Below are 144,179 nucleotides of genomic sequence, written 5' to 3'. Positions count from 1 at the left end.
CGATGGGCAACCATTTGAAAATTAATTTATTGTCTTTAATTTTACTGATTGTAAAATGGCATAATTATTTTAACAACAAAATTCTCATTATTTTATCACCGTTATATTTTGGTTAAGAAATAAGAACCACTTATCTATAAAGTGTAAATAAATTATAATAATATAAAATATATTATGATATAATATATTATTATGGATATTTGGATATTATAATGTAGCTTCTCCCTAACCAAGTCTTTGAAGTCGTCCCTGTGGATAGCGTTCTTTCCTGTAGTATGATTGATTTTGTTTTCATCAAATTCATATTGATGTTTATATTTAATCAGTTATCATAAGTCAGTTAAATTATTATAAAGTTATAAATATATATAATGTTTCTATTATTTTAATATTAACAATACTATACCGCATCAAATGCAACACTTAACTATTTGTCTCCATCGATTAACCTCGCATTATTAAATATTGTCTAAGAACCAGTACACCTACTACTTATGTAGGAATTTGTATTTTTACATTCCTATCTATCTAAGGATATGGACCGAATCAAATGAGTTATAAATAATAAGATCCCGTTTGCTCAAAAATGACCTTTCGTTTTTCGCCTACGTCTCTTTTCGTCCGAATATTTTAAAACTACTTTCATTTTTCGCCCAAAAATAGTATAGCACTTTTTAACCACATTTTTATTGTACATACTTAAGTATACACTTACTTAAAATTATTTATAATAATTATATTTTTACATTAATTGTTTTTTTTTTTTTTGAATTTATAATATTCTTGACACAAATCCATTTTTTTATTCTTAACACATGTTGTAATAAATGACAAATTTTTACTTATGTAAAAATACACAATACATTTTTGGGAAGTAATAAAAGCTGCCTCCTTGCAGTACTCTCTGGATAATGCTAAAAGGCTTTATAAAACTAAATAATAAAGTGTTTCTCAAAGTGTGTATTAAAAACGTCATCAACAAGTGGTATAATATTCTTGGGCCCCCTCCCCTCTAGATTACAGCCAATTCTTACGTTGGATGCTAGCTAACTAATTTTTCTTAGCTTTCTTCTTTTTATCTTTACCGATGCCCCTAAACTTCTTTCTAACATACATTTTAAAGTTTGCTCTACACTACCCAAAATTCTTCTTCTTTTTACATATCCTCTCATAATCTCACACTACTTCTTATGGACACAACCAGATGCTTTGTATCATTGACACAACTTTCTAATTATTAAGCTATAAGTAATATTTTGTCTCGTTTAATAATATACCTACCTAAATGTTATTGTAATCTTTTTATCGTTATACGTTTTAATTACTTTTAATTTATATTGTACCTAACTATTTTCAAACACTATATTTAGCTGCTTTAGTGTATCATTTAAATATAATAATAATGATTACTTTAACATATAGTTTGTTATTTGTTTATAAGCAGTAAGCACGCATTTAAATAAACAAATATTGTATTTTCATTAATTTATTATACATACTTGAGTTTTTTTGTTGACTTTGGCTAGGAATTTAAAAACCAATCCATCATCGGCCATCGCATAAATACATCTAGGTAATGAATAAAGAGATCCAAACAAAGTAGTAGTCATTCCACACAATGCTCCTACTGATACCAAATACTTAATCCAGTTTAAGTCTAATCCAGCAAATGCCGCTGGAAACGCTGCATCGGGTACGATTGCCCAGTATGGGACCAAGAATGTTAATGCTCCACTCACCAATACGTAACCTATAAATAAATCAATAAAAACATTAATAACCACGAATAGTTATAAGTTATATTCTCTAGAAGTAAAATATTAAATAGGACCTTAGCATTAAAAAAAAAGATTCATCAAAGATAATATCATATCATAAATATTGTTCTAACAGCTATAATGTTAGAACATCTATATGAATAAAACAGTGACGTAGACAAAAATTTCCATTGGGAGGGGGGGGATATATAAACACCAAAAACTAGAAAATATTTGTATGAAAAAAATTATTTTATGTTTTTTACAAAATGTGTTAATCTACAATATAATGTCTATTTTCTTAGATTTATGTAAAATAATATTAAGAATTTTTATTTTTTTTTCATTTTCGGTATTTTATATAGAGTATATATATATATCTATATATTTAAAAAGTCTATGGGGGGATCCATCCCTCTCATGTCTACGCCCATGGAATAAAAGGGAATTAGTATGTGTTTCGTGTGTCCGAATCTGGTACATAAGTGATACTATACCCAAAATGGACTTATGCGGGGATTTGTTCGTTCGCAAAAACAAATATTTTTTAATTTGTTTATGGCTGCCATTGGTGTGAGAAAATAATTTTGAACATGTATTTGAAATTTATTCAAAGCCACTTACTTTAAATAACCATAAAAAAGAAATATGTAGTTTACATTTTATGGTGTTTAAGAAGATCTGCGGACATATAATTCGTGGCGCGGGCAACTCCGTGCAGGATCAGTTAGTACCTATATAGTATTATACATCAAGCATGTCAAACACGCGGCCTTCAGCTCATTTTTTATGGCCGCGGCTACCAATATTAATGGACAAAAAAAAAAATAATGATAAAATATTAACGTGTCAGAACTATCTTGGATTCTTAGAGAATGGTTTATTTGGTATACATTATTATACTGTCTTATCTTCTGATAAGCTAACCTTTTTTTTAATTTAATTGTATCTGCTGTTGTGTTCGTAAATGTATAAAGAATAAAATTATAAAAATTGTATAAAATATTTATTCTTTTTGTTAAATTTTTATGTGCGGCTCGCGCAGTAAACTATTCAATATATTTGGCCCACTTGATACTTTGAGTTTGACATGCCTGCCGCCTGGTACACATAAATATATTATAGTAGGTATTGAAATTCGGAAATCGTCATCCGATCCCGGCCTCGTTAGTCAATAATTTTATCGAAAATGTACGCGCGTTTAGGTTTGGTTTTTAAATTATTATTGTTTAAAAATCAAACACAGCTACTGCTTAACCTGCACACACGTTAATTATTGTCATAATATAACGTTCACACGATGTATTGTAATGTACAACACGCGCGCGCTTACGCACGTGCGTGTACAACAGTAGCGGCTCGTGTGTAGGTGTGCAAGTGTGCGCATACCACATAAATTATTACAGATAAAAAAGTGAAAATGGATTTTCAATTTTTTACACAATTTTTATAAAATTTAAGTTTAACTATAATAATTAATTGTATAGAATTGTATTAATTAAAAAAAAAAAACATTTATGTTCGCTTATATACCTGAAAATATTACTCCTACAATTCATTGAAGTTATATAATAAATACACATCATTTGGTCTGCAGCTTAGTCAGAACACCGTTTATCCGTGTGAATTTGTTAGACCATTGAGTCTGCTGAACACGCGGTTGCCTCAGCGTTCCATATCGGTTATTATTTTATGGAAAAAATACTCAAATCCATGTATAAAAATGTTTACATTTTTTTTTATTAATTAATATTATTAGGTATTATATTCGTAGGTATATAAATTATTTTTTAAAACTTTGTATAAATATTTCAATACATATCGCACTATAAGAATACTTTAGATAAAGACTTATTTTTTTTTTCTAATAAACTTTTGCAAAAATTACACACTACCCACTTTTAACACCATGAGCCGCCACTGCGATATAACGCGACATGACGTCGTGTCTGCGTAAACATGAGCAGCAAATCGCGAGCATACGCATTCAAATGCAATACTATGCTGCTGCTAATCATAAAATATAAATATTATGAATATTATAACGAACCTGTGCACACTACGCTCATCGCAATTATCGTGGCGACGGGAATCGAGTACGCCGGGTCCTTGGCTTCCTCGCCCGAGGTGGCGATGCTGTCGAAGCCGACGTACGCATAGAAGCAAGTGGCCGCGCCTGTGATAATACCAGTCGTGCCGAAAGGAATGAAGCCACCGTCGCTGGACCAATTGTCGCTGTTTCCGTAATAGAATCCAGCCGCAACGATTACGGTCATCACGCCAAGGTTGACCAACGTCAAGAAGCTGTTCATGTATGACGAAGTTTTCACGCCAACCCCTGCGACCAAAATTACGGTCCGATGTTACAGCGGCGATTTACGCCTGTACAAAGTGCATAAAAGTCCTGCCCGGATCGGAGGGGGGGGGGGGGGGGGGGGGGGGCTCGCGTCACCCGACGTCGCCCGCCCCTCGACCATATCAACATTTAGGTATTAGTCTCGAGACGAAAATTATTGTTTTTCGTTCGTGTATCGTTATTATTACGGGACTTAATAATTATTTTTGTAGACAACGCAATAATTATTATATTTTATAATACTTGTATCGGTGTTATACCTACTGTAAACAAAATATGTACCTTTAATAACAATTATGTACATTATGATTATGATACTAAAGGTATATTATTATATTTACGCAATTGTGATATTAACAACGAATGGTATTTATTATTTTTTTTTCAACCAAATTCATCGTTTTAAAACTTGAATATTTTAACGTTGCTCTGACATAGACATGCCTAAAAAAATATGTAAGTACTGATATTACCTATAGGTGTTGTAAACATATATCGAAGAATTATTAGAAATCATTAATCATAATATATTTTATACGAAGTGGTCTATTTAATGTAAGACATTCGTTATTTCAGAAAACATTAATGTTTTAGAAAATATTTCTTTTCCGTAATTTAAAGTCGTTAAAAACATTTTTACTATTTATTATCAGTTATCACTATTATTTTTATTCTTAAACAGAATATTATTAAGAATATTTCCATCTAATGGAAAAAAAATTTTGGACAAGTAGTCATAGGTACGTATATGTATTATTTAAAGTCTAGATGAGCGGAGAAGTGGACCAACGTTTTACACAGGTAGTCGTACTACTCCACTCCCTTCATCTAAGATACATTGAAGTACTACAAATAAATTCTACTTTGGTTTGAGCCGTTTGAGGTATTAAAACTGCATATTGTCGTTAAAAAAATTAAACAATAAAAAATATCATTATTTTTAGAAAAATATTTTTCAAGCCTTTAAATTATTTAAAAGAAAAGTATTTTCAAAAATGTCTTACATTAAATGTATCATCCGGTATAAAAATAAATAATCAGTGGAACCAGTGAAATAAGCCTTATTTCATCCTGAATGTTTTCCTATTTGTGCGCCACTGTTCAACTCTATAATTATTGTTCTACCTATTCAACAGTAAAATTAATGAAAAAAATGCGTCCTAATAGTCATATCGTTATATGATGTGCATGTATGTAATAATTCAACATAAAAAATAACTGAAATGATCGCCTAGTGTTATATTATTAAATTTAATAACTAATAAGCATTAATTATATGATTTATGATTTTAATCGTCTTTACATTTTATCTACAAAATGAAATAGAGATAAATAAATCCGATATAAGTATATGTTCCGCGAAGAACATTATTATCTATATACGGAATAATGTAAAAACATATGTATATATTTATATATATGGATATTCCATTGCTTAAAATTTACATGGCAATCAATACATTTTGGTAAGTATATCTCGATTTATTTAACAGCACATTAATGCGCCTTAGTGTAGAGAACAAATTTACCAAGAGGCTCGATTATTAATCATTACGATCAAAATGCATTAAATGTATTCGCAGATTACACACGAAAGTAAAAATTAAAAAAATGTCAAAATTAGTCGGACAAAACGAAAAAATCTTAAATAAGTCTGCAAAATTGTGCGCTAAAAGCTTTTAATTTTGAATTCCTCGAAGTGATAAATGGACACTATGCATATTAACGTATTATTATATTCTTGTAAAAAAACGCATGACGTATTATAAGACGCATATATAACACGCATCAAATAAAACAACTATATAAATAGGAATGATTCAAATGCTTTATGTATACGTCTCGAGTACATAAATTCTGCCTTTTTCTCATCACTGAGACAAGTCATCGAAGGCAATCCTCTTTTAGTTTCACTTACCCAGAATACATGCGTGCAGCAAGCACACTACAAATGCAAACACATCCGGATACTTTCCAAACAGCGTTTCGTGAAGTTCGCCCAACACGGATATCGTTGTGTTTCTTATAACATTGTCAAACATTGAATCGAAAAACCCGCTCCATGCCCTAGCTACGGATGCTGCACCTGGTAAACAAATACGTATAATAACAAATTAAATATTTATATTTTATACATTTACATGCTGACGCTTTTCAGTTTATTATTCACTGGGTAATTCATCAATCATGCTCATGCCCTCGTTTATTCATATTTTAATAATGAATTTATTAAAATTTGGATTTTATCAGTGTCCACCTATATACATATTAGGACCATATTTTATAATTTTGTAATTTCTTTTTATTTAAGGAGTGTCTTAAAACTATTCCAAAATTTTTTCTCAAATAAGATTTTTTTTTTAAATTATTTATCAGATGATATTTTTAAAAAAGTTGATGCTTTTAAATTGATTTAATGAATTAAATAATGAATTGTTTACAAATAACAGTAAGTCCATGATAATTTGTTTAGAAGATTGGATGCTTTGATAAATTAAAAATTTTTGTAATTAATATTAATCTATCAATATTTTATATTTCTTACAAAGTCATACAAATTACATCTCACTATATTACTATATTTTATATTTTTGCTTTACCATTTTTAAGGATTATAATTATCCTTATTATATATTGGTGAGAATTATTACTCTGAGTTTTAAACAGAAATTACTCGGTTTGGATTTTTATTTAAATTTATCAACATTTGCAAATAGCCATCTGCTTCACAGTTTACAGTAAAAAACTTGATTCTCATTTGAATAAATAAATTTCATATCATTATGTGGTACTTTTAAATGATATACAAAATCTAAATAACTAAAAATGTAGTCCTTATTTATACACAAAAATTTCAAAAATCCAATTTTGATTAAATTGATTAGGTATATTAAAAGACAAAATAGGAATAAGCAGGCTTTGTAAATCACTCTGTATATGGTCATCATATATGTACAATATAATAAATATAAATATATATACTATATATATAGATGATTAATCTCAGCCGAGTTCAAAGATCATAGTACTCTAAGTAAATAAAAGTAAAATTGTGATTGTACACGTGATTGTATCGTGTATAAGTTTATATTTTGTTAATACGTATTAATCTAGTATAAGTATACTCTTCGGAAAACCTGCAGCACTTTGCAGTCTGTAATATAGGTAAGACTAGTCTAAACAAGAAAAAAAATCTGAAAATGTATATTGCATCTTAACAGTAAACAGATTTTACTATTAAACAATACAAATTTAATAAAATAATTTACATAGTATTATGGTTTCAGTTCATAATTTAATACCAAATCGCTTTATTTAGTCCCGATGAAAAATATCTTAGACTTTTTACTGATAATTATGTACTATTAAATTTATTCCTTTTCAATACATATGATAAAAAGGTATTATTATTACTATGACTTTTATAATTCCTTTTGATGAATTGAAGTATAAATTATTAAAGCGACATGTACTTAGCTTAATATAAATCATAATAATGAGTATAAGGTACTTAAAATGTGAGTATGAAACTATATTAAGACGAATTGTAATGGCGCACATGGATATCAAAGTTGAGTGTTATTTTTATTTTATATAGAACTTCACGCTTTATGATACGTGTCAAATATCCTATACCTACAGCAGTTTAAGACTTTAGGTATCAATTAACCTCAGATATATGTCATATATTTACACTATCTAAAAATGTTTTTCACTGATGTTACTTATTTATAAATAAATAACCAAGAGAATAAAACACAAAAACATTCCATTCTCGACTATATATATATATCGATTTTACTAAACAGTTTAAAAAAAATATAATCAACACAGCACATATTGCAAGACAAGTACAAAAAAATAAAGATCAATACACACATGTGTATTTAATGAGAATAAACATAACACATTTACATATTTCAATTTTTACAGGTTACAGAGTGAAGAGAAAAAAAAATCAAGAAACCTGAACTAAAAAGATAACAGTTTTAACCACTCCTAGAGATAACAAATAAACAGAAACAACAAATCAAATTTAAAACAAAATTAAAATTAAATGCAAAAACTCTTGCAAAAATAAATCTAAACTAATTTAAATGAAAAATACAATACACGAATGGAAAATCTCAAGTCAAAAAGAAAAGAATAAATAAATAATACGGAATAGACTGTATAAATCAGAAGTACAAAAATAACACGAGATTTCCACTAGGTCTAGGAAAAAGAAGAAAATTCACTAATGTATGAAATCTGAGGAATGCCCCTTAACGGTTAAAATTCCAATTTAACTCAGAATTTGGATGCGATGCGAATAAACACCAAAAATTAATTTTATTCTTTAAGAAAACATAAATTTTCGACAAAAAAAAAATGTGTTCAATATAAATGTAAAAAAAAAATAAACGATTAGCCTATGAATATAAATTCGAATTTGATAAGAATAAAAAAAATTATTATTATAATGTTGTAATCTGATAAATGATAAAATAAAATAATAATAATAATTTCAGTAGTTAAAAAAATCAACATTTAATACCAACTTATTAGTTATTAATAAAAAGATCTACATTCCTTTACTACATAAAAAACTCATATCATTTAGGTTTTAAATTAGTTATCTCAAATTATATTATAACCTACTATTAATACTAAATTTACATTAAAAATAATTATAATAATAAGTTAACTACTGATTTTCATAATTCACAAATGCATTTCACCTATACCTATGAGTTATGACCTATCGATTATAGGTACCACACTTCCATACAAATAAATCTCAACATTCGAATAAATCGTTTGCATAAATAATTGCTTTTAATGGAAAACCTATTATTAACCTAACATAATAATTATTAATAAGTAATAACAAATGATTACTTTATCAATGACAATAATTTCAAAATGTCATACTATTATTATTTAAATAAATGAATAATTTATAAATTATTATAAATAAATGAAATGATTAATAATAGCTGACGGAAAATAATTAAAAAATAGCTTAGGAGTTAGGAATATTGATGAGTGAAAGCTTTACTTACAGTAATGTTTGTAAAGTTTGTAGGTATGTATGAAGTATGATTGAATAACTATTACCCTAAAATGCAATATGACAATATTGAATAATAAGTATAAGTGTACATAGGTCATAGAAAATATATAGAATTATTATTAAGGTTAAACATTAATATTATAAAATATTATAAACATATTATGTATTAGGTATAAATATAAGAAAATTGTATAGGTACTTTACATGTAAATAGTGATTAATTAAATCATGTTAAAGTTTTTTGAGCCTTTGAAATGTAGGTAATAATATCACTTCGATGTTTGAATTGACTGAAGTTAATATTATATAGATAAATGCTGAAAATCATAATTTAATTTTAACTTAACTCTATCTATTTTTATACCTGATTCGTGTTACTCAGAGCAGTTTGTTTTATCACGTTTTGTTATTTAGGTACCTAGCACTGTAGATATAGTTGATAGATATCACAAGCAGATGAAAAATATGAATATAAATAACAGAAAATTATTTATATAACTAAAAATATTTTTCTAGATGTTTTTTTTTTGTTTTAATAAAAAACACCATTTTGAAAAATAAAAAACACACGTATTACGAATAACACCATTCTTCAATACTTACTTAGCAGTAGGCGATGTTTTCAACTGAATCATTTGCATCTACCTAATTTTTACTACTCATAACTTTTACTATTGGTTATAATTTATGATTTTTAGTGTAAAACTATCAAATTAATAAAATAAAATAACGTTAATTCGTAAACACAGATATTTATCAATAGTAACTAAATCACATATATTTGTAAAGGGATCCCACTAATCCGGTATGGTCTAGTGGCTAGGATACCTGGCTTTCACCCAGGAGGCTCGGGTTCGATTCCCGGTACCGGAATCATTTTTTTCTTATTTTTTTATTTATAAAACTATAAATTAATAAATAATCACAGTATTTTACTTTATGTCTATAAAGTTATTAAAAACTCAACATTTTTTCATAAGTTTCAAAAATTATGATTCGTGGTAGGCAGAAAATTAATTATATTCTAAAAATATTTTGTTATAAGAATTAAATATTAATAAAATAAAAAAATAATAATTTACTAACTTAAAATTGTATATGAAAAAACGATTAAAAACAAAAACTGTTGACTCATATCACTAAGTATATTTCGTAATATATGTTTTTAAATAGCTATTAAAGTCATTTATTTTACTTTTAGTATTAAGGTAGGTCGATATAATTTTTTCCGAAAATTTTGCATTTTTTATATTACAGTAGTCACTCGATAATTCGAAATTCAGGGGACCAAGTTAAAAATTCGATTTATAGAGGTTTTCGATTTACCGAGTGTTTGAATAATTGAGGGAAAATAATTAATTTGAATTAAAGAGAGGTGAAAAATTATTGTATGTACAATGTACATATTACATTTATTTTGACATCTATTTATTATACAAAATATACATACATACATATTATTATATTTTATAATTATTAATTGATATTTATTTATTTTATTATTATATTTTACATATTAAAGAAATCTGTTTTTTTTTTTTTTTTTTTGTGTGATAAATTGCAGGCTAGTGGCCACAATTTGGTCCATAGCGTTGTCTAACTTATTGATAGCATTGAAAATTGTATCGCATCTTTTTTTGTTCATTTCAGATTACTCAAAAAATTGACGTAATCCTGACAAAAGTTTAGATTAGGTAGGTAAGGTACGATAACGTTTATCAACTACGATAATATTAAACCACCAACGTTATAACTTATAAGTTTCAATATGATTATGTCAAATAGATTGTACGTTATCTTCATATGTATGTACATTGAACATTATATGCATATGAACTTACATATAATCGCGTTTAAGGAAATTCGAATTATAGAGGTTTATGGAATAAAAATTCAAATTGTAGAGTGTGTCCTACCGTCAGACATTTCGAATTATCGAGGGGACCGGAATACATGCATTTTCTTCTAATTATAGAGGTTTTCTCAGGGGACTTAGCGTTTAGTTCGATTTATGGAGTTTTTCGAATTATTGAGGTTCGAATTAACGAGTGACGACTTTATTAGTTTTTGATTATTATGTAATATTATCTATTTTACAATTTATATAACTCGAAACTTAATAATATATTTCTGTAAATAACGTAAAACTATATATATTCATATCATTTTATCTCCCCTAAGTACTAAATAGCTCTAATTTTTTATCAGAAATCAACCTAAAAATTGAAATTCGAAGTACTTGTACTGCTTCAGAAGGTGATAACAGACAAAAAAATAGTAATAAAAAATACATCGTTGTTAAGTCAATAAATTCATCACTCCTCTTGGAATTTAAAACTATAATATACATTTTTATCAATGTAATTTATTGAGTTAAGCCAACATTGTTTGTTCCCTTATTTATAAAATATATGGTCACACTACAATACAATCACAGTGACCAAGGTACTTAACAACGAGATCGGTATACTTCAAACCTACCATATCTAAAGAATATCTGTTATTATTGCCCAGAAACTAGTTATCCGGTTGTTATTAGGTATTATAACATATATAATTTGCTTTTAGTTCTGAGCAACTATGCAAAAAATAAAATAAAAATATATAATAACAAATGTCAAACAAGTCTTTTGAATTATATTAATTAATGATAATTTCTATAGGTACGTATAATTTATTTTGAAGAATTTCTCGTCAATTAGAATAATTTAATCGTTCGTATTGGTCAATAATATTCAATGTTTGTTCTAAATAAAAATATTTGGCAGACGTACAAAAAATTAAAAACTATAAAAACTAGTCAATTAATACATATTTATAGTTGGTTGGTTATAAACACAGTAAGTGTGCACGTAAATTTATGAGTAGGGATATTTAGGTACTATGTTTTTTCTCCAATAAGAAATCTCGAATACTAAAGCCTTGAAACGTTTCAAGAGAGTGGATTGATTCGAGTATAATATTATGACAGCCGTCTCTGTTTTACTTCTACACACAAGCTGTTATTTCGTACATTAAGCACCACTTTCCAACCAAATTTTATATATTTTAAAGATTGGGATATTAATATGTTGAAATTAAATGTCCATGTGTTGTTTTACCTTTTACAAAATTGTATAAAAATTAACGTTAAACTTGTTTACACAGAAGATTTCTTAATATTTACATTTTCAATAATTAGCATATAGTTCACTTACTACATCATAAATCATAATATACATAAGAATATGTCCTACACGTGAATGTGGCGTGCAAGTAATACAAATTATCTTTTTTTAGGAGGAATTGTTTCAAAAAGCATGTATATGTCGTAGGCATATAGTCAAATCAGGCATTTTATTAAATGCCTAGGCATATAGTCAAAGAATTTAATGTTTATGCAATTTCACTATCCGCCTAGACATTTAGTCAAATGCCTAGTCATTTAATTAAATGACTAGACATTTAACTAAATGCCTATTTCATGCCAGGCAAATAATAAAAAATCATTTTGTATTATTTTAAAAATTTAAATATATTTTCTATCAGTTATTTATTGCTATTTTATATATAAAAAAAGCTGTGTATTATTTATTAATATGAAAAACACGTATAGATAACTCGTATATGAAATAACATGTTTAATTTTGTGTCATTGTGTCAACTATAACTATTGTTTTAAAAAATGAAATAATAAAAAATAAATAAAAAAGTTATATTATAATTACAAGTTTTTGTTACCTATTACTTGTTGTCACATGTTGTAATTTGGTGGCATTTGCTGGAACATTTAAGATTTTTCTTAAAACACAAGCACCTATTGGTTTGACATTGCCGCTTTCCTGATTGGCATTGACATTTAACAAAACCTTGACCGTTGAAAATTGATAAGTTTGCTACTGCTTCACATATGGACACGAATTTGTCTTTTTGTATTTTGCTGTCTTCTAAACCATTATTTGACACTAGTTGAAGTTCTTCTCTCGAACACCAATTTTTTATTATACCAACTTCTGTGCCAATTTGGTAAACGCCGTTCCGAATGTCTATCACTAACCCATTTATATTTTGACTATCGAGAGGTCCTCGGTCTACTTTTGGAACACTTAATACTATTTGATCACCAACCTCTAGTTCTTTAAATAGTTTTTCACTATTTTCTGCCATTTTTTTTAGCTGCTATAGTTTGTCGTTTGTAAGATTCAATGTGGTTAACTTTTATCTGTTTTTCATTATTACATAGCAGACAAATATTTTCAATATCGTTACTATTATTTATAGAATAGCTGCAATTATCAGAATGAATATTTCTTTTACATATAGTACATTGGAGTTCACTACCTGATTTTTCACAAACACTGCAGATATTATTTTTGTCACAATATTTTTTTTTCTTTGAAGGTATATTGTCAAAATTATGTTCCGAATTGTCTTGTAAAATATTTTCAAAATCTTCTTCACTTGATAATTTTTGAATAATTTCGGCAGGTAAGTTTGTAGAACTAAGACCTACCTTCGGTTCAGTGCCAAACAAGGCTCGATATGGCGAACGACCTAAAATTCGATGATGTGAAATGTTTTTTTGCCATTGTACAAAATAAACTCCGATTGACCACTTGGTACTTTTATTGTCTACGACCCAAGCTCGTAACATGTTTTCAACATCTTGATTTGATCTTTCTACAGATCCTTGACTCTGAGGATGCCGCGGCCGCCCATGTACTATTTTACATTCAGGCCACAATTCTGCTAATTCTTCAATTATTTTCGCTGTAAATTCTCGCCCATTATCAGACTAAAGTATTTGAGGTGCTCCTTGTTCCAAAAAAATTTTTAAAAGTTCGTGTGCAACTTCGGTGGCTCGTTTTGAAGTAAGTGGTCGAAGATATAAATATTTGGTTGCGTGATCCTGATAGTTCATAACCCATTTAAAATTTCCATCGGGTGTTGATTGGAAATCAATAAGATCAATTTGCCCTCTTGAATTAAAATCTGCCGATAATATTGGTTTTATAACGACGCCTTTACAAGGTTTTGATTTTTTTTTTGTTACAAGTTGTACACAAATTTATAAATATTTGGATTGCTATTCGAGGAATATTGTATTTATTTTTTAAACTCTGCTCAACTTTATCCCTTCCACCATGACCAGTCGCTTTATGACTTTCTTCGATTTTTTCAAAATAGTTTTCATATGGTACAACATAAATAATATTTTCGGTTTTTGGTTTTAAAATAATATGTTTAACATTTCCTATTTCAATCAGATCATATTTACGACATAAATAATATTGGTTTTGAGTTTTAGTTTTACCTGGATTCAATTTCGCATCATTGATTTCATTTAGTGCTTTGTCGTAGTCTTCCTGACTCCATGGCTTTTTTTTATCTTGGTTGTCGTAAATTGATTTTAATTTTTCATAAAACAATACACTGTGTGACATTATATTATATTTTAAAATACAAATAAAAATAATCAAAATTTTAAATATACAAAAAAATGTCAATAGGTATACCTATGTTACAATATTACATGCAATCACGATCACACTACATACGATTTACGTAAACGTAATAGACGTACTAAACTAAATTATTGTACAATTCAATCGCATGTTCTGTATCTTTTTCCGTAATGTCATATTTTTATCGTTATAATCGATAAGATTATAATTTGTCCCACAGTACTCAATACCTATAGATAAGGTTCTCATACAGTCTAGTACCTACGTTAATTTTCCAAGGTAAAAACCAATGGAACTTTTATTTTTATTTAATAAGAATATTTAGTACTCACTACTCGTACTATAGACTATATTGACTATATATGCTATACAATATACTCGTACCATCATTTAAGTCTATCACATCTAATTAGTTATTACCTGAATATATTTATGATAATACACAGCTTTTTTTATATATAAAATAGCAATAAATAACTAATAGAAAATATATTTAAATTTTTAAAATAATACAAAATGATTTTTTATTATTTGCCTGGCATGAAATAGGCATTTAGTTAAATGTCTAGTCATTTAATTAAATGACTAGGCATTTGACTAAATGTCTAGGCGGATAGTGAAATTGCATAAACATTAAATTCTTTGACTATATGCCTAGGCATTTAATAAAATGCCTGATTTGACTATATGCCTACGACATATATACAATATACGAATAAGATAACGTAATTATTATTGGGTGGTGCTAAATCAAAATGCATTACAAAATAATATGTTTGAAAAAAAATGATCATACAAATCTACTATTTTTAGGTTTTTGCTTTACCTGCAGTTGACAACAAATAATTTTTATATTATACTTTAAACCAAACTATTTTTCTGAGGGATTTATATTTATGTATATAATATAATATAATTACAAACGAGTAGTTAATTAGTTTTAATTTATATAAGTATGAGTATTTAAATTTTTACTTACACACACAATATTATTTTACATTAGAGTTTATTATTATTATTATTATGGTACGGTAGTAACAACAGACAGTTTACTAAACAATTGACAAAATATAGAAACAAGTGTAACTTTTTATGCTGTGGTTTATAAGACTATAACGATTTAATATTATGACATTAAAGTAAGTATAAAAAATTCTATTTTCCAGCACATTATTAATAATAGCATCATTCTGTTCTGTTTTAAACTACTGCAGAACATATTTGCATGAAGTATTTGAATTCTCACTCATACATACACTTTAAAATACTATCAAAAATTGTTTTCAATTACAGGCGAAAATTTTTAATGAAGCTAGATTATTCGAAACTCCGTAATCTCCTAAATACATAATATATTCCTATCAAATAAAATTTAATATGACTAGTATGATGATTTTTTTAAATAAGTATCTATTTTTATAATTTGCAGTCATTACAGAGGTAAAATGTTATTTGTTATCACATTTTATTTTTATTTAAAGAATAATAATTTTATATTTTTCGAATAGATATACATTTAAATAATAATATTAAAAATATTTGAATAAAAAAATAGCAACAACGGCACAGTCATGTGTTTCGAAGCGGCAATTCATTCTCAAATACTAACTACGGTTGGTTAACTTCAGTAATCATATATATTAAACAATAGCATTATATTAATGCTCAATCGGATCTAATAGTCAATCTTGTGTAAATTTCTGATCATTTATAGGCATACTGTTTCAATAGTTAAACAATCCGAAAACACGTGCATTAATAATATTTTTATTTTTTATTGGTTTACAATACCATTATTGGCAATGAATGATTGAGACCACAATTGATGAATGACCTACTAGACACATGCAAATAACTATTAACTAATATTAAGACAATAAATTATTGAACTTTTATAATTTCTAGATAATTTTTCGGCAGTGTGTGTTGGTAGTCAGGTAGATAGTAGTAGGCTTAAAACAAAAGTAAACAAATTTAATATAGGTACCTAATGTAATTTATGACCTTCATATTATCAAGACTAAAATTATCAGTAGGTAGCTAAACTATAACACGCCACACAATTATGATGAACTACTTTTGAAAACAAATATTTAATTTGTACAAAAAAAATTACAAATAATATAAGTTATGTGTTATAAAAATAGATAATAGATATTGTCAATGCCTTGCGTATACATTGTCTGTTTGGTACCTACAACCAACGCCACCAAGGGCTGCTAGAATATTTTTCTAAATGTAGGATCAACGCTAAATGTCAAAATTCTTAAAAATATCTAATTTTTAACTATTTTATTATTTTGTTTGTTCTTGATTTTTATTATCAAAATAGATTCTATTTTATATTTGTTAACTAAAAAAATTTCCAGTAAATTCATATAATAATAATTGAGAAAAATGAAAAGAATAAAGAGAAAATGTATGCATAAAATCTATGTAATTATTAATTAATAAATTAATTTTTGATCAAGTATAGATTTTATTAGAATTGTAAAAATTACGGATTATAGATACTTGAAAATTTCACTTTATTATTTTATACTATAATCAGTCTAGGGCCCGGATTTAAATGCACTTAAAACCATACAAATATGCTCTAAAAAATAACCAAAAATGCCCTTAAAAAATGCATTTTTCTACAAAAATGACCTTAAAAATGAAAATATGACTTTAAAAATGACATATATTTTTTATACTATTTGTAATTTATAAATAAGATTTAATTATTTTTTATTATTTTATTAAAAAAAAACTGAACATTTGATTGATGTTGACTCGCATGTACGATTTTGGTCGTATTTTGGTCGTTCTGGAGAAATATTATTCATTCTAAACATACCAAAATACGTATATATTAAAAATTAAATTCTAAGTAAGCCTATTGTACTTACTAAATTTTGAGCATTGCATTGAACAATAAGATAAAAACTGAATCGAATAATTTATTTTTAGATAATATTTTGAATTGGCTAAATTTGTATAGTATATTAAACACATATGCATTAAAAACCAACAAAATGACCCAAAAATGCTAAAAATGCTCTAAAAATGAAAAAACGTCGAAATATGCAAAATATAAGATTTGTTGCTATGAAACCCTCGTTACATGAAACGGATTATGTACTTGGAACGCATTATGTAAGATCAACCAAAAAAATATGCATTTTGCATTGAAATCCGGGCCCTAATAATCACTTTCAATAATATTATATAATTTTGTATTTTTTTGAGTTGTAAGTAGATATTTAACCAAATATCTAGGTCTCGTAAAACTGACTTGGACAGCATAATATGTCAAAAATAAACACAAACTCCTGCCTATATCTTCTCAAACCCCTGTTATGCTTAAAAATTAATATTTAAAACATAACATTAATCTATTAATCGTTACTCAAACCATTACGGACCTACACGGTATCCAATTATGAGAAGCCACAAAACCACTAAATACAGCAAACTCTGCAATTCTTTCAACAATATGTCTTCGATTATCTCCTCAGCTGCTTGGTACGTTACTTATAGTAACCAACACAAAGACCTCAAAATAGAACCCTTAAATCGAACTGCAAAATCATTCTATATTAAATAGTAAATACCATAATGAATTTCTTTTGAATAAAAATCTTCTCATATCCAAACTGTTATCTAACACATTACCAAACAATCCACCTCGTAGGTTAAGAAAATAATGAAATTCAAGAAATTGGATACCTACCAATTTAATTAGGTACATAAACCTACATTTAAATTTTTTCTAATTGAAACCATAACTTTATAATATATTATTTTAATTGTAAATCTAGTATTATTCAACTTCTTAAAAGTTTACTAGTGTATAATTATATATTGATTTTTTTTTTTAATGTTCATAATAGCCTATTAATAGATATATCTTCGACATTAATGTAACTATGTAAGTACGAATATACTTTTTTTGCTGATGGCGAGGAGGGCGGGGCGGAAAAAAATGTTTGTTTCACAGTGTCATTGACTCTTAATCCTCGGTTCAGTAAATTCTTAAAAGCATTGAACCTAATCTAGTAATGTCTAACAATAATAAATATACTTATAGATCTAAAATAATATTTGCTATGGTAAAATTACCTATTGATAATAGGTAGGTACTAGATACACCAGTCACTATTTACTAAGTGCCTGATTATTTTCCAAAGAGTTATCGACGACGATGACAATTTTATTGAATTCACCATTCATAATTTCATTTATGGATTAGATAAAGACTTAATAAGGAAGGTATACTCATAAAAAAAAGTAGGTTTACTATCTAATTTATTTATTTTACATTAAAAGATAAAATAACGAAGTAAAATAATTGTATACATTAACGTACAATCTTACCTAAATATAGTTAACTTGTCAAACAATTATATCTAATCCGGTATGGTCTAGTGGCTAGGATACCTGGCTTTCACCCAGGAGGCTCGGGTTCGATTCCCGGTACCGGAATAATTTTTACATTATTAATTACCAAAATCCACTGTATTTATACTAGATTTTTGAAAATTTTAACAGATTAATAAATGTTTTTTTATATATATATATATAATCGGGTAAAAACCCTTTAAAATTATAATACCTACAGTAATTGTTTGAAATAAATTAAAAAAATAATTTTAATAAATTTATAAGTTATTGACATCAGAACTTAATGTTACATAAACATTATGTTTAAAACATGGCACGACATAAAAAAAGAAACCAACCTGATAAATAATATTATTAATTTTCAGTGAAAATGATGCGGAACTATACATAGCAGCTACTGTTATTATAAAATGGAACAAAGAACACATTATTGACCTTATACCATGATAAATAAAACTTGAACAGACTGTTACGTACCGTGTTATTTTACACATATATATTATACGGAGAGGTGATGTGTATACCGATGAAATAACATATTCAAACAGTGTAGTATCGAATGGCTATGGCGATCACCTGCACATCGTGATATTTAATATAATGAATAAGACATGATCACACGTCCTGGACTTCTCAGAAATGATGAGTAAACGATAGTGTTAACATTGTACTATTTAATATGACAATCAAGACTTGATCACACGTCTTGTAATTCTTAGAACCGATGAAATCGCAGGAAAGGCACCCAACTGAATAATACATTTAATTTAGAGAGCTCCTTTAGGTCATCGGAAGTCACCACCTCCTCAGTCACCACTCTTGACGGTTAACCATATATAAGGGAGACCAGGGCAAGAGCTCAGCAGACGGTTAGGGATATTCGAGACGCTCAGAGGCAGGTCGTAACACCACTCACGCCATCTTGTGCTTATAAAATTGTATTCTTGTACGAGTTAATTGTATTAAATAAAGACTTAATCTTTTAACTTGCAAACATTAGTATTTCTATTTCTACGTTGATATATGTATCGACGTTGACATAACGGACGCAACAAGACTATAGAAAATAACTCAAAGGAATCTATTTAGTAAATTGAATAAAAACATCATCGACAAATAATAATAAATCTACTAAAGAATGAAGATTAATGAAAAATCTAAAATAATGGTTAGATTATTAATAAATAAAAGAGAACACAAGAGAAAACCTTGAGGTACACCAGAACTCAATTATTACAATAGTTGAAAATAAAATAAGATAATTATTCAAGTGCGACAAGTAAGAAATAATTTAATCCAATTTAAAAATTGTCCACTGAAACTAAAAGTAGTTAACTTCAAAAAAAATGATTTGTGATTAACCTTATTATACGCTCTTTCGAAGTCTATGTAAAATTAAACTGCGATTTGTGTTTTTTTTCGCACATTTTATATGATGAATAGTTGAAAAAAATGTTTAGATTTTCAAAATTAAGAGTAATTTCTGATAGCAAATGTTTTCTAGTTTGTACTTCAAAGAGGTTAAAGTTCAAAATTTATAAAATCCTTCAAAATAACCGTGAAAAACAAAAAAGAAATTTAGAAAACTATAAGTTTTTACTCAAAAACCTAGTGAATTTACTAAATATTTTGCTTTTTTTTAGGCTATTTGAAAATTTAAATAATAATTTAAAAAATTAAAAGGTTCCTCATAACTCATAAATTATTTACTAACAAAAAAATACCAAAGACACATAGTTGCAATATTTGTTTTATAAATGTTAAAATTAAAAAATTAAAAACATTGAAAGTTTTCAAATTATTTTGTAGTTAGAAATTCATATCCCGAAAATTATAGTTACACTAATTTAGTTCAATTTTTTAGTATATTGGATATTCATTTGTAAAATTACTGTTTTATATTTTATTTTGTTTTTATCGATTATATATAGGTATATATATCAAATATAATTTAATATATACCATAATTGCATATTTATATTAAATTTTTTTTTGCATATTTGCATCGAATTTAACATTTTTTAAACGCACATAGTTCCCGGCTCTACTATAAATGCTTATTGTCTATTAAAATTCAAATGAGCAGAATATTGTATTCCTTAAAATATTGGTCCACTATACACTTAACTAAATACTTTGAATAATAAATAAATACAATACTATGACAAGTATTAAGTACATAGTCCTACTGCAAGCACGGCACCAACTGGGGCAAGGTGGAGCTCTAACCCCCCAGAAAATAATTCAGCCCTTTCGCCAGCCCCCTTACTAAAAAATATGTACGATATAATAAAGTCATAAAACATTATTTAAAAAAAAGCTACATCAGAGAATTTATGAAATATACTTTTTAAAAATTAGTAATATTATGTAAATACTTTCGTATTTTTGAAGATGTGTGTTTTAAGTTTTTGCTGTTATAAAAACCGATTTAATAATATTAATATTTTATACACAAAAATCGAAGAATATTATTAACTTAATTTAATGTTTGTTGTATACATAAATATGTAAAAATATGTTTAGTTTATTTATTATTTTTAATATGTTTAATTAATACACTAATATTGTGTAAGAAGTTAATTAATAGTTAATAAAAAGAAAGGATTTTTTAAGTATCTACGTTTTAATTATATCCATGAACTATTTTAACCTCCAAAATTCAACAAAAAAATACAAAGTAAATTCTCTAATAAATAATATACTATGCAAATATCAATTTAAAAATGTATTAAACTAAAAACTTGAAATTTACTAGGTAATTAAATATTAGGTAGGTAATCACAAATTTTTATTGAAAAAAATATTATTCCTACTGGTATTAATGCAATTTTATACAGTTGTATTAACTATTTTAACGTTTTAAGATTTTCAATCATTTAGTGTTTGGTGAATAAACAGATATTGTGTAAAATATCAATATTTAGTTTATTTAATATATTTATCACTACTAAATAAATTGAATTTAGTATAGATTATAATAATTTAATTAATGAAGTTTGAACAAATAACATCTTCAGTCTTTTTACGGTGGATTAACCTACTAGTATTATCTAATAAGGACTATAATTTTAATAAAATATGGTTTGAAATTTGTAAAATAAGAAAAAAATCTTTTATTTATTTATTATTACCTACCTTTATTGAGTACCAATCACTGGATGAAAATAAACTAACAAAAGTATCTCAAATCATTGCATTAAAAGTTGAGTAAAACAAATTCATCTGTTCATAACTAAACACAATTACTTTAATTTATATTTATGAATTGTAAGTAAAAGAAAAATAATTATTCATTCACAAAGGTATGTAATAAATAAATTATCATTTTTGTACATCATTATTAATATAGTTGTTGAAGGTCTGTGATCTAACATTTTCATACATAAGGAACATAAAAAAAATTTATATTTTATTTAAATAACCTCAGTATTTGTTGAAAAAACATTAGCCCATGTAAAAAAAATATTTTCCCCGCTCTGCCTCCCCTAAAAAAAAATTCTAGTGCCGTGCTTGTCCTACTGTAAACTCGATAATCGATTTCCACGCACAAAAATTAAAAAAAATATATTCTGCTTAGAAGTTTTAAATTTAGAATGTATATCGATTATTCAAAACAAGTATAAAATCAAACAATTAAAATACTAGAAAATGAGATTTTATATTGACTTAAAATCATGTGAAAAACTTGTTTATATTTTTTGATAAAATGTGTGTGTTGATGTGAATAGGTATAGAGGTGTCGCATTATTTATCACCTAAGCGGTATCTATAATCGAAGTGGTCAAATTTACACTTGCAATACAGATCATAAAATAATTGTTGTGCTATATTAGACGATGATATGATGACTTTAAAACGAGGTAGTTGGTTTAGACCACTGGCCTAACATTAGACATAATAATATTCTCATTTTTCATAAGCAGAAAATAATGGTATTTGTATTTGGTTCATTATACAGTCTGTATGTAATTTAGATTAATATACTTCTATAATATTATATTATTGTATGGTTTTTAAAAATAATATGATATTATTTTTTCAAATACATATTTTTCACGCATGTTTTATAATTTTTCTTTTTGAATCTCATTTTTTATGGCCCTACCTTAAAACTGTTGGCCTCACATTGGCGCACTACCTAGAAAAAAATCATGGCGTCGCCACTGTTTGAATAACAACTATATAGACACGTAGTTACTTATTTTCAACCGTTTCTTTTCAACGGTGTACGCAGTTAAAACGTCGTAATTCAGAAGGAATCTAAGTTTGTTAATCAAAACGTCTTTTGACGTACAAAACTAACGAACACGTGCGTGATGTAAGTATATAATACGAAGAATTTAAAAATGTTTGAATCTTCATATTGGATTTTTGTAACGAGAGATTGTAATAATAATATTATGATACTCGTGTAAAACTCACTCACACACACACAAACACCAACCAAAACACAAACATAAACACCAACCAAAACAAAAAACGACCTAACGCGCACGCACCCGCACGCGCACACACAAACAACACCTGTATGCTCGCGCGCGCACACACACACACAAAACACACGCTTACACACACACACACACAAAACACACGCTTACATACACACACACACACACACACATACACAAACACGCACACACACATACGCACTAAGCACGCTCACGCTCAAACGCGCACACGCACGCGCGCAAAACTCTAGCTATAAGCATTACCAATCATGTGCTCGAGTATGATGTTCCATCCAATAACGAATGCCCAAAACTCGCCGACGCTCACGTACGTGTAAACATACGCGGAACCGGCTTTTGGTATGCGGGTCCCAAACTCGGCGTAGCACAATGCGGCTAACATGGACGCAGCGCCGGCCAACATAAACGATAGGATGATCGCTGGACCAGCCATTTCCTTGGCGACTGTGCCGATCAACACGTATATCCCGGCACCTACCATGTGACCGATTCCTGTGCAACAGTAAAAAAAAATAATAATTATGACTAGTAGGTAACAGAAAAAGGGAAAAAAGTCCGCGCCGCAGCGGTCCGATGTTACAGCTTGCGTACTTATACATATAAAATACATATAATATACACCTAATGATGAATATTTAACGTGTTATTAAAAAAAAAAAAAAAAACACGATATTACATTACCGTGTAATAGGTATATGGTTTGGAGAAAAACGATTTTTCCGTTTAAACTACTATCTATATAGATTATGGTTATTTTAGTCCTTCGGATAAGTAGTGGTGCTGTTACACGTCAATTTGATACTTATATTAGCTATGGCTTATGATATTTAGTAACTATATAATTTGTAGTGTATGTAATATTTATAAGTGATGTATCTGTATAGGTACATAGTATATATCGGTAAGATACATACCTGATGGAGAGTTTAATAACCCATTCCCCCCTTCGCCTCTGCTCGACGCACAATTGCTCCTCAGCACCATTGCTCCTATCGCTCTGTCTTGTAAACGCCACCATCACATGTTCCCCCGCACTCACTGCCGTCAACGACTATACTATCTCCTTCCTCGCATCCACTCCCAGTTATCACCACCGCAGCAACCACCGGTCATCACCACCATCTGATAACATTACTGTCATCGAACGTGCAACCTTATTGCCACCATCCCCTGATGCCGCCACGGATGCCACCGACAATCTTATTACTACAATCAATTATCACCTGTTATTGCACTTATTTTCTTATCAGATAATATACTTTTGATAATAACATATTACCGTTTATATTTGATTAAATTCCTCCACTATTATTATATTTAAGTCTTACGTTAAAACGTACACTATACAAAATATACATTATATTATATTATTATAACATAATATTTTTTGAATCTCTGTTACACATTTAAAAACAACATACAAGTAAAATTGTTTGTAGTCATGAACTGTCATTAACAACCATGTCATCTACCTATAGCATATGCAAACATTCAATAACATGTTCTAACAAACCTTAAAAGTCCTATCTATGAATCCTTGCCATAATACATACTTTGTAAGGGGTTTAAAATGCAAAATAAGACTCCTTCAGCCGAACATCAGGGAGTAGAACGAACTTACAATTATTTCACAACTTCATATTACATGTGGAAAGGCATTTTAGTAGAATATCTTCGAAAATTTATAGCAAGACATCAATCAAACTGGAATACCTATATTCCCTTTGCTATGTTCGTTTATAATTCTAGGAGACTTTCATATTAATAGGATATTAATTAAATAAATTAGTCAATGGAAGACAATTGAGTTTTCCGTCAATGATTTCGAATCTAATATGATAATATAATATAATTAGGTATAACAATTATCAATATGAATTATAAAAAGAAAGACGCGAGAAACTCACGAAATCGCAAAAGATCGCTTAATTAACCTTAAAAATGAATCCAAAGAACATTATAACAGTAACTTTCAATAAAATTCATTAATGGTGATTGATAAAGTATACTTTGAATCAAAAGCCATCCCAAATAAACTTACACCAAAATGACAAGGGTCTTTTGAAATCCTAGAAATCCTAACCAACGGAGTAAATATAGCAATAATAAAAAAAAAAAAACGGTTGGCGAAAAATACTTTACAAAAACCAATTTAAACGACATTGTTCATAACTTGCAGACTAAAAGGAGTAACAGAAGATCTTAGATTGAAACTAATAGAAACTTTCAAAATTATAAAACTTCAACAACATAAAGGACTTTATTATTAAACTCGAGGAACTGTAGACACTTCACATCTTGAAAGAACTTAGTGACTTAGGTAGATCTTCAAGCGTAACTATAAAATACGAAACGCTAATGCGACATTACAATAAAATCGCACACATTTTTCGACAAAAAAAAAGAAATTCGAAAACACAGTCATTCCTCGAATCTGTCAACATTTCATATAAACAACGTTGCCGTATTTATATGAAATCGATTCGAACTAATATAACATAATTACATTATTGGTTATTAATTATAAATTATAACACAAATCTAACAAACAAAGTTCTTCGTGGACTTGGAAAAACTTCTGGTCGTTTTGCCAACGTACTGTATGGAATTTTTTCAAACTTCGACATCGAATTTATATTCCAAACAATATTTAATCAATACAAATACTTTTACAAAAAATCAATGGGAAGCATGTAATAATCTGAAAACCCATAAACCCTTTTAAGGTCAAATCGAATAAATGGGAATTCACGTCTCTAGTGAACTTGCAGATTTCTCCGAAAACTTGTCGTTTTAAATTAATATCATCAGATATTTCTATTTGGTATTGTTTAACAAACTTAACGTTACATATCCGAAAGAACTTCATGATCAACATAATGGCTTTTCTTTCCTGCCACAAAACAGTATTCTACCTAGATCAAAAGTTAAATAACTCTTACGGAAAATTTAGAATAATAGAAAAATTTCATCTTACATTAACCAATAACCTATAATCTATAGCAAGCTATACTATACCTACTTTTTTAAACTTTTCAATATTGTAACCATGAAATCGATCAGGAAATATTTATGTACGAAACTGCAGTTCACGGTAGATTGAGTTTTAAATATTTAGCAATAACGCATTATTTATGCACTGAAGTATGTATCTAAAGTATAGATATTGATAAAAAATATAGTGTTTGTTATTGATTAAGTAATAACTGTACTCTTCTATCTATACGACAAATATATATTTATCCACACTTTTCAGAATATTTACATTAATAAAACAATTAACAATAACATATTATTTAATGTTAGTATTCGTTTATTTATTTAAAAATAAATTATTACAACACAAATATTAAAACGGTTAACGCCGATAACATAATAAATATACCTATTTATAATTAGGTATCTGGAATAATATGTTAGTAATATTGCTGATCGATAATAATTATATACACATTTATAAGTAATATGATTTACCTATATAGATTATGTTATGTAGATACTTTTTTCATATATTATTACATCTCATATCTAGATAATTTTTAAAAGATTCATCCATTATCTTATCTTGATAATAAAACCTGAAATCCTTTAAATTATATAGATAATTCTTTACAGCATTGTTTTTAAATATTTCATTATTTCTGACATAATTTATAATCTCATAGCTTCAATAATAATATTGAAAACTGTAATGAGTTTTTTGAAAGTAATAAACTAAATCTTTTTAAAAATCATATTAGGTATATTGATATTAACAGCAATTTCAACATACCGATAAAAGTACCAATAATTTTAGACTTAAAAAAAATAAAAATATTCTATAACTAATGCCGGGTTGCATGGACGTATTGATTAATTTAATGGTTCAATCAAATTTAATAGACCAATCACGGCCCACTTAATTATGTCCGAGGGACCATTCTATAGTTCGCTATTGATTCAATAAATGTTTAATCATTGTTCATGAAACTCAGCATAGATGTATTAAATTAATATCTAATAGTTAGATAAATATTTCTAAAACGTAATACAATTCTATACTCTCCTCATTCCCAGTTGAATAATAATTTAATACAGTAAAATTATAACGTCCTGAAGAAATCGCCTACACAATGACACATTTGACAAAACATTGTATGCATAAGTTCGACATAATAGAAATAAAGCATTTATGACTTAATTGAATTTTATTGCTGATATGATGATTTATGATATTTATATTAAATATTATTATACTATATTTTACTATTATTTATTTAAATGCGATTTTCTATTTTATAAGTATACCAGCTGTAAGTGTACTTGTAAGTTGTATTATCATTTTAAATTTTGTATTGCATCTACTTAAATAATATTGTATAAATAATTAATAAAATATGAAATATCAACGCAAACATTATTTAATTTTTCAATATCTATCATTAATTTTGTATAATTAGCAATAGTTATTGCATGAATAATTTAAATATTATCAAAATATTATTCTATGATTTTATTTATTCATATCATCAAAATGATTCTATTAAAAAAATATATTATTTTATCAATACACAAATATTTAATTTTCTTCGCCTAGCACTGTTAAATAATACGTGTTTACTGATTGCATTCGACAACTTATCAGTTATCATAATTCATAGACCAATAATAAAAAATCAGGCATACACACGTTAAAGTGAATGATCGAAATCTGAAAATATCGATAGTCTACATAACTACCTGTTTAGATATTATAAATACCAAAATTTGTCGTATAAAATTTTGCTAAAATTAAAATTATGTTACTATAAACCGATAACTGTATATATTCACAAATAAAGGTTAAACCCCATATCATAAATTATTTGTTAAATTTTATAGAGCGCGAACACTACTTGAAACGCGATGTATAATATGAAGACGTTAACGTAATGTTAATCTAGTATAACTACGCTATTGGTTAGAATTATTCAAATATTATATTGATAACACTGTGCATGAATGCATTCCAAAAGTGGTCCTTAAGCCAAGGTTATCAAGTTTGCTATAGGAAAAATAATGTACCCAGTAATAATATATGTGTAAAAAATGGAGGATACTTAGCAACTAATTTCTAAATTCATAGTACCTACTTATTTCATTGTGTTAAATAAAAATATACGTTAGTGACTGTCGAATGTCAATATTCTCCAATTTCAATCACTCAATTAAACTATGTCTACTTGTTTATTTATCGGTTCATGATAAGTGGGCAAATGCAACTAGTAAATATTTTATTATATTTTTCTATATCATTAAGTTGTTGTGTTATATTATTATCAATAATACATTTTTTATAATAAAATTTATACGCTATTAAGTATTAGGTAAATCATATTGTCATATTATTTATATCCATGAATATAATTATTATCAACGACTTAAAACTAAAAAAATATCAGATCACAATAAAATCTCATAATACATAATATCTTGTATTCTTACTATAAATACGTTTTCTGAGATATTGTAAATATATTTATTGTTATTATCATCATTAACCATTTTACTATTTGTGTTATTAGAATTTATTTTGTAATTAATTTAATAAATAATTACAAACATTGAACAATGTTATTTTCAACTATTTTATAGATATAAAATATGTTTTGAAAAGTGTAAATAAATACTTCTGTATCTAGATAAAAACCATTACTTAATCAATAACAAACACTATTTATTTTTGTTTAATATAGTATGGGTACAAAAGTACAAAATAAAATATTATTGTTAAATGTTTAAAACTCAATCTACAATAAACAGCATTAGAAAGATTTAAAATAAGATACGTCATACATTTATAGGTAATTTCATCTATTATTTTTTGTTTAAATAGGTATATTATTGTAAAAATGTCGCAGTAATTAAAACCATATTGTATAATTTATAAACGAATATATACTATTTTCATTTATTCATATACAGCTTCAGACATTAAAATTATTAACTTAGAAAAATAGGTATTATTTTTGTAACAGAAATGTAATTAGGTACTGGGGCCAATTATGGATGTTAATGATTTTTTCATTTTTTTTGAAACATCGTGAACAATGTTTTTCTAGTTTAAAATATGTTTTAATAACATAGGTATATAAATGTACATAACTATTTTTTTTTCTTAGGTCGTTTCTGCAACTTTTTAGGCAATTTATTGCAGTTATATGGCAAATTTACTAATTAAATAATAATAAAAAAAATAATTTAACTTGTAAAAATGAATTGTATTAAATATTGTATGTTTTTTTTTTTTTTTTTTTTTTTTTTATTAGCTTTTAGTATGTAACTATAATAGCTCAACAATTATTAAGTAAAACAAGTAATAGCTATGACAAAAATATAGTAAAACACAAATTAAGGTAGTTAAAAGAAAGAAGTAACAAATTATAATATCTAATTAAATAATAATGTGCGTAGATACCACCTTAAATTACAAAGCCAGCTTCCAATAAAAAATGTATTATTAATATTGTATGTTATTGTCACTAATTACAAATTCAATACAAAATAGGTAGATTTTGTCAAGATATTAACATTAAAATATAGAAATACTTGGGTATACCTAAAAGAGTGATGTCAAATGTTGTCAAACATCGTTTTAGTGGTGTTTCGATGGCTTGTGTGCCGATGTCCAATACTTTTGTACGGCCCATCTTTTCGGAAAAGCCACTGAACACATGGCTTAATATTTTGTGCCTTGATCCCGGCATGATGAATAAGTTTATTTAACTCTGAAAAATAAAACAAATTTTTTAAAATACTTGTCATAAATATTTTTAGACTATTAAATAACTATCGAAAATCAGACTTAAAAATTAATATCAACTTATTAAAATGAGTTAATTTATTAGCTATATCTATACCTAATTATAATTTTTAAATTAAATAAATTTCAATTTTTTCTTTTTGAAAAAGAATAAAATAAAAATAATGTTTTCATAATATACCAATAATTCAATCTATAGATTCAAAAACTTAATTATAATAAATAAATATATGAATATATATGTATGACATAATTATTAATTGCCTAATTTTTGTATTGTATAATACAAAAAAAAAAAATATATTAAAATGTTTATATCTTATTTGAATTGTGAACCTGTGTGAAAGTATTACATATTATAAATGTCAGACCTCTGCAATAACTGGGTGTATCTGTATGTAGGGGAGTTAGATAATTCAGTCTCAGATTTAAAATCATACTTATTTTTTTGGAGTGTAGTACAACAAATACTTAATTCTGGATTTTCTTATTTTTATCTGTTTTTAACGGCATTTATTACTAACTATAGAAAATAAGTATAACGCATTACGAAGACGATATGACTATATTTTCATATAAACATTTTGGAATTGGATTTAAAAATATCTCAATACTTATATGTACATGAATTGTATAATCAGTTAGACATTAGGTTAGAAATTAATAGGTATAATTATAAAGCGGTAACGAGATAAAATCCTGCCTTAATAGGATGATAATATATAATATTAAGTTTGTATGGTGCCATGGTGGTACCTACAAGCTGAGCATGGCTGCACTTTTTTTACGTAGTTTTAGGTACTAAATTTTTAAAACTGGTATTTAGTAATGGCCAAGTGCTGGAAGTTCAGTACTAACAATCTGTTAATTATCCTAGATATATGACGGTGTTGATGCTAACGCTGGCTGTCAGTGCTAGCGCAGTATTACTCCCACTGTGAATTTCCGATGGAGAATGACAAATAAAGATTTAATTGCAATAAAATTATACTAATTTTTGATATTCTTAGTTTCTAACTTTAATTTTTTAACATATTGTGTCCAAAAAATTTATCACTGATGATAGTTTTAAATTTGTATTTCCGATCAAAGGCTAAAGGTTTGGATTTAAAATATAATAAATTAACATTTAATGCACATAAAAACGTAAACCAAACAACAGTATTTTTATTTAGTTAAAATTATAATTAGAACAGTAATTGATCACTGAACTATTGGGTTTTTAAATGTCACATGATTTTAAATAATACATCATAAGAATATTTTTATAATAACTAATACGCTTATGTTTTATATTTTATATATTTGTTTATCGTTCATCACCAAACATTTTTGTTCGATCCGTTTGTCCATTGTACCCACTTCACGTTGCCCCGGGTCTTGGACATATGATCCACGACCGCGCTCGGTCACTCCTAATGTTGGACACTGTTGCGCCCGCCGCCCTGGTCCGGGTAATGATGCGGACGCCGCCGCCAACGGCTCTTTGTTCGTTCTGCTCCGTCGTCCGTTATTCTCACGTGCTCTCGTCTTTTTGCAAATCGCATATTTTGCATATAGCTGCTCTTGGCTATTGGTTTCTTTTGAAATATAAAGGTGATTACACGCTCCAATTTCACCGTTCGCTCGTGCTCAGCCATTCTTTAACCTTGTATACGTCGGTGGGTGCTTCGTATCCGCGTGATAGCAGTTCAGCGTGCTCTGAATCCACGTGGTCGTTTCCAGCTCCGGAGGTTTTCCACAGCTCAAGAACGAAAAGCAGATCAGCTTCCTTTCGTTGAAGTTCATCATCGAGGTCCAGCTCTCTTCAGGGTGGTGCTCCCCATTTCCCTCATATACATATATATATATACGTTGTTAATGGTGCTCTCCTTATATTATTTTTTGTAATACATATATATTCCGTTTAATTATTATTATTTGTTCATTCAATTAATTACATCATAAGCTCCCCCCATCACTTCCAAGGTTCCGGAGGACCGTGTGTTCAGTGACAACCTCGATAGGTGTTAGAGAGGCTCACTGACGCAACATTTTATAGACTAAATTAATTAAATCAAATATATTGTATTACATCAATGAATAATGTGCAGTATGAAATTATAGTTATTATTTTAATTAAGATAAATTTATCGTGAACGACGGTGTTTTTTAAAATCAATAACAAAAAAATACTTAACCTAAATTGTTATTAAGCTTTTAAAAATTAAAATAAACATTAGGTTCATTAATTATGTATTTATTATAGCAGCTATCTGGTCGTTTTTACTCGTTTTCTATACAAATAATGAAGCATTAGAAAAATTAGAATACAAGTTCTAATCGAATATAGTTCCTTAAGGATTAATAATATCTTATCATTGCCAAACCTTTTACTTTTGTACATAATACTTGTTACTTATTAAACTATTGGTTCTTATTGCATCAATTAATTTTTTTAATTAAAATAGTATAGTACATATTATACGTTCCACGCAGCTATAGAATGATTAACAGTAAAATAATATAATATGAATATTGGATAATGTTTAAAACCTTAATACCTATCTAACATTGATTACTCGGGAGTAAAATTAATAGTATTTCGGAATTCTGTGTATCAATAAAAACGATTACCTATAATGTATCCGGTATATAATCGCGATTTAGTATTAAAAAATTAAATTAAATATATTATGTACAATATACATATACATCATAGTTGATATAGATAATAATGATTAATGATTTATACCATGTTTATATGTAGTTCAGATATAAGGTTAAGTTATAGATATATCTAATCTTGTAGATAATACTAATTGTTATTTATTTCACTCATTTTGAATTAACGCACCTATTTTATAATAAGTGGTAATACATATAAGTATATTTAAGCTCAATTAATGTCATACTACCTTTATACTATTAATATTATATCAATACATATATAAATACATTTAATAGCTAAATAAAGTATGTACCTATAGGTATATGTAACTGATGAAATGTTTAGACGTTGTATACGTACAAATTCAATTTAAAATAATATAAATATATTATACTATTACATTCATATTGCATTTAGGTAAGTTAGTATTAGCTTTGAGAGAAATACAGTAGCTATACTTTGGTTAATAAAATTTAATCAGAATCAACCAGCCTAATCTACGTTAATAGATGGTTTTTTTTTTGAGAAAATTGTACTTGTTTATTCTTTGTTTATTTGTATTATGCTTAGGTGTTTAATCATATATTAATAATAATTATATTATAGTTGTAATGTATATTTTATATTAAATATTAAAAACCATAATTAAATGTACGCATTTAGAATATTTAGATGCAGCTTGAAAAACTAAGTCTCCCCTCTAAAAAAAAAAAAAAAAAAAAATTAGAGATGAGAGTCTTCTGCACTTAATTGTTACTATTTAGTGCAGGTATAATATGCTTTCAGTAAATTATAAAGAGAGTTTATTACTGATTGCTTGATTATTTTTTAAGATAATTTAATTTATATAACTTGTAAGTATACTCATTTTTAATTTTTTATACAATAGACATATTGATTACACTCAAGGAATTTAATGAATAAATATTAAAAATGTTTGGCAAGACCTGCGGAATAGTTTTGAACACAATTATGCTTGTTTCTTAAATCACAATAAGCTATTGAAATATTTTAAACGATAAATTATAATACCTAATAATTTATTAAATCGCAATAAAAAAAAAAAATGTAGAAATGTTTAGATTGTAAATGAATTAGGTATATTATAATTTGTTGATAGTAACATAGAAGTAATTGTATTTCAAACATATAGTTAAAATTATAATATAATAGCAAAGTAACATATTTTACATACGAAAGATTCTAAATAGGTACATTAACTGTCTAATTCTCTTATTTTTACACATACGACACACTTTTTTTAGACAGTTGTGCAAATGCCGTATCTAAATCTAATTAAGCACTATTGTTAATTAAAAAGAAATACAAATAGGGTGCTCTATTTGTAGATTTTTATAGTTTTTCTTTAATTTTAGTAATATTTCTATTACTAAAAATAATTTATCATTGATATTAAGTTAATAATTTAATAACATAAAATTTTTTTACTCAAAACAATAGCATAGCCGCATAGATAGTAACTGTTTTCTGGAAATAGCAATGATTTTATTATATTTTTAATTAAATATGATTAAAAACGCATTTAAAAAATAAAAAAAACACAAATTAATTTTAATTTATGCAAACAAAGTTTTATTCTTTTTAAATTATCATAATTATCTTATGTTATATTATTTACTACATGGAATATATTTGTATGCCTATAAAATTCTACTCTTGGTACATAATTGTATAGTTTATTTTGATATTATCAACAAATATAAAATAAAAACTTATAAGTACATAATTTAATTTAAATTAATTAGAAAAAAAAAATGCATCTCATATCACGATAAACAAGTATGTAGTATTCATAAAAAAAAACCTTGTCAAAAAATACTTCAAACCTATTTTTATTTATTTATGTATATATGTAAAATATACATAACCTTTTAATATCAAAAAAAAAAAAAATTCTTTACGTTAACGTAATAATGTAATATATTATAATATTTATATTATTTATATATACATTTAAAAGAGTTAAAATAAATATTCCATAACTAAGAATTTTCGAATTTCTAAATGATTTTTATATAAACGCCTAAGAAAAACTACTGTACATTTTCTGTCAAACAGCTTTTAAATGATAACTAAACCAAATAAACATTAAATGCATTATCTTTGTATATTATTTTGTATTATATATATATATTATATATAAATACGTTTTTCTTAAATATAATGATAATTTATTATCGTTATTTTCATTAACTTAAATATTCAAGTTTTGATTAAAAATATTATATTTGACAAAAATAAGAAAATACTTTTACATTTTTTACATGTTTTAAAAAGTTCCCTCAATAAAAATGATAATTTATTATTGTTATTTTCGTTAACTTAAATATTCAAGTTATTGATTAAAAATATTATATTTGACAAAAATAAGGAAATACTTTTACATTTTTTACATATTTTAAAAAGTTCCCTCAATAAGGAAGATTTATATTACAAATCTTAATTTAAATAGCCCTTATTTTTATAATAGATGTATTAAATAATAACAAATGTATAAACTACTTTATTGGGCAATTAATATGACGCGTTATCGTCTTTAAGCAATACAACTATAAGTCAATCATCGGGCTAAAAATGTGTGAATATAAATAAGTTTTAAAAAACATTTCTTTCAAACAAATACGTTTTTGTAACCATGAAACCATAAAATATAATAGCAACTAAATACCTAAGTGTTTCCATAGCAATAATATACATAAAACATACTATTAAACATGTTTAATGTTTAAGCACAAAGAAAGATTATAGTTTAATATAACCATTGACGTTTTACTGAGCAATGCATGAAATCGTAGTTTTAAAAATATTATTATATTATATTAGTAATTATCAACCTATCAAACCTAACCAAACTTCTAAAGAGTTTTTTTTATAATTTATCTAAATTTTTTAATCAAAAGGGATTATATCAAGATATAACGAACGCACATCTGAATAGTTGAGTAAACGCATATATTAGTGCACATTATTTCTTCGTACGTTATATTAAATATTAGGGAATTAAATGTTCTTGATTTATATATAATTATATACATTAATTTATATCAATTTATATTGTCGTATTGACTATATGCTATTATAATTAATTTAATCTCTGCCATCTGACGAGTACTTTTATTTATTAAATAATAGGTAATACTGATACAATCGTATTTATTAGTTTCTGTTAAACATTAAATACAGTAGAAAATAGCAAAAATCAATTAATATAAAATCAACGTTTTCAAAATATAATTTTTCAACATTAAATATTATTTTATTAAATTGAATTATGTAGAATTAATATTAAATAAATGCCATTTATTTATTTTTTTTACCGTAACCTCGAGTTAAGAAATCGCTAGTTATAAAATAAATCGTCTATATTATCAAAATTGTTGTAAGACGTGTTTTTCGGAAAAACTACAAACCATCGGTCAGAAAAATATCGCAACGTATTCACATGACTTCTTCAAAAACGTCTACACGTGAAATAGCCGAAAAGATACCGTTAAATCCAAGAAGGTATAGCTAAACTTCGCCCAAATGTACACATATCCGTCACTTAAGAACACGCATAGCCAGACACAAAGTATTGTCCCGACCTTACCCCGGCGTAACTCACAGCTGTACTATTCATATTCAAAACGGCAATCAAAAATTATTATGCTTAAAATTATTCAAAAACCGGCATGCGGAACGGGTTTTATTCACGAGCGTGAAGAGAACATATTATAAAAAAAAAAAAAAACTTAAAACGACGGGGAAAAATCGAGTATATTAGTGCGGTTTATAACACGCAATATGTTATAGGTAATTTTTATCGATAATATGTGCACGCGCATACAGAGTGTATCCGCCGGAGTTCCGACAAGACGTTTTTGAACACAAGTCCCCCGGATGCACCCTGTATGCGTAAGTACCTACTGTACGTGTCGATATTAAACGGATGGGTGTGCATATTGCAGCGACTAATTCCTAACGTTGCTGCGACGATTTAATAACCATATTTCAATTTCATGCGACGCGTCGGCGGATAAACGCATACCTATACGGCGACTATGTAGAAAAGGGCTTGAACTAGGTAGGTACTTACCAAACAACACTGCGGTATAGTAATATGCGTTAAATCGCGCGGTCAGCACAAATCGGCGGCGTACATGTTTTCGGATTTGTGTTAAGTTTTTATTTTATTTTCGTTTTTCGTCCTCACGACAGCGGGCGCGTTTTCCGCCACCGACCGCACCGCGTTCGATTGTGCGCAGTTGCGTAGGTGTACAATATTATGATTAATCCGACATGTTATATTTTACATATTATATATATATACATATATCACACACACACAGAACGTCGACGGACGGTTTTTCAATAATTGTGGGATTTTCGCAGTTGTTTTCTTTTGTTTTTAAACGACGACTACCAGACGGCGGCACGGACGCACTGGGTGACGTACTGGTCTGCGGACACGGAAAAATCGATTTGCGAACGCGGTCCGGGGGTCGCGCTCGTCAGTCGTACCGTTCATGCGCGGGCAAATCGCCGACCACGTACGGCGGCAATATTACCCGTAGTAGTCGTAGTACTGTGCAGAGGTTCATAGATATCGTTTAAGCGCGATGGGTCGACAGCTGCGACCGATGCCAACACTACAAATCACAATAGTGGTGACAGGATTTTTTTCTAAGGGAGGGCAAACTTGGGTCTCATCTAACCGTTGGTATGGCCGAACGAAAACGTTTTGACATAGCCGTGGGAAGTATTTTGCCCACGCCGCCATACGGACACGGCGTGTATATACTACATACCCATTACCCACCTTTGAGCAGGTACACACGATTTCGTTATATTATTATTATTATTATTATTATTATGTTATAATGTACTACGTGCGACACAGAAAAAAGGTAGATAAATGCGTAAAAGAGATGTTGTAATATTTCTAGCTGTTGCAGCGTTGTTATTACAAGGCGGTCGCCTTGCCGTGACGTTCTCCAGCGTCTGTTTTAACGAAAATAATTAATTAAAATCCCGATTCGTTAACGAACTCTTGGACGCGCACAAACGCACGATAATTATAATGCGATTAAAATACCTACATCGACGGTGCGTATGCGGGGGGGGGGGGTGTAATAATCGTTATAATGTCTACATAGTACATTGGTAAGAGGACATTTTGTACGGTCAATTGTTTGATCTGAGTAGTACCGCGGACACTTTGTACGGTAAAAATAAACCGGGAAACACAATTATTGAGATTAAATTGTTCAAAATTTTATCCGAAAAAATGTTCACGGACCTTGTACGCAGCAAGGAGAGAATAAAATAAAAACCAAAACACAATTATTTGAAATAATTTGCCACACGTTTAACTCTTAAGCGTATACCGTATACCTACATGCGACTTTCAATTGTCGACAGTGAACGTTTCGAAAATGCACAAAGCATGCACATAGCGTGTAAATAAAACTGTATAATATAATCAATTGAATTTTTATGCTTATATTATAATAATATATAGTTCATGGTTATTCACTAGGTAGTTATTTAATAGTATGATGTGTATTATGACATTAATGATTATTTAATTAAATTTACAGTATAACTATAGAATTACCTGTACCTACCCTATTTAAATGTGTAATAATAAATTATGTAAACATATAATATCATTTATTTTCTATCTGAAATTGTACAACTGTCCGCGATTTAAATTTTTTCTATGTAACCCTATAAAATATCATACAACTGTTTATATTAACGTATGTGGTACACCTATTCTCATTATAATATAATAGAGTGTATAATAGGTATTCTAACTACTAATAATTAATATACTAATATTATGAGGTATGATGATTGGAGTAGTTCGTACACACGGTAAACAAATAACTGTGCTTTTACGTTATTATTTCGACTTTGAAGGTATTGTAGAAACCACGTGAATCTCTAGGTGTTAATTGATTTTCTAAAAAGCATGTCTTACCGAATATTGTTAACTCGCAGAATTGATTACAACTATAAAGACTACTCAGTAGGTCTCAACTATTAAATATATTATGCAATAAGTTTTATACTATTATTTACAATATTCACTGAAATACGTCATTATTATATTATTAAATACAAAACGTATACAATTTTAACATATTAAAAATGTTACATATATTTATGAATTTATTAAGTAGATAAGTCAATAATATGTATTACCAAAAATTATTATATATTATACACAGGTTATAAAAATATATTTTATTATTGAAAAAGGAAAAGAAAAGAAAACTGATGATTTTGTAATTAATAATAAATATGGACAAATATCATGTTTTTAAATCAACAAGTTTATTAGATTATTATCTAATCTTGTATAGACATGATTAAAATAAATAGGTACTATAAATTCTTTCAGCTGAAAGACTGCATTGAAAATTATTACATCGATAATTTCTACGGTATAATTTAGCAGTGATATATGTCGCATGCTGACATACTGTTCGGTTAACTAAAGTTTGATAAAGTTTACTTTGGCAAAGTTTAGTCTATTTAAACATAGATGGAGCTCATTATTCAATTTTCAAACTAAAAAAAATAGATATTTAGAACCAGAGCCCATTTTAATCTACACTTTTTTTTTCAGGAGACGAATACATGACATTTATTCGAAGGTAACTAAATATTTTTATCACATTTTATTGTTTTACTTATATTATTTTGGTACTTTAAGATGAGTAAAATTAAAGATAATTTTGTCCTTTTAAAAAAGCATAGATAATTAAGGAATTAAAAATATTAGAATTACTTAAAGTACTTAAAATTTGAATATAAAAATAATATATTATTAAATTATAGTAATATTTTCAAAACAGTTTATGTTTGGTATTTTTTTAAATAACTTTATTTTAAAACATCACAGCAAATATAATAAAAAGTGATCTTGGAACAGGGTTTTTTTTAAATATTTAAATTAATAAAAATACAACTTCAATGTCATAAAATGAATAATAATAGCGATACCAGTAAAATGATTACAGCTGATAAAAATATGCATTTAATAATTTATTTTATAATTTATTTATTTTTCATTTATTTATTTTCACGTTAAAATATGCGTATTAGCATAATACAGTTGTCAATTTTAATATTTAATGGTAATACATTTTATATTTTAAACGAACCTTGAATACAATGTAATAACCATCGATGAGTAGATACATAATTAAGAATTAAATAGTAAATTTAAGATTCACCATGTTGATAAAAACATATTTTTTATATGATTAAATATTTGTCTGTGAATTTTTGTTTTACAAGCTAAGTTTAAAATATTCAATGAAAAATGTTTTAATTTATAATTTTACCTTTAGCTATGACGTGCTATAATATGTATTATTATCAGTATTATTTATTGCAAAGAGTTTTATGCACGATAATTGCAATTAAAATTTTAGAAGATTCTGCGAACTGCACAAAGAGTTGGTTTTACAATGATTTTTATTCATTTAATTTTTTCCTCTTCTTCAGTGAACATTTTTTCCCATTATAGAAAATTGAGCATGGGTGGTTCTTTAATTAATAATTTTTTGATTTTCTAAGCATAATGAAAAATTACAGTGACAGCCAATGAAAATATTTGATAACACGTCAGCAAGAGTGATCTTTATCAAACTCTGCATAGAATAGATTTTTTTAACACGATGTCTTATCATTGTTTTAAAATCTAACATCAGAATACACAGGTTTTTTTGAACAAAGCGATATAAATTAATGTTTAAAATTACAAATTTTAACTTCATATAGATATTGTTAAGTAGGTATAACTGAAATAGTCAAATACAATGTAGACTTAAATGATACATAGGAAGTAATTTTGTAACAATAATATTATATTAACACAAAAATCATTTAAAGTGACAAATTTAAAATTACAAAAAAATGATATGTGTATAACAAGTGAATAATGATATTCTAACAAATCAGTATCACTTTAAAATATGTATATGAATAATACCTTCATCAATAAACGTCGCTTGTTAGAACATAGGTACATTTTTTAAGAATTACAATAGATTATTTGATTTTTATTTGTATAAGTATAGTATAGTGTATATTTTAAACACGGATTTTTACTGATTTGTTTCAGACAAGACACAAGAATTGTTTTAAAAAAATGAAGTATAATTCAACCATTATCTTACCTCATTTTTATGTGTATCTATATTATTATATTATTTTAGATTCCGAGCGAAGCAATGAATGTATTTATTTCATAATTATGCGTATTAAATCTTTTTTATATCTATTTAAACGATAAGTAGTATACAAAAAAAAAAAAAAAAACAGAACATGTTAACTATTAACTCTATAAATTATATTAAAATAAATATTTAATTATGCAAAACCAGTGTTTAACCAATCGATTTTCTTATTTTGTTATAATTCAAAAACAGAAAAAACTTGAAATGTTCACCAAATGTTTATATTATCATTTCTATACGTGTATGATAAAAAATACTTTGAATTTTTTTGAGATGGTTATAAACGATTGAAATTTTAGATTTTTTTAAATTTCTTATATTATTAATGTCAACAAAAAATGTATGAATAAGTAAAAAATGTTTAAAAATATAATACAAGGTTCCTAATAGGTGATTCATTTTTAAATTAAAAAATATAAAAATATATAGTCACAATATTTATATGTGTGCATTAAAATTTAGAATTTTGAAAAAATGATGTAAATAATATATAAACACAGTTTTAGGGTATTTATAGAAATATGTTATTAAATTTTGAGTAATATATATTGATATAATTATAAAATACAAACAATATATAATTGTAACATTTTTGGAAAAAATTTATTAGCATATGGTAATGCCGAAATTAAAATAAATGACTTTATATAGCTACACATACAAAAAACATAAAATATATTTAATGTTAAAGGCTAACATTCTAATAGACCGTCTCTGCTTAGAATCGTTTTTCGCATACTATCATATATATAATTGAATTCAAATTTAACACACCAATAATAGTGACTCACTAGACACCTTATGTACACCAGAGCGAGACCCACATATTACCATTTTTTTAAAAATTTTTCAATAAAATTTGTAATTAAAAGAAATTATTTATTTTAAAGATCTAATTAATCTATAGTTGTACCCATCATCTATTATTAAGCATTTTTTCAGTTACTTAATAAACCATTTCGAACTTAATAAATATCAATTTATGAATAAAATAAGTTGAAACAACAATTTAAATATTTAAATTAAACATACCTACTAAATTAATTATATGCTTATACGCTTTATACAATATACCTATATAATGATACAATAAATGATAAACGTACAGCTGGAAATTAAAGGCTCTATAAATATAAACTAATTCGAATATTTTATAATTACGCTTAATTGAGGAATAAAAATTATCTACCTAAATAAAACAACTTACTATTACCTGATAGAGTGTTCAAATTGATTATCTGAACATTTTAAATTGTTCGACTCTCATTCACTATGGTAGTCTACATCATATTTTATTATATCGATTATAAATGCAGCATCGTGGTTACCAAATAGTTTGCTGAATTTTTTCTAAATATTTCAAAAAATACTGAGAATTTTCTATATCAGACGTTTTTAAGTACCAATAAGATCAATTTTTCTAACAAAAATCATCCTCAATGTTGAAGATTTTTACTACTCCAGAATGTGATAAGTGATGTCATACTTAAAAACAAAAAAATCAATAAAAATACTCATATATTGTAAAACTGATACATTTCTCGCTAAGCTCAGAATTTAAAATTGAATCGTATATTACATAATGTGTATTATATAAACCAAATAATTCAATATATTATTAATACATTAGTATTTATGAGTATAAAGCACATCAAACTAATGTAAGAGCAAGATTTATTTAGACGAATAAGTGAATATAACCATGTATGAATGGTGTGATAAACATAATAATACATGAATGTATAATATTATGGTATTTATTTATAGTCAATGGATAAACGTTATTTAAATGTTCAAAGTAAATATAAGATTTAAATCAATACGATAAATGTTCTTTTCTAGTTAATAAGTAAAAAATATCCGTCATTATTTTTTTTTATAGATAAGTGTACATGTCGTCGATTAAGCAGGGACTCTATAATTATTATATTAATTATTTTGTCTTCAATAATTTTTTTTAAGAAGCCCATACAACCTTGCCCGATTTCAGTTTAAAATGAAATGGTATACAGTGCCTATCACATTCACTTATAGATCTTGGGTAATACATTGCTATAAGGTTATAAGTTATAACGTAAGCATACATTTAAAAAAATATATTAATTTTTGATTCTTAAACATCACACAATAGACAGAGTCTATTACAATGCATGTTTGTATTTTGATTCTCATACACACTTTACCCACTTACTATGTAAGTAGTATATAGTATATACTCATATACCTGCCTTCTATCTAAACTTTAATAATTGACACAAAATTTGAATAATTAAGACAATTAATGACAGCAATTTTAAAACATTAGTCATATTAAATCTTTAACTTCAAGTAACACGATTTTAAATAGTTATATAGGTACACTTTAATTAATGGTGAATATGGATTGTTAATATGCAGTAATATATTATAATTTCCAATAATAAGTTGTTGATGGGGCAAATACAGTGAATCACCCTGTATAGTATCTATTTGTGTAAATAATGAATACGTATATTAACATAGTTTTAACATACTATTATAACATACACTGATAGGCGATAACTATGATAATTTATTATAAATTTATTCAATAAAAAAAATATTGGGTATAATACAAAATATACAGATAAAACCTATTTATGCTGCACGTGTTTTCTATATGAATCAATGGAAACGCATTACATTATTTTTAATACTGCAAATTGATGATTACCTATTATAATTGACTCGAAAAAATTGTCTTGTGCACACGAATAGTATTCATTTTCAGAACGCGAAATATGATATCACTCGTTCAGTTACAAGTAAGCCACAATGGCATCCGCCAAATGTCAAATAAATAATAACAAAGGTGATTAGTCCATTGGGTTATGAACATGTGAAGTTTAAAACATAATTATCATATTTCAAGTCTATATCAATACCTACCAATAAAACTTATAATAAGTGTTCCATATTATAGGGCATATAATATCGGGACATAATATTGTGGCTGATTCAATAAAGGAACATAAAACACGAGTCATGGCCGAGATCTCTGTGGGTCGTCAAGGAATAATACATAGATAGTATTTTTGGAAAAATTTCTCAACGAACAATACACAAGAAGAAAGAAAACAACTAAGCCTATTATATTTTATTATCTGAATCTTATTGTATATCTCATTATTCGTACAAAAACATCCTCGGTGTATTATAATTTATAATACCAATAAGTAAATGGTTCAGTTTACAACGTTGTGCATAACATAATATAACATTTAAATCAGTGGTTCCTAACCTTTTTTTTATTCTACGCCCCCTTGTAAATTTTCAAAAATCTTACGCCCCTCCTCTCTTGGATTATAATTTAGAAGACATTTTTTTTTTTTTTGTTTTAATGATACAAAATAACAATGTATTATTAAACTAATAACTTAATTTTTTTTCATAATTTTAAAAATAAAATATATATTAATTATGTAAGTAAAATAAATTTAATAGGAAATTTAAAATTGTATTTTTTTACTAAGTCCGTTGGGATATTTTTGATTACACGGAACACATATCATTTTCCACATCCAATCGATTTTTTCTTTAATTTTTATTTGCAAAAGTGTGGAAAAATCAAACTCACAAAGGTTTCATCATCACTTTATCCTGTCCGTGCAGTATCTCAATTCCCCCTGGAGGGGAATTCCTCCGATTGGAAACCACTGATTTAAATTATCTGCGCATTTATAATTATTATTCAGGGCTTAACATATCGACAATTTCACGTTGCGTGCGCACGTATTAATTGGAATGTACATACTCTGGACATACTTCAACCCACACATACTGCACGTCTTCCACATCTTAAAAACTATATATTCAAAAATAAAATACAATATATATGCTATACTTAAACAGGCTACTATATATATATTTTTAATAACAAAAAGTACAGAACAGTCAATTATAAGATATTATGATTATTATAAATAATTAATATGCTTTAAAATGAATGTATACTTTAACACATGCAATTAAGTGTTAAGTTAACTCTATGAAATTATCAGTGATCATTATTGGTCTTTAGAATAATTCAGGAAAATTTCTCCAAAACATTATTCATTGATTACTTAATCGTATTTCTTAATCTAAATACATATCAGAATTGCTACTATTGGGTTGCCCTTTCACTCATGTGTTCATATATAAAGTATATAATTGTTTCTATAAATTATTCATTTAATGTACCTATTATGTTATTATTAGCATAAATTATAAAGAGAATATATTTTTTTTAATAAAATAAAACGCATTGTAAATTGTAATTAATGTGTAACATAAATGAAATAACAATAATTTAAAATCATTATCTACTCATTCACCGCACATTGTTAGGTACACCAAAAGTAAGAACAAGAGACATTGATGAACACAATATGAAAAGTCTATCCAATATAATTAACCATAACATTTTTAATTTCACAAAACTCGGAGTTTTATTCATAACTAAATAATTTTTGTAACACGTACCTTAAAAATATTGATGATATTGAATTGAGTCCAGCTTATTATCTTAAAATCTTTGAATTGAGTCCATAAAGATAAAATGTCATAACTACCTATTATATAGCCAGTGACATATTTTTTTATATTTTGTTATATTTCCAAAAATAATAAGTAAGTTGGTGCTTGAAATTTCCAAATTATTATTTTCAATATCTATATTATGATAAAACTTTCAAAAAATTTTAACTTTTTTTAAAATATTTACAGGTATGACAAATTTTCAATTTTTTTTAGTACTTTTCTATAACTGTTGATAAAAAATATTCTCTAGGTAAAAAGTACTTTTATTTATTATTATTTTTAATATTTATTAATTAATTGACTCCTTATACTGATTATTACAATTAAAAAAAAGCTAGTCTCGAATAACCTAAGAATATTTGTCTAACTCAACTCCGATAACCCAAAAGTATTTGTGGGACTCATTGGACTCAATTCAATGTTATCCAAAAATTTGAACTATACATTCTGTGCTTTTGAACACATTATTTTAGCTTATTGATAGAATAAAATGCAATAATTTATTCACTATTAGTCTACTTTCTACAGTAGTAATTGTATTCTAAAATATTAAAATAAATAAAATACTACATATCATTTGTTTGTATAATAATATAATATAATAGTATGTGCAATTTAGTTGCATATAATTTATATATTTTCTTCAATCTACGTGTCGAAACTTACAGCCATTTACTACTTAGTACTTAATATGCAAACTATTGCTGCGTATATATACATAGTAATAATATAATATACTCAATTGTATTATTGCATATAATTTATGTGTTTTCGTTAGTCCTCGTGTTGAAACTATTGACCGTTTCATATAACAGTTAATGTTCTTGTCTATACTTAAATCAAGAGCCACAACTAGATCTTAAATAAAGGTAAATCAAAATTTGTGAATTTAAGAATAAAGATTTAATCAAAAACATCAAACATTTGCAAGATATCAACTCTGTGCTTCATGTAATTATATTTTTTGGTCCGACTCTAAGTGAATCAACGTTTAAAATTGTAAGTAATCATCGGACAATTATAATAAATAACAATAATTATAGGTTCGCAGTTTAAAAACAGCTCATTTTAAAATTTACCATCAACACCAAATTTCTCATTAATAAAAAAATAAATAATATTTTTAATTTTTTAGTTAAATCCATAATACAATAGTTATTTAACTTTTATATAATTAATTATATCTATAAACTGTAATAATAATGAAAAATATAATACATTTTATAAATTATAGCTTATACATTAACATATTTTAGTGCATATAATAGTAGTGTATTCAACAAAAAAATTTTACAAAAAATGACACGGTTTATGATTAAAAATGTATTCATTAGGCTATGTCTGTTACGAACCGGAAACAAAATGCACACCTGCAAGCTATACTCATTAGACATTAAATTATACAATAACTCAAGTCAAACGTGATTAAGAACCCCGCAGTATATTATATCATTTATATTTTTTAAATAATATTATATCTAATTCCTTGTAACTGGTTTCATAAACTGTAGACATAGACCGAACAATATAATAATATTGTATCGCGTGACTGTTGTGTCTACTTATAATATTCCTAGTAAGTTTTCATTGATCGTTACTAAATGATAAAATTAACAAAATCTCATCCGACGAATCTCATTACACCGTACTGGTAACTGTTTCAATTTTAACTACAAACATAGGTCTAGTATAGTATATATAGTTTAATATAATACATCTATTTATAATTTTTATTTTGGTATTCTATAACGACAGATTACAATATATTCTAGCAGTTTGATTAAATCAGCAAATTCTTTATCTGTACTCTCGACTCTCATCATAAATTTAAATCAGATTTTACAGTATATTAAATTGTAAATACCATTTCATATACATATCTATTTATGTGCAAACTAAACTATAAACGTTAACTCGCGCACTAAAAAAGTTACTATAACTAGGACATTTCTTTAGAGATATTTAAATGTGAAATCAAATTTTAATGACGTTAAACTAACTTTTTTTCTAAATGCACATAAAAATGTATAAAAGAGAATACAAATAATACATTATGATAAATAAAAAATAATATGAAATATGCATTCTTTTAAAACTATATAGTAGCAATTTAATTTCCAACTCTTAATTATAATACGCACTACGCGTTAATGGTATACTTAGTAAGTACACGACATGAATGATAAATATAAAAATATTAAAAATTATTTATCATATCGTATAACTAATAAGTTATAATGTTTCTATAATCAGAGCGAAATGTTATGAGATTAGGTACCAACATAGTTTAGAGTTTATATTAAAAATCCGAATTTTATTATAATATGTGATTAATAAGGTAATATTATAATATATAATTAATAATTTTAATAAAATTTATAAACATTTAATGTAATTTACCTCAACAATTCTGCAATATTATTTTAAACAAAGCTGTTATCCTTACAAAATAAATTACGGTATTGTTTGGACACGTTATTTTTTGATGGAAGTAGCAAAAACATATTAAAATATTTTCATTAAATATCATATTTCGAAAAAAAAAACCATAAAAAATCAATAATGTAACATAGAAACTTTTTTTTTGATTTTTTAATTTAATATTTAAAACAACATACATGATTTGTGCTGTATAAAATACAAAAAATTAAATAAAAAGAAATTTTAGTGTACAATATTTGAATTTTAAATAGAAATAACTTTTATACAGTGCTATTAGCCTATTTTACTCGTATATGTAGCCATCATGTAGATACCATGTATTTAATGAAACCAAACATTAAAATATTTTTAATTGTAATTAATACTATAGCAGACAGCAGTAATTTGTTAATATTGTTACAGTCATGATGGTCCATCATATCGTGTATGTTCATACAACATTTCTTGGATAATATTATTATTTTAAATGATTTAAATTATTAGCTGTACGTATATTGGCACTATTCTGCGGTAGAACACGATTGCGTACGGTCTTTATCGACATACGCAATCGTGAACATTAAATGTTCACGATTGCGTACGATTTTTATCTGCAACTTTGAAGCACTGTTGCCATTTGCTTTGAACTTATAGAACAGGGGTTATATAAGTATACTATACGAAATCGGATATTTTAGGATATTCGCACTCGATAAAATATTATGTATACTGCAGTATACCTATCATTTAATAACTCAGTGAATAACCGTCGTTGGATTATCAACTTCCTCGCGTGTTTCGTGTTTTTCTAGTGAAATATGGAAAATAAAGTTAATTTTATAACTTCTGAAAAAAGTAAACCACTAGTTTTACTAAATTTGCATAAATATCGGTTTATTAGAGAAAGAAAGGACGGAATGAAAAAATGGTTGTGTACAAAAAAAACATGTTATGCGAGTATTTTGACAAATGGAGAGTATGTCCATGAAACAATTAATGAACACAACCACACTGAAAATTCAAAACAGAACATTGAACGACAAGTATTACGGGAAGCTTGTAAAAGAAAATCAAATGATACTATTTGTGTAAGACCCATAAAAATAATTAGAACCGAACTTATAGGGAACAGTCACTCTGAAATCGAACACAGAGATGTACGATCAATTCGAAAAGCAATGTACGATAAACGTCGAAAAAATTATCCCGCTTTTCCAAAATCACTAAATGAGTCAATTGAACAACTTAAAGCAATGGAAGATGACGATGTAATACAATTTCAAGGTAAACAATTTGTTTTTATTCCCGACAATAAATCGTTTGTTTGTGTTACTACACAACAAAATCTTTATTTTATGACAAGTACAAGTGAATTTTTCGCTGATGGTACTTTCAATTATGCACCAAAATTTTTTGCCCAATTGTACACAATCAATGGTTATAAAAATGGGTTTTATGTACCAGTGGCATACTTTTTATTACCAAATAAATCAAAAAAAATCTACGCAGAAATGTGGTTGTTTTTACAAGAACTATGCGAAAAAATTGTTTTTAAAAATTTATTGGTTCTTAAATTACATTTGGATTTTGAAATCAGTGCCCATGAAGCGGCAAAAGAAGTTTTCCCAAACATCGAAATAGATGCATGTCGATTTCACTTAGGACAGTCTTGGTGGCGCAAAGTGAGTTTATTGAATTAAATAAATTAAAATCAATAGATCAATACATTTGCGTTATTTGTAGATTAATTCTGAAAAAGAACTTCGTTTGGCCTACACTAAAAACTCCGATTTGGGAAAATGGTTAAAACTTTTTTTTGGATTACCATTTTTACCTTTTCAAGATATTCAAAATGCGTTTGGTGAACTCATATCAATTTGTCCCGATTTAAATATTGGATGTTTGTTTTCTGACTACATTTTAAATACATACGTGGAGAATGGTTGTTTATTTCCACCAGAAATTTGGGCACAAGAGCCATCCGAAAATCCTCAGTAAATATTCAACTATATAATTTCTATAATAACTATGATTTTGTATTTATTTTTATTTTTTTTTAAGTACGACAAATGGATCTGAAAGTTTTCATCGAACTTACAACGCTCAATTTCATAGCTCCCATCCTTCTGTCCATGTAGTTATTTCAATTCTAAAAGAAACGCAAGTGGAAACATGTACGAAAATTCAATCAGTATTTAAAGGTCGGATTAAAAAAATGGAAAATGCTGATTTAATTGGTATAAAAGAAGCCATGAAAGAATATAACAAGTACAAAATTCATAAAAATATTATAACATATTTGTCAAAAATGTGTTATTTAAGTGGTACCAAGATATAATATTTTTTATTATATTATTTTAACATTTTATTATTTTTAAATTTTTAATTTTGTATACTATATCATAATATATTTGTCGAAAATTGATTTTTAAATGGTACCATAACTTAAGTAATTTTTCCAATATTTAAATTTTACTGATCACAAATAAAAACATAAATTTGGCAACGTTGCACAGTAAATCGTACGCAACCGTTTGACTTTTGGGGTAAATATTAAAGTTAATGGTTTAACGTACGCAATCGTGTTAATGTACGCAATCGTGTTTTCAAAAAGATACATCATACGCAATCGTGTGGTACCCCTATTCTGAACATCATTAATAATAAAAAAAAAAACCCTATTATAGAAATCTTATACTTGTACAAGAAATTTCAACAATGGTATAACCGCCTTTTCATCACGCCCACCCATATACAATACATTTATAGTGCCTATCAAATGTTTTCAGGTAACTCACCAAAGTCGGCGACAACGGACTGCGTTGTATTTTGCCACCATCATCACTTTTACGATATATTTTCTGGCGATTTCTATATAAATATTTGTGTTTAAGCATTGACCGTCTGTCGAAACGCGTAAAGCGTTAAATTTCGTCAGTGTTCCAGTTTCTCCAAAATTCCTGTTTGCCAGACAGTGCATTTATACAAGGCTTATAATATACAGTTTGTTTTGAAATCCATTTGAAGGTGTTTCAAGGTAATATTGTCAAACAAAAATAATGCTTGATATTTTATAACGTTTGGTTTAAATATTCAGAAATGCTATTTTAAGAATGTAATAATCGAAAGTTAAATATTTAAGCATATAATTAACGCAAACGATATGAAAACCATGGTCATTGAAAAAAAGACATATTTCACGATTTTGAAAACGTTCATCTTTAATTTTTTAAATAAGAAGTATATATTATTATGTGTCATAATTTAATAGCATGTTAAAATAGTCAAAGTAACAATTTTTAAAATTAAATAATGTAATATATTACATATTATACTCATAATTCCTTTCCCGTTGAAAATGTCTAAAAACGATTTCTTTCTCATCTAATTAGCAGTCAGTCAACCATCAATATTATTCTCAACGTATACTCTTATCATAATTTTATGTTGTATAAATTAAAGGTAACTTCTGAATAATAATAAAAAAAAAATTTACATACGTTTGTATTTTGTACCTTGTTCTCTATTCTATGTTATAGTATTAGGTTTTATTCTTTGAGTACCTATATGCTTTAATAGACTATTATCTTATATTAATTTATTATACCAAAATATGCAGTATCATAAATTAAATTAAAATCACTTGTTAAACTAAACCTTAGAGTTTTTCGTGATCATATTATATTTTTATAAATCGTAATAGATAACAATAAACAACCATTATAACAAATATAATAATTTAATATTGCAATCATTATGTACATCTAGTAATGCTCTAGGTATGTACACACCATATTTTGTCATAAAATTAAACATAGATTTTTTTCATAATTTATTTTATATTAAATTTATTATATTTTAATAAATCCTTATTTTTAGTTTAGGTAAACTACAATATTGCAATTAGATGTTTTATCATCACGGGCAAAATTCTGAGACAGACTATATTTTTTACTTTCCTAATATTGAGACATAACAATATTATGATGAATAAAGTTCTTATAAATAATTCTTAATGAAGCTTGTTTAAAACATTCGTTTTATTAAATAATAATTTCTGGAAATATAAAATACCTTTTTTAATAAAATATTATCTATATTTAATATTAAATTATATTTTCTTTATGAAACTATATTGTTAAGCATTATTTCTATTCAAATAAAGTAATCACAGAAAACAATTATAAAAATAGATAAAAAAATTTAAAAAACAAGAATATCTTATCATACTCTATGTTAACCATGATAATTATAACTATTTAAAAGTATTTGTCAAACGAAAATAAATTTAAATAACCATAATATTATAAAATATTACAATTACCTTAGATATAAAAAAAGCTATCATATTTAGTTCTATTTAAAGTTTTAAATATTTATTAACGAAAAATATAAATTCTTAGAAAGACTGCAGTAGATTTAAAAATTTAACAGTAAATAGGTATCAAATTCGTATTTAATAATCATTCCTTAATAGGTCGATTAAATCTTAGTATCAATATACTAAATAACTCAGACTATTAAAAAATGTAATATTTAATGGTTATAATACTCAGTAATTCAAAGTGTATTTAAAATAAATAACTTCACTTCTTTGTTTATAAATTGTAATTATGAATGTCCAAATAAGTAATAGTAAATAATTATACAAGTTATAATGGCTATTAACATTTCTGAAATTTCCAAAAACATGATATTATGTTTCAATTAATCATTTAAACTATTAAGTATACTTAATTAAATTAAAGCAGTATAATTTATAACTACCTAACAAAATACTAGGTTTTGATAAATTCTATATGATGTACATTGCATTATAATAATGTATGTAAAAAATAGATTATTTAGTCATAATAAAGTTAATATTAACTATTCAAAGTAGAATTTTCTTCTAGATATTAGTGGTTCAACTAGGGTTATTTCAAGTAGAAAGGGTCTAAGAAATATGTTAAAAGACCTTTTTAATCACAATGTGCAAAAAACAAATTTCTATTTTTTAAATCTGTTTAATACAATATTATTGTATTTATATAATTAGTGTAAGCGATGTAAAAGAAAAAGAAAAAAAAAGAAAAAAATTTATGACATTCAAACAAGGTTCAATTTATACAAAAGTAAAAATAAAGTTTAGATATAGATTTATATTTAATATTTAGATTAATATTAATTTGATACTTTGATAGTACCTACCCATTTTAGTATATTCTACGCATTTAAAGGAGGAGATCAAACCCAAAATCTACTTCCTCGGGTGCGCCATCGATAGATAACAGATTGTAGATATATTCTACATGTATATATATATATATACCTTTCTTGATAATCGTACAGACATTATAAAATATTATACATAGTTTACTTATATTTGAATGATTGTGTAATAATTATTAATGGTTATTGAGTACCTATCTATTAATTATTAAGTTTTAAAATTATATGGTTATTACAATACCTGGCGTCTATAAATTGTTTTTGAACTAAATGTTACACGAAAAAATGCATTTAATTTATACTACATAATAAATAAAAAAAATAAGTTAACTAAAGTAAATAAATATTTTAAAATATCAATACAGGATACATATCATAATTAATATTTACATATTTGCATGCCTATTTTGATCGTATTATTCCAACAAATCCACAATATACAATATACATATACAATTAAGTACCTAATAACTAATAAATATCTCATTTATGTTTTTGATTCAGACTTCAGAGTGAAGCAAAGAATGTATTACTAATATATTGATTTAACAAACTATGGTTTTGTTATTAGCGCGGAAAGAGTACTTCTAAAGTTTTGTGTAGTACCTTTATAAGTGAAAAATCTAATTTAAATAGTATTTTATACAGAACAAAATGCTATTATTTACTTTTAACTTTAAGTAAATTGATCCGATTAATTAATAATTAATGATGAATTACTGGACAAAATAGTTAATAAATGATACCACGAATATAGATAATATTAAATACATAAAAACTATATAAATATATTTATAAAAATATATAAATGTGTAATAACTAATTAGACAGACTTATTTTAGAGAAAATATTAATTTAAATCCATTTCTTAATTTGTCTCTGCGTCCGGTATTATCGATAATATTTTAATGATGCATATAGCATAATATGATATAACCTTTACATATTTTTGTCGGTTTATTATACGAATAGATAAAATAAACGGATCAGACAAAGTTAATAATATAAATTATTTAATTTTTAATTTTTATTTAGTTTCAAATTTTTTTATAGTAGGTGGGGTTGCTCCCTGTTGTTAATATTATTTAGTATTGTGAGCATAGAAAATACACAATTTAGCTGTTGTGAGACAACAAAAACTTATTAAATAAGTTGTAGATATTGAAAAATTTAAACTATAAAGACAAATTAGGTATAGTATCACTTGTAATATATTTTTATAAAACATTATGATGATACGAGTATTAAATGAATATATATTTTTTTATACATATTATACGATTTCTATATTATATTCAGATTTTGAATAAAACTCTTCAAACGTAAAATTTTTTTTGAAATTGATTTTCTTTTAATATTTATATCTATATTATGCTGTACTATGAACATTATTATAGTATTAAATATAACAACGGATATTTGAGCACATTAGTATAAAATGCAATAAAAATCCTAAGTAAAATATTAGCAACATATAGTTAGGTATGCAGACATAAAAAAAAATATATAAAAAACCCATTAAATTACAATTGTTAAAGACACGTGAAAAACTAAAAGTACAAACTATATAATTCTAAAAGGTGACGAAAAATGACTTGGTATTATTGAACAGTTGACTATATTTCTGTTCGATAAGCTAAAGAGCAGTTAATAATTTAATATACACTATTAATTAGTTGTTGTTGCATAACCGATTAGACTATACCGAACATAAATTATTTATTTATATGTAATTAAATAATTACGCTAAGTCGATAAAAAGCTGTAGGTATATAAATTTAATATTCGACTACATTATTTGTTAAGAATTACCGTACTAATTATATGTTATAGACTATAGTTCTAATGACTATAATAAGTATATTATTTCTCAACTTCCGTGTTCTGATATCATTTGCATATTTAATACTAAAATTAATTTATAATTAAAGAGAATTTTATATGTTATATAAAAAAAAACTAATACATGTACAATGTACATTGTACATAATATAAAAATGAGTTACCCTGGTTTGTAAACTAATTCGAATAAATTACTGTTTTATCACAATTCAATTTAAAAAAAGTATAAAGATACAATAAGGTAATAATGGTAATATCACTAATATTTAGAACGGCGCTATATTTATTAGATAGCAATAATAGAATAAATCATGCGAAGAAAATATATAGAAAATAGTACTATAATTATTAATATTTGGTGTGATGTGTGAACCGGAGCATAACATAAAGAATCTAAAATAGATGCGGATGCAATAACTAGCAGAAAAAATGTATACTATAGGCTAGTTTTAAAAAGCCACTTTAAAATCTCCTATCAATAATTTAAGAATGAAAATTATGATTTTTTTTAATCTCTCAACCAGACACGGATTCAGGGTAAAGATCTTGGGTGGAGGGGGCAAACAATTTTTTATAGATACTTTATTCATTATTTAAAAGTTTTGTCAAATAGTAGGTATAGGTAATTAATATAATAAATAAATTAATGATTATTTATTATAATATAATATTTATAAATTAAATGATAAAATCTAAACGTCTATTTACATTTTATGTTTTTCCGATATATATATATATCCACCCTAAATAATATATTGTATTATCAGACGCATATGTGATTTGAAATATAGTTATATCAGGATCTGTAGAATTATAAAAAAAATTGAGAAATAATATTCTGGGGAGGGGGCTGGGCTCCTGAGCCTTAGTTTTAAGTATTTTAATAGATCAACATTAAATCTTTGCTAATGTAATTATTTTAAATATATTACCGTTTATAAAGACAACATTTCATTTCTTTAACACTGGTTATAGATAAGTTGATTAGAATTTCACATAAATAAGATAAATTATTCACTCGTCACCAGTTTGAATCTCTGTGATTACTGACTCTGTTGATAATTGTATTTTCCGATAAATTTTACTAAAGGTAATACTGTAATAACTAAAAATATAGACTACAGGTAACCACTGATTTAAGTTTGAAGAATAAAATAACTAAATAATTCAATTATAGTACAACAATATTAATATCAATAGTAAATTTCAATTTACTTGGAATAACTATTCAAATTAAGTTCACCGTTAATATATATTTTATAAATAAATTATTAAAAGGCATGTATGATATTAATTACATTTTAATTGTAATTATATTTCATAACTTGGCAGTCACTATGTTAACACCAATATTATGATAGGATACACAGATAAATGCTATTCATATAAATGGCTGTCGTGGCTATTTTTCTATGAGAAAGAATAATGAAACTAAAATGAACTATCTAAGAATAGGATACATATTCTTAACACACAACATCTTATGGTAAAAAAAAACAAACTACTTAACCACCTATGTGTGCAGAATTAAGTCAAGTAAATGTCAAACCGAAACACATCATCATATATCATAAATATAATAAGAAATAAACACCACATATATGGCATATTCTACAACAGATCAATCAATCTCTAGGATATTGGATCCCAATTTTTATAACCAAATATAAATATACAGACAAAATTAGTTTTATAAAAAAAACATAACTATACAAATCAATTAAATTTAAAAACTGTAAAAATTTATGTTTAAAAAAATGGAAATAATGTATAGAAAGTGGGCAAATATAGGTACCTAATTACCAATCACTCTGGTGTACTTTTAGTACGTAATAAGTGTCGAATGTTTTTATAATTGAGTAATTCGGTGTAATGGGAGTGTTAAATTTGAATTTAATGATGTATCATTGTATGCGAGTACAATTATAAGACCACCTTCTGACGGCTCCTGCAACCTACTATTATAAATTAATAATTTACATATTGTGTAATATATATTTTAAATAACATGTAGAGAAATAGTAAAACAAGTTATAAGTAAATATTAAAATAATACAATTTAAAATTTGTCTTTGCAAACAACTAAAGAAAAAGTAGACAAGTGGGTATCATTCAACTGTACAACAGGTATACACAGACGGTACATCAACCTGTATGTTTAATATTATTAAGTATATTTTATGATATATTTATATTTGCTTTTCTAGTAATTTATTTTTCATTAATACTTAATGATATACAGGCTGATAGACTGTCTGCTTATAGTGTATACTATATAACTTAAGCTTAATTACTTTTTATTGCAGAAAGCATTACATTTATTATTATATTATTCATATTTAATTACTATAAAAGCATATTTTTAAATCATAATTATTATAATAATCGACTTTAAATCAATATAGTTATACTGTAGAAATAGGTATAAATAGGATAATGAGGAATAAATAGACCCTGGTTTAAAATTAATCTAAGTATTTCAAAATAACATAAGTGTACATAAAATAAAATAATATATAAATTTAAAGTACTAGAAGAAATAATATTTTTAATATTATTAATATACAGATATTTTAAATTTAGGTACTTATTATAGTACTCATATAATTCATCAAACATACGATTTTAAGTTTGGTATATGTGAAAAAAGATACATTTAATTTTTTTGTTTGCTGTTCCCCACACCTTACATAAATTTCAATTTTTTACAAAAAAAAAAATAAAATAATTTTGTGTTAGTGTTGTAATATTGTATAAATTGGGTAGAATGGAAAAACAATTCAACAAAGAAAAATAAACAACAATATTGAAAAATTTCTTTCAAAAAAAATTATTTTTTCACATGGAATATTATGATTAGTTGGCTAGTTCAACCGCTCTAGATTCCATGTAGTTACTTGCACAGAGAGAGAGATGCCACTTGTGACTTAACCTAGTAATTAAATTAGAAATAAATGTTATAAAGTTACTATTTACTCGTTAAATAAAATAATAATTAATTTACATTATGTTTTTCAATGAGAAAAGTAACTATACATTACTTTCCACGTTAGAAAAAATACCCTTATAAGTATTTTTCTAATTTTTGATCATTCGACTCATAATTATTAATTACCAATTAAAGTAGTAAAAAGATATATCGTAGAGTTGCCTACGTTGGGCTGTTTTCAATATTTCATAGGTACACTTAATTTGAACAAGATATCAAAAAGTATATAATTTTTTAAAGTATCTACTTGTTATAATAGGTATTTTATTTAATATTTAATTTATTTCTGTTTTAAACACTTCAAATTTAAGTTAAAATATTATTTATTTATTTTTTTTTGAATAAATTATAATTTAATCATTTTTTTGGTTAAATAATTAATTTTTTTTATATCATACCTCAATAGCACATACAACAATATATCATAAACTACACTAAGTTTAGGTAATAATGAAACGATAAATATAAAAATATAAAAACAAACCATTTTCCGTTTTATGATACTATACTAATAACTATTTTGATTTAGAATTTAAATTGTAAAATTTATAAATAAACTAAAGCTTAAATAGTTATTGTTTAGCTAAAAATAAAATAAAATACCAAAATAAGCAAAAATAAATTCAATACAAATTTTTGTTGATAATATTATTTAGTTTCAGCAGGAAGTTTAGAACCCCATTTAATGATCTTCATGGACCAATATTGCATGTACCCAAAGGCATGAATCCTTATTCTATTATAACTTAATTTTGCGAATTTGGGTTTAATAGGCTAGAGCGACTCCCATCAATTAACTTTTGTTTCCGCCTCACTTGTTCTCTCGTTCTGCTCCTTGCGACACTATAGTTCTCTACCATATCGTAAAAAGTCTGCGCCTCAAAGAATAATAAATCAATCGTGTCTAGCACAGTCATCCTCACGAGACAAAGTATCATGCTCCGCTTTCTAGATCTCTGTCGGCTTACGACAGCAAGGCATACCTACAACTGCCTTCTGTTCACTACGAACATTAGAACTTCTTGAACTCGGAAGGCCATCCAAAAGTTGACATCAGCTGATCGATGGCACGTATTCACTGCGACGTTACTTCAAGATCGTTCGCAGATGTTCGCTAAAGGTAAGGTGTGGTCTATACCTATTATAGCAGTACCTTGTACCATTGGTCAAAAATACTAGGTTCTATTAGCTTATTAGTTACATTGCATAAATCTCAAAATTATTTAATCTTCATCATTTTTCTTTAATTCTGTATTAATATTGCATCAATAAAACTTAAGTATTAATTCTTACATTAATATAGGCATATTTAGTTAAAAAGTAAAATCATTAAATATTGCACCTTTTCATTAGTTTTTAAGAAACTAAATTTGTTTTTAATGTCACATTTTAATTCTCAGAGAAGGTTTGATTCAATATTTAAACATTTAAAATACTGCTTGGTCTGTCATCACTTAAAAATATAAAGTACACCTTTCTTTACTTTATAAAATTGACTGCTGAAAATCTTCTTATAAGTGATATTATTATATTTTTATAATTGTTCTTAAATATACCAATTGTGTAATCTATAGATTGCAAACAATTTTTCTATAATAAAAATAAAATATTTGTTCTTACAAAAGTACCAATCGAATCATTTGTGGCTTCTATAAAATATGCTGGTTATTATTAGTTCGATTATTTAGTAAGAGTTATAGATACAAATGATACAATTTTTAATTAAATTACTTTTATCTTTAAAATAATATATTGTGTAGCAAGAGAGAATAGTGAGTTCTTTAAATCGCAGAAAACGTGCATTTCAGCCAAGACTAAAATTACTTTCCATATGAGAAACTAAGCAACTCATACTATTTTTTTGTCACGCATTTGCCGCTTCCAAAACCGCCTTTATCGATATTGTGGTAATAATAAGGCTAGGATCACACTATGCGTTTTGTCGGCAACCGAAAAATACTATCCCGATTAACCGCAATCGGGACGATCGATCATACTGTGCGTTTTATCGGTAACCGAATACATACAAATGAGATTAAAAAGCCCGAAAATCGTTTTTAATTTAAATTTAAATTTTAAACTGATTTTTTATTTAAACGAAATGTATCTAGTATTATAAGTAAAAAAATAATAAAAAGGTTGTGTAATTAGAATTATTTGTTTTTATTTAAAACGTGTATCAACTAATTATGCTAATAAATAATAATATACATCTATAATATAAATAAAATATAATATATATATATATTACAAATATATTTTAAGTTATTTAATTATTTAAATTTAAAAATGATTATTAATTATTCATAAAATTTTCAATTTCGGTTACCGATAATCCGCACAAATGTGATCGGACAAATTGCATTGCATGTGTTGTGCTTTACATCCCGAAACGCAACCGGACGGTTGGGCCGCAACACGTTGCGGTCGCTTCCCGACGGTTTTTAATCGGTTCCGTAAATCGGTCTAGTCTGGCCCTGATAACGCGTTTTATATTTAAACCTATTTTATTTTAGAGTGTTGCGGTTTGGCTCCGGTTGATCGGGAACCGACAAAACGCATAGTGTGATCCTAGCCTAAACAATGCTTATACTATTCTTGTTTCTTGCTATTATCAGAATCCAAATTCACCACTATTACATAGAACTACACGGAGATACCCAAATACCAGCAATTATTTTATATACCTAGGCATCACAATAAAACATATCGATTCTTTCATGTACATCAAACCGATATGAACAGTACAGGTACGGTTTCCTGGGGTACTGCAACGTCAAACAATGGAACTAGCAAGGCGTCATGAAGCCGCGTCTAGACACCTATATTATGTCCTGACCGGTAGTTGACGCTAGATGTGATAGGAAAACCGTTTCTTTGACTTTTTTTACCGCTGTATCACTGGAATAACTTTTTCCGGTGGACTGAAAAGGTTATTTTCCACCGTTTCGACCGGTATCAAAAACTAAACTTTCTGTTCAAGCACGACAAAAATATTATTAATCGTGCCCGTATTCTTCACGAATACATGATATACACTGTAATATATAATACTTATTAGTTATTAATTATTATATTGTATTGGATAATAAATCTGTTTTACAATAGGTTCAGTTTTTTATCAAGTTTTAAAATAAATATGTAGGTACAGAATAACATTTTGAATTTAGGTGAACCTGCAATATTAAATAAATAATGATTTACTAAATCAAAGTCACATTGTTTATCTTGAACATTATAAATAGAATGTAAAAATCGCAAAATACAGTTATTATTTATTGGACAGAATATAAAATAGTAGATGTACCTATATAAAAAAAAATTTAGCCATTTAAAGTTAAAAGTTCCATATCATATAAAAATATTAGACAGCTATTTTAACTGACCAAAACAATTTAAAAATAGGTAATGTAATGTTTATTTTAATTATGATATTATGATAATTAATAGTTGTTAAGCTTCACTTTATGGCCAACTATGTATAATAATATGTTAAGATAATAATAAGTAGATTGAAAATGTATACATATTAATATTAATTGTCTGAAAGCTGTAACTAATAACGCGTAATTTGTTTTTAAAGAGTTCACTAAACTTTCAAGATCAAAACGATCTTTTATCACGCCGCGTTTATAATTAACAATCGACTTAATAAATAATCTCGTAGCAAGGTGTGGGAAATGAATAAGTTATTTTGGTTATTTATAACTACAATAATTTAGAAAAATCAAAGTTTAGAAAAACACATTTTATAATCATACTTAATTTCACTGCAGTTTTTCTATACATGTGATTTGAGTAAAAAATAGTATACAAAAACAATACTAAAAACCAGGTTAATATAGCTCTATATGTTAATAACTATTTTATAGTAGTCTGGTATCAGTATGAATAATAAGTGTACTTCGATCATTAATCAAGTAATGAATATGTTCAATTTGAAATTATTAAATGAATGCTTATAAAAAAACGATACTATACGGAAATGGTTCATTACTCCCTATCTGTGTTAACCTGTAATTAAGTGTCATCTCTAATCTTATTAACATCAAAATCCTCTCATATTCCCCTGTTTGGTATTAATATGTCATTGACACACTATTCTAGAGATAGACAACATTTAAATTATTACAATAGTCGTGTAAAAAAAACAATAATTAAATATTATTTTATTATTTTAATATACTACCCTTTGATTAGTCTGTATAACGTGATTTCCAAGACTAAAGACCCATACAAATAGACATAAAGTTTTATAAATAAAAAGATATTATATTATTATTTTTTTTTATATCTTAAAATATCACTAGGTGTTATTAATTTAAAAATCAATATACGACGTATTGTAGAATGGTCTACAGTGGTTTTTTTGTATATAAAATTAGTTTAAATATTTTTAAAGTTTCATTGTACACAGAAAATGATAATTTAAGTAATAGTTAAATGTTTAAAACTTTATTTTTTAAATATCAAATTTTTTCCAAATATAAATCATAAAAATATGATGACGGCAGTAGAAAACATACATAGCTTTAAAATAAATACATTTTATCGCTCCACTTAGAAATAAAAAAAAATTAAAGAAAAAAACCTTTTGCTCCAATGTTTTACAAAATCGAATAACCTTAAATTCTTAAAATTTTCACTGAATGAAACATTATTGATATTTATGATATTAACATTTTTAATACATAGTACAATTTCGGTAAAATGTTTAGACTCTTTTTGAAATATTTATAAATTTTGAAATCTTTGATTTTTTTTCTACAAATATTTGTAAAAACACTTTTGCTTTGCAATTAAAAAACTAGAAAATTTAGTACAAAATTCCTTATAAGTCTACTAGAATTATAAAAAAGTAGAACGTAATCGCGTAAATATTTTTTTTTAATATCAGAACTCTGAAGTTTAAGTTTTAAAAATTATAAAAGTTTTAAAAATACACTATTGTAAAACCAATACATTTATCGCTTCACTCAGAATCAAAAAGTTAATTATTTTAAACTTTACATAGGATATAGTTGGATGATAAAATTTGTTTGTATAATATATAAATATGTATAACTTAGTTATAATTTATAAGTTAACTAAATAATAGCAGCATTTTTACTTAGTTAAATACTTAAACATAATAATGTAATGTTCTAAATAAGGTGCTTAGGTGCATTAGACAACTCAATATTTGTGTTAAGCATAATATTTACATATAATGTGGCGACCGTGATGACAACTCATTAATACAATGAAATGTAAACCTAGACAGCTGATTATAATATGTATAAAATATAAACAGTCTAATTAAGTTCAGAAACATCGTCTGTTTATTCAAAACAGCATACGTCGACCTTACATTATACTTATTTTTGATATATTAACATTGTGTATAGTGTATTAGATTTTAATTTTGTATCACATATTATAAAACGTAAGTTAACTGTAGTTTTAAATATTATTATGGATACAATTGGTGTTAATTTATTTATTGGGATATATGTTGTATCATATGCCCTAAAAAAGTTTCAAAATTTAACATGATTGACAATTTAATAAATGAATAATGGGACATTGAAACGTCGCGTGTGACTGTGTGAAAATAATACAATTTTTATCTCAATATCATTGCACAAATACAATTAGTTAATATATATTCGTGTAAACTATAAAAATGTTAGTTGAAATACAAGATAATTTAAATATTTTATGATTATAAATTATATCACAGAATATAATGAAGAATAAGTTCGGAAACGATCCTTCACTGATGGTTTGAAGGTTAATAAAAATTTAACTCGCATACAATAACTAATTTAATTTTATTCAATATCCATTTTTGAATAAATATTACGATTTGTTCAAAATTCATCTTTGAAAATCCTAATAGTTATTATACGAGTGTATATTAAACATTAATTAGGGCATCCCGATTATATTGATTTTCCCAATCGATTAAATTAACTTGCTTCAACTGTGAGAAATAAAAATGGTAATATATTTCTCATTATTTCATTCTCAAAATTAATTAATTGAAAAATTATAGACAAAAAGTGATAATGAAATTTTACATTTTAATTATTTTTCAAGAGTTAAGAAAGGGTTTCAAGTATTAAACATTTGTTTATATTTTAAACAAATCCAATAATTTTAATTAACAATAAATTTTTTTATTATGTCTTTCATTGCTTTGAACTACTTAACCTTCAATTTTAAATGTGGTTTCTAGTATAGGTAATTAGTGATAATAATTTGAATGTTAAAAATGCTCATTTTTTAATTACCGAGAAAAATAAAAAATTATAAATAACTGTAGACTTAATATTTTCACCAAATATTTATATTTTATCAATTTATTATATATTACTTACATTTTGAAATTCTAGAAAATATATACCGCTTAGGAATCAATTTTAATGAAAGGTAATGATTATGTGTGTGTACTGTGTATGTGTATAAGCGATCCACAACCAAGTATACCACACTTGTGGTTCTAAAATTTGATACAAAAAAGTAATATCCCATAATGTGTATCTCAAAAAATTTAAATATTGTATATTTTAAAAATGGGGTCACACAATGATTTGTTTGTATATTAGGATGTTACCATTGATTAAATAAAATAAAATAGCAATTTTAATTTTATATAATTTTAGATCTGTATTTTATAAACGGTTAAAACAATTCAAATAACTACTGTTAAAAATCTGTACACAGTGCACTTTACATTTAAATAAGTTTCCGCAAACATTTAATTTGTCACGAGCAAAGCAACACCGTATAGGATGAGCTAGTAAAAAAAAAAATTAGTCTTTTCAAATTGTAAAAATATAAAACATTTTAATAAAAAAAAAATATGTATATTATAAAAATATAAAAATACTAAAAATATTATTTTATTTTACAAATTTTGTAAGGACTTCAAATAATATAAAAGAAATTATTTCAAAAATATTTATACATTTCGAAATAAATGATTATACATTTAAACTTAATCACTGTTAAAAAAATCATCAAGTAGAGGCAATGTGTAGTTTAATTAAAGGTGAAATTTAATAAATACGTATGCTTGAGGTACAGACATTTACAACAATTTATTATCTCTCCACAATTACTTTGTTAATAATTTTACATTTTAAAATAAAATTTCTTAAAAATCTAAATATCTTTAAGAGTGTAACAAAGAATTGTTACTGTTGACAAAATATAAAATAATAACTATAACGAGTCAAACCTAAATTAAATTAGAATATAAACATAATTTTAGCCATAAATTTAAAAATTTAAAACATAAAATCTAACTTAATTTATATTTAGTATATTTTTCAATTGATCAAATGTTCACGCTTATTTTTATGTTGTACATACAATAACAATTTTAAAATATTTAAACTATTTTTAAGCTAATAACTTTTATTAGTTACGAACCTACTATCGTATTACAAAATTATGACTACTCCTTGTGTACAAATTAAAGTTAATATCAATCATATAAATATTATAAGTATTTAATATTATAACAATTAATAATATTTAATATGTTAGATAAAAATTAGTTGAACCTATCGTATTATTAAAAGAAAAATTACTTAAATTAGTATAATTATGTTATACATTATACCTATATAAATTAAAAATAGACAAACTGCCCAGAATCGTTTTACGTACTTACTTTTTAATGATAATTATTTATGATTATTCAAATTAAATACATCCATATCAATGACCTAAGCCAGGATAGACTCCTTGTCAATAACATTGTAAGTACATATTTATATCCATACCATACAATCGAGGGACTTCTCCTGTTTCTCAAAAAATAAATTATGAAATTTATGAGTGTCTAGTTTAAATATAATACATTATCATTATTTTCTGTCATTCCATAAAAGTATTTTAAGGTTAACATTTTATTAATCATTTAAATATATTATAAGTATAATAAACGACTTATTTGTTGCAGTGAGATCCGATATTTTATGTTCTTAGAAAAGATTTTAAAATCATATCAAGTTCATTATATTTTATAAATTTTAATTTAACATATATAGGTAGTAAAAAAAAAAAAAAAAGTTATGTTAATATATATTTTACAGTCTATATCACGTTTGACTTGCACGTCGATACGAGTTTAAAGTATAGGTATATAAAGTACCTATATAAGGTACCCACAATACTAAAAAATAGTATCAGTCATATGAATAAATTCTGAAAAAAAAAGATAATTTATTATTGAATAGTTGGGGGTGAAGTGGCCGAGCGGACTAAGGCGGCGGTTGCGTCGCGCACCGTCGCCGGTTCGAATCTCGGTCACGGGCGGCGTCACTCTTCAGGCAGTCACGGTGTCTGGAGAGAGAAGCCGCCGCCCCCACCCGGGCATGGCAGAAACCTACGGGTGCCCACTAAAAAAAAAATTCTGCCAAACAGGCGCCCGAACTATAGGCCTTCAGGCCTACTCCCGGACATCTACGCCATACGAAAAAAAAAAAAAAAAATTGAATAGTTTTAATACTATTTGTCAAAATCAACAAACTGCCTCAGTGTGGCAGTGCATTTAATCATAGAATATGATTTTTACATAATATCTAACGCAATAATTCCGATACGATATTTAATCTAATACAATAGGTAGCCATAAATCCTAAGATATAATATTCACGTCTATATTTGTTATATTCGAAATGCAAATTGTACGTACCCACATCAAATCATCAAAATGTTATTTGTTTTTTGATTTTTTTTTTTTTTTTTTTTGTTATCACTGGTGTTAATCATAATACACAGTAATAGCTGCTGGTCGTTGCAATCGTCACTCCGTCGATGGCGATTAAATCGAAGTAATGAATACCTCTAATCAGAATACGTGTTTACACCGTGAAGTTGTATGCATTGGTTACAAAAATTACAATACGGACCGTCTCGTAGTAAAGTTATCAGCGTTATCGGCGTTTGAGAAATGATTTGAATTTGACCAAACACGGTTAATGAAAAATATCAAAAACAAACCGGTCCAATTAGCGTGACGTCATAGCTAGATATACCAGACGCTTCTGCACGTCGACCCGTCGACTGTTCGTTCCATCGCCCCGTTCAGTAGGTTGGTAAGTGTCGGATGTTTCGTATGTGTGACTTATTTAAAAGCACAAACTCGGTTATATTCGTCCATTCGTTAGTTTTATTTTTGTTTTTAATTTTACCTTTTCATTCGAGACAAAAACCAAGTTAATTATTCGTTATTGCAGTATTATCGATTGTTTAAGTAACGGGCGTGCATAAATCTTCGATTTCGTTTTAAACGTTTAGTGGTTTTTACTGACATAAAATAATATTAATACCTATAATATACGTATTTTTTTTTTCAATTGTACGGGTTTTTCATGTCTCGCACACGTGATCACTGCAGTCATTTTGTGTGTTGGTGACGACAGTTATTTTTTTTTTGATTAAATTTTGTTTGTACACACATATTATCATACGGATATAAATTATCATATAAACATGTGCGATTTACGAACCAACAACGGAGAATCCATGTTCGATGATATTGATATGGGACTTAAGTCCATACTAGACGAATCGTTCCATCCATTTTTTACGAGTAAGTAACAACATTTTCTTACATATTTTTAAATGTTAGCGTCAAGATATTGTTATAATTAATACAAATTTTAATATTATATTGTACCTACAATGGATAATTATTATTACTTATTTGAAGTAAAGCTAAAAAATCTTCATTTAGTAGTTATATATTTTTAAAGGATGTATAAAATTGAATATTGTTGTAGTTTTTAAATGTGTTTATTAAACAAAAAAAATAGTAAAAGTTCAATATGTCGTGTAAATTGGGTTCTAAGTATAATACTAAGATCTTTACAATGTTGATATTTTACGTAATTACTAATATCTATAGAAATAACGGTTTTGTAATGTTCAATAGGTAGTATTCTTTAAAGTGTATTTAAAAAACAAAAATCATGTAAGATTATTATATAAATATTAACTATTGTAATGTGAAAAGTGATCACACGTTTTGTAAATTTTAATTGGAATACTCAAATGTCATGTATGTTATGAACTCATGAACCACGTGGTGCGCGATTGTCTTCATTATTAAGTCATCAACTTTGATTTAAATACATTTATTTAATGGCTCGGCCACTAAAGATAGGTTGATAACGTTAATCGAATAAGAAAATATCTATTAATCACATCTATGATCATTATTACATAACAATATTGTCTTATAAAATAAAAGTTTGAATGGTACCTAAGTATAATACTAAAAATATGAAAACCAAAAAAATAAATAAATATTTCCACTTCAGTCAAGCAAATCTTTCCTAAATTATAAATTTCCTTATTTCTAACTCGCCGTTTTGCCAATTTGCTATCCAATTAAAATTTTTTTCATCTTATATACATGTTTATGTTTACTTCTAAAAATAATTTGCTTGTTGTAGCTTATACAATATATATATTTATACATGCTCTTCTTACTTGGTTCCACCATTCATCATAATAGTGGCTAGTTTAGTTTGATACATTAAAAATATACACACCAAAATATAATTGTACAGTTTTTGAAATCCCATCTATTGCTTATGAGTGAACACTATAATTCAATACTTAGAACACCAAAAATATAACTATTATCTTTAAACCGCCCATTAGATACCTTCGACAATAACAACAATTATATTCTTAGAACAGAAGTTTATATGTGATTTGTATAGAGGTATAATATCTATATATGATTTATAATTTTATTATTAACTGTTTCATGGTAAACTACGTTTAATTTTGTATTTCCATTATAATAGTTTTATCAAATCCTGATATCTAATATATTAATCGTAATTTTTAATAGTCAATTAAGAATGATACACTTATATTTTTGCCTAGGATTAAAACAGTTGAGTTATTTACTGTTCTGCATTTTAATGTACAAAATTACGTTTAATAAAAAATAAATAAATGAATAATAATCTTAAACCAAAGGTACACCATAAAAACTAATTATCTACCGATTTCATTTTTATCAAATTGCGTAAATGTAAATCAAATTGATTATAATTCATTGTACAGATAATGGTCCTAATCTAATGATTTTAATGTTATGTAAGTATATGCAATTTTTTTTAGTCGTAATAATATGCTATAGCACTTTTCGGTTTATTATAATAATATATTCTTTCGATTCTTGTATTGTTTTTTGTCCAAAATTAATTTGTTCTACCGTGTTGGTTTTAAAAAGAAATTGTTTTCTATAATTTAATCGATTAGTATGTATTAACTAGTTTACACCAAAAATATGTAATTGTTAAGAATAATGATTTTTTTAATCTATTAAAAAAAAAATTTATATTTTTCCAAATTTTACGAATTAAAGAAAATAATAAAACATTTTTTACATTAGATATTGTACATGATACGATATTTCATGATATTTATTTACTGTATTATTCATAAACTAGTTCATTGAAAAATATCTATCTATTGCTAATACATATCAAATGAATATTATATGCCATACACTTCATGTTGTCGCAATAGCAAAATTCATTTGCCTGCAGGAATCGTTTATTTAAAAAACAGTTTAAAATTTAAATCAACGAAGAAAAAAATAGTTAAATAATGATATTAAATAGAAAGTTGTCTCGTAGACCAATATCTATGTAAATAATTACATTTTTTTATTTCGCAGTTGCTTACAATTTTCGATTGGGTTTTTTGTTATATTTATTTAGACGTATTTATTGAATATTCATAAAAATATTTACCAATTATTAATAGGTAGACATAATATGATAATATTATATAATGCCATTTTCATTTATAAAAATTCCAAATCTATAAATCTATGGAAGATTAGAATAAAGAAAATACATTTTATATGACCATTAAAATTCGCTCATTGTCAATACGAACTTATGAAATAATTTACGGCTTAATAATAATACTATTATTTTATTTATAAATTATAAACATTGTTGGTAAATATAGTCGTGAATGATGTTTGTTGTGTCTTTATAAAATTATTTAAGATGGGAAATTAATACATCCGCATATATTATCCTATGTCTTACAAGTGCGCAACAGAAATTTAGTACTTGATAATTGTTTTGCTTCGTTGGTTAAAATTATTAAATTAATTTACTAGTTATTATTTAACTTAATGTAAAAAAAAAAAAACACTAAAAACATTTTCCCTAGTTCGTTTCAAGTATATTTTTTGATGTTTAAATTATTTTGAAGTAAGTTGTGATGATGTGAACATTTTTAATTGTTATATTAATTTGCTTAAAAATTAAAATATCAAAAAACCCATTCTAATAAACCACAAATATTATTCTACATTAGGTAAATTAACGCTATTAAATGAAAACTATTAAATTTTGCCATATTACGTATTTGTAAGATGGAAACAACACTCTCGGGTGAGACGTCCTTTAAATATATATCAAACTTTAAGTTCCGAAGTATAATAATAGACAATGGTCAACAACTATTTTAAAATATTTACGAACTATGTCCACATACCTATCTATAACATGTATTTAATTTTAATTTCCCTCGATTAAACATGGAATGTTTATTAGTTTATAATATTAGTGTTTACTTCAGTGTACGCCTTCGGCCAGTCGAGACAAAACTTGAATTAGTTAAAATTGTTACCTAAAGTAGCGTAGTAAGAGTACAGCAATTTGTGTAATTTATAGGGTATATAAAGGTATGTATTTGCTTTCATGGATACTGTATATTTACAGATTTTTTTTATTAAAATTAATAGACAGTTTTTTAATAGAAATTATAACATTTTTATTGAAAATTTTCATTATCCTTTGTTAAATATATTTTATGGAATTTTGTAAATACTAAAATATTAGCCATCTCAGATTATCTATTGAATTTTCTTTTGCTTTATCATTTTTAGTTAAAAAGTATAGAAATTACAGTTATATTTTTGTATTGTGTATGCATCATATGTATGTCTAATCATTTTATTTATTTTTCTTTAAAGAAAATCGATAAATTATTAAAATATTGTTATGTTTAATAAAAATTTTAAAATCTGATAGTAATTAAAGTAGTACTGATTATGAGTGTTAAATTGTTTAGCATTCAATACTAAATTCTTGAATAACGCCTCTGGTTATCTATAGGCACTAAAGATTTATAATGCATTACAATATATTTTTCCGTGAAGATGTATTAACGGTTTTGTTTATATTTTACAATTGATTAGAGAATACAACCTATTTAAGGTAAATATGGTGAGTAACACTATATTTTTTTTAATATATTATGTGGTTTTAATGAAAAAATGAATATAAATAAAAATAATGTTATAAAATGTTCGCATTACATTATAATAGACATATTTAAGACAACTAGTAAATTATACAAATAACGACAAAATGTTCTATTTTGGTCGATTACTGGCTTAGACTAATTGAAAACCGAGGTTATTTGATACAAAATAATCCGATAGCCTAACCATTTCCGTTTAAATGGGTCAAAGGCGAATAAGTATAATCACAGACTAACGGCGATGTTGATAATATGTTTATACTGTGAACAGCATTAACTATATTTTTCGTTCACGAAATAATTTGACTGATAATATGGCTACGCGTCTACGTGATTATACTTCTTATTATATATCAATAAAATATGAACAGAATATTATGATTAAATTTCGCATTCGACAAGTATATAGGTTTATTTTATTTATTATTTTTCGGCTTCCCTTCTGACTGCGTAGTCAGTAAGTACTTACATACATACATGTCCAGCTATACACCTATATATTAAACATCCATACACAGATTCTTCTCTGTATTAAGAAGTGTCTTTTACTACTTCTTAAGAGAATGTCATACCTAAAATTTGCTATAATTTACGTTAGTAAAATAGAGTCAACACGCATGTAGGTACGACGTCCTCTTAACCGTAAACGAAACGAATGACGTGTGTATAATTGGTCGGCCATCAATGGATTCCCACGAAACACGATACTTCTACACCAATTCTCAAGAAATCCGAGAACATAAAATCGTGTAGGTTGTAGGTATATAAACAACAGAGGCTTCGAGTCTCTATTAGTTTTTGAATCCATACATTTAAAATAATGAAAATAAACTAGCATGCTCCAGTACATGTTATAATAATACATCAAATTTCTTCATAATATGTATATCAAATATATAGGTAATTGCATTACTTTTTTTTTTTTAAATCAAAACAAAATTTATTTTTATCGTATTAATGTCATGGGTGTCATCAATGTCAACTCGTAGTGGACAACAAAGTTTATAGTGTTTATATTGTTATAGTTTATAATATACTACTTATATATTGTACGTCGAAGTCGAATCACGAAGAAAGAACCAAATTCAATTATAGTTATATTCTAAACTTTATATTTTTTATTACATAAAAATTAAAAAATGCGAATATTTTTCCATGTTGGAAAATTCTAAGTATTAGATAATTTATAGGTATTTACATTTAATATTTAAAACTGACCTCGCACTCGATGTAGTGACACATGAACGCCTCATCCAACCGTGTCTGGACTTGGCTAATAAAATGCATTTGTTATCGCTACGCCATAAATAAAATAAACAATATAATAAATAAATAAATTATATATCATTGATAATATAACGTATTTTAATTATAAATTAAATATATATATATATATATATAAATGCTTACTATACCTATAGGTAGATATAATTTGACATAATTATTGAGCCTGGTTTTGTAAATTTTTGTATTTAATTAACAACGTTTTCTCCGATATTATCAAGTATACTCATAAATATATAAACGCTTTGGTTTCCCGACATATTCCACCGAAAATCCATTGCTGTAGTAGAATGCGTCCAGCATTATTTTTTCTACACAATTGGAAATGTTAAATTTTAGATAGTATTATTGTGGTGTCAACGAATCTGTTACTAGTTTATCAGAGTATGCCAATAGCATACACATTTTTATTTAGAATTTAACCACAATGTAAACATTTTTGCTCGCATTTTTGTCAATGATATATTATATATTATGCAATAATCATAAAACAGAAATCCGAGTTAACAATCCAAACATATACAAAAATGTGTTCAAGATCAAAATTCAGATCAGGCCTGTTATAATACAAACGTGTACAATCAATGTACACTATTTTTATTTTGGTGAACTCGTCTATTTCGTTTTTAGGATCTTCTAATAACTCCGATCTAAACATTGATTGATGTTAACACCAAATTATAAAGATGTGTAGTGGTAACTTTTATGTTTAAAGAACAAAATTGATTTAATAGACCTTTGGCTTATTTTTTATTTTTTTTGGACATGGTTAGGTTTGCATTTACATGTTCAGTTTTTTAAAGTATAAAAATACTGGTTAATCATTTCATCGTAAATTATCGCACAAATCACTTATAAAACGAAAACATTCATTCATGAAGTATGGACTCGCTTATCAACCGTGACATAATAAAATAAATTGCAATATTATTAAATTGCCCATGTTCAGCAGTGATGACCGCCGAATGTCGATTCTAGCAACGACGGTTGTGTTATTATACACCAGTTCGCCGATGTCTTCAGATTTCATTAAGAAATTTCTTGTTTTTAATTTAGAAATATTTATTTTAAAATGTATATTTTGGGTGTATTATAAGGGATAAGGGTTTAAAATCAGGAAGGCCCGGACCTACCAGTCTTACCCCACTGGTCGCGCTATTGAATATAATATATTATAACATCCTTAAATATTTTTGTTTGCAATTTGTCATATACATGATGTCTACTGCCCAATGGAGTTGCGATAAAAAAACATTTATTACTTTTACAGTAATTTTAATAATGTATACTGTAGATTGTCGTACTTATTAGACAGTTAAAAAAAATAATAACCAAATTTATTTTTAAACCTATCGCCACTTTAAAAATTAATCTTCTGTACAGTAAATAATAGATATAGAGACGATCTATCAGTCTATTCATTCGCTAAGTAAATATCATATTATGATTTTTTTTATATTTCTTTTATGTAAAGCAATTTATTTTACTATTAGTAATATGATGTTGGTTGAATTAATGTGTACCTAAAACATTGCATTTTAAAATGTCATTGGGTGTATAAAATATAATAATATACGTAAAAGTTCTATATCTCTAAAAATAATATTACCTATTTAATTATAACAAAATAATGGATATCGTTATTCATAGTTTAAATAAGTAATTTCGTTCAATTTTAAGCTTAAAGTATTATGCTTATGTTTTTAGATTTTTTTTTATTCGTTATGAACTTCTTATGCGCGGAGCTTTGTATGAAATTTCAAGCTTTAGCTTTAAAAATTTCATATTTTATATAAAATATTATTTAAATTATTGATTAATTTTTGTGATTTTGAAAAATTTGAACTTTTAGTTGTTATTAAACAAAATTGTGCCTATATATCTTCTGTATATTTTATATACTTTATATTCATAAGAAGAATTTGTGGGATCTTGTATTAAATTTTCAAGCTTTCTGACCGAACAAAAACTATTTAATCAATATTTATAGAAATATAACTAAACATTTAGTAATGATTCAAAAAGACTAATAAATGAAAATATTTTTAAAATTATGCATAATATTATGAATAGTAAATGATCATATCAACATTTGGTAAAAATTTCAAGTATTTACGGTTATTTGTTTTCGGGTTACATCTTAAAAAAAAAAATTTATTTTGTCAAAAATTAGTTAGATTACTTAAAAATTTCTGTTTTTCTTTAGTTTTTTTTTCGTTTGCCTCGGTTATTTTGAAAAATACTTCTGGCCTCTCCAGAGTAAAAATTATCTCTAATTTTATATCAGAAACTACCCTCAAAGTTGAAGCTCAATGTATTTTCCAACTACTTATCGTTCATTACGAGTTCAATTTAAAAAAAATCAGGTTCGCTCCCCTAACAGTTTAAAAGTGAAGTACCATATTATGATAAAATCAATTCATTTAATATTTGAATTACTAAAATTATTTAATTTGAATACTTCAACGTTCTTTGTTTAGAAAATAAATATTAATTTATGTTTTTATGTGTGATTTTAATATGATTGAATAATTTATGGTTTAATCTTATTTTCTTAAATGTCAATTATTAATTTATAATTCCTTATATTTATATTATTTAAAACAAATTAACTAAAATATTGTTCTGATACTCTAAGACTATTCTTATAATCTATTAAAATTACCCTTTGACAATTCAATATCAGTATGTCACGCATCACATTAAGATCAATAATTATTATAGGACGAAATTAATGGCACGCGGCACAACAATTGCTATGGACCCTAATAAATAGTAGATAGTTAGAGTATAAGTCATAAGGATAGATCTATAAAGTGGTCTTTTAGATAATATGATAATCGAGTAGATACACTATTACAGTAATCGTAATGACATATATAATATATATTATATATATATCCTAATTGTCAATTACAGATCTTGAAAATCTATACCTTGAGAGCAAACAAATATTAACATATTACTTAGTTATTACAATGTCATAAAAACATTGAATTTTTCATTTCTATAATAAATTATTATTTTATGCATTAATAGTTTTTGAATGCAGTTCACTTTTACTGTGGTACATACGTTTTACTGATTACTATCTAATAGTCACATCATGTGTCCTTAAGGTTAACTTCCATAATTATTTTCTTCTGGAAATGATTGCAGCATATGTATGAATTTGTTTTTGCCTATTTTGTTTTACACAACATTTAACAACTTATTTTTATGTACATAATAATTAATATGCTATATGCAAATATCAAAGTTCAAAATGATCAATTGTAATTATCAGAAAAACGTCCAAGGTTAACCGAACATTAGAACATATACATTTGTATTTACTACATATTATTATATACAATTCTTATTTTAATACGTTTAATGTGATTTCTTACCTAGTTTTTCCTCGTGCATTTCAGCCGAAATTTATCATTATGTTATTATACGTTTTGTAAAATTTGCGTCTTACAGCATACATAACTATACGAATATTACAATCTACAACTAAGCATACTTCTTATAATTTAAGTACCTAACACATAAACAAAATGTATTTTTTTATTTATTTCCAGCTTAGGTAAACTAAAAGTTTAATAAACGCGATTCTTTTGTTTAGTACCTAAGACATTCCAAAAAACTAATTAACTGGGTCATTTGCGGTAAGAAACATTGAATATGTGCATTATTATATAAATATTTTTAACCAACTTCTTGTGTCGCGTGTATTTTATTATATACACGTTATACTAATGTCTATTCGTCACAGCGACAACGCTCGTAATGAATTATTTTGTATTACCTATAAATTGTTGTACTTATGTATTTATAGGTAAATATATTTGAATTCGAATTTCTATATTATCGTTGTTACACCGGACTAAAAAAAAGTGATAAATCTTAAACTTTTGGATTTTTAACTTATCATATAAGGTCTAATAATAGTTTATGGTCCGTAGCCATTTTACTTAAAACATTCGTCAAATGTTGATAAACAAAATAGTGATTATAGGTTAATAGTCACATTATTCGTGGTTTGAAGTTGTATACAAATCATCAATATGAGGTGCCCCCCCCCCTTTATCTTATGACCAGTAAAGTATTGATTATCGGCATAGCATATAAACTATATATAGGTAATGATATAATTTAATGATATGTAGGAACGTGTTGAAAAAAGCAGTGTATATCTGCTGTACACCATACTAGACAACTGCACCTACATATTATTATTATTATGTGTGTACTAGTACTTATATACGTATAATTTACGCGTGTGCTCGCAGCCGGTATATTTCCGCGGAGCGTAGTGATATACGATACAGTGACCGCAGAAACGTAGTGGTGTCGGGGCTTCTCCGGCTGGGTGTCTGCTGTCGTCGATGGACGTGTGGTGCACCCGATACAACTATGTACATAGTTATTCCCAACAGTTGACAAATCGTTCAATGACCCTAACCCTCTATGTACCTATGAGGAAAAAAAAATTTTTTTAAACAACAGTTCTCCGGCTTCCCCCGTTTTTCCTCTGGACGGAAAGAGCATGTAGCTAGTGAAAGTAATATACGCACAGAACTAAATCCTCCCTTTAAAAAAGACACGCGTACACTGACACACGCGTGTTGTAGGGTCGCGTGTATAATATATACGTATTATAGGGTCGAGTCAGCGTTTTATTCGATAAATACATGTGGTCATCACGGTGTAGAAACGTTTAAAGCAGGAGCGGAAAGAAACTTTGAAATTCGATAGAAATAGTAAAAAAACCTAACAAGTGTAATTATTATTTTGCACTAGAGAAAATATCACACTAGGAAACGGTATAATAACAAAATAAACATAATTCCAATGACTCGTAGAACGGAACGAGAACGAATTATTTCTAGGACTTGAAAAGACTTAATAGAGAACGTAATCTATCTTCTAAACTAGTGATTCTCAACCTTTTTGTTGTCGCAGACCACCTAGATGGCTTTTAATTAAAACTACGGACTACTTTGGGTTTTGGTTCAAAAAATAAAAAAGTTATACTTTATTTTTTTAGTTTTGCCTTCAGATTAGTGTATTTAATTTAATAACAAGTTAAAAGCATTAATAAATATTTGCTAAATATAACAATACCGGTATATCAATTACAAAAAAAAAATAGGTAAATATACCTTGGAAATATAATTTTTTCCAATATAACACGGATTAGTTCTTTTTTTTATCGCGGACCGGCGGTTGAGAATCGCTGTTTTAAACGACCAATAAAAAATTTTCGTTCGACAGAATCTATTATGTGTTGTTAATTATAAATATCTTAAAATTTCATGTAAATTGACTAATTATTAAATTTAAAGGTAATAACTGATAATATTAACCAAATTTTTTCGTCAGTTTTTATGTATTTATTTTGAAATAAATTATGAGTAAGCAAAATCTTAAATTTTAAAAGGTTCATAACTTGCTTTAATATTAAAATAACTTAAAAGTCAACGAGAGAACAATGTCTAAATTTTATAATATACTCCGTCAATTTTCTGTTTTATTAAAACTAACAACACAAAATTAAATTATAATTTGTTAACACAACTAGGTATCGTACATTTTTTAAAACAGACGCTACATGTCACGTGTAATTATTACATCTTCAGGGGTGTGCGCGAGCGTCTACAGCATTTCTCTTAGTTGAAGCATTAGAGAAGTAATACTCTCCAAGTATAACGCATTCTTTATTAATATTATAAAACTATTATTTCTTTTTTTGCTATCTAAAAAAAATATATATTAACTCACTATTTTTACATTAATTGAGACTACAGTAAAAATACCTCTCATATCTTTTTCTGCGATCATTGCTGCTAAGAGTAAGGTTTCTTCATTAGACTTTATATTTGTCTAACTCAATAAATATACGTCGATCATATAGTTCCAAATTATTACAATTTTATATTATAAAGAATGTACGATTTAAAATTTGAGAAAATATACATGTATCTAATCGAAAATCAGACGCTAATGAAATATTGAAACGTCATGTATCCAAAATCTAAAGTTCTTTGATAATTTTTTTATAAAAAAAAAAAAAAAAAAAATAGGAGCATTCTTATTAATAATATAATATAATTTTGAATTTTTGAATACTAATAAAATGGTTAACAATGTAATTAAATATATTATTCTTCTTGTATTTATGAAATGGATTTAACTTAATAGATGCTAAAATAAATCTTAATATAGTATATAATATAATAAATAAAGTATGGGAAATCTATTTATTCAACTCAATATTGAAATTAAAATTGAATAATAAAATATTTTTAATAGATGACATAATTATGACTATACAATTCTGCTATTTTTCCCGTAAAACATATTTATATTTAAATCTAATCAATTATTGTTTAGTAATGCTGAATATTATGTATACGTAAATTTGTATTATTTTTACGAGAATAATACATAGAAACCTATAAATGGGTATATAAGTATTTTCTATAATATTTATAGTAGATATCTTTTGCGTTATAAAAAAAGTACATAATGTCATATAAATTTATTTAAAAACCACTACCGCTGCAATATGAACTAGTTTGCGGTTTACTGTTAACGCCACCATCATCGTTGCTGCTATGTCGTGATATCATATGCAAACCTATATTGTATAGCAATCGTTATCATTATATGTATGAGTGTGTGTGTGCTTAAATTAATAAGTCGATTATATTAAGAGAAATAATTCAATTTTGGTTTTAACGAAGTATTTTTACCTAGACATTAAGTTATTATACGTAGTATGTATTACCATAATGAGTAATACCGAGCTGATGATAGGTTAATTGATCATATTATAGAATAGAATACTAGTAACAATAAAAGAATAACCATTAATAAGAATAGAAACTTAACACTTATACGACAACGACGAAACTATTTTACCACAAGTCTAGTGATGTTACACTTAAACGTCTTATACATGCTCACCTACCATATGTTTGCGGCAAAAGCACTCAATGAATCTAGGGCCCACGACTCTGGAAGACCCTATCATTGAATGTATGGAATCCAAAAAACAAATCATCATTATTCTAAAAATTAAAAAACTATGTCCTTGTACAATTTAATTGCTTTAAAATAAATTTAATTTAATATTATTTTAAAAAATTACTAACATTCACGTCGTATAGACTATTTTATGTGCAGTGTTAACTCTTTATTTGCGATAAAAATTGTGAAGCGGAGGAAAGGTACTTAATATTAAGAGTGGTGTAACATAGTTTTAATTATTTATAATTATAATCTATTAGCTGAGGTGGATATAAAGATTAATTTTGTGAGCGGGTACATGTTTCTCGTACTCTTTCCTTCAAATGTGTGTAACTATGGGCCCGCTCGATTATTTTCCACGGGCAATCAAAGTTCTAGTTACGCCTCTGACACCACATATACTAGGTGTTGGAAAAATAAGTTATGCAAAGAACATTTAATTGTACTATAACTTATTGAGTTACAACCTCAAAATTTGTTTGTGAAAGTTTTCAATTTATCTGTAGATCTTATACTCATAGACTAGCCCTATCACCAAGTATCACTATAGTACTAGGTTGCATAAACTATAACTAAACATTTAATAAATCAATAGTAAGTTTATAGTCTCCCAAAAACATGATTTAGTGGCTCATGATTAGTTCATTAAATCTGATTGAACTAAACTAATAAATTAATCAATTTGTATATGCATCGTGAGTCTAGCGTGAGAGAGGGGGAGTGGATTAATTTACGCGAGTACGCATGAAATAATATATTTATTGTATAATTATAGTTATAGATCTTATAGTTTACACCACTACAAAGTACAGTCCTATTTGAATTCGTGGATTCGGTATAATACGAGTATTGATTCCATTACTTAAGGTTTTTATGTGAAGTTAGGTTAATTAAAAATAGTTTAAAATATATCATTAGATATATACAGTATTATTTTGTGTTATAAATACGGTTTATAATATTTAAAAATAGATTTATATATGCTGATATTAAATACACGATCAAAACGAGTTTAAACACTACAATGAAGTTTGTGAGACTCTTAGGCATCCTCTTTGAGAAGGTTTCAGTTAAAAATGACCAGTTTTCATAAAAAACAGGTTTCAGATCTTTAGAAAAAGCGATATCCGTAAATATGACTTGATATTAAATCAGGGTTGAAACGTATAATACGGTATAGTATAAAACACGTATTATACATACGTATAAAACGTATAAATCGTATAGTATAAAACACATAATTATATACATTTTATACCGTATAAAAAAAAAATCCCTAACAAATAACAATAAAATAAGGAAATATAAATTATATATAGACATTTGTGGTACCTATTATTCATCTATTATTAACTATTGTCTATTATGTTATTGAAAACGTATTTATAATAAAATTAAAAATATTAAAACCATAGTACTTGTGATATTTATAACACTTGATATTTATTATTTTTGTACTATTAATTATTGAAATTTATCACAAGATATTAAGTAAGTATAGTATGTTATTTAACATTAAATAGTTCAGTGTGTGTCTTGTTCTCGTCGCGTTCGTACGAAATATACAGGCACAATATTTAAATTTTTAAGTTTACTTTACAATATGAATATAATAATATTATATTATATCCTATGTCAGTAGCATTAATTATTATTTACTATGAGTAAAGAAAATTCCAAACAAAAATATTTTTTTATAATTATATATAATATATTTATTATTTTTATATTACCATTAATCATTATTATCTAATGACTAATATAGTAATATATATATAATTTAATTTTTTACGAATTATAAAAATTAAAAACCTAATTTATTACTTGAAATATGAAGAGTATTTACTATTTTTAATTTTTAAGAGTTAATTTCAAAAACAAAACATATTATACGTTTTAGTCATTTTATACGTTTTAAACGTAGGGTATTATACGTGTAACGTATAAAACGTTTTATACACGTTTATTACCAACCCTGTATTAAATTATTAGAAGACACAATTTTTTTTTTTTTTTTTTACAGATTTTTGTTAAACAAAGGTCGTGTCAGTCGACTATTTCACTACTTTCACAAATATTATAATAGGTCTATAAATACCTAGATATATGATCCTATAATATTTTATTTTATAGTTTAAACAAATATATTATTATAGTATAAGATGTTTAAATATATAATATAATTTACACTTGGTTGGTATGCTAGGCCAGCGTTAGTTTTTGTGAGGCTCCACGTAGAAATTCATTCCGCGAGGCTCTAAATGTATGGAAACTTTATGTCTTTAACACCAACTCACTACCAAATGAAGAAATATAATAAATTAAGATACGTTATATTTTTATAAATTATTTACTTAATATACATTAATGATTGTTTATACGTCATTGTATCTAATAATATTAGTATAATTTTTAATATATTCCAAATCATTTACAAAGTCAACATTGTGTTAAGAAAAGTATTTATCGTTATAATAGAATTAATTTTTTCATATTATATTTAAGTAATACATAATGACTGAATGAATTTTTACCTTATACAAGTAGGTATTTCATGATTTTTAATTAAAATGATAATCGTGCTCGCCTATAATAATCGCATTGTACAGTATTCATTTGTAGTTATAAAATATTTAAAAAAGTATATTCATATTTGTATCTAACTATTCCATAGTGGTTAATGGCGATGGAATCGCTACTATATTTGTGTACAGCAGTAAATATCTGTGTATTATAAAATTAATAATGCAGCATAAAACATGAATACCCCAACATTTTCCGACCCTGTAGGTATTTTATTTTACAAAAGTTAATAGGTACTCATTTTTTGAATTTAAAAACACATATTATCTAATTATTTTTTAGCTATAAAACTATTTGAAACACAAAAATATAATTTTTAACGTCAAAGTTATAGTGAATACTTAAATGTCCAAGGATATTTCTACTGTATGTTGTATAGAATGTACCTATTGTATGTAAAATGTAATTATTGTTGGATACAACATAAAATATAAAAATATATATCTGATTATGCCATGTAGATTTAATTAGTTTTTATTTAAAACTCTATGGTAACAAACATCAGTTTCTTCATACTTCTTTTTTTATCTCGCTTCCCATAACTGCCAAAATTTATTGTTAGAATAATCTGAAAAATTATATAATACTCAATGAATTGTATGCATTACAAGTGGATCTGCTTCACTAGAGTGAATGTAGATTTATTTGTTCTACACATTGTTTTTCGACCAAACAGTTGATTTTCGAACGACTGAAATATTTCGGACAATTCCATATTACTTGTAAATTAAATTTTGTGAGGCTTTAGTAATTAATTACTTATTACTATTCTAGTAATTAGTTGAAAAATTAGTAATCTTAGTTTTCTTAAAATCGTTTTCCACAGAATGCAGTTATTTATTTATTAGATATTTAGGTATTATTAATTTTAAATATGTTAGATTGTTTTTATTAATTTTTCAGTTTTTCAATCTATAATATGATCATGTTTTATAATATATACCAAGAATTTATTTTTGCTAAATATGATGCAGGTACCTCTATTTTATGTATTCCTTTGATCGTTTCCCATTTCGTCAAATTTATTTGTTAAATCTGTTAATAATTATTTAAATTTAGTTTATAAGAATTTAGTCTACTATAAACTATAAAGTTATACGATCAATGTATGCGTAGAATGCAAAATAACAACAGTTTTATAATATATTATACATAATGCATTACATAATTTTATATTATATCAATATTATAAAAGGAAAAATTAAATAATTAATTAGTAAATAAAAATAAATTACCAAGTATGATTTCAATCTTTCTATTAATTATTTGTAAGTTCTTATTCTGTAGGCCATATTATGTTAATAATATAGATTTAATCTGAATAAACATTAGTTAAATTAACCCAAAAGAACTATAATAAATATTAATAATCGTCTTTTCAAAAGATTATTTAATGCATTTTTCAAAACCTTATACTTTAACTGTTGTCTTAGTCAAAACTTCAAATTCTGGCTGTATCACTGTGGTGAAGATGAAACCTATTAAAATCTATTCCTAATTGTTATACTATAATATTTTGAATTCTTTATGTCCTAATCAAACCTAAGCAAATTTTGAAACTCCAGATGATTTGTACATAGGCTCTTAACTCTTATCAGGACAAATGTAATAAAATTCTTATTTTTATAAAATTTATTGATATGTATAATTTGTACAACTATTTTAACATGTATTTTTTTTTAATACCAATGGTATATAATACCTTAGTTGTAAAAAAAAATAATAATAATAATAAATACTAAATGGTGGTCCTATTTAAAACAACCATTTTACATTTGAACACGTATAATAATATATATTTTTTAATAAAATGTGATAAATATAGATTCATGGTCAAATGTTGGTTTCAAATTTAAATAATAAACTATTCTAAAAGTGGTGCTGTACAAGGCGAGTTTATTGAATAATTATATAAAAAAAAAAAATAATAATCAGTTGTGTGCCTAATAGCCAATATACGTATACGATTGACGGCTTGTGTGTTGTTCGATGCCTACGCATTTGTCTATCTATGCTGCATAAAATATGTATTATAATACGACTGCTACTTCTTGTCACAACTAAATTTTAGTATATAACAACCGTCTGCCCACGACAATTTATGTTGACATTAATATTATTTGAATAATAAATAACACCCCTAAATCACGTGATCAGCAAAATTATTTATAATGATAATAATTATTATGCAAACTAATTATACTTATTATTTTTTCTCACATAGAATTCTGGTGCACCATAATTGCACATGCATCGTGGCCATTTTATAATATATCACCTTAACTTCTCATACACGGTTTTTTTTTAATACTGTAACTTCGCATACAAGGTTTTCTTTAACACTAATTTTGTATTATTTTTTTATTGTTTAAATACAATAAGTATGTGTTATTAAAGTTAAATAAAAATAATATTAGATTGATAATACTGGAAATAACATAATTGTCGTTGTTGATATAAAGTTATTATGCAAATTAAAATTAAATATTAATAAATGAAGCTAAACTTTTTACAAAATTATTTCTATCATTTAGTTGTCGTTATATGATTTAATTTGTTTTATTTATAAATTGCATATTAGTTTTTTATTGAGTTCTAATTATCCTACTTTATTATTAGCAGAATTCATTCGTATGTAAGAATTTGCCTGCATAGATATACATTTTTAATGAAAACTAAATAAATCACCAAATTTAGCATGAAAAGCTCACGGTTGTTTGTTGTTGTCTCCAATGTTGCTTTTATTTTGGCCCAAATACTGGGTGGAAATGTTGCATAGTTTTTTATGTATGTTTTATCTCGAAGTGATAATTTTTTAATTCATGCAATCTCGGATTGGTCATTTCTTAAGTCATTTTCAAAACATAGTTTAATATCATTAGGATCCAGAAATATTAGATCAAATAATTGTCTAAGCGATTTTCCTATGTTGGATTTTTTGTTTTTATATTCTCGGACAAGACAACTGCTTTTATTAGTAAAAATACTATATTAGTTTAATTTCAACATATCCGATATCTTGATTAATTTTATGGCACGTGGACTTGGTTGTTAAAAATATTTTTACAATGCGGAACTACGGTGCGTTCATTTTTTCGACCGTGTGAAAATACGGTGCATGCGGAGCTACGGATTCACAAAATATTTTTTATTCATGCAAAGTATGGTTACAGTACGTCCTAGAATTTATCTAATTTGCGTTTTCTCTTCTTTTAACCTCAACTTTTCTGACTTTAATAATGGCATCATAGAAAAAGCTATTCATAATTTTATTCACCAAATTGATTTTAAATCTAATCGAATGAGCTTTATAGGCGAGTATTGTTGGTCTCTATTTTTATTTTTATTATTATTACTATATTAAGCAGTTGTTGTAGATTATAATTATTGTTATTAATTTTTAAATATTTCTGCTGTTCTTGTCATTTTGTCTTCAAATAATTGCTGATATACAACGGTTTTTGAAAATCTCGTTAAAAACGCAATGTAAAACAACTGTTGATATCAAATTACAAAAATATAACTCGAATACTTATCATAATATCATTCGCATGTCAGTGAAATCACAATGTATACACGGTGGCCTTGTATAGACTGCAAGATTTTGAAGAAATTCCGTTAGATGTGCACCACATAGAAACGAATCTGTCTATAGGCCTATGAATATATAACATTCCTTTACAATCGAGTACCTATTATATTAGGTATTAAAACGATATACGATTTGCGGCGATGCCACACGTCGCCGCCGATCACGCGCGCAAACGCTATTTTACTACTTGCATATTTTTATGGGCGTGGCCAGTTTTACGGCAGGTGTTTGGAGAAGCTTGAAATGTTTCGGAAAAAATAAAAAAAAAAAAAATTAAAAAGTCATCAGCATACGACCTTTATTCGTGTTTTGTAACAAAACGGCGTCGAGAAAAACGACGATAGACTATAGAACTATAAGGGGGTTTGAAGGGTTTAAATCGTTGTAATCTGGTTTGACGAAAAATGAAAAAAAAAATGCGCACGCAATACTACACTATCACGATATTATATTATTATCATACCCGGCAGAACGCGCGCATATGTGACCACTTTAATTTTGTACCGCGTACGTGCGCGTACGCGCGTTCTTGTCATCATTATTGTCAAAAACAATGAAATAATTATTAATTATTATCATCACTCCGAAGAGTCGTCTGTACTGTACAACTCGAACAATTACATATGTATATGTGTGTGTGTGTGTGTGTGTGTGTGTGTGTGTGTTGGTCTGCGGCGCGTATAATATTATATACGTATATAGTACGCAAACCGTGTACTATACAGAGTGTAGTGCCACAGAACAGTGCGCTACAGCAGTCGCCGCCGCCGCCGCGCACGTCGCGCAGAGCCAGCTACCGATACGCACAAGTATAATGGGCGTCGAAGAGTCCTTGAACACGTAAAGATAGTGTATAATATTATAATAATAAAATAGTAATAGTAATAATAGTAATAATAATATAACGCATGTGTGTATGCGCTTTTTCAATGATATTGGGCGTACCGGCGCGGCAGACGTTTCGGGCTGGCGGGAGAAAACGTGTATAAAATATTAAATTATTATCTGGTTTTCGATCGAACCGGTTTTGTTTGGCTTTTATTTTTATTTTATTTTTTTTTTTTTTGTGTTTATCTTTTAATTAGCCGTGACGAAATAAAAGGAATATTCGTTGTTCGAAACGTATATTTCGTGCCGTGTGCTGCACACTTTAGATAGCAGATAGAGGTACGCGCCCGACTGTCGTCCGTCCACCGGATAATATTGTTGTACGCGGCGACTAAATCGCGTTTAGTCGTTTTGGAGTGCGCTGCGTGTCCTGTCCCGGCTGATGAGAATACATGGCGCTATCCGACGATTGCTTTTTGCCGCGCGTAGTTTCTGGTATTATACTATTCTTATAATATCGAGATAATAATATAGTGATAGTCGCGTTCGTGCCGCCGCCACTAATCGTGTAACACGTTTATAATAATTATTGAATAATAATTTGTTAATGTCTATCGTTTACTAAACTAAAAAATAAAAAATAAAAAAAAAAAAATAAAATAAAATAATAGTAGTCATCGAACGTTTCTTTACACCGTCTACGTCTCTTCGCTTGTCGGGAACGTCGACGTTAAATGTATGGACCATTCTAGTGTACAAGAAGATTTCGCTGAAGTACCGGTGGAAATGGGTAAGGAATAAGCCTCTAATAATATGAAAAAAAAAAAAAATTTTGTGTGCTATAACGTTTTTTTTTTTTTTTTGCATCGTGCACTTTATTGTATTACTTGAAACTGACGTGTGTGAGATGTGATAATTCGGTGGAATGTGACACGTGGACTCTGGTTTAAGCTCGGTTCGAAACGTTTGCAATGAACGACCGACGGGAGAAAAATGAAGTATGAAAAATACACTGGTTTCTACCGTGTTGTTTGAACCCGTCGACGGTGTAATAGTTATATAATGTGGATAATTTGGATTATGATAGCGAGGAACATGACGTGATTTGTCAAAATTGCCATTCAGCCGTGATAATGCGTCTCGATTTAGTCGTTTTATTACTGTCTAGACTCTAGTAGTCTAGTGTCTAACCCAGCCATCGTACGTTGTACATTCAACATTGTATATAATAATATAATTGTGTTTTTTCGTCATCCTTGCACGCACGCGCACGCGCACTGCACATGCACTCATACGTAAACCGGAATGTCGGTCGGTAGAGTCCGAGTGTCTGTCGAGAGTGAACGGCGGCGCTCGTTCAATAATATCATTTGCACGCGTTTATGATTACTGATAAGTGTAAAGTGATAAGTATTAAAAATGCTTATTGCCTTGATACAATTTTGATATTTTTTCGCCTAAATTAAACGTTTAAATAGTAAGTACTGGTCACTTATGTAAGATCGTCAAAATGTATCTCGTATAGTATTATGTAGGTTATAACGTCGCTCACGTGGATAATTATTACAAAAATTTTCCAAAGAAAATAATTCTACGATACCCACGTGGTGAATTATATACGATATTTTATAGTTATGTACCCTATCGGCATCGCGGAGGCAATGCTCAATTATAGTTCCCGCGGCGTCGTCGATTCAAAACCGAAAAAAAAAGTTATATACCCTTTAAACATGTCTTTAATGGGTCCATTATATAATATAATGTTATATTATATTCTAATGGTAAATAGCGATAATATGTCAAACCAATAATATTTTGATCACCTAACGCTGTTGTAATGCGAGTACGTTTTAATGATGTTGGTATTACACTAATACACTTCTCCTACCTTACACAATATGGTGTAGCCTATAGGTTAGAGTAACTTAGTTTTGTAAACACTTAAAATAATTAATAACCAACAGTTCATTATATTTTGTTAGAAACAATTATATTAATAGGTATATGATAAAAATGTATGTTGACTAAAATTTATAAACATAAATATATATATTTATATGTTTAACGTTATTACCTACTTTATATCAATTTAAAGACGGGCGATTTACATTTTAATCTAATATTTACCTGCAACTGACTGACTGGTTTAGTACACAAACACAATCACTAATGTTAAATGTTTTGAGTACAAAATATCTAATGAATTGCATTTCAATAACCATCTAGTCTTATCTTATTGATAAATATTAAAAATCATTGTTCTCCCTTTGGCTGTTTTATACAAATAAATAATAATTAATAAGTAGAATATTATAAAAATAATAGTATATCCCTAGGTAACTAATGTATTTTTTATTTTGTTAAACCACGTGTATATAATATGTATAAAATTTGGAGCCTTGTAGCTCTCATAACCTTACTAAGATTAGCATTAGGTGTTTAAAAAGTAAGAAAACACCAATTTCTAAGTACTAATCATGCTATTTTTTATAGTAACCTTAACATTTCTTGTAAACATTAGCTAAACAAATAATTATAGTGTCTAAGTGTATAATATATTAATACCCATGTACACATAACTCGACGGTTATCAAACATATACACTTACTTTCAACCGTGTATAACGCTGGATTAACGTTTAGACAAGGTAGGTATGTGCTTAAAAATGTGCAAATGGAGAGTTTTTTTCTAGTAATAATTAATAATAGTAGATAATCCAAAACTTAACATGTTTAAACATTTTAAATTTGATGGTTATTCTTAATTTTTGATAAAGTTTATCTATCAAGAATAACTATACTCCGTGTGCCTCGAGAAAACGCATACGGTGGCCGACTAAAACTCATCTTTCGCTGGGTATTCTCTTACTAAACTGTCACCGTATGGGGGGGGGAATTGCATACGTAAATACGTTGTATGGTGTATACTATTTAAATGCACGAGCCGTATGTGTTTTCTCGTATCACGTAGTCTATTTTATATCAATTCCCAAAGGTTATTACCTTTGTGATTGATATAAAATAGAATAAATAATACCAGTCGTAATTACGACTAAAGAATAACTATGGTTTAAATAGTATTAATGTTAAATTGTTATCGATCATTAGATATAATTTGAAAATAAAAATCATATAAACAAATAGCATTATTCATAAACTATAAGCAATATGCATTATATATATATATTACACATAGCAATTTATAAATTATAATGTATAATTTATTTATTATGAATTAATAAAATACGATACTTCTAATCTAATATGTTAGATCCCTTTATATTTTTAACAATTTGAAATGATTTACTAAATGGGTATCATTTGAAATAAAAATCACTTAATAATTCACAAAAATCTAAAAAATGAATATTCAAAATAAATTATTTGAGTTAGGTATGCGTACCGGTTTTTTCATATGTGGGTAGCAGTGTAGTACTAGATTTACATTTAATTAATACATATATTAATCATAGGTAGGTACTATGTGTACCAAGCTATAATTTGAACTTGAAATTAAAAAGACTGAAAATACTAAATATTGTATATATATTATAAGTGTTAAATTATGTAGAAAAAAATATTAAAAACTTAAAATGTTTAAACATTTCACCTAGATGTCCTTACATTAGAGAATTAAAAATTATACAGCACAATAAAATATATTGCACATATTGCCTTAAAAATTTAAATGTTTGGCGTAATACACGTTCTGATTATTATTTATTAGATTACGATCAATTCTGATATGCGTGTGTCAGTTATTTGTATGCTAGCATACAGTAATAATGATTTAAAAAAAAAAGTACCAATTTAGCAATGTTTTATCAGTGAATATGTGAAAACCGCTGTGTAATAACTAATAACGATAACTATGATTAAATTATTGGTATAGGAGAAATAATATATTTTTAATTCCTCCTCATCAGCTATGGCCTATTAACAAAGTAACACTCGTCAGATATCATTATAAAACTATGAAAGATAAACAAAAGATCATTATTAGACGAAGACAAGTCTTCATCATAATAAATATGAATAATTTATCAAAAGTGTTTAATAGCTATTAAAAAATAAGATTAAACAAGTTACAGGTACTAAGGATGTCGATATTCCGTTGTAACAACTTAAATATTCACTTATCTAATACCTACAAATTCGTTTGATTTACCTGTGCGAATATACGTGCACACACACACATATTTATATATAAAGTGAATAAACACTTTTAACTTGTTTTAATAATTTTAATACATTTAAAAAAAAAACCCTCTGTATACCTTAAACGCATCTACACTTTATGTTGGTTAAACCATTATAACGAAAAAAACGAATAAGATGTATTTCTCATTATAGGAAATATTTTTTTAAATAGGCGTATATATTATGATACTATAGTCAATAGCACAATTTTGACCTCGCCGTGTTAAACATTTTGTACGTCTGAGGTTTCTCTTTCACATATCGACACGCAAATGGTATGTACATAATATTGATTTCCAGTAATACGGGTGAGGGAGAGAAAACATATTTTGTTTCTAAGATTACTGAATAAATCTTAATCGTTTGGCTTGTTACACATACTGTGTCTCTTTAGTAGTTTCTCTCTTCCTACATATAACAGCCCCAGCTTCAGATCGTGATTAACTTGGTTTATATATTGGATTATACGTGTATAATATTGTACCTATATGTTATGGATTTACACATTCCTATACATATACCTATGTACCGAGTACATGCATAATTTATACTTCTGCACTATACTGTGTTAAAAATGTTAACTTTCGTAATAATATGCATGTCAATTTATACAACACATAAATATCATTTGTATGAATTATAAAAAAAAAAAAAATTATAGAAGAAGACCAACGTCATACAACGGCCAAACTTAAGATAAAGATATTATGGTCCAGAATAATGTTCAAGGCAAACAAGCTGTGTTACATTAACTGTTAAATGTATATTTTATTCATTTTTTTCATTCGCATGCGTAAAATAATAGTTTTGTTTAGAATATAACGTGTTTAGACATTGAGACATACATTTATTATAATACTAATAACGTTATATCGTAAGACATGGGTAGGTATACAGTATAAATTACTATATGATATCGATAAATAATTTAAAAAAAAATATATATAATATAACTGAAAGGATATATTATACACAAAGTATTAAAGCATTAATATTATTGAAATTTAATTATATTATATATATTATTATTATTATTATTATTATTATTATTTATGCTCATAATATTGACGTCACGTGTTTTTAATGGAAAGCTAATTTTATGAAATGATTATTTAAATGTTTTCACTATAGGAATAAAATATAAATATCTTATACGTTCTATATTAGATATTATAATATAGCTAGATAGGTATTATGTATAGTCTATTGTATTCAGTATACACAACATATTTTATAAAAATTCTATTTTAATAGACGAAATAGAATATTTTTCCAAAGTATAATAAATTACTATAAAATATTATGTTACTTTAGTATAACCAAACCACACAAATCTTCAATGTGAAAATCATACTCAAATTGCAAAATATAAAATAACAAAAGGTAATTTCAGCTATTATTTTATGTAAGATCTAACACTATTTAACTAAAACATTCCATATACATATCAGACAGTTTATAAATATTGCATACATTTCAATATCTATTAAATAGATTGGTCAAGCTGGTTTTAAAGTTTAGCGACATGTCAGGTTTAACATCTAACAGCAAGTAATAAATCATCAAACAATATAATATATTATTCTTTTACGATTACAAAAATGTATACACTATAATGGTCATTAATTACTATATCACGTATGAAGAAACAAAAATAAAACTACTCTACTTTTACATCATCGATAAATAGACAACTAATAAACGCACAGGCCTATTATAGTTGATTAAACATGTTATGTATATTATGGATATTATAATTGGTAGCAAGGTAGATACAAAATGCATAATACAGGCGCATTGAAATTAAATACAGACATAATATAGTAAAATTTTAATGATAACATTATGAGAAAAATATACTAATTTCTATGACATATTATATAGTAACGATTAAATAAAAAAAAATCTATCATAATATTATTGTGTATAAAACTGGATTTGATTAAGTTTTGTCTCTATGTAAATACAAAATAAAATATGTAAATCATCTCAAACCAGTTAGCATATAATCTGGTCCAGTTCGTCTTGGCAACCGATAACCGATATGATTTGAAATATACTGTATATCTATCTTAGTCAATGGGATTAATATTTTTTTCAGTATAATATAGTTTTTAGGTCACTATTTTTTTAAAATCTAAATGGTTGAATAATTAAAAATAATTTATAATAGAAAAATTATTTTGGTATACATGTATACTAAGTAATTTTCTTACATTGATTATATTGATTGAAATTATGGCTCTTACGATTATAGGCATTATTAATTATTAACTAACAGAAACAAATGTATACAGGCTATATGAACTTGTACTTATACTAAAATCAGTAAAACCATTTAACCAAAAATATAAATATCTTTATACTACCTCTAATATAGTCATTAAAGACTACAGTGTCAACTTAATGTAAATTAAATAGCTGACTACTTAATAGACGGATAAGTCATCTAACAAATCAGGGTTTTTGAGATTATGTATTATATATATATATTATTATTATTATTATTATTTATTATATTCACATTTTTTTTTAATTCAATAGATTGAATTAATTTATACCTAAATTACGGCATAAAATTTAGTCAAAATATCGCAAACCTGCAGAAGTACCATAGAATGGTATAAATGACTTAAAATTAGTCAAATATTTTAAAAGTTTCATTGTATATTGAAATAATAATAATATGAAGTGAAGTGATTATTTTAAGTTTCTACAGTTAATATTTTTGAATTACCTATAATGAAATTACTATAATAATATTAAATTTTACGTTTAAAGTTTCAACATTGTAAAAATTTGAATTTCAAATATTTATAAAAAAAAAAGACTAAATTCATTATTTTTTAACTTAACCAACCACTCTTTTAAATAATAAATAATTTAATAGTACGTTATTACAATATTCGAAGTCAAACACATTTTTATTTATTGTAAAATAAATAAACGTTTATTTTGTTAAAAATGTGTTTGTTTTGTAATATAGTTGCGTTTTTTGTAGAAACATACATGAATACGTCTTGTAATATATTATATTGTTATTGGATAAGAATTAACGTATACATATGAGTATTTGACAAATGTCTATTGGCTGCATAATACGTTTGAATAATACTTTCATTGGAAACAAATAATACATTATAATATACTTTATATTCGAATTACACTCAAAGAAACGAATATTTCAATTTTATGACAGGTTTAAAATGTATAACTATTACTCAAATAAAGTTTAAGCGTATACTCGTATTTATTAATACTTTGATACAAAATGTGTATCTATTCTTCGATTAACTATAGTGATTGATAACACAACATCCTTAACTAAGCATCATAATAGGATAAAATACAATAATATATGCAATGTTCATTTAGAAATCGTGTACTATACCTATTTATACTTGTATATTTATGAATTATGATCAATATGTGCTGCCGAGAAAATAAATACATATTCGTGAACAATCAAATTAATAATATATGTCTTATTTTCATGAAAATTTAATACAAGATGTAATCTAAGGGAAATACTAAAGTACCTCTGTTAATAGATGTTATTCTAAAATATACCTATTGTTTTTTTGTGGTATTACTACTACGTACATGAGTGTATTTATTATACTAATGGAAGGGAGGTTGACATTATTTCCCCAACTACCAAAGTATATTGACCCAATGTATTTAATTTAAGTAGTGATATATTTAAATTTTCTCGATATCAAATGGCATAATCTATTTATCCAATTCGGATACATTCAATTTCAGTTGCTTACGTATAAGTACCCTGCACATAATATTTATTTATTCTAAAGTATATATTAATAAATAATAATGAGTAATGACATATTTTGTAACTTGCTAACCTGAAATTTAATATGTTCTATATTGCAATGATCTAATGAAAAAGACATAGGATTTTTCCTTAATGTTTTAGATAATTTTGACTTATTCTTTAGGTAAAAAGTTATTTAATTTTGTAGTAATAATGCAAATTATCGAACACCGGTATAAGCCTGGAAATAGAAATATGAATTTAGATTTTATTATCAAGAAGGTGGTTGATATCACAAAAATACTTGTCTGTATTACAATTTACAGCTTAAGGCATGGGGTTAATATTTAATAAATACGATGTCCATACCGAAACACAGCCGTAGGTATATGGATACGATTTAATAAAAAAAGATATGCACCTGTCAGTTTTAACATTATACACGTTTTATAAAGTATATATGTATGTATACATAAATAATAATTGAGAAGACTGTTGGATTTGACACAGCTTCAACTGCAGCCTCTTTCATTCCGTTGTATTTACTTTAAATTATAAACGCCAAATTGATTTTAGTTATAAATTGTTTATAATGGTTCTACATATTATATAGATAATATAACAACAAAGGTTATTGACAGAGAAAATAAAACTCGATAGACAACATTTATATTCTACGTATACTAATGATGAGAAAGATTGCATCATCGTATAGTTAAAGGTGCATTACTCTCTTAAGTAGTCGATTTGACCCAACGGCAAATAATATGTGGTATACATTTTCTCTGTGACCCGAATTACACTGTAACAACGCACAGAAATATTTAGTTGTTTTAACTGTGACAGATGTCAAATGTTATTATACACATTTGAATGTCAATTTTGTACGAAGTGTTTAGAAGTGTTATTTTAACACTGGAACTGCGTTATGGATATCCGAATACCTAGGCACTGAGAGTTTTTCTATAAGCTGTTGTATTGCATCTGTATGGCCGCTTAGCAGTCCTCGCATAAAGCGTGTACCATAATACGCCTTTATATATATTACATTATTACCATCATAATATAATATGGCATTGCTGTATAATCGATAGTATTTGTTTTATTGTTGCTATTAATTAATGTAGACTGCAGTGCGAAATCGTAAAGAAAAACGTTATGAATACCCGGTATAGGAAATCGTATTTTCATAAACCCTATAATTGAATTTTTAAGTTGGATACCTAGTATAGAAAGTTGTCGACAAAGAAAAGTCTGTATCCTTAGAATACGATTCACGTTGAGAGTACACGTGACGTAATGGCACAGCACGTGGGTCCGTGCACCCTGCTCTGTCATTTGGGATATACAGCCCAGGTTTTCAGTTCAATAGTTAGTCAAGTTTGTGTGCATGCGATGGATGTATACTGCGCTTACGAACACTGAATTTATTTTTTGCGACAAAAGAATAAATTGTAACAATTGGCGAATGACACGCAATGATTATATTTTCTTACACAAGTTGCATTTAAAACCGTGGCACCTATATCACATTGCACGTATTCATCACTACAAGATAACACATCCCACTTGATCGACCCATCTGTCCGTCGTGGTGTTCCGTTCGTTTTTTTTCGGTTCCCAATATTCTTCTAGCGAAATATTATTCGTTTCTTTTCTTTCGTATACGCGCGTGTTTAGGATTCGTTTTATCTGAAAAAATCATCCACACAAGCAGTTTTACTATATAAGTAAACACGTGTCAATAATAAAATAATTTTGTTATAAATTTGTAATCTCGTCTGTGGGTTGACTTTAAGACCAGCACCGACATTTTGTTCACGTTGTACCGCGCACTCGAATCAGCCATTACAGATATTATCATCAATGACACCAATATGCGTAACAATAATTATATTATTAATTGAATAGTTTTATCCTGCACAGATTGCCGTACCGTAGCTCAGTCTATAGACCGTACGTTCGGTTGGTGATGTAATTTTTTCCCCTATTAGTTTCGATCATACGTTATTATTTTCCGCGCTTACTTTAACTACAATATTATATTCTTTACAAAACGAACAACGCATATACGATCATAAACTGTTTTTCGTGTCGTTTTTAATGTGCGGTTAAATCGTTCGAAATGATACAAAATCGTCAAGTGAAACAACAGTCACCGATGTCAAATAACCAATGGACTGCTTCCAATCATGAATACTACCCGTCAAAGACTTACCTCATACCCATACCAGGTATATGATAACCTCACTATATACCATGAATTAATAATAATAATAATTATAATTATAATATAAAATCTAAGGTGGTAGGTATTTGTGTTGTGTCTATTTTTTTTTCCGTAGTTATTATAGGTATTTTATATTTGCTGTTTATAATATATTTTTTAATGTAATACAACGGATAAACAATATGCGACTTAAGATCACATAATATAAAACTTAGATATGATTGGTATTATATAGTCCGTGGGTACTTTTATAGAACTAAAAACTAACTAGTGTACAGTTCATAACACATGATACTACACTTAAATATTTCAGATAAACGTTTGACACCAGAACTATTTGTTGTTTTGATGTTAATTTACTCACAAATTCACCTACTCATTATTATTTATTTATAGGTATATCTAAAATTCTACATACCATGTATTACTAATATACCAATATAATCACATAGATACCTAAGTATAAAATAATAAATACGATGGTGTTATGATTAATAAAAAATAATTATACTATAATAAACGGACTATAAACGTTATTAAACATTATTTATTTATATAGTTTTTATCAAATATGTTGATTACAATTTATAATATATTATACACTATAATATAGTCTATGATCAGTATTTAGTTGTATTTCTTTAATCAATCAGTAATTGTATTTAGTAAACTATTGTATAGTCGAAAATTTAAAATGTATGGATCACGTTTTACATGAAATTAAACGTTTTAAGTATTTTTGACTATAATGGATCTTTAACAATTTTAAATTTAAATAATTTATAAAGATATTTAATAATCATTTTCTTTTATTATATTTACCTATTTCAGGGATTACATAAGTTACAACTAATAATAATTTTGTATTGAAAATGAAATCCAATTAATGAGTGTCAGATTTAGTAGAAATAGTGAATACTTGTGTCTTGGCCTCGTGAATATATTAAAAATCTACTTAAATTCTATAAAATTTTAATGTACATTGAGTCTTACAATATACGGTTAATGGTTATAAATTATGATAAATATGTTTTATTCTGAATTTTAAAGATGTTATAGAGTTTTAAAATAATATTGTTTTATAGTCAATGAGTATTTAAAATGTAGTAAGTATTAGTTCAATTTATTAAAATCTCTCTTATTTATTATCATAGTAGTACCTATAAGTAAGCACTTAATTATTTTTTAGCAAATTAACATTTAATATTAATAAATTGTGATCTAACTACAAGCATAGCGTATTTCTAAAATGAGAATACTATAATAAGAAATAATGGGATTTTTAAAGACTTAGAAAAACAGTTACAGATACACCGTCTTATTTCCATTTTAAACATAGGTTGGTAATTAAAATTATTAGAATATATATTAAGTATCTAATGATAAGCAAAATCATTTCAATCCACACGTACAGATAATATTTTATGTACATAAATAATTTATTTATAATAAAACCCTATTGTCTAAAATAAGTTCACTGAACATAAAACTATTTGTGTAAAATAAAATTTGCTTGAATTGATAAACCATAGATAACAATTATTAAATTGATTTTTACACTCTTTTGAAGCATAAAGTCAGGCGTTTATAATTTTATAAACCACACGAGTTTTAGAAACTATATGACTTTTCAAACCTTATAAAATATTTATTTTACATTTAATTTTAAATAAACTTGTACTGTTGTCATTTATATATTATGAGATAATGATAAAAGTATATTTTTGTTTTAAATAAAATTATTTTAATTTTAATCTATTTTAATTTATTTGAAAAGTTTTTGAGTAATATATTATATATTTATTCATAAGTACACGATAAATATTTTATTAAAAGTTAAGACTATTAGCTTATTAATTATTTTTAATTTGATTTCTAAAAATGAGTAGTTTACTAAATATGTTATCAATATATAAGATAATATATCTAACATATAAATTGAAAAATTAATTAACTAGTTGTTAATTGATATTATAGTATCTACCATTTTAAAGCACTTAGTAATCATACATTGACTGACCTTATGATTTCCATTATTAGAAACACACTTTTAATAGTTTATAATTTTAGATTTAAAAAAATAAATATAAATACAAAAAAAATTAATAATATTTATTTTTGTGTTTATATATAATATAATATATATACATGATTTATATAAAAAAAAAAAAAATAATAAATATTAATCCATCAACCTTATAAATTCTGAAAATGGTCCAAATTTAATATACAATAGAATATTGAATTAGGTATATCAATATTTTTAAAGAAATTATTCACTAATTAACAGTAAAAAAAAAGAGGAGATCTCTCATTTAAAAAACAAACGTTTGTAATGCTATAGAAAATTTCTTAAGCAGTACAAAAAATCTCAAGAATTTGAAAATATGATCTATATTTAAACATTTCAAAAATTATAATTAAATATTAATCTTTGTAAAAAAATATTTTTGGTTTGCATCTAAAAGTTCTATTAAAATAATAAAAGTTTGTCATTTATGTATAAGGATTATTTACAAAAGAGTAAAAAAAATTTCAATATTTATGTATATCATACAAATATTTTTAAAATTATTTAAAAATCTCATATTATATTATAGGCAAAATCAATGGTACTGATGACTTTCACGATAGATATTTTTTTCTAATTTAATTTATAAATCATGTTAGTTTAAGAAATATTCATATCATGATTGGAAAGTTTTTAATGCATAACCTTTGCCAGTTTTTATCAAATATAATATTATCTATATAATATATATTTATAGTTGCCTCTTCATTTATAAAGTCGTTGGAGTTTCAATCACTTTCTCTGGTTACATCATAGTTGTGATTTAGATTTTGGAAGATTATTATTGCTTTATTTTTTTCTTATAGGTAATTTAAAAAACTTATTTGATCATAATGTATAAATAATTATTTGTAGTTTTTTAATATGTTTCCAGAGATTAATATCATTAACATTTACCATCGTTATTTAAATCTTATAGCAACAAAATATAAATAAATTGTTAATTATATGATTTGGCCAAAATAATATTGATCATTATTATATACATAATACAAATTATATTGTACAAATTTTGTATATGATTGTTTTATTAAATAACGGAATACGCAGTTATTTAAAATTGGTCTTAATTATCTACCATTTTTTATTTTACTATTATTGTCACTATTATACGTAATAGGTACTCTCTATTACCGTGTTATTAAAATTTTAAATTTTCCATTTAGTATTCATAAATAAATAAACTCTAAAATTATTGTAACAATATTATATATAATTAATATATAGAGTTACAATTTTTTACGTTGGCACTGTAAAATATTAATAATCATGTCTACGGCGAGACTATATTATGTATGAAATTACTTGTGCTTGTGATGGAGCTAAGATGTAACATTAATATTGGAGTCATATACTTCCACTTTTTATATCCATACCATCTTAAATTATGATTTTAAAATCTCTGTGCTATTCACATTGAACAAAAATGTATTAGTAACTATGAAATCGGCATTTCAATAAATATGTTAGATTTGACGCAATTATTTACACTGTAGAAATATATTTAGTTAAATGCTTAATTATTACTAATAAATATCTATAAAATACTCTCATAATTAGAATTTCGAAATAAAAATCCCCGATCCTGGGAAAAAAATCCCCAGAGTAATAAACTCACAATTATATGTGAATGGTAAAATACAAGTTTTAAATGCTTACATTTCTTAAAATATTAATATTTAATTTGATACAAATATGTAGGTAGTAGGGGCAGGACGTTATTCGTATAACATTTTATCTAAATACAATTTAAGTAATTTTTAATTATAATTATTCAATTAATTTTTAAACATAATTATTCGAATATTTATCGGCTATTTAATTTAATTTAAGATTAAACATAGCATTATAATTAATAATTTTAAATAGTAAATATTAAAAACAATAGTTAGCTTTGAATTTTAAATCACATATTTATACATTTTATTTCATTCCGAATAAATGCAAGTATATTATAAACAAATTATAATATTATTATTAATAAATTACAACAGTAATAAATAGTAGTTAGTACTAAATATTAATAATATAATTTTTTAAATAACGAATAGTTTATGATAAAAAAAAATACCTGGTAAAATATAGTATAAATTATATTTTAAATTAAGATACTGTATAATAATAATACAGTCACTTTCAATGACTAAATATTTTCTACCCGCTGGTTTTGAAGAATCGTTGTAACTCCAATGATCTTAAATTATCCGTATTGCGTGATATTTTAGTAATTCAACTAATATTTCATTAGTTCCATTAAGTATAATTATTCACAACCTTAGTATAAATTTGGTTTGGTGTTTTATAGGGTAATAATTGTGCTTTTTCAATCATATATTTTAACTTTAAAGCTATTACTTCATTTTCATTTGAACTATGTACATACTAATGATCAAGACCATCATATTATATTGGATTTTTAATATTCTAACTAGTCTTAAGTACACTATGATATTTTAAAAATTTACATTTAAAACGACTCCTATGTATAAAACTGGAGTTTTTTTTTTTTTTTAAATGATAAATAAATTCATTGCACTCAGTTTAAGAATTTTTATTATTTGCTTTTAAAATGTTCATTGTCGTTCTGTGCTAGTTGTATCGCGTATAACAGAAGTGAATAATGATTAACCTATTGTAATATATTGAAAATAGTTATTAATTTTGATTGTACTTTACAATATTTGAAGGTCGCCGTGAATCCTATTTATTTTATGATAGTGAACATCAAAATTGTATTCGTTAATTCATTAGGTGCAAATAATATATAGGTGTATATAATACATTGTCTTGTATTATATTATCAAAAGTACATACTACACTGTACACATCAAAAACATTTGAAGTTCTTAAATTATCGTTAAAATATTAAAAAACATAATGTTATATTTCAGGGCTCTTTTTTCTGGTATTCTTTGTTGAAGTTTTTTTTTCTGTCTACTAAATTATTCACATAATTAGAAGTAAATTTTAATCTCTCAAACCGACAATATTATGGTTGAAATATATTGGTAAAATTATACATTTTGTTATTCATTTTAAGATTTCAACCGTTATTATATGTCTTAAAATTAAACATAGAAATATGTTTCATTGGAGTCTTACATGTTAAGATGCGCTTTGTTAGTAATCACTAATCATCAATCTATACTGTAATAAATTATGAGCATAACATAATCCAGTGTTACTTAATAACGGTGGTGCTAGTTAAAAATTAAAATAATGACATTTTCTTTTACGGAAAACAACTGCACATTAGTCAGCAATATCTAGTACAATCGAAAGAAGCCATTTTATTATTCGAATAAAATAAAAAAATGTCTGTTACTTATAGTGTATACTATATACTATAGGTGTAATACTATCAATTACTTGAATATTGTAATGATAAATCTAACAAAATTTTCGTTCCAAAAACTATTGCAATTATTTAATATACCGTGAATCCCAACGGCATCGCCAAATAAATGTCGGAACAAAGTGATATAGAGTGGTTAACTCCGGTGTTTCGAGAGTTTTTTTTTTTTGTAGAGATATCGTTGTAGTAATGTAGTATAATATAGTATTTACACAAAATGGCTCGAGTATTTTAACTTGGTGACTACGGATCGTATCAACAGCCTATAGTTTGCTCCACGTCGTAGTGCGTTGTGGCATGGGTTTCCGAGCGAACATGTGTTTCGGAATGAGTTCCGCTGCAAGGACCCGACAGAAATAATGAGCACAATATAATTTATACAGCGTTTTAGAACCTAACAAATTTCACACCACCTCCTACCACGGAAAATATGTAATAATTTTACTTTATTATGTCCACACGACGACGGGGCAATAATCCAATGCTGCATTATGCATTGTTTCGAATTATTCTCCGAACCGATCGACATTTTTTCAGCCCGATCGGTGATTGGTGGGAGGTGGAGTTCCTCAGACAATGATGCGTGCGTACGGGACACGTGTCCTGTTTGGTTAGGTTACCGTACGGCGGTCGGGCGGTCGGTGTGTCGAACTGGGTTGAGTGAGCGCCGGGTGATGTACAGCAGTGCTGTGTGGATGGGCGGGTAGGCGGGTGGTGTGTTATTGTGTGAGGCAAGCCGGTATGCCTATAACCTGTACGTATAACGTGTGCGTTCGTCACAATCAACGGGAAAACTATTGGGCCGGTCGGATCCAAATTACAGACAGGACGGCGTCGTCGTCGTCGGCATCTCACTAACGCGAAACGTGCCCGATTTTCCGATCGGAAAAGTCTATTGAACTCCGTCATTTTTAACGGTAGAGCGAATCGACTCGTTATCAAATCAAAAGGTAAGAATACCTATTACCGTGTACAGGGCCTCGACGTCGGCTTTTTACGATTGTAAAAACGACGAGCATTTATTGGTGTACGAAAAAAAATTACGATTTTCAGTAACATAAAAAAATATTCGCGAAGCCTATTGAACACTATTCTTACCTTTGAACTTGATACCGTATATTATATTAGTTCGATTCACTTTAATATTGAAAATAACAGAGTAAAATGAATTATTCTGAAGGTAAGACTAGCAAGGTAATAATATAACTTATGTGTGCTATTAGTTATATAGACGGAAACCGTACATGCGGGACTAGTAAATCAGAAAAATACGAAAACTTTGATATTGTCGCGGAGGTTTTATCAATAATAATAATAACAATATACAAAACTTTATCCACATCACCACCCTCGGTTTCTTAGACAACAACAAAATCATAAAAAAATTACATTACGTTTTTAAGTGATTGATGTGTGACGACGAACGAAAATTAACGAAGGTACCTACCTATACGATAGATAAACCACTCGAGACCTAGCGCGTGTGTAGATACTAATAAATTATTGGACACCGGAGAAAAATATTATAAAAAGCTATATGCTCGTCCCCGGAGATTGGCGTGACCGGCGCCCGTCGTTATTATAATAATATTAGGTTAGGTATGCCGGGCGCCAGCGAAGCGTATTCCGGCTCGTTTTCCGCGTCTAGCACAGAATGAAATCCCCACGGCGGTTTTTATTATTATTATTCGGTCAATTTTTTTTCCAATTCGTTCCAACGCGCTCGGGAACCCTAAACGAAGGGAAAAGAAAACGATTTTTTTTCTAGCGCAACTTAAGTACTAAAATCGCGCGAGTGTATAATACACGTTTTTAATAACCTAATGGATTGCGACATGATACGAAGCGGCGGACGTCTTATAAATATGTAAAACAGACACGTATGTCATACATATATATTTAAAAGCCATCGTTTTTAATATACCACATAACTAGTCACAAGTGTAATATTTCTGTGTACGCGGGAACATTTGGTTTGGTAAACAAAGTACTTAATACCTTGTCGTTGTTGTCGTTATTGTTACCATTAAGTAGGTACTATTATTAATATTATAAAACATTAAACCGAAAAAGATATTATACCATTTATATACGTGTAAATGGTCGTCCTTTTGTAGTTGTAGTGCACGTCGTGTATAATGCGGACGGAAATTGTTTCAAAAGGGACAAATTATTCAAAAATAATAATAATGCAATAAGCGCGTATAGATGAAATAATATTATGTAATGTATGAAAATACATTATTTTTTTTATGTTCAATGGACGACAAAAATGTAGAATACATAGACAAATGTGCCTACTACAATAATAGTATGGCATCGTCGTCGTATTTACTGCAAATTAGAAAAATCTATAATACAATGTGAAGATTATCAAAGTTAATGTATTTAAGGAGGATTTCCGATGTATATTGTCTAATGTAATATTTTTACCCAAGTGCAGTATAAAATTTGAAAATTTTTACCAAATCACTTGAAACGAAACACGTAATAACCGGTCAGTGGCGAATGTTCGACGTTCCTTCGAACGTGTGAGCAACACAACTCTCTTATTTGTTGGACGAATTAACTACTTGAAATTATTTTAGGAGTAAATTAACGATCGGACGAAATCAAAAATATTGTAATACATTTTTAATACACTTCGATCGTTATAAATTTTTATGTCGACATTTTTTTCGTGTTGTTATCTATTGCAGTATAATAATAATTAGTTTTAATGGCATTATTTGTACAATATTACTTATTTATAATAATCATTTTATTAAGTGTATTATTATTATTACCACGTTTTTTAATAGCTTCAAATTTGAGCGCATGTTAATTATTTGAATTCGTTTTGTTACAGGTAAGAAAACTCAATCAGTGGCCAACGTCCCAAAAAGAGTCAACCGCAAATCCTCAGGTATTTTTCCTATAGCATATCAATCATGTCATAGATCATAACATTACACTAACCCACCCGTCAATTGTGCTTCGTTTACGGGGTCGAGTTACAGTCATTGATTTTGATAATTGAAAACTTCACATTGTAGACAATACCATATATTAATAATGAAACTATTAAATAATAATTCCAATGGTCGACGCTACTTCATTTTTCTCCCGAATATTTACGTTTTGAATGTGAATAGTGATGATGCATATATCTATAATTCAAGTATGTGACCCTTATCCTATCGTGACTGAATACTTTCTAAAAATGAACGACAAATAATTTACATTATTATTGAAGAATTGTATTATCCTTTTACTCGGTGACTCGTACACACGCTTCAAACTAAGTTTTAATCACCGCGTTAAAAAAGTATGATTAATATACATTAACGTATTACAATTACCTACGTAACATTAATTAATCTACGAACAGCGCATTACACGATCTCTTAAATTTACTTCCAAACGTTGTGATTTTGACTATAAAAATGTTTTGCACGCTTGATGTGTTATGATAACGTGTGTTGTATACTTCCATTAATATCAATGTTCTTATAGGCGTCGTCTAATCGTTACTTCGAAAATGACAATTTAAAAATGGTTAAGCGCGAGAAAGTTATAAATTAATTACAATACCCTATAAACGTATCGAATGCAATTATACATAGTTGTTAGATAAATCGAACATAATATTAAGCACTTGCCTGAATATAACGAAATCGTATTTTGTTTAAAATTAATTAATGCAGTGGATCTCTCATAATAAAATATATCACTTTATAATTTTTGTCGGATTACGCATTTATGTTGTTAAATTAAAAATCAGTAATCACCTGCATTGAAATAAAATTGTGTTCAAATTACTATACAAATATAATATAAATGTGTGTCAACTACAAGTTAATTAATTTGTGTCGTTTTGATTCGGTACAATTTATAATTCTACCTTCTACGTATCATATTATGTTCTATGTATCTATTATCAATACATATATTTTATTTTTTTAAATACATTTAAATATTTTACACTCATTTACAAAACATTAATTTTTTAATTCGAACAATTTAAAACATACAAGTCTTGACGATGAATATTATAATATTTTTACATAAAACACAGTGAATAATAAATTATGTAAAAAGCTAATAATTTAATAAATTATTTGTATCATATTTTGTTTTATATTTACTTAATGGCAGATATTAGTTTAAAAAAAAAAAAAAATGATACAGAGTGATGGTCGTTTATCCATTAATATATAATGCATCTCTTTAAATTATGGTTTTAAAATTTTTTAATACACTTTAAGACCATATTTTCTAGTACTTATTTCGGGTTATATGAACAATCATTAAACATTTAATGAATCAATATAATGATTAATGAGCTATTAATCCCTTAACATAATTTAGTGGCCCACGATTGGTTTATTACATTTTATTGGACCATTAAATTAATCAATTTTTCGTGCAACCCGATATTAGATTTTTAATATACCTAATATGGGAATAATCATATTGCGATAAAAAATTTATTTTATAATAACCACTTTCTATAAGTTGTTAAGCAGATGTTATTAAAAATTTGATTGTATTTTAACTGATAATTCGAATGGGCTTAGGATAATATATTCATTATAATATCGATACTAATAGGATTGAAAGGTATGGAGCTATGATGATTTTAAAATTAAACCAAGGTTTCATTTTTAAGTATACTATGTTATCGGTTTAAATAAATTCATAGATAATAAAATAATTAATCATTATTAAGCATGTATTTTTTTTATTAGTTTACAGTATCGTTGATCATTAATTTAATTTCTGTTTTAAGGAGCCTCTCTAGGGCCCCCAAATTTTCCACTAAGTCACTATTAGTTAGATTATTAAAATTATCAGACTGAATATTTTATCTAATTTATATGTTATGTAAAAACATTATTAAAGACTTAATATCATTAAAATATAAATATTAATAATTCTTAATTTTATTTAATTTGAGCACTGTATATTTATGTAGTATTAACTTAAGCTATATATTTTTTTGTTAAAAGTGATTTTGATTATCAATATAATGTATAATTAACATAAACTCATTGATATATTAATTTAGAAACATTTTAAATTTTGACTTTCGTTGTTTGTATTAAAATATTTTTATTTTTGAAGACTGAATTTCTAAAATGTTTTTTCTGTTCTTACATATTTAATGCATATTTTTAACGGTGACTGCGTTTGCCAAAATAACTCTTTTCCTTGTTATAGTTATTATAATAATTAGGAAATAGATAGCTATTCAACATCATCTTCACTGAACGCGAACATAATTATCTAATACATTTATAATAGTTCAAAAATTAAACAAAAAAAAAAAAAATCTTACAGGAAATGTTTTTGATTATTTTATTAGTTTTCTTTTTATAATTGGAGTATTAATACTCAGTATAGGAATTAATTGACTAATATCACACGTTACATTAGTGGTTTATAAAAACATGTTCAGTTTAATAGGTATCATTTTATATGCATTTCATGCAATAATACCTATACAAGTCTACAAACTATTTTATTTGTGTATTTATATACCTAGTTAAATTAATTTGGGTTATTAATTTTTAAGTATATATATTAATCAAAAATAGGTACATTTAATTATTTTAACAAACAAAATCTGCATGAATTCTTATTTATGCATCTATATAATCAGATTTGTTTGGATACCTATTAAATTTTTTCAAGAATGTTTTTTACGAAATTTCTACTATCACAACGTCTGTAATCTTTAAAATACCGTTTAAATATTTACATCGAATTTCGATTTATTTAGCATTAATGAGCTACATTCACTATTTTATAATTCATGTTTTGCTAAAGTAATTTATTTACGGAAACCTCCATGAAAAATGTTAACTTGACAGCTTCGAAAATTATTGTTATTTATGTCTTATAATTTTCTACTAGTGTCTCGTTTGTTTGAATTATTAGAATACGTTAAGAAATCACGGCGAGAATTTATGTCATTATGGAGATGAGTTTTGTAACATAAATTCTACTATTGAAACATTTTTGCACAAGGTTAGGGATTTTTTTTTCTATTTCTCAAACGACTCAAAACAGCCTTGTTCTCGGGCCGGTATCTTGTTTTAATAGAGGCCGCGCGTAGTTGTTCATGGATGTATAGGCATAGGAAATCCTTGATCTTGTATTTGCTACGCAAAACTACCGTGCACAGCCACACTTTTATTGAATGTCACCCATACCAGCTGGTTTGCTCGTCCGAATCTCTCGGTAATTGGTTCTAAAACACCGCAGAGAAGGATCTTCGCGAATCCTTATTTTCTCACCACACTGTTCGTCTGCGGATTACATCGCGAATATACCGTTCACTTCCGCGTTAGATTGTGAGTAGACTGTGGAGTAGAGTATAACTGTTTTAGAGTGTGCGTGATTGTTATCGTCGTGCGATTTTCTCCGCTACTATTGGTTACCAAAGTACATTTACACGTTTTAATTTCTAATTGTGACTACTGTCTACAAAAAAACTTTAAAAAAAAAAAATTAAACCAACAAATTTATAAGAGTTATAATTTTTCAACAAAAACGCGGATTCGACACAAATAAAAGATTTCAACGGTCGTGCACATTAACTCGAATGTTATAACGAAATACAAGACAAAACAATTTATGTTGAAATTACATATAATAATTACTACTACTCGCTAATCCTCACAGCCAATATTTAATAAAATCTTTATAATTTCAACTGTGTATTGTTTTAATCATTACAATTCATTACTGTACTCTTAATACCTGTAGATCTTTTATATCTATTAAAACGAAATTTTTAAATAATCGTATAACATAAAAAATTCGACACATTTATTACAATTATTCAGTTTTCTAAAACTCGAAAGAGTAAATCAGATACCTATGTGTTAAAAACCAATTGAATTTATGATTCACTGCATCATCTCGAATATTCTGTCGATACACAAACATTAAATTAATACAAAACCATTGTTGTAACTTATTTATTTTAAATGTTAACTGTTAATTTTACATGTAATACGACGACGGATTTATAGTAAATATTCCGACTATTGCTGCATAATCCCTAACGTGTGTTATTTTGAATGTTTTTTAGTCTACGTTATTACATTATTCTCGTTTCTTTCACTTTCACGTACGAAAAACATTCGCGCGTGCGAAGCCATATTAAGTTTATAAATAAAACAAATACAACATTAATATGTATATATAAATATATATTATAATTATATGAACACGTTGTAGACTACAGTGGGTATATAATATTTATGTACCAATATCTGAACATAATATTGGCAATGTAAATTTTCAATTATCTCGACTTAAAACCGGATATGTTTTAAATGCATTTAGAGGGGGTGTCCAAATTGTTGGTAAACGAGATATGCGTATAAAGAGGTTTCTCTAAAAAACGGTACTCCAAAAGAAAGGCGAACTGGTCTAACGAGATATCGTGTTTGCATTTCGCAGTAGAGAGTGCAAGTGTGTCCAGCTGAACATGTCGTGACGATTTGCCCACGTTATTTAGCCGCACTTAATATAATATATACGCTGGCACGCTGAATGAAGCTGAAAAATAAATGAAATAATAATATTGTGTGCAAGTCTTTTGCACAATTGAATTATACGGCAGTTTACCTGTGACTTGCTGACCATTGTTTCCGTGTATGTTCTTATGACGCTATAGGAAAATGCGCCGGTTTTTAAAATACATTCTAACATTATATATCTCGACAAAGCTATAATAGTATCGATAGTATTTATAGTTTCTTATATTTTATTACAAGGACAGTATTGGCTATTTACCTATACCTACGCCGCTAACACCAGATACATCAAAACTCGTTAAACAACCGTCAACACCATATGTGAACTGACATTAAGACATAAACAAAACAAAACATGGCGGACAAAAATAAACACCTTACAAAATTTAATGTAGTAATTATTATTATGTGTTTGCCGTTTGGATAAACTGGAATTGTAAATTTGTTTAACGGTCCGCATGCCATTCTTTCGTCGATACACGTTTACCACAGGTTTATACTTCTTCGCTGTCTGTAAGAGTAGAAAAATAATTTCACTTTTTAAGCATAAATAATTTTAATGATCAAATTGACGAAGAAATATTAAACGATTGCCTCACATTGCTAAATGTTACAACAGTTTTATTAAAAAGCATCATATTTGGTAACGGCCGTCGGCCATTATTTATTATTGATATTATACCATTCATAACACATTGTACCTATTTAATATTTATGTATTTACTAATAGTATCCTAATTTCTTTCAAACTTAATTACTTGATAAACTTCATGAATTAATTTATATATATATAAGTACACACACACACACCCATATATAATAGGTATATATAAATGAGAGTGTGTTGTGTATACATGGAACTATTGAGCTATTGTTAATCATTTGTATTGATGTAACGATGGTTTAAATGTAAAATTATATATATTAGCTTTATCATTTATACAAATCAAAATATTAGTACAATATTATGCAATACTCTGATACTGTTTAATTTTAACAATAAAACTATTTCATGATTATAGATTTGCAAGTAATAACATGCTTTTTATTAATGAATCAGTTTTAACGTATCTCAATATAATAATGTACTATTACAGATAAAGTCAACATAAACGTAAATCATATTTGTCGAATTTTCTATTGAACTTTGGTATACTTACACACATTTCATTTTCATTATAGTGTTGTTATTATATATTTTTGTTATTGCTAGACCCTTCTTCAAGTTATCGCAATAAAAGTATTTTGTTAGTGGATAACATGGTGATTTAATTAACTTGTTTTGAAAAGTATTAACGTTCTAGAAACATTATTTTAATTTTTTTTTACTTTTTTTGTATAACAGCATACATTTTTTATTTCATCTTCCAACGTAAGATATGTTTCTGAGAATTTTAAAATATAACAATTACATTTGGAACGAGTAGCTAATAAGTTACAAGTATTTAAATTTAAAGTTAAGTAGAGTTAAAGTATATGCATACTTAGCAAAATATAATATGTCCGCTTCTCCGTTAACCTAAACTTGAAATACTTAATAATGAACTACTTATTCGAAATTTGAATTAAAATTCTCAAAAAAATATTTTACTTTGAAACACAAAACAAACTTTTTCAAAAACACATATATAATACAAACATAATACTTTTCGTGATGATAAGAGTTGGTTGTAAAATAATCATTCCGTCGATACAATTAATTTTAAATTTGAAACGGTGATTAATTGTTTTACTTCATTTTTTTTTTTTTTTTTTTTTTTTTTTTTGTTACTCTTTATATTCTATAAGTAATTTAATATAATAATAATAAATTTATCTATATTACCTAGTTTAAAACCTTCGTATCTATATGATAGTGTAATAAATAATAGGTAATAACCTATTAACCTAAAGTATAGTATTATGTCAAAAATAAAGAAAATTATTTTAAAATATCGAACGAGTAAAGAAAAAAAAAAACTTATATATTATAATAGCTGGTATCCGTCCACATTAATATATTCCAAAATTAGTAATTTTTTTCTGTTGAATTAAATCTTAGTAATAACAGTTAAAAAATTGCATTGCATGCATAAAAATAAAAAAAATCGCCAAGGTTATAGATTATCGGTTTTTAGTTAATTTTAATTTAATAAATAGTTGTTACTTAAATGTGAAAAGTACTTAAATACCTACTTATTAACGTACCTATATTATACTAGCGTTAAATGCTTCTTTAAAAAAAAAAAATTAATAACTTATTTTATTAGATAGTTAATTAATATTTTCTTTGATTACTGCAATAAGCACATTTATAAATAAATAAATAATATTTATGTACTGTGCTCAGAGATTGGTTATGATGGTCGTTTATCGACTAATAATTTTTCTGATATTCATTTAATGCCATATTATAATGGTGTCTGGCCATCACTATACTGCATAATAATATATTGGCTGTAATGTATACTGCAGCTCGCACAATATTATTAACCCGGTGGTAACAATATCGTATATTCAATTGGACACAATAGAGCATCGACGGCCGTTCAACAAACTGTTCGAAATTCAAATTGATGATTAAGAACGGTCCGGATATGAATGGTGGACAAATGTAAATTCGGGAACGATTTATACATACATACATTTTTTCCTTCGTGTTATTATTATTATTATTATTGTTATTATTATCATCATCATTATCGTTATTATTATTTATGAGAAGCAGATAAGGAACGAAATTGATATGATAATGTTTGGTGAGAAACCGCGTGGAGAGGGGTACCGTGGTTCCGCTGATGTGGGGGACTGTGCGGTGTGCGAGCCAAGACGGTATCGGCGGCGTCGGGACTGCCAGTCAGCGCCGGTGCTGCGTGCCGAGATCAGTTCCCCCGAGAACACGCGTGCCCCCGTCGGTAGTCGAGCACAGTAGAGCTTAAACGTTTCTAGAAATATTAAATAAAAGACGATTTCATTTCTCGTTGTTATTTTTATTATTTTTTCGAGATTTGTTTTTAAAAGCCGATTTTTACTTACGTGATCATGTTGTGATTGAACGTTCGAATTCCGACGGATTTTTTTTTACGGATATTGAGCAATTATTGTTTCTTTTTTTTTTTTTTTTAAGTCTTGGCAAAATTGTCTTCTTTGTCCGCCGAAAAATTTCGTACTGTTGTTTTACGCTCGAATTTTTTTTTTCCGATTTTCATTATTTCGCGTATATATTGTAAACCAAAAATGTACGAAGCAAAGTGCATTGTAATGGACTATCAGCACCACAACGCTCAACTGCAGGCGCAGACACAGCAACACCTACAGCAACTCCAATCATTAGCTCCGGACTCGACTAGATGGAATCAGTACCAACAGTTTTGGCGACATCAGATGCTAATGAATGGTATTAAATGTTTTATACGAACGATTATTAAGTATTATGTTACGCGTTTTCTACGACTGCGGGACAGGTGTAGCGTATTAAATTTACTATTATGTTAATGATACCGTATACGCATAGCATAATACTCAACGCAGTCTGACATATGCGATGCGTTTTTGAATTTATGATTTTTCACTATTCCCGTTGTATATATGATATATCTACAAACTATATTTATTTATTTGTTGGGTGGAAAAAAATTCCGCCCGATATTAAATAAAAATTTATGTTTAAATATACTTTCTAGAAAAAAAAAAAAAGGTTTAATTATAACGATTAATGCATTCAAGTGAAATACTTATATTTTATAACTGTCAAACTTCAAAGTATGTAATATTACTTTGTATTTACTTAAATTTATAGATTTATAAAAATAAAATGTAATAATAAATATTAATTTATTTTATTTCTAAATATAAAGCATATTTTATTATGCATTTTTAACACTATACTGGAGAAAAAAAATAATTGAGATAATTACAATAATTTTCAATGAATGAAGACTAAAATATATTATAGTGCCTATATAATAGTCATATAACCATATTAATGAACAAGTTTTTGTGGTCACGTACACCACGTTTCGAACCTCAAGGTGACATTTTTAAGGGTTAAACATAAAAAATTTACTAAAGGTCGACAGTACGATAAGTTATCATTTGCGTAACAAAAAAATGTTTTTGTTAGTGAACGATTTGATTATTTATCTATCAGCAAATGTAGATATATTTTTTTTCGTTTTGCTGGTAACATTAGGTAACACGTCAAATGTATATTTTTTTACCAAAGCTTTAATCCAATAATGTTATCAACGTAAATAAAACTCTGAAAAAATTAAACCATACTCATTAAACTACATTATATACGAATACTATAAAAGAAAAAAAAATGAAAAAAAAAAACCGATGAGTTTCTTTTGCAACGAAATGAAACAGATGATAATATTATGTCTTGTCACATTTTGAATACCCAAAAGTGAAATGTCTGTAAAGACGACCTTGAAAGAGACGCACACCACTTTCTATTCGATTCTCGAGCGCACACGTGATTAAGCTTTCATAATGAACAACAATACATTTGGGTCATTACAAATGATTTTCTTCTCTTCTGCAACCCCTACTCACTGTGTTATTTATTATACGTCCGCGTCGCCATATAATGCATGCACCAATATATTAATAAAATTGTACGTCGCGACAAATTTATTGAGATTCTAGTGAATTATCCATGAACGCGCGCAAGCAGCACACATTTCCCGCTGCAACTAAACTGAATATATGAAAGTAAACATGTCTTATTCACTATTTGTGTAGGTACACTTATCGCCTTAAAAAAAAAAAAAAAAAAAACGAATAAATAGTAACGTACAGAGTGTCATATTATCTCGGCTAACGAAATTTATTGTAATTTATCTTTGAATTACATTTACTGAAGTTTCTAATCCATTCGGTGTTTACATTGTTCGAGATTATTAAATAGATATCACTTGTGATCATAAAACAAAAATGAATATAGTAATAACAATCAGCACTTAATGCGTTCGCCATGTAAATGTAATAAAACATAAATTTTTTCCCATTTCATGCGTAAAAATATTCACACCTTTACAGTGACACATACAGCTGTTCTCGGTTATTTATTCTAAATCCGTTGGACTTTCCGCCGACAATAATTATTTCATGATACACGCCATTTAACAAAAAATGTAGGTACACACACACACACAAACACACACGACATATATGCACGCACTTTCAATTTCAATGGTCAGCTAATTACTTTTGTTTAATACATAATATGCACATGAAACCGTCCTTAACGAATCTTAATGAGTGAAATTCGAAAGTTTTGTAATCGTCATTAATGATCGCAGGGATTTTAGGACATTAATCAATTTATTTATTATTACACAATATATTTTTTATGATGTACGTACACACGTTATTCTTTCGATGTATTTTTTTATTCATATATGCTTTTCACACCTTTGTCTGGCCAATAAATGAAAACAGAAAGTGATATTTAATACAGCGACAACAAAAGCAAACCTATTGCCTGTATAATAATAATAATATATTCATTCACGTCAGAACGAGTATAGAATAAACGTTGAAATGTATGCGCGTGTGCGCGTGTGTGTATATTGATGAGTACACCTCTGGTTAATTTTTTTTAAATATTTTTCTCCTGACAAATCGTACGAACCCTGTTTCAACGGATACGGTTATATTAAATTATAGATTATGGGATTTTTGGAGACTTTAACGGTAGACCACAAATGCGAAAATACGATTGAAAAGTATATCATTATGCGGTTTTTTATGCTTGTAGTCACGTGCAGAAATAACGTTAAATTCGAACAGTATTCCGCTATAGTAATATATTTTATTGCACGCCGAGGAGCCAGCCGACTGTATTCTCCACTTTCACTCGCGCGCCGCTCCGTTATTTCCGGGGTAGCCTGTTTGTTCGACCGGTTAGCGCCTTAAAGAAAGAAAAAACAAATCAACGACGTGGGTATAAACTACATTTTTTTTTTTTCATTTCGTTTGTTTTCTCAAGATCGACATTACTGAAATAGAAATTACAAATTACTTTTCGACGATAATGTACAATAACGCGAAGATATATAACATTATTATTATTATTATATTTATACCGTTGTAGCACTATAACACTCGTTATGTCTATGAGTTTTCTTTTATTATGTTTGGTTTTTGATTTAACGCATTTATTGAAACTGTATTAAACCAACCTGCAACGCACTGTTCCTTTTTGGCGATAGATTTCGATTTTTTTTCCATTCGATCGGAATATAAGATTTAAATTTCGTCGTTTTTCGATTATAATGACATTGTTTGTACTTAGATTTTGTTTTATACTCCGCGGACGTCAACCATTTCTTAAACTTTTCGATCGAATTTTGGCGTTTACAATCATTAAATTAAATTTTATTCGATGAAACCCGAACATGTATAATATTTAAAGTGTAATCACTCGGAGGCGGCTGTCGTCGATGTGACGTATGGCTGGCAAAATACTCATCTATAGTTTTTTTTTTTTTTTTTAGCAATGTGTAGCACGTATAGTTAGTTATTATAATATCAGTGTAATGCTGCACGCGCGGGCAGCGTGGAATAATATTTATAGCTATATATGCCCCTGTGATGTGTATGTTCGGTGTACATAATATTATGCCTATTATACGATTTCCCCTGTCGCGGCCAACACGCAAACGCAGCAGTCACTTTTTAATAATAATAAAAATAATACACTTAAAATATTCGTCTTTCCATGCATTATCCGACGACGTCGTCATAATATACGTCGAGATTCGATCGTGCCCGTGCGTACGCTGCTCGTACATATATATATATATATATATATATATACGCGTACGCATATGTATACATTTTACTTAGAAATGGCCGCCCACCACGGGACCTGCAGCACACCGTCTGTAATATTGACGATTCCGTCACCGCAAAAGTGAAAGTGTTTTTATTAATTTTTAATTTTATTTTTATTTTTTTCGTCTATAAATATATATATGTGTGTGTGTGTGTGTGTGTATTTTATTATACGTTTCGTTTATGCACGCGCACCGGTCGGACCGTTATAGTGTGCGTGTACTTACGCACGCACACGCACTGCTAAAACATTATCATTATATTATTATACATCGCGTATCCCCTCGGACGTCCGCCGAGTAAATCGGCGTGCGTACAAAAACTCTCACTTTCTTCGCTTTATCTGCGTGTGCCCACGCGCGAAAACCAGAGCGCGAATCCCACCGTCCGGCAGCGGCGGCGACGGCGGACAGTTCGGCCCGGTCGGGATAAACGGTAAAGATATTAAAAAATAGTAATAATAATGTCTACAACGCTACACTCGCTGTAATGCTCTGTCGAAGGCGCAAACTTTTCGGAGGAGGGATGGACGGCGCGGCGGCAGACAGAAAATAACGGGACATTCGTTTTTTAATCGACGAGAGGTGAGGGGAAGGTGACGGAGAAAGACGTTCGTCGTTAGGTCGGTCTTGGTACGTTGGTCACACTATACCGCACGCGGTGGTGTGGCGCGACGGGTGAAAGTGAGATGGGAACCACTTTCGCCGGGAAATACCCGCTTGACGACGCCGACGCAACCGGTGTCCTTCCGGAATCCATGCCGCTGCCGCCTTGCGTGATTCGTTTTTATTTTTTCCAATCTCCTACTGAGCCCAGAGATTCGTTGTTAACAGTTTTTTTTTTTTCACTGCCGTCAGTAAATAGAAAACACAACGGTAAAATAATTGCCATGCGGTTCAGACAACTATATATATATATTATGTACACTCGCCACGGCTGACGATATAATACCACAATATATCTATTCTCTTCTCGTTTGTTTCGTACGTCCTTTATACCTATATATATAACGCGGTCGCTATATACTTTTTTGAAACACCTTAAAAGTCTAACTCGTCGGCAGGCCAACGGTTTTTTGAACACTTTTCGGCAAATCTTAATGTATTTGCACGTTTTAAATTTATACCTTTTCTGTATAACCACTAAAAGAAATAGGCTTAATAAGTCTGCAAGTACCTTCGGTTTTCCGTCGGTATAATAACCGATTTATATATACAAAGTATACCTACTGATTTTATAATAATACTGACGTTACCAAATTGAAAATAAATATATGCGACTAAAATTATAATTTTATTTTTAAGACAATTAGTAACGAGGTTTGAATATTGAGAGGCGCCAAAGTGACCTATAACATTGTATGGTCGACGGTGTCAACTACTTAAAAGTACACCAATATAATGACGTATTAACACCGGTCTAAATGTTCAATGTTTCAATCGGGGACAACAACGTATAATTTTCGCGAAAGGTGGCTAAAACGCTTTGTCTTTATTTTTACGTGTTAGCTGTGCCGTAATATCGTATTTTGTATGATCGTTTTGTCTTCGTCCAGACAATATTGCACAATTCGAGTTATAAATTTATTTTGATGTAATTAAAACAATATACCTAGTATATAGATACTTATTTGTATTGTTATTAATGACGCATTTATTTTGGCATTTTAACGACGAAGACGTATAAACTACACTCTCGATAACAATAATTAATAATATAGCTTAATAGGTATAATATAATATACCTAATGATATTATATTGACGACTTGACATGTACTCGTGTAGCAGACTTTCGTACGAAATTATTTGATGCTCAGATCATTCTAATCGTGTACGAAAATAAAATATCGTTTATAGTTGAAAATGATTAATTTAAATGACGAATGACGCACGTTTCATATTTTATCGATTTTTTTTTTTTCTATACCTAATATTTGTTTATGAATACTTAAGTGATCTCAAGCATACGATTTCGATTCTCACATATTGGCCTAACATTGCTTGTTTAAAATAATTATAGCGTCCAAAAAAAATTTAATTGACCAAAAAACCAATCTGCCATATACCGAAGAAACTGGTGTTGATAAATGAGTGAAACGATATTCGTCATCCGAATTCCTAGTGAATTCGATATTTTGCGTTACAACCTATATAGCATCTCTGTTCTAAAACTGGTTTGGATTTTTTTCGCGTCGAAAAAAAAAACTAAAGATGCGAGAAAGTCAAAAACCCATTGTTGACGGGCCAACGGATAATTTTATACATCCAGTTAACGCGAAAAAAAATATATATATATAAAAAAATATTTAATGACGATAATAGTAGCGACGCATTTAAGTTCTTCGGGCCGAACGACTTGCTCTTCTGCAGTGTGTTGCGCAATCGGAATAATAATAATATTATATATCCGGACTCTCGAGCAGCACTTTCACTTCGCGCAAACTGCCGCCGCCGTAGTTTGCGAGCACAGAATATAATCACATTATACTATAATAATATAATAATGCACGCCGATATACCGCTACTATTAATGAACATGGCAAATCAGATAAAAAAAAAAAAAAAAATAATAAGAAATAAAACGTAATACGTGTTCACGGACGATATATTTCGTTTTTTAGAAGAAACGCGCCCGACCGTTTCCGACCGACTTTATCTAGACGGATTATCAGCAAATAATATATATTAAACAAATTAATGGAATTTGAATTTTCACACACGTTTTGACGCGATAATCTCAAAATTGTGCACACGCGTCGGCTCTATAACGAAATCTACTTTGAATAGAAAGTTTCGAATGGCCCGTGGGATATAATATTAAAAACGAGAGTAAACGTATAACGGTTGAAACTATTTATGAAATTTATCATTATCATTTGTATAATATTAATAATTATTATGTATGCACACAGGTACCGTTATAAAAAGCACTTTTGATTTTACGTTTTCGCGCACGTCGCTGTGTACCTACTAGCTACCTAATATACCTATCATTCGAACCCTTTAAAAAAATACTAATCGACGTTTTGCTCCAATCGAACGTACATCCTGCAGAAAAATATAATATTTCATTACACATTATCATCGTCTAAACTAATTTATGTTAATATTATATTATAGTTTATCGCTTTGAAATATACTTAACCTTCGCATGCCAATTTCGTAAAATAGAAATTATGTTTAACTAATCTTACTATAACGCGTTTTTCATTATTATATGCGCATAAGCTGCGATGGTTTTTTTTTTTTTTATTTATATCGAAAAATTAACTGGCCGATGACTATCGCCACTTGTAGTACCTACTTAACACTAAGTTTCTTGCATGCAATATATTTTAACACAGCCACTATTGCCCGTATACCTATATAGGTAATTAATTACCGAGTAAATAAAACATTGCGATGTACGACCATTTTTGCTATAATGATTAAAGGTTATTTATGAATTTTATATTTTAATAATAATATTGCACACCACAATCTTAATTCAATACCTGCGCAACACTTGTGCCGGTCAATGATGTTAAAAAATGATTGATAAATACATCGTCTACCTTTGTAGTGTAAATATTAAAATATGTTTAATTTATACATCAAATCGAAACAAAATAATCGAATAAATTTATTATGTGTGTAGATAATTATGATAATTTATGTTTAATAAAATCATTCATCTATCAGTAATACGTCGAATCTATTTAGTTATACAGTCATCTCAGTCATAGTTCAACACTGATAAAATATAAAGTCATGCATAATTTCAGAATAAACTATATTTTTTTTTTTTGTAGATGCAGTCTATACTCTATGTAATATATTCCATATTATAATTGTGTACGTATAAAATAAAATATTATTAGGCCGTTTTATAATAATTATTATAACGATATTAAACGTATAGGTACGATAAAACAACATGAAATTCAGTGCGTATCGACTGTAATAGTATCATATACCGAATGTACCTAAAACGTATTATAAATATTTAAATTAAATTTTATATATATATGTATACCTCATCAATAGTGTATATAATTAATATATTGAAGAAACCCAAATTAAATGGTCAGAATGTTAAGTAAAATATGTATGCAATGTGATCTACTGCGTTAGGAAAATAAGTGATAAACCTATTTACTTATTTCGTGTGCACGTGTACTGTGGTAGATAGTTGACGAACGGCTGTGTAATATATAAGTAACAATGAGAATCCGGAACAGTATTATATAGTTAATGTTATTTAAAAAATATTTCTGCCTTCTATCACTGTATCGACTCCAAGTGAATAAATGTATAATTTCTCCGGAATTAAATGTCCGGATATTGGGAAAACACGAGTGTCAATTCCTGTACAATTTTCAGCGGGCGAAATGAGTAAATCGAACGTTTAACGCGGATTACACGCACAATAATAGTATAATATATTATATACCTACTAGGCGTCTACTGCAGTGTTTCGACTTTCGATAGAGGGGAGGTAGGTAAAAAGAAACAGACAAATCGGAAAAATCGCAGATTGATGTCTGAGAAATGAAGACGAAAGTGAAAACGAATCGTAATGGAAGCAAGAACGTGTCAAATCTGTTACGGCTTCCTACTTCCGGCATTACGAAACGATCGCAACTGTACATGCGTACTGGTATAATACCTCTTCTCCGGTACCGCGGTAGCGGTGCAATTATCAGACCGGTAAATATAGGTTTGTCCGCGCCGTCTCTCTTTGCAGGTTCTTTATATTTTTTCGCACAATTATATCCTATTGGTATATACATGCATAATAATTGTATCCATCTTGTTATTATTTCATTGTACCAAAACCAAAGCGCGTGTGTCTTGTTAATGTTTTTTTTTCTTTTTTTTTTTTATGAAAGAACGTTTTTAATGGCTTGGCCTGCGGTCGTTGGTGGTTTTTAATCAATTTTTTTTCTGTAATCGACAAGGACAGTGTTTTATATGTATATATATATATTGTCGTCTTATGATAAAAATAAAAACAAATAAACACATACTATAGAAACTCTAAATAATTTAACTAATCTCAAACTGAAAAAAAAAACCAATCATCTAAAATATATATTTAAGTATATACACTTACTTGAAGACGATATCTGGGCAATGATAATTATTCCCGTTTAATATTAGATTAATCCGAACATTAATATAATGTTTAGTAAAAAAAAAAAAAATTATTTTAGAATCCTGCGTAGGTCGATTTAAGTAATCGGCTATAATCCATGTTTTACTTAATTCTACAATGATATACGCCGCAACGATGTAAAAATGTTAAAAACCGAATCGAATAGCATAAAATAACAAATATTGTCGTTTAATTGCGTCGAATAGGTACGGTGTAGCCTTGAGTGGTATCCATCATATTTCTGGTATACAACAGTAGTTTATAACGATATAAATCCATTTACGGCATTTCTTCTATGCTAATTAATATATGTATATCAAACTACTCTATATTTTCAAAGCTGTTCGATAAGCGTACATTGTAACTTCGTAGATTCCATGGATTCAAAGATTTTTCCCGTATTGCATGACAGTATACAGAACAAAATGATAAAAACCTATGTCCATAAATCGGTTTTAAGTCTAAACCATGAGCTGATTAATGAATTTCAATGACAGAACTAATGTGTTTTCATTGTGTTCGCTGTGTTTCCTGATACAAGTTTCAGAAAGTCTTCAATTAATTATTCTCATCTTGAATATCTCGTTTATTTATTGTGCGCAAAAAACGTACAAACATATTATTGTGTACAATAATGTATGTATTTGGTCGTTATAGTCGTTTTAATTGGAGATGTATAGCTGCTTCCTCCTAAACCACGCTGATTAGCACAATTTTCTGAAAATTATTTTGATTTCTGTTGCGTTTTTGATTGTCAACTCAAAGTTACCTTGGATTACACGCCGAAGGCCAATTCCTGCGCCGTTGTGATCCAAATACCGCGTATTATTTTATTTACTCGTGTTAATTAATCACCAATTTAGTTTTCTTTATAAAACGAGACAATTAGTATTACTTTTATGCTTCTGCTAACGAGATTTTCACGGGTGATTTGATTTGTTTTTCAGGCAAAGCGTGTGGAGTACCCAGAGATGGAAATACCGATAAAAAAGAAGAAACAGAGCTTTTGTGGAGCAACGTCGTAGAATCTCAGTCAGCGTTTCTGGGACCAAACCTTTGGGACAACAAAACCATACCATACGACAATGACCTTAAAGTAATTATCTCGTCTATATATTAGTGAATAATCTAACTACATAAAACAACTTGTTTTTAATGTCGAGTTTATGGATTTATCGAAAACCTATATGAAATGTGTTTTATTAAACGCCGGAAAAACTTAATTATGATCTGTATATACTTACACCGTTTACATTCCACGTCCAATCAGTAGCCATTACTTCTGTGTAATAATTTTGTAAATAAGCCAATAATCTTTGTTGTAGCTTCTAATAATAAAATAAAATAAAATAAAAGTAGTCATTATCTGCAACAACGCCGAAACGACCGTAAAGCATTTATGATAAGCCAATTCATATTAAAGTGTTTACAGCCAGCTGAGGGCGTATTAAATCATAAAAATCGAATTTAAACCACGACGATTCATAATGTCACTCATCAGTTCGTTTGACCGCCTCACGCACCACCTATACATGTAATACGTGCGATATATTCAAATTTCAAAGGTGGGAAACGTCGAACGTTAAACTATAATTAGTATTAACAAACTATACTTTCAACTTAAAATCAATGCGAAAAAAAAAAATCAAGTTAAAAAAAAATTAAATAATTTCGTTTGAAACTTTCACCCGAGTCGCGCACATGCTCGGTAAAGCAATTCGTGAAACTCGATATACTTCTTTTTTTTTTTTTTTTTATTTGCTTTACAACGACTGTAACTGTTGTTAAAAATCCACGCTGAAGTCTGTACCGTATATTATTTTTTTTTATCCGCACTCTATGGTTGGCTGTGCCTGTATTATAGTGATTTAGGCAATAACACACGTGTGTGTCAACTAAATCATTAAAATATCAAGAAATATGTTTTTCATTTATTCCTATTGATATAATATTGTTTTTCGTGCGGAACCGATCAAACAAACAAATGACGAATTAATTAGTTTTGACTGCGTTATGCTAGAATATCGATAACGTGACGACGGTGTACAGGGCGGCCCACCGTGATTTGCCCTCTTTCTCGCGTTGGCGAATTCGGTGAAACGGAAATAACTGCACTGTGCACCGCCCTGTAACTACATTACTCATTACGTAGGTATATGATATATATTTATAAGACTTTGGTGCCCGAACGTCTATTATATATAATGACTTGTCCCGAGTGATTCATCGTCGCCAAGCCGGGACCTCTGAAGCTATGAAACTTGGACGGTATAGTTTTGTTTTTTGACGTAAACGCCCGCTAAGCAAGGATTTTTCGAAATTCGGCCCCCTTTTAACAGGGATTAAAAGGGATAAAAACGAAAAAAAAATATTGAATAACACAAAAAACCGCCACGGGCAAAGTCGAGGTTTTCCAGCTAGTCTATTATATTTTTATTATAACCTCGTGACGCGTTTCCGTTTCAGTATTGCGACCTCGACGAATTCCTGTCCGAGAACGGATTGCCGGTGGAAGGCGACCATCAGAACGGAACGACCGCTGGAGGCAACGTCAATCCGGGCACCATAGTGGCCGTCGGCCACCAGGGCGGCCCAATCATGCCGGGCGCCAACAATCGTTTGTCGTCGCCGCCGCCGCCGTCTTCCATACACCCGATTCAACATTTGCAGACAAACGGCGTGTCCGGCGTGGGCGTCATACTGACCAAGCGCGAACCGTCTCCGTCGCCCAGCGAACCGCTCAGCCCGATCACCATAAACCCGGCATCGCCAGCAGATTCAAGTGAGTGTCATCTCTGTGTATAGGAAATTTATAAAACAGTCGATTAATGTTATGTATATTATCAACGTCGTCGTGTCATAATCGTTGTCGTCACGAGCGTGTGCGATGAAACACGCAAAAAAAAAACTAAATATTTAACTATAGTTAAAAAAAAAAAAAAAAAAAATAATATTAATAATAACCCGATTTACCTATAACCTGTACGGGCTTATCGTAATATGTTATGCGTTGATAATATTAATTACGATTACGTATTATACGTACCCAGTCCTGCGTGTACTTACGGCGTGCGTTTCTTTTTGCAGCATTGTCGTTCGCGTCGTCCAGCAGAGACTTCGACCCGAGAACAAGGCCGTTTTCCGACGAGGAATTGAAGCCGCAGCCAATGGTAAAGAAATCAAGGAAACAGGTGAGAAGGGCCTCGTTAACTTGATTGGTTTATTCATTATAATGTCATTACGCCGCGAACTTTGTCGCGGCTCTTGTGACATCCCATTGACCATAATTTTTCATTAGTTTGTACCGGATGGGCTGAAAGATGAGAAATACTGGGCAAGACGTAGAAAAAACAACATGGCGGCAAAGCGATCGAGAGACGCGAGGCGAATGAAAGAGAACCAAATTGCATTGAGAGCAGGGTTTTTAGAAAAAGAGGTACTATTATTTAACCGCATAGTGGGACGAATATTATATTTAAAGGATTCCTTCAAAGCTTATATATATATATATATATGGTACTACTGCAGTAGGGTTAACAGGACGAATTGATCAGAGATTTAAAATTTAAACTTAACCGCTTAGTATCATATCTAGCTTATTTCAAAGTACCTATATTTTCGGGCGTTTAATACATATATATTTGCCAATAGAATAATGATATGACACCGTATGAAAATCACTAAAACGATATGCTGATTTCTCGTAATTTTAAAAATATTATTTTACAAAGTTATACCTATTTCATTAATTTGTAAAGTGTTACTGCTGGGTAGCTACTCCCCTCACGCATTCACAGTCAACTCTTTTTATATTTCCGCTCATATGCTCATTGTAACTATCATTACAGATTGTATATATTCAAATAAATGTTAAAAAAAAATATATAACTTATGATTAAACTATAATCGTATTACATCACATTACGCTTTATAAACCTAATAATTTATCATTGATGTAAATATTAAATCATTTCTAATTTTATAATATTTAATAATACGCGTGTACATGGTGTGCCGCTGTATCCGATATTTTAATAATCGATTACATATTTTTTATTCGTCATCACTTATTAAACTATTTGTAAATTACTTAGAAATAGACGTGTTGAACTACTAATATACTCGACCTTAAACCTGTGCAGAAAATTTTTGTTGAGCTATTATAGTTACATACTAAAAGCTAATAAAAAAAAAATAAAAAAACCTGTGCAGATTTACCCAAACTTAATACTTATATCTCTGGACGTATAATCATAATAATTATGCTTTACTAACAAAACAACAAACAGATTATTGTTACAAAAATAATAAAATACGTATTCTTGGACATTACAGAACATGGGCCTTCGACAAGAGATGGAACGTTTAAAGAAAGAAAATTTAGCACTCCGAGATCGTCTTTCAAAGTTCGAGATCTAGAATATTTCCCGTGGATTTGTATGCACCATAGTATCCTTACCCTCTGTGTTTTGGAAAAAAAAGAAATACCTTACCCAAATTATCGTTACTATTTACCACACCGTCGACAGTCAGCTCGTTAATATATATAAACAACAACCACTCCTCTAATGCACCGCGGAGGTCGCCTTTAAAGAGTCGTCTTGTGTATAGAAATGAGTTTTATTATAATTACGTTTTAAGTTCATAAAAATTAAAAACGCATATAACCATTTATATGTATACAATGATATATGTATAATGAATATTATTGCTATAACACAACTGATCTCAATTCCAAATACGAAAGAATTCCACACACAACATCATTAACATTTGATCAGATTTACAAGAACATTATAAATTCGTCAATATACAACAGCATTGGATACTATATAAAACAAAGTTAATTTTCCCAGAGTATCAACTTACAATAGCTTTTAAGTCGATGTACATGGTTTTTGTTGTTCTGTACATAAAATAGGTCTACAATTATTAAATTATTAATTATATATTATATTATTATTTTATTTTATTTTATTATTATTTTTATTATTATTATTATTATTATAAATCGTCCTATTTATATGTTTTTATAAAAATGAAATGCGTGTTAACCTGACATATTATATTAATATAGTCTTGATAAGTATAAAAAAATATTATAAACGTAAAAAATATAATTCATAGGTACAAGATAAGACTTTATATAATGCTAATTGAGAAAAAAAAACAGGATTTAATTTCGTTTTATTTTTATTATTATTATTTTTTTTTTTTTTTTTATCAGTTGCATTGGTCATTAAAGTATATTGAAAATTGACCCTAAAGATGCAATTCATTTCATTACATTGTTAATATACAGCTGTAGTGGACGGTATGATTTCTTTTGTGAAGTTTTAAGGGATCTGTTTTCGTTTTACATCTATATCGTTGCGTGGGGATTTGTTTTATTTATTTATGCTTCCAATATTGTATAACATGTCAATTAATTCATAAGATCATCACAAATTAATTATTAATTGTTTTATTTTAATTTGTATAGATTTCTTAAATATATATATATAATATATAATTATCCTTCCTCCTCATTATGATTGACGAGAGTTTTTAATATGTTTAGTTTTACCATTATTATTTAATTGTTTGATTAGATACTTTTTTTTCTTTATTATTATTATTTTTTTTTAGCAATTAAGTGTTGATTTTTAAAAATGTTTATTTGTAGACATTTAAATGATTATTGACAGTTCGCTTATTGTTTAATAGGTTTATTTAATTAGGCTGTAGAATATTAAGGTATTTGTTCTAAGAATCATATTTGATATTTTGTGAATAGTTACTTTTTTTTATAATATACTTTAATAATATCATACCTAATAATAATTTTGTTTGAGAAAACAAACGTATGGGTCAGGGCTGCTGTAAGATTTTCTTTTTTTCTTTTTATATATGTATATGTGTGTGTATATATATACATATATGTATATACATATATGAACTTCATATATATATAAATAACATTGTTGTCAAATTATAATTATTTCCAAAAATGTTATTGTTTTGCATGAATATTGAATATACACGAAATGACCATTAGTTTATCATGTTATTGATTTTAATAATAATATATGTACCTTCACTATTAGTATAAAAAAGTATTTAAATTTTTTTCAATCACAAAATCACAATATTAAATTAATTGTGTACCTGAAGTGTTTACACGATGTCTACGATTGTATGCCCTATACACAATCGGACACTATTGGTTCTCGTGGAGTTACCACCATTGCAAATTGTAAAGCAATCGTTCGGCTACTGTATGTTTATACGTACCTATCCTTGACCAGCGGTCGCCAACCTTTCAGACTTCATATACCTAGTAGACCACTATAAATTCATAACATTAAAATATACTATACTATATTATATAAAATTATGATGTGAATGTTTTAAAGAAGATAAATTCATTTCCGTCGCTGAATGAACGCTCATAAGTCATAACCGTCACCAGACGGTGCCCGCAGCCTTCAGACACAAATACTATGCTTATAAATATGTATAATATTCATATATTCTCAATATTGCGAATTTGGAAAAAAAATGAAACCTCGCATACTCCATATGCCGCTTTAAGCACGCGTCATGATAACAGTAGAATACCTGGTATTCCTTATCGCAGTAGATTTTTGATTATGATTTTGCTGCATTATAATATAATATGATATTAATAATATCATAATGTTATAACATTATTACGGTATACATAAACAACCTGCGTAATAATAAAATTCTTATGTTTCACAAATAAACGATAATTATTGTGTTTCTAAACCGTTCGTAAACATTGCATTGCAATTTTATTTACACGATAGGTATGATGGGATTCAAAAAATAATTAACGCTCTACAAAAAAAATTAAAAAACCATCGTGTGTAGGTTTTACGCACTCGATGATGATGTCCACCGACCACCATGTCACCAACCTATTTATAACTTCGGCACTGTCGGATCCACGTTAACGGCAATCCACAAACGCGAAGGTGATGTCCAGATTTTTCTATAAATCAGGAAACGGTCACAAATTTACGGCCCCGTCTAACTGACTGCAATTTTTTAATCTTGACCAAGCCACATGTATTTTATGTATAATTATTATATTACATCTGAAGTCATTGTGAGGAAATCAGTAAACGATTTTTTTTCTTTTATAAAATTATGAAATAAAATAGTAAAACATAACTCATCTTTTTTTTTTTCAATCTTGTAACCATCTCCCAAACTATACTGACCCACGATGTCACCGAATCTCGGATACGATCCACCGTAAACAGTTTGATGACCACTGCACGCAGTGTAAACTGCTAACATTTTCTCCGGTTGATGACCTAAACAGTTTATGTCCATACATAATTATTTGTCAAGTCAATTGTTTAATTGACTAGTTATTATTTACTACAATAATTCAATAATACCTAGGCAGACAGAGTTAAAAATATTTGTAAATTATTAAGATCGTATGGGTATTGTCGACGTTGATTTTATTGACTAAACTTATCTAGGAAGACGTATCGAAGGCAATACTTGAAATTCCTAAAAATATTTCAAATTATGGACATACCTTCCAAAATCTTTTGACAATTATGTTTGTTTACCTACGACTTATCCTTATACTTCTCTTGCAGTTTTAAACGGCATTATATTCCTCTTCATCTTAAAATATTTTTCCTAGTTTAATCATTATGTCACTGTGTGGAGGTTGTCACTGAAGTACAAAACTATCGAACTAACGATAGTACCTACGTTTACTTATGTAAAATGATAAATAATATAACCACCATTCGTGTTATAAAATATAAACACTGTTTAAAAAAATTAATATACGCGGTCAATGTTAAACAAATTTATTAAATGTATTTATATACACAATTTCAACTACCTAGGTGAGATATGCTTAAAAAAACATCAATTTCGTCATTTATGTACCTACATTTTCTTCATTGACTATAGGTATACCTAATCAGGTAGATAATAATGCGACGGTAATTATAACTTAATATCAGGAATTTATTACTTTATAAGCATTTGGCCTAAGGACTGTCACAACTATTGGTACAGACGTGTACAGTTCAATGTTTTAAAAAATGGATAGGTTGTCAACGTTTGGTGATAAGGAAACTCGCTAAAATAAATACAAAAATGCATTAATCTGTGTTTGTACCTATCATAAAGTAATAAAACCTAAATGTTGCTAACCCAACGTACACACATATACTCAATACGTAATAGTCAAATGTTTAATATTATTTGACAAACACGCGCACCTCGTGACTCGTACCTGTATACTCGTGATTAGCACGCTCCCTCAGCAATGATGTAACGATAAACATATATTGTATGTGCACAGTTTTTTAGTGGTTTCGCGGATTGTATAATTACGTTGTAATATAATATCTGAAATGCTGAAGTACCTAAGCAAATAAAAACAATGTCCAACTATAAATTAGACTAAGGAGGACAACGAAAACAGCAACAGACTTGGAAAAAATCCAAAAAGTAAGTTAACAATATCGTGTGTGCGTTAAATTGAAAATTGATTGTATTTTGATGAAACTTACAGGGTAGGTTCAATGCATTTTCGTAGTCGGGGGAACTAACTGCTCTTGTACACCCGCGATGTCGCAGACTTCTCTCGCCAACTCTTTCGACCGCACGTATCCGTCGTCGGAATGCTGTTTCCCATCTAGAAATTCTTTAAATTTAGTGAACAGAAGAAAATCTGAGGGTGCTACGTCGGGCGAATAAGAAGGGTGCTTGGAAGTGGTCGATGATGATGATAAACAGAACTCGATTGTTGACGCGTTCAAACAGGGCCAATCGGCGACAATCGCAATGACAAGAATGTCAGACAGACAGCAATAAGAAACGTAAAAAGTTTGAAATATTGACATGTCTAGGGACAAGTATACGACGGGTTTGACTATTAGAGCGCAGTAAATTATGGCGGTATAATACAATAAATAAGTGTGTGTGTGTGTGTGTGTGTGTGTGAAGTGAGGCAAAAAAATACTTTTTAATTTTTATGATGTGATTCACAGATAATAATATATTATACGTTTTACAGAATTTACTTATTCATATAGCCTCAACGCGAGAGATCGTCCCGAGATATTCAATTCGATACGTCGTACGACGCATAATCGAAATATTGGTATGTCGATAATTTACATATAATAAGGACGACAGAGCGGTAGAGCCGATCATATTTGCCAACAAATAAAAATAATGGTAAATACACAGCTGCTTGAAATCTTCGCCGCTGCTAACTGTTGTCAAACAGAAAATTTATTTTAATTCCAAAAACAAATCGTATGCTTAAACACTACTGCGACTGATGAGAACGAAGTGTTGGCTGTCGAACAGACTATGGATTTCAACTTTGACATCATAATTATTAATATGTGTTAACACTAAACGACTAAACTTCACTCTCAAATCGATTAAAAACAATGTTGATAATTAGTCATTAATTACATACATTTATAACTTATATATACTATACTACTATAGTTACTATTTCAAATCATGTAAAATAATATTATTACAATAGTAAATTTACTACACTTACATTGCGATAGATTAAACATTTTAATCTTACAAATTATAATCCTCCTGAAAGATGAATGGTTAACATCAAAAACATTTGTTGTAAGTATTCATAATCATAAAAAGCCCCTTTTATAAATCTGTGTGAAGAATTTTGGGTAGATTATCTCGTGAGAACAGAGCAAACGGGCTGAGATACTATGAATTATGCCGTAGTTTTTTAACTTTAATTTCCAGACAATTCTTTTCAAATCGACACTACAAATTAATATAAGTACAAAACTTACATACTAAATTTTATATTACCATTTATCATAATGAGTTACAGTAATATTATAATACAATTTAAAAATCTATAGATATTTGAAATACATTTCGTTTGCATTGTATGATTAAAATTAAAAAATAAAACCAACTTAACGAAAAAGTATATACACGGTCACCTCTTAATTAAAAAAAAGACGACATTTTATCAACTATCTACTTGATGGTTAATAAAAATGAGTGGTTTCAGACTTCAGTTTTGATTACTGTGTAAATTGGAAGTGCTATCAAAACTAATTTTCTTAGAAATTAAAATACAAATACCAAACTGTACATAGAAATAACAAATATCTATGAAAAAAATTAATCATTTTACGTTTTCAACTTACATTCTGTGTGCAGGTAGTAGGTACCTTAAATAATATTTGTAGATTTATAAAAATGACTAATTTGTTAAAATATATAACTAGTACGTAAACAATTGTTGCAATCCTTTTTTGTTATTTTAATTTGTAACTATATAATAATAGATAATACTAGTTTCATGTTTCAATATCTTTTTATTTTATATGATAAATTATTATATTGAAATAAAAAATAATGTAAGTCTTAACTACTTTGAAATAATTAACAATATATACATACCTCTTTTACTTTCTTAAGTGAAAAATATAAATTCTTGAATAAATAATAAAAATAAAAAATAAATTTTAAAATTTTAAAAAAAAAGTATCACACTTGTTCGCTATAAGTTCCAGAATCTTCAACATCTGAATCATTCATTTCAAAAATCTATAAACATAAATTAACATGAAATATTTGTTGGATAGTCTTCTAAATGAACATACTTGAATGTTTTCAAATTCATTCTTAAGACTTGTTAATCCAGTTAAATCTTCTAAATAGTTAGGATTTGTAAATACATTACTTAAAAACTCCTCTTTTTTATTTAAAAAGTCATTGATGACCTGCAAAAAACAAAAACTAAAACAGTTAAACATTAAGATTAAAATTTTTTAAAACGTACTATTGGTGAACATGCAATGCATTGAAAAAAACTTGAAGTAAATGGTGTTATTTGTTGAAAATCAGATATAAATCCTCTAATGGAATGAGGCACAATCCCTAAACAACATTTAGCATTCGCCAACACATTGTGCCTAAACAAACAAATCTCATATAAATAATTTTTTAACTATCATTGTGCTTATAGACATACTTCAATTGAATGTATGATACAAATAACTCAACAGCCAAAGCTCCTGCTATGTTGGAAACACCTGGTCTGGTGACTGTGCATTGCTGGTCAAGTGTCTTATCTACGAGTGACTTCATTAAAATAATTTTTATTATAAAAAAAATAATAAAATACAAAAAAATTTGATGATTTTTATAAAAAATAATTAAACCATACATTTCCAGGTGCTGTGACATCATTACAAAAATAACAACCTAATTTTTTTTCACCAGAAGAAACATTTTGTACTTCAACTCCATGTCTGAGTACTAAATATGATTCAAATCCTAATGCCGCAGTTATAGCAAGCTAGAACAAAAATGATAATTAAATTTACTGTATTATTTATAATTAAAAAAGTTGTCAATCGAAAAATAATTACTACCTTATTATGTAATGTAGATAACATGGTAGGTAACCAACGACTTTCTCGAGAATCCGTCAACAAAAATATAACATCATTATCTTCTATTAATTTGGATAACAAATCTACATTTTTATGATCATCAATATTTGCCACATGGCCAGGCATTGGAATACTCATAACCACACCAGTACTATTCTAAAAATTCAATGTCAATATATATATTAAGTATAATAATCACAATATTGTATTCAGTGGGTTTCAAATTTTAATATTGCATTATTTGATATTTATTATTTAAAAACACATACAATTTCTGGATGTATTTCCCGTAATACATCAGCAGCAGCTATCGCTTTGTAAGTATTTGAATTGATGCAATGAGAATGTCTATATAATGACTGTCTAACTGGATTTGAATATGATACTTTCCCGCTATCAATAAATGTTATGTTATGAACACCCCATGCCTAAAGAATAAAAAAGTATATATTATACAAAATATAATTTGATTAAAGATATACAAAGATTTAGTTGTCATTTTCAAACAAAAAAATTATAAAATTCTATTTTATATAATTTGCTTAATTTAGCAATTTTTATTAACTACGGTTTTCATTACTTTAATTTTTCTATCAATAATAAACATAAAATATGTTACAGTTAATGTTAATAATCAACAATTATCGCGTATCAATAATAACTTGTTTGAAAAGGTCATCATGGGATTGCCAAATTCATATAAATATAATATTATGAGATACTCAGACACTCAAATAATCAAACTTCAAGCACTTATAAAATATAAAATAATAAATGATCAGAGCTAGGATTTGTATGCAACAGCATGTTTTTTATGTGATTTCTGGTTATTTATTTTGTCAGTAATGTCCGCGAATCACCTCATGATGGTGATGGTGGTGTTTTAATTTTGCATGTTTTCGATAAAATACATGATATTGCATATATGGAATAAAATGAATATTATTGCATATTTTGATTATAATAATGCGAAAAATGCATGTTTTATAGTATATTTCGTATTTAATTCTAGCCCTGCTGATAAAAGTATAAAACTTGGTTTTTTTGTCAAACATAGAGTTTATTTTTATAAATATAATCCTATGGTACAATAGATACACGATAAAAGATTGAATAAATTGACGGAGAAAGATTAACACAATTAATAAAAGCATGAATGTCAATATGAAATCCAAGATAAAATATAATTTGTCAGGTACTTAGTGTATTACATACAATCCCACATAGTACAGACTGTTCAGCTGTCCACACATCACTATAACTATTTTTAATATAATAATATATTATATATTTATATGTTTATTGTAATTGTTGAAACTAATGGTTCAGACCAAGTTTCTTGTTAAAAAAAAATCTTATGAAAATTTAAATGCATATTTTTGCATACTTTGATAAATAAAATACATATTTACAATTTTTTATTATATACAAATCCTAGCTAGCCCTGTAAATGATCAATATTCATACAAATTTAATATTGACTAAACTTGCCAATCAGAATTCTACATTCCGATGCTTAGTATCAATAATACAGTTAACATTGACAATAACATATTATATTATAAAATATAAATTTTATATTATTATGGACTTGGCTCATTACATTTTATCTTTTTGATACTATTACCTATATATGTTATACCAGAGTTGGTGCTTTTTAAATATTTGGTTAAAAAATATGGACTTTAACAAGTTATAGAATTCTTAACGAAATAGAGCGAGTTTCCAATTGAATCATATTCTATTTAATTGTAAATTTATATTATAGTTAAATAATATAATACAAACCATTAAATTTCTTGCCACACAACAACCAAGCGTACCAGCCCCAATAATTAGACATTTTGATTGAGCAACAATATCTAAATTTAAGTCAGGAGCAATGCGCCATTTCATTAACTTAAGATTTAGATCTACAGATGCTTTTGCTTGTCTAAAAATATTAATAATAATTAATAAAACACAAAGAAAATTGTAACATATTTTTAGATATACTAACTTTGTAGAATCCATGGTTTTACTTAGATCTACATATTTCGGACAGAACATTCCTTTAGAATTTTTTTCCCAACCCACAAATTTAATAGCATCTTGCCTAAGAATCATTTCAGCTAAATATAAAATAAATATAAACAAGTTAAGTTATTTTTTTATTTCATAATATAACTAATAAGACTTACAAGATAGTTTTATATTAAATAACATGCTTGCTGAAAATTTAGTAGAAGGAGAACCTCGTAATGCTATTACTTTCAACACTGAAGTTCTTATGGAAGGGCTAAAAGTAAAATTTATCATTAGTGAGTTTAATAAATGTTATGAACTATTTAGCAATATTATTAATAAATCTATGCCTTATAATATCACATATTGATTTATTTTATTACCAAAATAAGTGATGAATTTTTGACTATACTCTACTTTACTAACTTAGTATAGTATTCCGTTTTATATTAGTAATTCTAAATAAATCATGAGACTAAGATCACGCTGCTTGTCACCCTTACAGAGTCAATCATCTGTATCACAATTACCAGTTATATAATAGACTCACTCATGAGATCTAGTAGGTCACCCAAATCACTTATTATGTTAATTAAGAGTTTACACTCTTAAAATAATATTTTAATATATTAATTTATATATTTTACCAGTGAAGTAAAATTAAATACAGAAGATTTCGTAGTGGCCATCCAGGATTATTCAATAAATCTGATGGATCGGCAAACACTAAATAACCTACTGAATCATTTCCTGTATTATTTTTGAGTAAATCTATATACTCTTTTAGAGTCATAACAGTAAGGTTTTCTTCTTTTGTGGATACAATTCCAAAAAATCCTCTTTGGTCAATTTTAAGATTTTTAAATCCAAAAACCAATAAATCAAACTAAAATATAATAATGGTATTAACAATAGAATAAAACATTTTTATAAATATTCACCTGTGTAGGAGAAAATGTATTTTTAAGAGAAGTAGGTACATCATTTAGACAATACTTTGGCCCGGAAAATGATGGAAACGCAAACCAAAAGTAAAAAATATATCGTTTCAAATCCTAGAATAATTAATAATTTATTACATCAAGTTACAAAATTATTAAAAATAATAACAGAACAACTCACAGTATACATTAATATATCAAAAGTTGGAATTAATGATGGGTCTTCAATAGCTTTACCGGATTGGAAATCATTTAATAATCGTTCACCAAATTTTTTTAACAACTCATTTTTATCACATGTCTTAAATGAGTCTATTGTATTTTTATTTAAACAGTAGCCACGAGCAATACATTTAAAAGATGTTTCATCATTAACTTCTCTGTAACATAAATGTTAGGTAAATACATATTAATGATTCAAAAAACTCATTATAAAATAAACAATTTTATTACATACTGATTAAAAGATGAACAGTCAAATGACATATATGGATTATTATTTGAAGTATAATATCCAGTCAATGGTCTATGGATTTCATCTAGCTTATCAACTTCTAATTTTAATTGACAGACTTTGAACCAAAAATTAGGATCAAGACAAGATGAAAACGGTTCAAATCGCAATAATGTTTCATCTTTTATTGATGTTTTTGAATAATCTTCATTATTAATAGTACCGACTGTTTCTACAATGTATAATTGTGTAATTAATTTATAACTATTTTAATTTAACTAACATAACAGTTAATAGAATAGTATTATATTAAACATAATTTACCTGGTAAACTATCCATTTTATAAATTATTTGATACAAGTGTTACTTATTCACAAACATTTTTTCTTCTGAAAAATAAAATATACAAACATTAAAATATTTTATTATCTTTATAATATTATATAAAATATATTATACAGTATTTAAAATTTAATTGTATTCCAATAATGTTAGAAAAGTAAATACTACTTACACAGTATTTATCTATTCATAAATAATGTAAATACTAATTACAAAAAATAATATTAAATATATTTTATATTTACCAAGTTCAAATATAATTAATAACACTGATTTCATAATATACTATTATAAAATCAATACCTCTAATATTGATCTTAAATACAATTTACATTAAATCTAAGAAGCTACTGAATGAAAATTTTAAATGCATGATCATGATAATTAACTTATGAAGTTGTGTTGTACACATAAACAAATTATTTGAATTAAATAATTTATTTTAACAAATTTAGTAGGATTATTTTGGTTAGTTTTTAATTGTTCTATCATACCCAAATCTATTAATGTAAATAATAAAATTGTTTGATCTTTTTTTCCTTTTTATGTACATTTTATTTTTAGTTAACACAATTATTAAAAATTAACTAGAACAACAAATTTAGAAGAATCAATTGACACGTATGTACTTGAAACAACTTAATGAGGTAACCATATTACATACCTAATAATTGAATAATAATTAATATATACACAGTATTCAGAAATCAGATGTCTGAAGTTCCAAACTTGATTCAAAATTACACTCGTTTAATGATTAATGAATCAAGTAAAAATCAAACTGTGTAACTGTTTTAAGTAGGTATCGATCACAAACGTAGGACTATTAATGATATCCGTAAAAGTGTGAATGTAAAGAAAAATGAATAATGAACTGTTACCTATACAATCTTCGTGAATCGTGAGAATGAAGATGTCATTCCAATCGATTTAGCCACGCAAGTACGCCATAACCACATCCGCCATAGATTAAAAGGATTCTATGCTTAAAAATAAATTCTAAAAGACTAGCAAGTAACTAAAAATATTAATTTGTAATATTAGTATAGTCACGGTCTTCCGTATTACAACTTTGCAAAGTCTACGATGATAACGGACGAGCAGCTCATTTGTTTTCCGTGATAACAACCTTAATCAAGTAGTACGTGCGATCCGTCCCGGGGGGTAAGCGTTTACTGTTAAGTGTTAAGACTGTTTGTATATTTATTATTTACTACTTTACTAGTTAGTTGTAGGTTGTGTTTGCACGATCAAATGACAAACAATTAAATTATAAATTATCCGTAATTTCAATTTTAATTAATTGTTATCGAATCTCGTTATGGTAATTTGGTGAATCCGCTGGACTACACTATGCACAACAACAAGATGAATGATAAAATATCGTTTTCGTTCAACTCCGGCGGACGGACGTCGTCATCCCGGTCAGTGGCCATACCTCCACCATCAAACAGCGGACTTAGTAAGCAGGGCTACTCCACTTTGAACGCCATAAACCATTCTGCGATCTCCTCGACTTGGGGCGTGCCGAAGAAACGAGCAAAAACCGAAGAAGAGTAAGTGGTGTGCACCCACTCGCTCACTTTAACTTGACTGTGAACGTTAATGGTGTTTAAGGTATTTTGAAGACGAAGATGAACATCAACAACCTCAACTAGAGTACATTCCTGCACCCGATAGTCCGTCTAATAAAAAATCTGACTGCGATTCGGATTCCTCTGAAGATCCATTAGATGCTTTCATGGAAGGATTAGAAAAAGAAGTATGTTTTATAAATTTTTTACACTTGAGTATGTAGAAAAACTTGCAAGTACTCTAGTCTGATTCCTTGTTCAGAATTGAGAACAAAAATTAATTTATTTTATAGGTAAAAAAAGCAAAAACTTCTGACAAAAAAGAAAAAAGAGAAGATGAAAAAGGTATTAGACAAGATATTGAAGAAGAGGATATAGAAGAATCATACTACAGGTATTTAATATGACCTTACATTTTACTGTTATATTTCTATTATTGCTGGAAAATAGAAATTATCACTTTTTTCATTATACTGTTAGATATATGGAAGAAAATCCAACAGCAGGTCTTGTTGATGAAACTTCAGACATTGAAATTGATTATGATGAAGATGGTAATCCTATTGCACCGCCAAAGAAAAAAGTTGGTACCATAATAAGTGATTCAATTTTCAACATAATTATAATTAAAAACAAATTTACTTTACTAAACACACTTAAACTTAAATTTTTAATATATCAAAAAAAAAAAAATATTGCAATAATTAATTTCTGAGCTGTACACTTTAAAATATTTTAAAATAGGTAATTTATAGCATAACAATAAACAGTTTTTGATGTAATTAATTTTAGAATTTGTGATATAATATTTTAATCAAATATTAGTCAAAACTTTTAATCATATTAATAATAGGAATCATTCATTTATTTTACTATAACACATAAGTTTTTCAATTGATTTTTACTTTTTGTTAAACTCTGACCCCTTATCTTGCCATAACTATTGAAAATATATTATTATTACGATTTTAATTTTTAACTCGTTGTATTTAAAATCAAATAAAACCGTTTATCAAACTCAATTTTCTCATTTGCTGTAAAAGCCTTAGTTACACTTAAATTATAAATAACTTAAAAAAATGAATTATTTTGATATAATATTATAATTTAATGAAATTTATTGCGCTTTATGATTTTAATTTATTACAAAATCTTTGTTGATTAATTTTAAAACTTTAATATTCTTATACTCTTCTTTTTTTTATTTTTTATTTTTTTACCTCAAAGGAAATAGACCCACTACCTCCCATTGATCATTCTTCTATCAAATACCAAAGCTTTGAAAAAAACTTTTACTCTCCACACAGTGAAATATCATCTTTAACTGTGGATAAAGTTATTCAACTACGTAAGACTCTTGGTCTCAGAGTAAATGGTGCTGATTTGCCTTATCCAGTCACGTCATTTGCTCATTTTAATTTTGATGACACTTTAATGAAAATTATTCGCAAGTCTGATTACACACAACCCACACCAATTCAAAGTCAAGCAGTTCCTGCTGCGCTTGCTGGGCGTGACATCATTGGTAAACAAAAAATATTTCAAAAGAACTTTTCATAAAATAAATGTTTTAAAATGATTTTCTAAACTATCTATGATTTTGCATAGGCATTGCCAAAACTGGAAGTGGTAAAACGTTAGCATTCATTTGGCCAATGTTGATACACATAATGGACCAACCAGAATTGAAAGAAGGTGATGGGCCAGTCGGTTTGATATTGGCACCTACCAGAGAATTGTCTCAACAAGTATAAATCAATAACCAAAAACAAATTGTTGAAAATTATTTCTTAATGTTTTTGTTGTCTAGATCTATGTAGAAGCAAAAAAGTTTGGAAAAATCTATAATCTGAGAGTAGTATGTTGTTATGGTGGAGGTTCAAAGTGGGAACAATCCAAGGCACTTGAAGGAGGTGCCGAAATCATAGTAGGTACTCCTGGGAGAGTAATTGATTTAGTTAAGATGGGTGCAACCAACTTAACTAGAGTAACATTCCTTGTACTAGATGAAGCAGATAGAATGTTTAATATGGGTTTTGGTAAGTATGAATGTGATTTTTATTAAGTAGTAACATGAAATTTATTAAATAATAAATTTGGTTTCAGAACCTCAAGTGCGTTCCATTTGTGACCATGTGAGACCGGATCGCCAAACATTGCTGTTTTCTGCAACATTTAAAAAGAAAATAGAAAAGTTAGCACGCGATATTCTTACTGATCCTATAAGAATTGTTCAAGGGGATATCGGCGAAGCAAACACTGATGTAACACAAATTATGTTGGTGATGCCACAGAGTGACAAGTGCCAATGGCTGTTGAATAATATTGTTCAATTTACGTCAAATGGATCAATTCTTGTATTCGTTACTAAAAAAGTCTGTTAAAATTAAGACATGAAATAAAATAAAAAAATAAAATAAAATAAGTTTATTTTAATAATTTATAGTTAGATGCAGAACAACTAGCCAACACCCTGGCTTTAAAGGAGTATGAAGTATTACTGCTACACGGTGACATGGACCAAGCTGAAAGGAACAAAGTAATAACAAGGTTTAAAAAACAAGAAGTAAATATTATGGTAGCCACTGATGTTGCTGGTAAGATTATATTTTTATAATAATTGTTTGTGGTAATACATACAAAATATACAAATCAACTTTTTTGAAACTAGTTTTATCCCAATATTCAAACTTTCAAAAAATTAAAATGACATATAGTCTTAAATTAATAGGGTTTCTCTTAATTCTTACAATTTACACCATTATCAAAAACTATTTTTAATGGTTGATAAGTCAGGATTTTGTTGAAATTTGTAGATGTACATTTTATGAAGTATTAAAAACTGCAATAAAACATGATTTCGCTTTTTTTTCAGCCCAGTTGGTTTCTGTAACAACTGATTTAAATATCAACATCCCTTATAACTAATATTTTGATCACTGTTTTGTTTTTATAGCTAGAGGTCTAGATATAGCTCATATCAGAACAGTTGTGAATTACGACATAGCTCGAGATATTGACACACATACACATCGTATTGGAAGAACTGGTAATATATTCATCATTTCTTTGTTTAGCAAATTAAAATATCTGATAAAAACTGTTAATTTTAGGTCGAGCGGGAGAAAAAGGTACTGCATTTACTCTAGTCACGCCAAAAGATTTTGAATTTGCCGGTCACTTGGTACGAAATCTTGAAGGTGTGGGACAGGAAGTTCCCAAACCACTTATGGATCTTGCCATGCAGGTAAAGAAGCATATCAATTGAACTTCATTGAAACCATTAATAATTTATATATTATATTATTCTAGAGCTCTTGGTTTAGAAAAAGTCGTTTCAAAGGCGGAAAGGGTAAATCAGTAAATGCCGGGGGCGCTGGACTAGGATATCGGGAACCATCGGGTTCAAATAATTTTTCCGTCAGTAATGTTTTATTTCAATGAGTTATATATGCCAATAATGTTTTGACACAATGAATTATAAATTGTAGGCAACAAGTTCGTATCAATGCCCAAAACCTGCAGCTGCAGTACCACCAGCACCAAAAAGTGGTCCTGGATCAGGACGATTGTTAGCACTGAAAGAAGCATTTAAAATGCAATACCAAAATCAAGTGAGTAATAAAATATTTATAGTTCCTTAATGTGTTTATAATTCATTAAAATTATTGTTCTTCATGTACTGAATTTTATTTTGGTAATTACAGTTTAAAGCTAGTGAAGATCACACTTGGGAACAAACAGTTGGATCGAGTTCATCGGTAAAAGTGCACACCGGTCCATTAAAAGAACGAAAAGCAAAAAAAAACCGGTGGGACAATTGAAAAGTTTATTTATTTTTTTATTTTGTTTAATATCAAACCTATTTTAAATTGTAATACTTAAATATAACTTTAATAATTGTCTTATAAATAAAAATTTGTAACTTATTTCGAAAACAAAGTTTTATTTTATTTTTTCAAAAAAAAAGTTTTTTAGTAATGTATTTTATTTATACACTTAACATTTACAACTTACTGTATTGTATCATGTTTAGCATACTATTTTTGTGAACCCACTGTTATTCTAAACTATGGTATGTAAAAAATTAATTGATGCTTGATTATAACATTCATTATACAACTAATCAATAGCATTCTCAACTTATGTATTAAACATAGTTCATTATTTTATATTATATCTTTAAGAAGAGAGTAATTATCGATAGTTTAAATGCTATTTGATTATTAACTGTTTGTTTAAGTACAATCAATAAAAAGTGATAGTGATTAACTTACCAACTGTCTTTATCGTGTTCAGATGTTCATAGGTTTTACGTTTCTAAGTAAATATACCATATCTTAAAATTATCTTGCACACATTTCAAACAGCCTCGTATATTCATCAAATCTTAAAATATTATTTTAATTTTTTGTTTCCAATTTATGGTTGATTTGTCTCAAGAAAAAAATAGCATAGATAAATGACAATCATAGCTAATTTTTCGTTGATTGCACTAAAGTACTGATTTTAAAATTACACAAGCTAATAACAAAAATAAAACGTTTTACTATTAAATGTTCAATCTGTAGTTGATTTCACTTTCATACAAATTTAAATATTTTTGCATTGTAGTGTTTTGTTTTTGATTTGTATTTTAATTCTAAATTATTATTATCTCATCACTATTCTCAAAATTCGTATGAAATAATTAGATATTAGTTCTGTTGTATGCTATTGAAATGTATGTAATAAATATATTTGAATGTAATTATAATAATGTTAGAAAATTAATTTAATTACTAGTATTAACTAGACTGAGTTATTACAAATAATTTGTTGATTAAATTTATCAAGAAATCACCTATTACATCAATAAACAAAGACTAGAAACAATTTTTAAAAATAATTAGTTAAATTAATTTTTATTAATTTGTTTATTACAAAAACGTGATTGACTTAAAGAGTTTATTATGTATATAAAAAAAATTAAAAAAAACTAACACAAATGATTCACTATCATTGTGAAAAATACTTTTGAAACAAAACTTAATTGGTTTTGTTAACAAGATAAAACAAAGAATACTTATAAATAGTAAATAGAATAAATAATACAAAAATAAATCTAGATTTAAAAACAGTTATCTAAATAATAATTAATAATTATAAAAACAAATCTTTAATTACTGTTGAATTGTACATTAGGATTAAAGCATACTTTTCTCTGATTTTCTTCTGGTTCATCTAAATTTTCCAACATGGAAGAAGTAAAACTGAACTCTGATTCATCACTGCAATTAGGATTTTTATTAAAATTATGTTTAGGTGATTAAAAAAAAAGTACTATGTATGTATACTTAAAATTCATAACATACTGTTTTCACAATCACTTACCCTGTATCTTGTGTGCCTAATGTATCTAAGGTATCATTTGATGCTAGTGAGTTTTTAATTATTTTTGATGGATCCAACTGAAAGACACTACATGTACCTTGGAAATCATTAGTGTTTGTCAAGCAAATATCGCTACCTCCTAAAATAA

At 27.2% G+C, this 144,179-nt stretch overlaps 6 protein-coding genes and 2 non-coding genes across 13 annotated transcripts in view; 5 read left to right on the top strand and 3 right to left on the bottom strand.

Moving 5' to 3' along the window:
* LOC112593109 (cationic amino acid transporter 4) overlaps positions 1–37,381 on the bottom strand; it is a 41,269-nt gene extending 3,888 nt beyond the window's left edge. Inside the window, exons 1-6 of one of the 2 annotated variants that reach the window (XM_025337389.1) lie at positions 36,999–37,381; positions 30,049–30,217; positions 23,715–23,963; positions 6,032–6,199; positions 3,808–4,095; positions 1,500–1,750 (exon numbers count right to left, since the gene is read on the bottom strand). In XM_025337389.1, coding sequence (XP_025193174.1) covers positions 1,500–1,750; positions 3,808–4,095; positions 6,032–6,199; positions 23,715–23,963; positions 30,049–30,196 — 1,104 coding nt within the window. In that variant the 5' untranslated portion in view covers positions 30,197–30,217; positions 36,999–37,381. The remainder of the gene's footprint in view (positions 1–1,499; positions 1,751–3,807; positions 4,096–6,031; positions 6,200–23,714; positions 23,964–30,048; positions 30,218–36,998) is intronic. The other variant, XM_025337390.1, reaches the window with a different exon arrangement.
* Positions 9,971–10,042, top strand: Trnae-uuc. The gene has a single exon. It is a non-coding gene; the product is annotated as a tRNA-Glu (tRNA).
* Trnae-uuc lies at positions 19,009–19,080 on the top strand. The gene has a single exon. It is a non-coding gene; the product is annotated as a tRNA-Glu (tRNA).
* An 11,599-nt stretch (positions 37,382–48,980) lies between the features above and the next one.
* On the top strand, positions 48,981–50,115 carry LOC112593292. The gene is made up of 2 exons (XM_025337661.1): positions 48,981–49,799; positions 49,861–50,115. Exons 1-2 carry the CDS (start codon positions 49,035–49,037, stop codon positions 50,113–50,115), a joined length of 1,020 nt encoding a protein of 339 aa, XP_025193446.1. The 5' UTR covers positions 48,981–49,034.
* A 17,138-nt stretch (positions 50,116–67,253) lies between these two features.
* LOC112593154 (hepatic leukemia factor-like) lies at positions 67,254–126,850 on the top strand. 5 transcript variants are annotated; one of them, XM_025337480.1, is made up of 7 exons: positions 67,254–67,748; positions 105,247–105,303; positions 122,840–122,988; positions 124,359–124,674; positions 124,980–125,083; positions 125,191–125,328; positions 126,228–126,850. In XM_025337480.1, the coding sequence occupies exons 1-7, from the start codon at positions 67,649–67,651 to the stop codon at positions 126,309–126,311; spliced, it is 948 nt and encodes a 315-aa protein (XP_025193265.1). In that variant the 5' UTR covers positions 67,254–67,648; the 3' UTR covers positions 126,312–126,850. The 5 variants fall into 5 exon arrangements, with proteins under 5 accessions (XP_025193265.1, XP_025193267.1, XP_025193268.1 ...); XM_025337482.1 differs by lacking the exon at positions 67,254–67,748 and adding an exon at positions 87,162–87,561; XM_025337483.1 differs by lacking the exons at positions 67,254–67,748; positions 105,247–105,303 and adding an exon at positions 87,163–87,561.
* A 5,529-nt stretch (positions 126,851–132,379) lies between these two features.
* LOC112593143 (ubiquitin-like modifier-activating enzyme ATG7) lies at positions 132,380–137,092 on the bottom strand. Its single transcript, XM_025337459.1, has 15 exons — positions 137,066–137,092; positions 136,745–136,973; positions 136,469–136,667; positions 136,288–136,401; positions 135,994–136,232; positions 135,523–135,620; positions 135,342–135,453; positions 135,131–135,275; positions 133,612–133,770; positions 133,322–133,498; positions 133,114–133,245; positions 132,919–133,028; positions 132,727–132,859; positions 132,548–132,667; positions 132,380–132,491 (listed from the first exon to the last, which is right to left on the bottom strand). Exons 1-15 carry the CDS (start codon positions 137,079–137,081, stop codon positions 132,432–132,434), a joined length of 2,043 nt encoding a protein of 680 aa, XP_025193244.1. The 5' UTR covers positions 137,082–137,092; the 3' UTR covers positions 132,380–132,431.
* Positions 137,093–138,265: 1,173 nt separating this feature from the next.
* LOC112593107 (ATP-dependent RNA helicase DDX42) lies at positions 138,266–142,486 on the top strand. The gene is made up of 14 exons (XM_025337384.1): positions 138,266–138,640; positions 138,702–138,846; positions 138,952–139,052; positions 139,139–139,241; positions 139,886–140,183; positions 140,267–140,406; positions 140,469–140,697; positions 140,765–141,033; positions 141,105–141,255; positions 141,615–141,707; positions 141,772–141,905; positions 141,971–142,078; positions 142,150–142,272; positions 142,366–142,486. Exons 1-14 carry the CDS (start codon positions 138,438–138,440, stop codon positions 142,480–142,482), a joined length of 2,214 nt encoding a protein of 737 aa, XP_025193169.1. The 5' UTR covers positions 138,266–138,437; the 3' UTR covers positions 142,483–142,486.
* Positions 142,487–143,745: 1,259 nt separating this feature from the next.
* LOC112593099 (citron Rho-interacting kinase-like) overlaps positions 143,746–144,179 on the bottom strand; it is an 8,619-nt gene continuing 8,185 nt past the window's right edge. Inside the window, exons 25-26 of the mRNA XM_025337374.1 lie at positions 144,032–144,170; positions 143,746–143,928 (exon numbers count right to left, since the gene is read on the bottom strand). Coding sequence (XP_025193159.1) covers positions 143,817–143,928; positions 144,032–144,170 — 251 coding nt within the window. The 3' untranslated portion in view covers positions 143,746–143,816. The remainder of the gene's footprint in view (positions 143,929–144,031; positions 144,171–144,179) is intronic.

The sequence above is a fragment of the Melanaphis sacchari genome, unplaced genomic scaffold (genome assembly GCF_002803265.2).
Source record: "Melanaphis sacchari strain LSU unplaced genomic scaffold, SCAv2.0 Contig1_pilon_pilon, whole genome shotgun sequence".
Classification (NCBI taxonomy): Eukaryota; Metazoa; Arthropoda; class Insecta; order Hemiptera; family Aphididae; genus Melanaphis; species Melanaphis sacchari.
The sequence above is the reverse complement of the archived record's forward strand: the minus strand, read 5'-3'. Positions and strand labels throughout refer to the sequence as shown.

Excerpts from the sequence above, each read along its gene's own strand:
- LOC112593143 (XM_025337459.1), bottom strand. Across the intron at positions 136,233-136,287 it reads ATACATTTTCTCCTACACAG|TTTGATTTATTGGTTTTTGG; the intron begins GTGAATATTTAT and ends ATTATATTTTAG. Across the intron at positions 135,276-135,341 it reads AAAACCATGGATTCTACAAA|ACAAGCAAAAGCATCTGTAG; the intron begins GTTAGTATATCT and ends TAATATTTTTAG.
- LOC112593292 (XM_025337661.1), top strand. The coding sequence starts at position 49,035 with ATGAAAAAATGGTTGTGTACAAAAAAAACATGTTATGCGAGTATTTTG. Across the intron at positions 49,800-49,860 it reads GACAGTCTTGGTGGCGCAAA|ATTAATTCTGAAAAAGAACT; the intron begins GTGAGTTTATTG and ends CGTTATTTGTAG.
- LOC112593154 (XM_025337479.1), top strand. The coding sequence starts at position 113,147 with ATGTACGAAGCAAAGTGCATTGTAATGGACTATCAGCACCACAACGCT. Across the intron at positions 113,307-122,839 it reads ACATCAGATGCTAATGAATG|GCAAAGCGTGTGGAGTACCC; the intron begins GTATTAAATGTT and ends TTTGTTTTTCAG. Across the intron at positions 122,989-124,358 it reads CATACGACAATGACCTTAAA|TATTGCGACCTCGACGAATT; the intron begins GTAATTATCTCG and ends TTTCCGTTTCAG.
- LOC112593107 (XM_025337384.1), top strand. The coding sequence starts at position 138,438 with ATGCACAACAACAAGATGAATGATAAAATATCGTTTTCGTTCAACTCC. Across the intron at positions 138,641-138,701 it reads CGAGCAAAAACCGAAGAAGA|GTATTTTGAAGACGAAGATG; the intron begins GTAAGTGGTGTG and ends ATGGTGTTTAAG. Across the intron at positions 139,242-139,885 it reads TTGCACCGCCAAAGAAAAAA|GAAATAGACCCACTACCTCC; the intron begins GTTGGTACCATA and ends TTTACCTCAAAG.